Source organism: Oryzias latipes, chromosome 19 (genome assembly GCF_053564925.1).
Source record: "Oryzias latipes strain Hd-rR chromosome 19, Olatipes_Hd-rR_3.1".
Lineage (NCBI taxonomy): Eukaryota > Metazoa > Chordata > Actinopteri > Beloniformes > Adrianichthyidae > Oryzias > Oryzias latipes.
Window position 1 is genome coordinate 17787159 of NC_136255.1, and position 123738 is coordinate 17910896.

General features: G+C 39.1%; 10 protein-coding genes across 16 annotated transcripts in view; 7 read left to right on the forward strand and 3 right to left on the reverse strand.

Moving 5' to 3' along the window:
• The first annotated feature begins 25910 nt into the window (after positions 1 to 25910).
• On the forward strand, positions 25911 to 27353 carry crygmxl2 (crystallin, gamma MX, like 2). Its single transcript, XM_004080385.4, has 3 exons — positions 25911 to 26039; positions 26366 to 26608; positions 27033 to 27353. Exons 1-3 carry the CDS (start codon positions 26031 to 26033, stop codon positions 27306 to 27308), a joined length of 528 nt encoding a protein of 175 aa, XP_004080433.1. The 5' UTR covers positions 25911 to 26030; the 3' UTR covers positions 27309 to 27353.
• Positions 27354 to 27742: 389 nt separating this feature from the next.
• On the forward strand, positions 27743 to 29942 carry crygmx (crystallin, gamma MX). Its single transcript, XM_004080384.3, has 3 exons — positions 27743 to 27838; positions 29071 to 29313; positions 29397 to 29942. The coding sequence occupies exons 1-3, from the start codon at positions 27830 to 27832 to the stop codon at positions 29670 to 29672; spliced, it is 528 nt and encodes a 175-aa protein (XP_004080432.1). The 5' UTR covers positions 27743 to 27829; the 3' UTR covers positions 29673 to 29942.
• Positions 29943 to 32459: 2517 nt separating this feature from the next.
• On the reverse strand, positions 32460 to 40298 carry aldh18a1 (aldehyde dehydrogenase 18 family, member A1). The gene is made up of 16 exons (XM_023949809.2): positions 40179 to 40298; positions 39908 to 40057; positions 39460 to 39564; positions 39226 to 39378; positions 38834 to 38924; positions 38413 to 38537; positions 36975 to 37119; positions 36808 to 36881; positions 36526 to 36625; positions 36012 to 36232; positions 35567 to 35704; positions 35262 to 35457; positions 35074 to 35195; positions 34686 to 34872; positions 33507 to 33602; positions 32460 to 33412 (listed from the first exon to the last, which is right to left on the reverse strand). Exons 2-16 carry the CDS (start codon positions 40049 to 40051, stop codon positions 33216 to 33218), a joined length of 2094 nt encoding a protein of 697 aa, XP_023805577.1. The 5' UTR covers positions 40052 to 40057; positions 40179 to 40298; the 3' UTR covers positions 32460 to 33215.
• A 4636-nt stretch (positions 40299 to 44934) lies between these two features.
• pnmt (phenylethanolamine N-methyltransferase) lies at positions 44935 to 46716 on the forward strand. Its single transcript, XM_004080383.5, has 3 exons — positions 44935 to 45165; positions 45399 to 45609; positions 45837 to 46716. Exons 1-3 carry the CDS (start codon positions 44991 to 44993, stop codon positions 46273 to 46275), a joined length of 825 nt encoding a protein of 274 aa, XP_004080431.1. The 5' UTR covers positions 44935 to 44990; the 3' UTR covers positions 46276 to 46716.
• Positions 46393 to 52008, reverse strand: LOC101171783 (protein phosphatase 1 regulatory subunit 1B). Of its 2 annotated transcripts, XM_011488194.4 has the most exons (5): positions 51605 to 51937; positions 49158 to 49241; positions 48689 to 48764; positions 48057 to 48173; positions 46393 to 47968 (listed from the first exon to the last, which is right to left on the reverse strand). In XM_011488194.4, the coding sequence occupies exons 1-5, from the start codon at positions 51791 to 51793 to the stop codon at positions 47916 to 47918; spliced, it is 519 nt and encodes a 172-aa protein (XP_011486496.1). In that variant the 5' UTR covers positions 51794 to 51937; the 3' UTR covers positions 46393 to 47915. The 2 variants fall into 2 exon arrangements, with proteins under 2 accessions (XP_011486496.1, XP_004080430.1); XM_004080382.5 differs by lacking the exon at positions 49158 to 49241 and having other exon boundaries at positions 51605 to 52008.
• Positions 52009 to 55809: 3801 nt separating this feature from the next.
• Positions 55810 to 59274, forward strand: LOC101171533 (neurogenic differentiation factor 2). 4 transcript variants are annotated; one of them, XM_020712170.3, is made up of 3 exons: positions 55810 to 55964; positions 56083 to 56558; positions 57899 to 59274. In XM_020712170.3, the coding sequence occupies exon 3, from the start codon at positions 57912 to 57914 to the stop codon at positions 58980 to 58982; it is 1071 nt and encodes a 356-aa protein (XP_020567829.1). In that variant the 5' UTR covers positions 55810 to 55964; positions 56083 to 56558; positions 57899 to 57911; the 3' UTR covers positions 58983 to 59274. The 4 variants fall into 4 exon arrangements, with proteins under 4 accessions (XP_020567829.1, XP_004080429.1, XP_078793083.1 ...); XM_004080381.5 differs by having other exon boundaries at positions 55815 to 55964; positions 56083 to 56463; XM_078936957.1 differs by lacking the exons at positions 55810 to 55964; positions 56083 to 56558 and adding an exon at positions 56565 to 57057.
• Positions 59275 to 78803: 19529 nt separating this feature from the next.
• Positions 78804 to 102543, forward strand: med1 (mediator complex subunit 1). The gene is made up of 16 exons (XM_023949332.2): positions 78804 to 79018; positions 91703 to 91809; positions 92135 to 92213; positions 92501 to 92555; positions 92712 to 92844; positions 93041 to 93069; positions 93167 to 93238; positions 95085 to 95159; positions 95469 to 95632; positions 95992 to 96103; positions 96210 to 96334; positions 96440 to 96567; positions 96737 to 96938; positions 97022 to 97117; positions 98069 to 98174; positions 98252 to 102543. The coding sequence occupies exons 1-16, from the start codon at positions 78898 to 78900 to the stop codon at positions 101994 to 101996; spliced, it is 5349 nt and encodes a 1782-aa protein (XP_023805100.1). The 5' UTR covers positions 78804 to 78897; the 3' UTR covers positions 101997 to 102543.
• Positions 80358 to 85641, forward strand: LOC101162181 (G2/M phase-specific E3 ubiquitin-protein ligase). Of its 2 annotated transcripts, none has more exons than XR_013651637.1 (12): positions 80358 to 80534; positions 81835 to 81964; positions 82080 to 82195; positions 82290 to 82599; positions 82687 to 82781; positions 82888 to 82949; positions 83029 to 83118; positions 83468 to 83778; positions 83906 to 84084; positions 84324 to 84496; positions 84768 to 84944; positions 85028 to 85166. XR_013651637.1 is itself a non-coding variant. In XM_023949333.2 (12 exons), the coding sequence occupies exons 2-12, from the start codon at positions 81841 to 81843 to the stop codon at positions 85039 to 85041; spliced, it is 1689 nt and encodes a 562-aa protein (XP_023805101.1). In that variant the 5' UTR covers positions 80358 to 80534; positions 81835 to 81840; the 3' UTR covers positions 85042 to 85641. The 2 variants fall into 2 exon arrangements, 1 of the variants encoding a protein (XP_023805101.1); XM_023949333.2 differs by having other exon boundaries at positions 84730 to 84944; positions 85028 to 85641.
• LOC110014588 (uncharacterized) lies at positions 83853 to 90972 on the reverse strand. 2 transcript variants are annotated; one of them, XM_023949336.2, is made up of 6 exons: positions 90799 to 90972; positions 87358 to 87490; positions 86301 to 87036; positions 85678 to 85896; positions 85329 to 85554; positions 83853 to 84037 (listed from the first exon to the last, which is right to left on the reverse strand). In XM_023949336.2, the coding sequence occupies exons 2-5, from the start codon at positions 87482 to 87484 to the stop codon at positions 85344 to 85346; spliced, it is 1293 nt and encodes a 430-aa protein (XP_023805104.1). In that variant the 5' UTR covers positions 87485 to 87490; positions 90799 to 90972; the 3' UTR covers positions 83853 to 84037; positions 85329 to 85343. The 2 variants fall into 2 exon arrangements, with proteins under 2 accessions (XP_023805104.1, XP_023805105.1); XM_023949337.2 differs by lacking the exon at positions 90799 to 90972 and having other exon boundaries at positions 87358 to 87613.
• Positions 102544 to 113680: 11137 nt separating the features above from the next.
• Positions 113681 to 123738, forward strand: part of LOC101171286 (SH3 and cysteine-rich domain-containing protein 2) — a 19443-nt gene continuing 9385 nt past the window's right edge. The window contains exons 1-2 of the mRNA XM_004080380.4: positions 113681 to 114093; positions 123498 to 123738. The exon at positions 123498 to 123738 is cut by the window's right edge and continues 132 nt beyond it. Coding sequence (XP_004080428.1) covers positions 114007 to 114093; positions 123498 to 123738 — 328 coding nt within the window. The 5' untranslated portion in view covers positions 113681 to 114006. The remainder of the gene's footprint in view (positions 114094 to 123497) is intronic.

Sequence of the window (123738 nt, forward strand, 5' to 3'; positions counted from 1 at the left end):
ATAAAAAGAGAAGAGCTTGAAAAGATTCAATCTAATTTGCTTCCCTTAAAGCTGCTTCTGGGCCCCGTGACTGTCTTTGTGTGTGGCTTAAATAGAAGATAAACGGTTAACCGTCACACCCTGACAGCTCACCAGCTTCCTGACGCCTGGCGGCGCAACTCTGTGCCACTGTGAAAAACAAGAGGCCCTAAAATCAAAGCCCCCTTCAGCCCAATCACTCCGTCTGCCTCGTGCAAACGCTAATAATCACTTTCCTCCTTCCTTTTTTCTCCCTTGTGTGAAACATCGTATCGCCTTTGATTGGGCTGTTTAAATGATTAGCACGCCACCTCGGCAGAGACGGCTGGCAGTGGCACCGGGAAGGAGGCGAGCCGAGGCCTCCTGCTGAGTGTGGCGAGATGAACGCTGGAAGAGATGAGGCATGGACCCCCTTGTCACATCAATAGGAAGAAGCCGTCCAATAAACACCCAGAACGGTCCCAACTTCTCTGCACAGCAACTTACATGATTTCATTTAGTGTCTGTTCCCAGAGGGGCGTTTGTTGTGTGATACAGGTGGGGTGTCTTATTTAGGAGTACCATCGAACAGTGTTTTAGTGCATGTCCTGAGAAAAGATGGACACAAGTTTTCCTGGGCTACCCACAATCCCCTGCATCATCACAAGTAAATATTTCTTTAAGTTAATGACATTTTGGAATTCAGTTTGAAAGAAACAAAGAAAAATGTGAAGTTTCCTCAAACACCCTTCTTCCACTGTGATGACAAATGTTCGGTCTCTGCGGCCAAAGTCCTGGGTGAACAGCATGGGGGGAGCGCTTTGATGTGACAATCATTCAAAGTTAATTTGTCTTCAGTCGCGATGCTCAGGGGGACGAGTGTGCAATCAGCATAGAGACACAGAACGGCTGCAGTCCAGAACGTTTTCTGAACAAGGCTCTTACTTTGATTCCTGCTTGATCGGAACTTACCTTTAGGCTGAACTAGAAATGTTAAAAAAACATACGGACAATGAATCAGCTGTGCACTTATCTGTTGACACACATACTGCACAGATAAATTACTGTTTAAGTTTAATCTTCCATATTTAACAGAACAGATTTTTTTAAAAATCAAAGTGTCTCCACTCATTAAACTTTTCCATTTCTGACCTCAAGAGTTCATTTTGACATGTGTTTGTGCGATTAACATGTTAAAAAGATTTAATTTAGGTTCAACCTGGTAGACTTTGCTTTGAAAAAATGAAAATATGAGGAATAAATCAGCCAAGTAACTTTTTCGTTTGTATAAATACATATTTTCTAATGTGTATTTTACAATATAAATATGGTACATTTAAAAACCACAACACTTTGACTTAGAGAATTTTTGTCGATGCATTTTTTGTCATTAATGGTAAAGAAAAGCTTCGCTATCTACACTATCTTCCTCTGATTGAGTATTGTAAACTGTTTCTTTTAGATCCAATTTCAGTGCATTCCTCAAGCCACATTGTCAGGATTTTAGCTCATTATTGCAATTTTTCCAACTATGGTTGTTTCCCACAAAAGACCATTTCCAAAATGAACAAAGGGCTTGTTTAATAACATCCTTGAATATGCACAGTTGGAACCACGAGTGTGAACCGCTCCTCCACTCACAATAATTTCCAGTTATGTTGGTGTCGTTTTTGTTGTTGGTGTCGTTGTTTTGCAAGTTGGTTTGCACACATGAAAAATAAATAGATAAGAAAAAGCCCGTCTTGGCCCTCTCTGGTGACTAAGCTGCTTCAAAGCACCTCTGCGTTCCTTGTGCTCTTCTGCCACCTGGTGGCCACTGGGGAGAACGTAAAGAAATCTCCAAAGAGCCAGCCTGAAGAGGTTGATCAGCCCTCATCCTGCATCAAAACATCATGATTGCATCTTAGAAAAATTGTTAGCCATCAGCCTGGAAGGCAAAAATAAACCTCCTTCAACTCTCTTTCCGTCACATCTCTCTGTCTTTTCTCCTCTCTTTTGTCGGCGGCGTGACAGCTGATACGTCTTTAATGGCAAAGACAATTAACTTTCTTGCAGGTGCAAAAGAAGTGTGCAGCGGGGGTGGGGTGGAGGGACTCAAAAAGAAAAGAAAAGAAAAGAAAAGCTGTGTCTGTTTACCAACGTCATCATTAAAGTGACGACCAACACCAGCCCGCTGGGCTCATCTGCATAATTGAGCAGAGTAAAGAAATGCAGCAAAGCCCATAATTTCAGTCTGGGTGTGGACTCTGGAGACTCAGCTTCTTCCTCTGGACACAAAACGTCATCATTAGACCTCCTTAGCCCAGCACATAACAAAGACTAGGCTCATTACTGACAAAAGCATTGCTGCTAATGTCTTCCCCGCTTTGCCCCGTTCTCCTCTAATCTGTCCTGGCATGGATGACTTCTATTTCACAATGTTAACATAGGAAGAAAAGGAATGAGCACAGAGGAAAGAAAGAAACCATTTGGGTGACATGGCCACACTGTGTACAGAGATAGGCATGCCAAAATACTGAGAGAAGGAAAAAAAAAAGGAATGAAAGAGCTATCTTCCTGGCAACATTCTTGCCAACATCTGTCACAGGCAGGCTTGCTGTGTGAAGGTGTGTCTATACAGTATGTGCCACTGGTGTGCATTCGCCTCCTAATGTGAAAGAATACATATTCATGTTGTGCGAGGCCGTGTTTCTGCAGCAAATATGTGTTCCAGTTTGAATTTCTGGGTGAGTGTGCATTCACACACACGAGTGCTTGTGCTTTTATGTGTACATCCAAAGCTTCCTCTTCTCATTTCCTGCAGATTTTGTGTGTCTGTGCAATGAATGTGAGCGTGCGCCGGGGCCAACCCATACATCCAAAGCTTCCTCATTTACCCTGCATTTTGTAGGTGCGCGTACATGCTGTGCATGCGTGCGTCTGCATTCCAGCGCCCCGTCACAAGGAGCGGTGACAGCTGTAGCCTCTTCACCCCGCAGCCCTCCTCTCGCCTTCCAGAAATGTGCCTCCTTCTTGTCGTGGAGGATCGTGGCCACTTGCTGCTACCAAACACCAAGCTGCAGGATGGCAAGTGCTCAGCAGCATTTTACACAAGCAGCTTCAATTTTCAAAGTTGATTTGAGTGAAAACTAAATGGAAATTAAGGTGACGTTTTGGATAAAACATAAAATTACAAGTTAGTTTGTTCTACTGGTTTTGATAGTTTTAAAGAACTAGAGTTTTTGCATCGGAAGATTTCACTTTTTTCACCAAGACAGAAATGAACATTTTGAAAAGGGATCTGCTAAATTTACCTTGCAGAGTGATGAGTTTGTTTTATTTTTTTCCCCCAGAAGTGGGTAATTAATTGCACATCCAGGTGAACTGAAACTCAGAGGATCAATATTATCTGCTCCTGATCTGGAATTATTATTGACTGTGAAATCAATGTCCATTAATCATCAATTTACACAAGAAAAGTCATGAAAATATGTTTTGGTCCTGATCAGTGCTGATCAGAAAGCATGTTAGAAACCAAACTGAACTTTGTTTTTACTGTAAGTTGAGGCTCTGGTGACCTGACCCACATCAGCATCACCAACCCAGAACTCTTTAGCTCCAACTGGGGTCTCTCTCCTCCGAGCCATCTTTAGTAGGCGGATAAGATCCAGCTCCTCCTCTACAAGTCCATGTGAAAAAGAGGAGCAGGCAAGGCAGTGGTCGGGTCTCCTCTCTCCACACATCTTTCCCTGTGTGAGAAAACCTCTGTGCTTCTGCTGGGCTGATTGGCCGACTCAGAGCAGGGAGCAGATAGGATCACTCTATTTGCCCTGCAGCAGGGCTGCCTCTCAATCAGCACTACCTCTGGAGGGGGTTTATCTGGCCTACTGATAACAATGTTTTCCCCCCCGTACATCCCCTCCCTGACGAGTTGTTACACTAGTAAATGGGAGTCGAGGCTGAAGCTGAGCTGCTGGAACAGCAGCAGTCTGCAGTTCTCCGCTACGCCTTGTAAACAAGACTGGCTCAGTTTCCTTTTCCAGCTGACTGGTGTGCATGCGAGAGTAGAAAAGAGAGAAAAATAGATAATACACAATCAACACTTCTTCTCCAGTAACTCAGATGAATAGAGATTTTATGAATATTCCTGGAAAGTATTAGACAATGTTTGTGCTCTCTTGATCAGTATAGCATGAGCTCCTTCTTTCTGTGCCAGTACATCTGTCGCTGGAGAGAAGCCAAAGAACTTAGCCCACAACTATGGAAGCAGGACCATCTGTGTCAGATGAAGTCCAGGTGGAGCTGCGGTTTGATCTGCTTTAAGTTACAGATCACTGTGAAAGCTCGGTGTGGTTAAACCTTCAACACCTTTTCAGTGGAGAAAGGAAAACCCTTGCTTTCCCCGTTTAAACATCTGTAACAGAGGCTGCAAAAACAACCTGAGGAGTAAAACACTCTCAGAGGGAAGACTCTGTGAATAAACTTGCAATTTTTTTTTTTTTTTGTAATGCTCTTATCCTGGTGTGGATCTGTAGCGGATGTCATCTGCTTCTCCTGACCACAACATTTGATTTGGATCCGGTTGTTTTGCTTCAAATTGTCTTGTTTTCGTCCACTTTTCATGAGAACAAACCTTGCAAATGAAAAAATTAGTGGAATAAGTGACACATATATAAAAACAAAAATAACATTTTGGAAAGATACATTAATAAAAAAATCAAACTTAAAAAAATTAAACCCTAATCCCTTGACGCCTATTGATACAAATATGCATCAAACCACTCTGGCTCCAAAATGATCTAAATTTAACATCTAAATGAAAGTATAGCTGGTGATAAATTTAGAGGTTCAAATTCATGTGATTTAAATTTTCTAACGTTTGGGTTTTTGTTAAAATCTGTTGTAAACACGATTCCTCCTTTTTTACAGTCTTTCTTTTAAAATCAAAGCTGAATTTTCAAACTCTTTGTATTTTCAGTTTTTTATTAAGCTAAATAAAAATGTTGTTTTATTTTTTCTTAATATGATTGGCCAAACTAAATATTGCTGTTTAATTTTCTCCCTTTTTCATTTCATTATAAAACCAGCAAGTAAATGATGATTTCACCTTCATACATAAATGCATTTTTCTTTTTTTGTCTTTTCTTGTCTGCAGACAGGCCTTTCTGAAAACATGTATTTGTGAACTTAGACGTCTGGATATTTTGAAAAAAGAAAAACACAAAGCACAAAAACTACTGTAGCCCATTTCAAATATGTGGCCCACTGAACACCAAATCTTCACACACAGTGAGAATGAAATCCAGCTAATGGCCTGAGATCTCCATCTCCCTCACAGCACAGCTAAATCTCTGCTTTTATGTGCCTGCACTGAGTGCGTGCATTCCTCTTTGGGATGACTGTCCTAGATTTAAAAGGCGTGTCAGAAACCACCAGGCCTTCATTTCTCCCTGAACTTATTTTTTTCTTTTTCATTTAATCTTTTGCATTGTTCACTGGGGAATTCTTGCAGCAGGGATGGTGTTGCAATGAATTAGACAAAAAAAAAAGTCCACTACTGGGAGCTGAAAGATAAGATTCCTTCATCCCTCTTTGTCAGAGTCTTTTGTTTGCAGCTGTGACATGCAAAGTATTGAAATGCATGTAGAGCTGCAGGTTTATTTTTAATAAAATGATGAAATTGAAGTCAAAACCACTGCAGCAAACGGAAGGCGTTATCTAGCAGAGAGGTCACAGTTTGAAAATGCAAACAGAGATGCTCAGTGTTGACAAGTGTTCTGCGATTGTCGGCTGCTGAGATACATAATTCAGGGCTTTTAAGATGGACTGAAGTGAGATGTTCCTTCAGAACATCTGTCTCGTCACTCCTAGAGTCTGACATCTCTCTCAGCGTAGTGCCACGGTGGAGGAAAGAGCACTTCCATGGCGCAGGTAGAGCCGCCAGGAGATGGAAGGGCCCCTCATGAATAAATGATGGTGACACGCAGCAGTAATTTGCATTCGTGTAAAAGTGACGCATCAGCGCTTTTGTCTGCCAAGAAGTCTAGAGGTGCGTTTTTATTTTATTATTTAATAGCAAATGGCTTTCATTAACGGTGGCAAACCTAAAGGTGTTGACAGCCGTGCACTGTCTTGTCAAGCCGATCACAGCCTGTTTTCCAAGCTGATCACAGCCTCTGCCTCTTTTTCTCTAATTAGGCATATGCTGGAGGCAACATAGCAAACGCTGAAGCAGGTTTGTCCTTCCCTAATCCAGGGAACTAATTTTTAAGGTTATTATGCAAATCAATACTGTTTACAAACATGAAAGCCAGACTCCTATTTTGATGTGCCACATCGGTTTTCAATAGCTTGAAGCCAGCCTCGGCAGGTGTCATGTCAATAACAACCAGCAATCGATCAGTGCCAGTCTGAAGGGAATTGGGACAGCAGGGCCTTGAGGTGCATTGTGGGTGGGGGGTGGGGGGGGGGTTCATCAGTAGAGCACTCAGACAGACACGACAGACCCTTAAATCCTCTCCGCATGGACACACAGATCATAATCTGCTTATTGTAGTGCTGGAACACAGCAGCATGACTGCACTTTTTTAATTTGATTGAGAGCTGACCATTGAGGTCAAATTTTTCTAAAAGATCACCCACAGCTTCACCCACAGCTTGACCATAAAAAAGATTGAGTTCAGGATCTAAAGAGAAGCCTTTTTTTTGTTACAATGTTACAATAGAGAACTTTATTGTTCTAGCAAGGACAACAAATAGGAACACACCATTGTTTCTTCCAAAGACTATGTGTCTGAATTCCCACCCTGATCCCTAACTACTAAAAAACTATAAAGTGCGGCACTATGTGGTGCCCTGGATCATAAAAGCAATTTGGATTCTCACTACTTTTTTCCTTTTTTAAACAGCGTATATGACGTCATCAATTTCACGAAGTATAAATCTAATTGATAAAAGGGTTTTGCAACGATCATTTATAAATCCACTGTGTTCTGTTGATAAAAACGTTGATATTTGATTGAAAAAATACATTTTCTTTGCTAAACTTTTTCAGACTCAATGCATTGTGGTCTATATTCACCAATCCAGTGAGCATCTATCCATTTTTTGCAGAGAATTCAGGGAAATTTCTAGGGCACTAGACTTTGGATTGTAGATTTGTAGAGCACTACAAAATACAGTGCACTATGTAGTGAGTAGTGAAGGAATTCGGATACAACCCATAACATTTTTAAGTCAGAGTGGCTACACTCGATAGTCAGAAAGCCCCTTTCTTTTGTATAAATGATGAATTAATTGATAAAAAATAGGCGACAGTAGGAAAGGTGCTTTCTTACTGTCGCCTATTTTTTATTAATTAATTCATTATTTAACATTTTTTTACCTATTGATTTTGCAAACTGTGCTTGTTGTTACTGTCATGTTTTCTTTTATTCTTAATTTTGGTTTATGCTTCTTTAACTGAATTGCCCGTAACCCTTGTGCTATCTTAGATGACCCCACCCTTACATTGACGTGTTCTCCCTACCATGACAAAGGTGGATAAAGGTGGAAAGATTTCATGTAATCCATGGACACCAGTGAAGATCACAAATCATTGAAGAAAAAAGGTTCAGAGCACTGTCTAGTGGGTCTAGATGACCCCACTCCCAATGTTAAAGTGCCTAGGATAGCACAAGGGTTAAGGGATTAGCAAAGTTATTCTATCTTAACAAAAACAGCTCAAACTTTTTGTTTTTTTAAATTTTATCAAAAGAATGTATGAAATATACAAGTTTATTTGGGCTGATTTTGAGTCCAAATCAAGAGAATCTGTCAATTTGCATAAAATGCTTTTGTAAAGTTCCAGTCTTAGTCTTGACTCATAATTAACCTGACTCTAATTTCATCCAAATAGGGGTCTTTACCCTGTGTTTACCCCTAAACACAGGAACAAAATGGGTTTCAAACTTTGCTTTTATGAAATTCTTGGACTTGATGCCACGTCAACTGTTACTTCTTTCATGACTGTTCCAGCCCTTTGAGGAATTCCACAAGAGCAAACTTCTTTTGATGTTGTGCTTCTGCCCGCCCGTCACATGAATGGATCAACAACATACATCCATGATCAACACGAGCAGCAAGCTGTGACGGCCAAAGCTCAGCTCCCTTCTCTGTATCACATGCAGCAGCCTCTGTCCTGCAGAACTTCAAAGCTCGGGAAGCTAAGGAGAATTGTGTCTATTTCCTCTCCTCTGTATCTCTTTTTTTCTGTTGGCTCCTATCTGCAGAATACAACCTGTCAATACGGCTTGACATTATTGAGTTTTTGAAATCATCTCAATTGAGAGTAAATCTGCCGAAGCTGCCTTTACTTTGGGGCTCAGTATCAATGTTACGACTTAAGAAAAAACTAAAATAAAAAGTTTAGATTTTAGGTTTTAAAGCCCAGATTGTTTCACGTTCTTCCTTCTCGTTTCTCAACAACTTAGCTAAGTTCAAATCTGAGTTTCTCCTGCAATTTTACTCCAGCCAGTCATACAAGGAGTAATTTATTCATAAATTTGTTTCAAGCATCGCTCAATAATATCTGACCTGGGTGACCCACCATCCGACTTCCCCTTCTGAGACAGAGCACCACTTGTCCCCGGAGAGTGAAGGAATGCAGGTCGGAGGCAGAGTTTACTTGGGAAGGGGGTGGGCAATTTTCACAATGCAGTGGTGTTAAGCGGGTAATCATAATGTGATAGTGCTCCAGCTTCTGGGGTCATGTACGCTTATGAATGTTAAAGAGAATCGTTTTAGAGGCCTTCAAAATTACCCCCCGATATCAAACGCTGACCTTTCGGAGAGACTGCAACATGCTGTGATGATCAGAATTACAATGTGAGCTGCTCTCGCAACGTTTTCTGGCTTTAGGATGAAACAAAGGAGGTGAAAACTCTTGCTGGATTCATGGAAATATCTGCTTTAAAACATGTAAAATCAAAAACGGTGTTTTAAGTCATAATTGTCCTACAATATGATTCTGACTGAGTCAAGTCAGATTCCAAATTAGTCACATACTGTACATCATGATGGGGGTTAAGTAACAAATCAAATCAAGAAGAAATGTGAACAAAAATGCTGAAGAAATAGGAAAAACTAAAATAATTCATTTAAAAAAGGAAAATATTGTTAGAGAACAAAAAACACATTTAAAATATTACTTGATTAAGCCAGTATTTATAAAAGAAAGGACCAAACAGATATTTGGGATGAAAAGTGAAGAGAGAGTTTTGCTAAATCAACCTCCTGTCAGTCCTGTCAAATTAACAGTTAATATAAATATGATTGTTGATTAAGGTCAAAAATACCCACTTTAAATATGAATGCAACTTTAGGTTTCAAGAACCTGGTGACATAGTTGTTCAAACGCTCTTTAAATCACCACAGGTGGCCTAAAAACATTTAAAACTTTGTATATAATACAGGACCATTTATGAGACCAAAATTTAACTACAGTAGTTTTAGACAGCGGAGCTTACATGCATGAGCACTTTTCACAATTTCCCCCAGGAATTATATTGAACTTTGTACTCTGTAAACAAAAATATAAACAGTAAAAACAACTTCTTTGACATTGTCACTGAACAGTGGGAAGAGCTTGCAAAGCTTCCTGTAGGATCCTTTTAGAAGAGACAGGTAGATTACTCGTGGCTTTAAGGAATGATGGGTCATTGCTTAGTCTCAATCCTTTCATTTTTAAAAAGCTTTTTATAGATTTTAGAAGTTTTTTTACCCTTGTGCTATCCTGGGCACTTTCACATTGGGAGTTGGGTCATCTAGACCCACTAGACAGTGCACTGAACCTTTTTTCTTCAATGATTTGTGATCTTCACTGGTGTCCATGGATTACATGAAATCTTTCCTCCTTTATCCACCTTTGTCATGGTAGGAATAACATGTCAATGTAAGGGTGGGGTCATCTAAGATAGCACAAGGGCTAAATAGGTTGGTTATCTCTTGGAAGCTATATTAATATATTTTAATGGCTATTAGGGCTTTTTTAATCTTAGAACACTTTCACCATTAAAAGTTACACCATCACTTTTGCCGGGTAATTTTTACTCGATATAATGTACCCAACAAAAGATATTATATCGGGTAAAAATTGAAAAGGAAATGAAAAGGAAAACCATAGGAAGTTCCTAAAAAACAAATAAGGGAATATGAGAACAACAAAATCCTATAAAATTACAAACTGATGCTAGAAACTTGGTCTTTGGTCCACACATTCCAGTCCCCTTAACTTATTGAAATTCATGTAAAAAGTTATAGCAATAATGTTTTAGTGTTTAATTCGGAAACTACTTCTTGGTTTTTAGAAGTGCAGCTGGCCAGTGGGTGCCGTTTAGAAGAAACAGGCACTTGACTAGCGGTATTGAGGAATTATGGGTAATTAGGGTTGGTCTCATTTGTTTTGACGCTTTACAGTTGCCCAAATAAGACCTTGTAAGGCCCTGGTAACTGGCCCAAAAACTCTGACAGAATATAAAACAGGCCATGAACAGCTGAAAACATGAGAAAACGTTTTGAGAACAATTCCAAGGTCTAATATAAATTGAAATGATGATGCTCCTGCTTAATCTCAGCAGTTGTCCACAATCTTTAGCCACATAGGCGAAAAAAATCTGACTTTGGAAGCAGATGATACATTTGGATATTTCTGGTTTGCTATTATGCACTACTTGTACAACAAACCCTCTTGTGGATACTTCTTTTTTATTATTTTATAAAACCAGACATCATGGGGAGATGTGAAGAACGCATGGTGAGCTATAAGTCAGAAATTGTAACCCCAGAGATTGTGAGGGGATGTAATGGTGGAGCTGAACCAAAAGGAAAACGAATTAATGAGAACACAAGTTTTATTCAGATTTCTTAAATTATTGATGTGTTTTAAAGAAAACCTAAACCACTATTTCTAAGTTGGGGTTATTTAAGTTTCTGGATTTTCAACCATTTGCAGCTGTTATGCGGACACCTGGTTAACCATTTTTGCAGCATTAAGACAAAAAACAGGGCTTGATATCTTATCTTATAAAGCTAAAAATAACTGACCCCAGGCTGTACAGTAAATGGAAAATTGTACATTTTCCAGTAATTTAATGTTTAACCGGGAAATATTGTAGAAAACTCAGTGAAAAAGTGCAATACAAAGTTTTTCAAACAATAGGATTTAGTTAACTGGTTCAAGTGCAAATACTTTTAACGTGTCAACATGGGTGCTAATAAAAAGACACTTTATCATGTGACAGGGAGAGGATATGGGTTTCCAATTAAGAGCTGTGTTTCTTTCAACTCTGCTCCACAATTGGAAATCTTCTGTTCCCGTGCAGCACTTTAAATTAAAACTCAAAGATTTGTGGATCTATTTATATTGTTTAGCATCAGCTCAGTGTGTTTCTTTCCTACGCAGTAATCCATCCTTCAAATGCTGTGAAACTGGAGCTTGGAAGTTAGAATACACAAGACTTTGTCTCAATGAAAACTTTCAGTTCACTCAGCGGTGCACCTACCCAAGGAGTTCATCTCATATCAGAGAGCAGATAATTGTTGAAACAGGTGTAAGTGTCGACGCGCCTCTCTGGTCCCCCAACCAGCCTCCGCATGTGTGACTCCACCTCATAAGTCTTTCAGACAACCTTGGTGTGATTTCTTGACAAAAGCGCCGTCGCTCTCAAGGTGCACTCGAGAGCAAACTAGAAAGGGACAAAGACAGAGCCTGAGAGAAGACAGGGGAAGAAATGGATTTCTTCTCTAATTATGCAAGAAACAGAGACTTTGTGAAGATAAAGTTGGGTGACACAAGGGCACACTGAGGGACACGCTCACTTTAGGAAGATTTTTCAAAGTGGGAGGCACAAATGAATGTTTGTGCTATGAGCTATTGCTGCTAATTGGTACAAACTTAATGAATGCAGGGTGCTGCGCAGAGACAGATGCTTTGTGCAAAGTGGCAGATTTCAGTGGCTGCCTGTTTCTCTCCCTCGTTGGAACATCAAGAAGTGGAGAACATTTGGCAGGTCACAAAATGATGCGAGGAAAAAAGGGGGAAACCCAAGAAGCAGAGAAAAAAAAACAGTAAACAGTTGTTGATTTTATTTTCTGTTAATTTGTGTGTTTGTTATGGAGTGTGAGAGTTTGCATTTTTCAAGCAAGAGAGATTGTTTTGGCTTCTTTTTCCCCACCAGCTCTGTGGCTCTCAATTACCGTGCAAGCCTGAGGGACCTAATTAACCGCTTCAATTAAAAAAAAAAAAAAAAACTTTATTAAGAATCTCGTGCAAGTCATTCTGACATTTGTCAGCCATTCAGGAGCTATTTTGTGTTTCTAGGAGTGTGTGTGTGTAAAAATGTAAAGACTGATTAGCCTGTTTGCAAGCCCCACTTATTCCCTGGGTGGCCGGGACAGTGCTGTTTGTGTGTGTGTGTGTGTGTGTGTTTGCAAGTGTGTGCAGCTGGACGGGAAGCAGCTTCCTCACAGCGCTGGACCCCACACATGACCTTTTATCGAGTGTCCAATCAATACTGTGCAAGCGTCCTTCCCTTTGAGTTGCAGCCTGAGCTTGGGCTTCTGAAGGCCTGTGGCCAGCCGCAAAGCAGGAAGGAAAGGGGCTTCACAGTGGGGCGAAGGAGTCCTTGGGGGGGGGACAAGAATGGAACAAAACCAACTGGCTCTTGTCATCTCTTCGTAATGACGTCTTCCTCCCCCTCCACTTTGGAATCAGGCTTCTTTGTCGGGAAAAGCAGTAGACTCGACCGTTTATCCGCATTTAGCATTTCTCATCATTGCTACCTATACGTGATCACATGTTTATATGGAGTAATATCTCATCTTTTGGGAACTGTAACGTATATTCCCCGGTGGGTACATTGGAACAGATGTGCTTGTTTAATTTGTTGCAATATCTCCTAGCGTTGACTTTACAGGATGTGGTTGGCACCACCAAAGCAGCAGCTCTGAAGGATCTGACTGTGTGCTGGTGTTCATTAAACACACTCTAAACAGTCTTCAAAACGACTCCATTAGCAGCTGCCTCCAGAACAAGACACGTCTGAATGCAATTTTTGACCATGAAATGCTCTTTAGGCAGATGAATGAGACTTGAAAGATGAGCGGGGACTTGATGTTTCTTCCTTTTTTTTTATTTTATTTTATATTTTTTCTGAAGAATGCCAGTGAGGAGTCAATCACCGGATTTCAAAGCAGCAGGGACACATGGGAAAATCCAGAAATCATACATAGCTGCACAGCTGCAGAAGAATGGAAAGCTGGGTTGCAAGGAGCAAAAATCGACCCTAATAACAGCAGCTTGCTGTTTATCTGTCTGAAAGTGACAGTTCGCTGTGAACTGACAACTTGTTTACCATGAAACTGATCCGAATGGGAACTATTTCTAGATACTTGGTTGATCCCGCTGCAGGGGACAAGATGATTTGTCTGGCTTGCTGGAGCAGGAAATGGCCTACTCTGGTAAATGACAAAAAAAACTGAAAACAAATGTTAAATGTACCAGCAGATGAACACTCACTTGCCACTTTATTAGGTACACCTTGCTAGCACAGGGTTAGACCCTCTTTTGCTCTCAGAAGTGCCTTAATCCTGCGGCATAAATTCAATAAGGAACTGGAAAAATTCCTGAGAGTTTGGTCCATATATACATGACAGCATCGGTTGCTGCAGATTTGTCAGCTGCACATCCAAGGTTGCTAATCCCCCGTTCCACCACATACCAAAGGTGTTCTATTTGGTTGAAATCTGGTGACTGTGGAGCCGTTATGAGTCCAGTGAACACATCGTCAAGAAACTGGTCTGAGAAGATTCCAGCTTCATGACATGGTATGTTATCCTGCCAGAAGTAGCCATCAGAAGATGGTACACTGTGGTCATAAAGGAATGGACATGGTCAGCAACAATACTCAGGTAGGCTGGGGATTTGGAACCAGGCTCTATTCGTACTGAGTGTGCCAAGAAAATATCTTCCACACCATTAGATCACCACCACCACCAGCCTGAACCATAGATACAAGGCAGGAGGGATCCATGCTTTCATGTTTGCACAAAATTCTTACCCTACTATCTAAATGTTGCAGCAGAAATGGAGACTCATCAGACCAGGAAGGTTTTTCCAATCTTGTAGTGTCCAATTTTGGTAAGTCTGTGTGAACTGTAGCCTCAGTCTCATGCCCTCAGCTGACAGGAGTTGCACCCGGTGTGGTCTTCTGCTGCTGTGGACCATCTGCCTCAAGGTTGGACGTGTTGTGTATTCAGAGATGCTCTTCTGCAGACCTTAGTTGTAACCAGTGGTTCTTTGAGTTCATGCTGTCTTTCTATCAGCTGAAACCAGTCTGGCCATTCTACACTGACCTCTGACCTCTGGCATCAACAGGGCATTTCCACCCACAGAACTGCCACTGGATATTTTCTTTTTTTTCAACCATTCTCTGTAAATCCTAGAGATGGTTGTGAGTGAGAATCCCAGTGGATCAGCAGTTTCTGTAATACTCCGACTAGCCTGTCTGGTATCAACAACCAACAAAGTCACGTAACCCTTGTGCTATCCTGGGCACTTTAACATTGGGAGTTGGGTCATCTAGACCCACTAGACAGTGCTCCGAACCTTTTTTCTTTAATGATTTGTGATCTTCACTGGTGTCCATGGATTACATGAAATCTTTCCACCTTTATCCACCTTTGTCATGGTAGGGGGAACACGTCAATGTAAGGGCGGGGTCATCTAAGATAGCACAAGGGTTAAATCACCTTTCTTCCCCATTCTGATGCTCGGTTTGAACTGCAGCAGATTGTCTTGACCTGTCTACATGCCTTAATGCAGTTAGTAGCTGCCATGTGATTGGTTGATTAGAAATTTGTGTTAACGAGCAGTTGGACAGGTGTGCCTATTAAAGTGGCCAGTGAGAGTTTAACTTATAAAGACGTGTATTTATGAAGGCTTATAATAGACATCAGCTGTGGAACTCAGTCCTCATCACAGCTGAGCCTGAGAGATTTCAGCCCATCGATTGGTAAAACTAAAGTGAGTGAAAGTGAGTGCGAGTCAAAAGGGGATCTGAAGGTGGGCTTACAGATGCGAGACACAAGCAGGACCCAAAGATGGAAAGATCATTTTTGTTCTCTGTCTGGTTTGACCGAGGCCTTCTCCGCTCAGAGGTGACTGTTGCACTCTCCGGTGCTCTCTTACACGCCGCTGAGATCCCCTCCGCTCCACTCCACTGCCTCCACTTTGATGCAACAAGGGGGTTATTGTGTAAATATTTTGTTTGAGCATTTGAGCATCTTAATCTTCCACAAGGTGATCTTTGGAGTGGAGCAGCATGAGGTGCTGATGTTCAGAGGAGCTCCCAGTTGTAGAAAAGAAACAGGGAGCAACAGAGACAGAGAAGGGAGGGAGAGGAAAGAGAAGAAGGTCTGTGTACTTGCTAGAGTGCTGGGAGCTAGAGTTCACTACGGGGGCGTAAGTGTGTCAAGAAGAGCGCTTTTCCCCCATCCGCAAGCCTGGGGCCCTCTCCACAACATTAAAAAGCATAAACAGTCAATACTGAATGTAACTCACAGAAAGAGCAAGAGAGGGAGCGTGGAAAAAAAAAAGAAAAGAAACAAGTGCGAGAACGCAAGGGTGTTTCAAGCGTTACACAACATAGTGAGATCAGAGACGTAGAGGCTGGGCTATGGTGTAGAGTTGCAAAGCTTTCTGATGGAGGAAGGGAGCCTCTCCAAGTGAATCATTCATTGCAGGCGGCAGGGGTGTAAATATGGAGGGGAGGGTTGAAGGAGAGCGGGATCAAGGAAATGCACACCTGGTGCAAGACAGGGGTCAGATTGGCCCCACAAAAAAAGGAATGGAAGGAGAAAAAGGGAGCGGGTTGTTAGCATGCCTCCGTATAGACAGCAGCACTGCCTCTTTTGGTGCAAAGCAGGGCCTGATGCAGAACCAGGGTGCACATACAATGAGAGGGAGGTTGTCTTGTTTCAGTAATAACAAAAAAAAAGAAAGAAAAGACTTTCAAACATTTTAGACTTCTCCTTTTGAGATGTGAGGGCTTGTTTATCTGTGGCACATTGTTCCTGCTCGTAGTCGCTCAAGAGTCTCAATCAGTTACTCGCTCTCACCGTCTCTCTTAAGTTTCTTTCAAAAGACATCTCAGAAACACTCGACACCTGGCTGACTGACTTCAGAGCACCAAATCAGCGGAGAAGTCTGCGTGTCTCTGGCTTTTTTAATCATCCATTCAGTCACTCCTCAAACGTTCAAACCCAAGAATTCAGGGAGATCTTTCCTCTTCAGACGGATCATGAAATGACAGAGCTTACTGGAGAACAGGTGTTTGTAGGCTGCTGCGGCGAGGCATGCAGCACACGTGCATTGTTTACGTTGAGCAGATCACAGATGGGTTTGAACCTCGATGCGTTCAATTATAATTTTAGTAAACACGACACTTCCTTTTATTATTTTCACGGGTTTGTCGGAATGTTTGCAGGGAAACATCTGCAAACATATGGTGTTAATTTCAGAAGAACCCTCCCAGCTAATAAACATTCAATCCAAACCAAAGGAGTTTCTTGCAGTTCATACCCAAAAAGTTACTTCAGTGCTGTTTGAGCCACTTTCCTAGCAGAGCTCCACATTTTAAACATTTAGAGGAGGGAACAATATCTGTGAAAAGTGAAAAAATTGTGATTTCTACCCCACTGAATAGGCCGTTTCCTTGTGTTGTCAAACAGAATGACTAAACATGCTCATTCACATGCTCCCATGGTAGAGTGTTATTAATTTATCACCATGCTTTTACATGCACACACACACACAGCCGTTTGCTTCTCTGTGACTGACAATGTGATAAATTTTATTTGAATATGGCGTACATGAATTATGTAACCATAGAGACTGCAGGCTTTGTTGCCTCCCTCCAGCTCATCGCTTTTCCTCCAAGAGAACATATAGTTGATAATTTACAGTAGAACCCATTCGGAAAATATAAAGGAGGAAATAAAAACAATGCCCCACAAAGAAGAGCAAAGAAGAAAAAGCTGTAGTTTCTGTAGCTAAGGACTGCAGAGGAAAGGTCTGTGCTGAAACTGCACTAAGGTGAGACGGCTGACACTTCTGACACTGAAAAGTGGTTCTTCTCAAGTTCAGATCTGACGGTAGCCACAATGTCTCAGCGGACTGGCCAGGTAAAGTAAAAATAAATAAATCAACACAAATAAAAGGGGAAGAAAAATGAGCACTTCTCCCCCTGGCATCTGATGTTGATAACTGTGGCGAAAGACTGCCTTTGAAAGGCTTGAGAAAAGTGACAAAATCCAGTGTTTTTTCCGTTTTTCTTTTCTTTTTCTTTCATGCCTTGTTGTTACTTTTCCAGACGGCTAACATGAAAAATGAAAAAAACACATCTGATTGGTCTGAAAAGACTGTCAAATGTCAAGCAGGTATCAAACGGGAGACTTGTTTTCCTTTAAGAAGAGACGGGCAGATGGAAAAAGCCTAACCTTTCAGCGAGCGCGTGGAAGTCAGTCATCCCATCATGTGAGGTACTCCACATAAGCACATCCTCTGCTCTTTACACAGCTTGCACTTTCCCCTCTGATTCCCATCTTGTTGACACAATATGTTGACAGCTGAAATAAATAGAACTTCATATATATAAAAGAAAATCTAAGGGATTATTTCCTTGGTAGATAGAAAATGTGACTTTTTCCTTGCAGAAACTTCAAAATAAAGCGTTCCAGTCATTCTTCACGGTTAAAACTAACCCTGATCACCTTTAGATCTAAAATGTTTCCTCTGAATGCCCTAAACGCAGAGATGTATCTTTCTTCTTTCCTTTCCTGACTGGCTGATGTTCAGATCGCGCCACTCTTGGATTTTCAAAATAATGCCTTGTACCCTGAAATCATCAATTATTGTTCACTGTGAAGACAAACGTCTGCACGACCTTCTGTCTCCCTGACTTTTTATTTTATTCAGGGAGCCTGACTGCTCTGCACGGGAAGGTCAAAGATCAGGATGGAGCTGGCAGAAATTCACTGTCTTGCTCAAAGGCACTTTTGCAGACCTGACGGATGCTTCATCCAGTAAGTTGCATATATTTTGCCCTAAAAACCCAAACAATTGATGTGATTCTGAAACACTGATTTTTTTTTTTAATAAAATGAACAATCCTTCTTAAATTGATGTATTTGAAGAGGAGTTTTAATTTTTTTTTCAAATCAAACACAGAAAACCTAAATTTGTGAAGTACCTAATAAAAGTTTCTTATCTGGAATTGTGCTTTTTCCACAGAAAAACTTGGGATGGAAGTCAAAGAGGAGAAGGGCGGAGGCCTGAGCTGTCATTTTCTCCTTTGCTTATCTCACTCTGGTGCTGAGGGATTTGAACTCACCTCTGCCCGTCACATAAAGCTGCCATAAGATTGCGCTAGGGCATTTGTAGAACTAATTTCAAAGCCGAACTTTTAGATGTTTTGAGTAGATTTCTGCAATCCTTTTTTCTGATCCGAGTCGAGCAGCTGCTGCTGAAAACGTTCAATCTCTTCTGTCAAACAAAGGTGAGTAGAGGAGGAACTCTGCCATTTGGAGTTCCTCTACACTGAAGGGAGGTTAGAATGAACATTAATAGGTACAGCTGGCTCTTTATATAACTCTTGCTGCACTGCCTTTTTTTGCTGTCCTGTTGAGAGGGTGTCTGAGCAGCGCACTATCAATAACAAGGAACAAAGCCTGAGAAAATATCAAGTCTTTTTCCTTAACTGCCTGCCTGCCTTTCACTGCCTTAAGATTAATCTAATTTAGTCTTTATTGAGAAATGGGTAAGAGCAGTTTTGTTTTATTTATGTATGTTTTTCTTTTTCTTTTTTTTTTTTCTCCTTTTCTGCTCTTTCCCTTTGTTGCTTCTCCACGGCTGCTTCTGACAAAAGACAGCCAGCCTGCCAAGCCTGGTGTTGCTCTGGGACGGACCTGTCAATCACTCCTGACGGCACCCTGACAACATGTACGTTAAAATTTCAAACAGGATTCAAAGCCGGCGCATGACAGCCGAGCCTTTGAAAGTGGCTGTAGCGCTCGGCGACAGCCAGAGGAGTAAGGATGGAAAACAAACTAGAAAACAACAGTGCAGAGGGAGAGGGAAAAAGGGAAAAAAACAGCAAAGTTAAAAGCAAAACAGTGAAGAATGTGGGTCTTGATGATAGAAACTGGCATTAGTTTCTCCCTTAGTGTATCACTGTTCTTTTTTAATTTGGTTGAAACTCCCCCGAATGGAGATTTGGGCCTTTAAGGGGCCGTGTTTTCTACAGTCCAGGGACAGCTGAGCCTCTCTGCTGCTCCTCTTGGGCTTCACTTAGATCTAGTAAGCATCTCCACTTCTTCAAAACTACAGCGCACAAATCTTATTAACACACTTGATATCATCTAACATATTTCTTAATGGTTGTTCAATTAACTCCCAGCAGAAATGGGATGCAGCAATAAAGTCTGTAGTTCCACACATCTTGATGAGGAACGGACACCTCATTTTAGCATCTAACTGTGCTTCTCTGAAAGGACAAAATCCTACAAGCAGCCATATGGAGCCCAATGTGTGAACATAAGCTTCAGGATGAATTTTGAAACAAACTCCAGTCGTAACAAGCCGGCACAGAACACCAGCACCTCTTCAGCGAGGCTAAATGAACCGCAGAATACAAAGACCCGGCTGTGCCAGACCCTATGGGAGAACTGCCATCTCTGCAGCCCTGCAGTTTGTGCACTGATCCTTCAGTCAGCATCCACATCTGCAGTTCAAAAACACACACTGGCTTGAAACTGCTACAAAGCTAACTGTTCATTGTCTGTCTGAGACTTTGTTTTGACCATGCTGTGTGCGTTGGTGTGTGTTTGGTTAAAGTTTGTTTGAAACTAGCGTTGAAAAAGCGGATCCGGGTGGGAAAAATGTGTGTCAGTTCTACAAAGAAGTGGACAAGCAGCATGTGCACTGGGACACGGGTCATGTCATCCTGTCGGAGGTGTATTTTTAGATGCTTCTATGCTTTGTTGCAACGTTGATAGGCATCGGTACAGACAAGAGACGTGGCACTGACATACTAAAAGCTGTGCCACATGAATGCATGCCATCATCTAACTCATGCCCACATATGTGAGTGTCCAGACTTCCTTTCAAAGGTATACCAACAAAAAAGCTGCTCAAAGACATGGCTGTCAGTAAAGAAGTGAAAAAATCCTGCAGATCTACAATGCTTTGGTTTCTAGTGCCCTCTAGCGGCTGGAAAAGGCCACCAAACCAACAAGCCATGAGCTGTCATGAATAAATGCAGCGGATAAATTTTTTTTTGAAATTTTATGATAATTACTTCAATAAATGTCTTTCAGTTTATAGATTTTCTCTGATGAATTACGTATTTTTCAAAGAACTAAAAAAACATCTAATAAATTAGGATTACAATGACTATGTGCTTTTACGAGAACTCAGTAAATCTGTGGAAGAAATAATTCTGAAAAACATTACAAAACATTAATGTCCAATCAACACAGCCATATTAATGCGTCATTAATATTATTAAATATTTTTGTTTTGATAAATAGATTCATAAAAGACATTTTAACAAAATCTTGATCTTCAGTATTTGTTTAAAAGAATGATTTTGTCTTTAGTCAAGAAGAATATAATTTACTGAAACCGATAAATACATTTTTATGTATGATTTTTCATATGATAACATTAACAGGAAAACATTTCAATTGCTGCAACATTTCTTCACTTTCAATCGAATTAAATAATTTTGTAAGCAAAAAAAATGTCTCTGGTTTTGGCATCCTTTGGAGCTTATAAATAATTTTCAAAAAATTGAATTTCTAATTTTTTAATCCTGTATGTTAGGCATTTAAATCTATATTTTAAATGTTATTTTGAGAAAAAAATGAATGAAACGTATACATTTCTGTGCTTTGAGTTCCTTTTTAACAACAAATCCCCAAAGTATAGTTGTGAAAGAGGGAGTTCAGACAACAAAACAGCTTTGATTTAAAAAAAAGCTTTTGTTTTGGAATTAGTTTTTCTTTTCTTTTGCCATTTTAAAAACAGAAATTTTTGTGAGTTGTTTCTTTATTTTCAGACAGCAACAATTTCAACTGGCAGTTGATAAAAGCATGAATTGAAATGTTTTGATGTTATTAAAAAGAAGTCAGAGGAATGTATGACTATTAAGACAAACTGTCCAAAAAATATAGTCGGGTAAAATTGACACATCAACCCAAAGCTAAAAAATACATCAGAATCATCCATGTGTAGATTTTTGACAGTTTAAATTTACAATAATTAAACAAGGGAGTCATATTTTTATCAATAATATGCATGCACTTTTTGTGCATTCATGATGGAGCCAGCAGAGGTGGGATTTGAGAGGCACCTCAAAGTACTGATTATCCTGAGTGTCTCTGCCCAATAACGTTACCTGCTGGGACAGCAGCACTGCTCCTCTAAATAAATTGCAAGTGGCCTTGGGCAATAAGAGGAACCTTGCTTTGATCTGTCTGACTGCCAACCAGGAAAATGTGCAGGCAGTCAATCAAACTCTTAAGGCTTTGCAACAATGGAGTCGACCCCAGTTTATTATTTATTTTTTAAACTGATGTGTTTCATTATCACAAGGTGTCTACTTGGTGGGGTGCAGTAGGGGGGCATGGGGAGGCGGACGGGGAGCTACATGATCAATAATTGATATGCGACGTGAAAAAGCTGATCTGCCGCCTCTCCGCTGGTGCACTTGTCACTAGCTGTTGTCAGAACACATTTGCTTTGATGACAAATTTGAAGAAGTGAACAACAGCATCACATCTTATTAGGAATTTTGTGAGCGGTGAAAGGCAGGGGCCCCTTCTCACCGGGGCTCTGTTTGTTCAGGGCGCTCTGGAGGAACGAGTACCAGGCGCTGGGGTGAGTTACAGCCTTGTAAGCAGAGAGATGAGAGGGGGGTTGAACTTTTTTGTCATGTGTCAGTAAACAGTGTGACTTGTTTGAAAGGTACCTGGATTACAGGGTGAAGAGTTGCTCTCTAAACCTTTAAAGCTTTGGGGTATGGGAGGCACGCCACGTCAAAACAGAATGTGGAGATGAGGAGTGAGAGCAGCTAAAAGCCTTCGCTCCCCCAGGTGTGCGTCTGCTGAGAGACGGAAGAGCTGTCCTGCTTTTTACAGAGTTTGGGTCATGTAGCATGGTGCAGCATCTGAAATAGATCCAGCTAAATAAAGACTTTATGGTGCTCAAATGTGAAGAAAATCCATGCTAATAACTTCAACCACAGTGAAAAAAACAACAACTTTCATTTAGATGTTTGGTATTTGGAAAAATGTATTCTGTAGAGGGCACCGTGAGTACAAAACAGGATAAAAACTGATGCAAACAAGTCTGCCGTTTTCTTGGTGCAAATAAAAAATAAAAAAGATTAGATGTACTTTAGTTAGAAATTTGATTCAAAGCACATTTTATTTAATTTCTACAAATTATACAATACAAGCGCAAATACTTTGACACCTATAAGTAAATAAATTCTCCTTTTACCGTAATTTTGTCAATTTTAACCTCTGACTTCTAATTTTTACATTTCAAAATTGTATTTTCATATTTGTATTCAGTATGTGCTACATAGAAAGATAATGTCATTAGCTATTTTCCCTAAAGTTTGGAAGTTTGCTTGCTTATTTATTTTAAATGTGGTGATTTAATTGGAAAAGTCTGGCTCCTGGTCAACTCTTCACAAAAAAAAAAGTATAGCACGCAGATTTAGCCAAAACTTTAAAACTTAAGATGGGAAAGGAAGAGTACAAGACAGAATCTTGGAGAAATAAAGAACAATTTAACATAATTGACAGCTGCATCCATATTCTCACCCCCACCCCTCATTTCCCTCTTTTCCATTTTTCTTCCAATACCATTTCCTCTTTAATTATCCCTAAAAAAAAAAAAAAGATGGAGCACATCAGACGCGTTGCGGTAAATCCTGGCCCTGGCACAGGCTCACAGTGGCTCCTGCATCTGGCGGTCCCGATAGAGCCGGGCGCGCTGGCATTGACAAGAGAGGAAGGATGCCTCGAGTTTTTCTGACAGAAAGAATGGAGAGGGTGATCTCTCAGCAAAGGAGAGGTCCCCATTCTACTCGTGGGAGTCGTTTTGGCAAGCACGTTCCCATCATGCCACATTTTTAGCACCAGATTAGCTGATTCTCAAGAGCAGAACTCACACAGACCCCTTGTTTACACCTCACCATAGCACAATGTCTTTGTCATGTCTGTTCAGTGAACATTGGAGGCGCCACAAGCTCAGTTCCTATCACTCCATAAAACATTTTAGGGGTGAGACAACAGCAGAATCAGAGCAAGCGTGGTCTGGATTTTTGAAAATGTGATTAATTCAGTTTTGAAAGAAGCATCTGTTGGACAGAAATGGGTTTTCTGAGAAAACTGCACATTTATTTTGCCATCAGGACTTTTCTTTTGTTTGCAGGATAGATGAGAAAGGTCGGGAGTTCACAGATGCCTGGCAAAGCTTCTCCTCTGTCTCTGGGGTGTGCATCAATCACTCAGTTCCCCCGAATGACAGTCATTCTGAGTGCTGAGTGTCGTCATCTCCCACGTGGTTACACACTTGGCACAATGAGATCCTCGGACACACAGGAGCAGAAAAGTCTCGCTCCTTTCCTTCTCTTCCGTCATTCTGAGATGAAGAGTGGAATGCTGTGTCGGGTCGCTTTCTTTCTTCTTGTCTGGGGGGAACTGAGGAAGCAGGCGAGGACCTCTGTGATGTCAGATTCTCTTCAGGGTGGGAAGGAGACTTTTGCAAAGCTAAACTGAGACACACAGAACCAGGACCTCGACTGCCAAAAGATTACAGTGATGGTGAATCATAACACCCAATCTGGATTAGAGATTAAAGTTCCACTCCAATCAACTTTTGATTGATTGTAAAAGTGTTCCTGGTGGTCTTTTAATTATGATTATGCCGTTTTAGCCAAAATCCAAAAAATCTGTGTCATTTTCTTTGGACGTAGTTTTTTCAGAGCAACAGGCGTTCATTAGAAATTCACCTCTGGGTGGCACTGTTGGCACAGAGCAAGCCTGCCCTTATTTCCCATCATCCCTTTGTTTACAGTCTCTCCCACTAGTTTACAGCCCATCACAACCCCAACCTAGCATCAGTGAAGCAACAAAAATGGTGAGCCATTTTGGAGCTATCCAGCCATACAGTTATGAGACAGATGATGGCTCAAACGTGGAAAATGAAGACGTACGTGGATCTATTTGTCTGCAAGTGGATGCATCAGAATGGAGCGGAGCACTGACTATATAGCACCTAGGTCACTGCTACAGGCTTTTTCTAAAGGCATTTTTTTTTTCACAGTAATTAGTATAAAGAAATACTTACTAGTGCAGTTTTAATCTTTTTTTTTTCTTTTTGCTAAAATGTCCTTAAGATATGAGGAAATGCTACAAAAACATGTTTAAAACACCAAAAACACAATTTTTATACAAGTGGGTCTTTAAACAGCAGTAGCATTCAAGCTGAAAAGCGGAGCTTAACGACAAAAAAGCCGCCTTGCCGTTGTACCCAAGTCTCCTTCCTGAAACAAGTGTTTGACAGAGTAGAAATCCCTGTCATTCTGCTGCCTCTTTTCCACTTTCAAAGACTTCGCATTCAATAAAAATGATGAAAGAATCGTTTATCTCTGGGCGTGAGGGAGATGTAAACAGTTGTTTCTTATATATTCTGATTAAACCTTTCCTCCAAAAAGTAAATATTTGCTCCAGAAACTCACAAAACAAAACAACATCCCATCTGATGGTCGACTGCAATTAGGCTGCATGGTGTGATGAAAGGATATCAATGGTCTATTTATGTCATAGAAAAAGAGCAGAGCTTCAAACATGAAACCTACTGGAGCCTGTGAGAGTTTCAAGTCGATCGATGATCAAAGCAGCCAAAAGCCTATCAACACAGTTTCTTAACACCCAATGTGACGTATAGACTTGGATATCCACCATTGGAGCTGTGTTTTTACTCAGGAACACAATGGCTATTGTGTTTTTTTGAAAACCGTTCTTTTACATAGATGAAGCTGCAAAAAGCAGACAAAGTGGAGAGAGGGCAAAGGCTCTTTATCCTGATGAAAGGCTAAAGGATAGGACTGACCTTTCTGGCATCAGCTGGGCTTTGGGAGCACAATACGTGGCTACAACTCATTCTGGCCTTTTTCTTTTCTGCTCTGGGCTACGCTCACAAGCCAAAGACTCAATTTCAAACATCTCTTCCTTTTATACAATGATGATGCCCCAAACCTCTGCTTTTATGTCATTCAGGCCTGAGCGCACACACCTCACAGTTCTGTCTGTACATCTGCAAACAGACCAGTCCCGTCTGGCAGCGCAGTACAACTGCGGGCGATGGAAGCAGAAACAGACACAAATCAGGGCAGATCACATCAACACAAAAACCCCGCTCGGTCCACAGTTCAAGCTCCTCAGACAGGAAATGAACAGCAGTTCAGCTGCGGTCTGTTCCACATCAATACCCTGCCACTCAAAACCCATTCAAACAGCTCGACAACTGTGTTACTTTTTGCTTTTTCAATGGTGACCTGGTTAAGTACTAGTTCAGAACAAGGCCTCCCAAAACTGACACACTTCATATGCATTGTTGCTGGGGGGGCCACATACCTAAAAGGGCCTTTTGTTTAACATTTCAAAAGCTGCATCACAAGGTCAAAGCACAACAAGGGTCAGAATGGCACTTTGGTGCTGTAATTTTTAGGGGGGGGTTGCTGATTCTATAGGTAAACTCTAGCAGAAAGGAGATAAGTTGCCCCTGAGCTGGCAGACAAAGAGAACAGTAGTAGGCTTCTGAAAAGGTAAAGAGTAGTAGTTCCTGACGTGTCAGAGGCCTCACCGGCAGCAGATGAGTATAAAAGGACGTGTAGGTGTATGTGGGGCTATGATGCGGGAAAGTTCACAGGCCTGCAGCCATGGGAAAGGTACGAGCTCACACGCACTGAGGATTTAGCTTTAGCCAGGGGGGTAGAATAGGAAAAGGCTGTAGTTTGAGAGATGCATCATGTATCAGAGCAAAGGGGGAAACACAGGGGGCCAGAGGGGGGAAAAAAAACGTTATTTTAAAAGAATTTAGAGACCAACTTTTAGCTTTTACCAGTATCTCAATAACCCAAAGAGGGTTTTTTTAAACTCAAGGATGACTGAGTTTGTTCAAGGGGGAGCAGTGTCCCCTACAGTCTGTTTATAAATATGACAATCTGTTCAAATTGATCCTCATTTCTCTGCTTTTCTTTTTGTCACTTTGAAGATTGTCTTCTACGAGGGCCGCAACTTCCAGGGCCGCCACTGGGAGTGCAGCAGTGACTGCATGGACACTTTCAGGCACTTCAACTACTGCAACTCCATCCGGGTCAGTGGCGGTCACTGGGTGGCCTACCAGAGGCCCAACTACATGGGGTATCAGTACATTCTGGGGCCCGGCGAGTACCCCGACTACCACAGCTGGATGGGTTTCAACAACTGCATCCGCTCCTGCCAGATGTTCCCTCCTGTAAGTCAATCAAACGGAGATGGGATGGGCCGTGGCGTCTCACACCTCCAATCACCTTGAACATCAAAAGCCCCTTTAAAAATGGGTGTCAATCACAAGGTTTTTGATGTCCTTTACAGATCTCATACAGGTCAGAACATAAAAGTCTCTGCTGCTAAGTCCACAAGGAAACCCAGTCAAAATTTTTAAAAGCATGTAATGCCTCCCAGAAGACCTGCTGCCCACTCTAATTCTGTTGAGCGCTCTGAGTGTTTCTGGCAGCATAGAAGGGGGAAAAAAATCCACCATTCTCCTTAGACTTCCTACGTATTCACACTTACAGCCACCAGGCTCTGTGCTTGCATGAATTAAAACCCGTTATAGAAAAATGATCTGTTACCTCCTGCAGAAGAGTAATTATAAGGATTTTATTTTCCTTTTCCAGTATAGAGGATCCTACAAGATGAGGATTTTCAACAGGCCCGACATGATGGGGCAAATGATGGAGTTCTCAGACGACTGCCCCAACGTGTACGAGCGCTTCCGCTACCGTGACATCTACTCCTGCAACGTCATGGAGGGCTTCTGGATCTTCTACGAGCACCCCAACTACAGGGGCCGCCAGTACTTCATGAGGCCCGGAGAGTACAGGAGCTGTGGTGACTGGGGCTGCCACAACCCCATGGTGGGCTCCTTCAGAAGGATGAGGACTCACATGTAAAATCATCTGAACTTAACTGTGCATTAAACATGTTTTGAAAAAATATTTATTGCCTCGGTGAGCTTTTTTCGAGTAAATTTGCGGTGGTAGAATTCTGAGGTGCAGGATCTTTCTCAGCAGAGAAAACTTTAGTTCAAACCATGATGCCCTGCTGCTACCTAATAACCTATGTCACCATTAAACCACTACTGAAAAAGTCTCTTTCTTTACTGTTTTTCTTCACACAGCTTGTCTGTGTTGCTGGCATTCGGGCCAATAAAGGCAGATGTTGCAACTCTTGTTGGAGGCCTCAGAAAAAAATGCAGTTGTACAGTATTTTCTATAGATAGACAGAGCTTTGACAAAGACAAAGCGACTGCTGGAGATCACCAGTCCAGCAGCGTGCTGCAGTTTACAATGTCCACTGTGCTGACATGACAAAGCTTTGTTCCTGGCTCACAAAAGCCTGATCCTAGCAAGGTCTATAAAGAGGTCCAGCACAAACCCAGCCCCTGGTCCGCTCTGAACTTAACACAATCACAATGGGCAAGGTAAGAACTGGATTTAAAAAGCATTTCAGATTTTGTGTGTAAAATTAAAGTGGCAGATTTTATTGGCAGAAATGGACAAACTTTTCCACATGACATGCAAAAAGATTAAGTGGGAGAGTTTGCTAAAGATTAACAAAGTTAAAAGGCATAAATCAAGTTATTGATAGGTTTAACATTTCAGTTGGTGAAATCTATTAAATTTTTACTCAAAAAAATACAAGACCAATTAAACCAGTTGAATTGCTTTTCTGTTTGGTTTTAATTAAAGAATTCCCAATTATGCAAATTAAAGCTCCTTTATTGGATTATTTCATGTGTTTCAATAACACACAAAACTAGATTTAAGAATTGAAATTTATAAACAAAATAACATATCACTCAATAATATCTAAGTGTAAATACATGAAATTGCATCACGAACTTGTGAATGAAATTTGAACCAATTTCGATAAGGGTGTAATGATTAATCAAGTTAATTGATTTATATTCCTACTGTCCAACCAAATTGATCTTTCTGAGCCTAGTGGTTAATCAAATTAACCTTTACCAAATCGTTTCAAAATAGAATAAATTGATTATGTTGAGACTGGAATATACCATTTTCATTAAGGTATGGCAGGTTTATTTTACCATAACATAAAAACAACCAAGTGTCAGCACAGCAGACAACATACATGGGATGCAACAAAAAATGATCAAGCCATCATGACAGTCCAATATGTGGACACACTTTGAATTTAGCAAAGACATGTGACCATACAGTGTGGGAGAATGTACTAATGATTGTATTACTTTGGTTTGAAAAACAACAGTTGGCTTTAAGAAACCAAAGTGTGAATGCATTTGCCATAATTTCTTGCTCACTTGTTTGTTTGTACGCATTTAACTTGATTATCTTGCAAGATAATCTTGTTCAGTACCCAGATATTTATCTCTGAGTCACACTGGTTGAAGTTTTGACCAAAGATGTCCAGGATCCATTTTAGGTCAGTAAATAAGATTGTTCGAGATGAATCAATATGAATTGGTTCGTCAACCACAAGTTATGATATGAATCAAATTGTTGTTTAAATGAATCGTTACACTCCTAAATTCTGATCTAATGCTTAATTTTGTTGTGTTCGGGTTAATACATACTGCAATGGCGTGACTAATCTTTTTTACACTTTTTTCTTTGTGTAAAGTTTAGTTTTGTGGTAAGGCAATAATATTTAACTGTCTGTTATGTGCAGATTGTCTTTTATGAAGACAGGAACTTCCAGGGTCGCCACTATGAGTGCAGCAGCGACTCCCCTGAGATGCAGAATTTCTTTGGCCGCTGTAACTCCATAAGAGTTGAGAGTGGTTGCTGGGTGGCCTACGAGAAGCCGAACTATTCTGGATATCAGTACATGCTGCACAAGGGGGATTATCCAGGCTTCCAGCACTGGGCAGGCTTTAATGACTGCATCCGCTCCTGCCGTATGATCCCACCTGTGAGCTGCAAATCCCACTTTCTCCATAATTGTTTGACATGTTCAAGGGTACTTTTCTGTTAATCCAAATGTTTCTCCCTCAGTACACTGGGAACTACAGGATGAAGATTTTTGAGCGGTCCGACTTTGGAGGCCAAAACCTGGAGCTGGTGGAGGACTGCCCAAATCTGCACGAGCGTTTCCACACCCGTGACATCTCCTCTGCCAATGTCATGGAGGGCTACTGGATGCTGCACGAACACCCCAACTACAGGGGGCGGCAGTACTTCTTGCGCCCAGGAGAGTATAGGAGGCACAGCGAGTGGGGGAGCACCAGCCCCACCTTCGGCTCCCTGAGACGTGTCACTGAGAGCAAGTGATCAACAGCTGCTTTCTAGCCTTTCTGAGCACCTCTGTTTGGATCTCCACCCTTCTGTTTCTTTTAGAGCTCCAGTGTGGTCTCAGAAGTTTTGTTTGTGATGATTGTTCCACATTCAGGGCTTGCTGCTTTGCATTGATGGTTCCACTTCGGTGCTCAGGCAATGCTCCGAATGAATAGTGATGGTCTTTTTGCTTTGCCTTCTCCAAAGCAGGTCCCCAACCTTCTGTGCCACTTGAATCACAATAAAGGAAAAGTGGATAAAAGTCAACGATGGTGAGGCTTTGTTAATTTCCTCCTGACTACTACAGCTGTCACTATCAAAAGATCAGGGCTTGTCATGAAGCTCTTCTCTCTTTTATGATTAATGAACTTTAGTTTCATTGTAGTTATATTGTAATCACTGAGGTCCTAGGAAGACAAAAAATAAGCACTTTGCTGCTTTTTCCCCTCCATATAGTCATACACAAAGAAAATTATCAAGGCTACAGAAGCTTTTTCTTTGAAGCTCACTATTAAAGACAGAAAAAAAGAATTTGTGAGGATGGGCATGTTGGAGTCTTTATGAGATCACATGGTAGAGAGTGAGCGCTTTGGGTCCATGAAAGATGCCCATATTAGATCCACATCATAAGGCCAGTGCCAGCTCAAAGAGCTGGAGTCAAAGTGGCCTGGTATTAGCCCCGAGCATCAAGCTCTCTCAGAACAAAAAAACAAAACCCAGTCCACGTCCCTGCTCATGCATTTTTCATCGGCCCAAGATACTCAGCTCTTTCAGAAATAAATATCAATTATTGAAATTGTTAATTAGACACGGAGTAATTGGTGAAGATACATATGAATAAATAACATGGACAATAAATTATTGATTTAAAAAAATTTGAAGCCCAGCGGGGATCTTATTTGAGCGTCTTAAGATCAAGCAAAACAAGAAATATGAGTTTTGGCCTTGAGTAATGTCCAATTAGAGGATTGTCGGCTTTGCTGTAAGAGTCCAGTGATTTGCCCTCATCATCTTTTTATTATATCTGTAGACAACAATGCCCAGTGGACAGTACAACATGAACAGTGTGCCGCATGGGACTGGAAGAGCTAGAATCTGGAGGCACTGAAAGAGAAAGGATGAAAGAGTGGTTTGAGAAATAACTGAAAGTTACTTTAAAGTTACTTTAGCAGATGCAGTACTGAACTCAGGAAGGAAGAACTACTGACACTAGCAGGACAAAAAGCAAAACCTAGGTTCACAAGCTACATGTGAGTAGAATTACTCCACTAACTGCCTTGTTTTGTTGTTTAAACCACAATTTCTCGACAAGTTTACTACCTGAAATATTGCTAAAATACACCCATAGAGGGCCCATCCAGCAGGGATGATGCAATATTAAGAAATATTGTATATAGTGCAACATTTGCCTTAACCTAACTTAGTGATATTAGTTTCTGTTTGTGAGATCAATTTTGATGCAAAATTTACATTTATAAGGATGGATTTCATTCAGTAGATGTTTCCCCTCACAACAAAAGCTCTACTCAGAGTCCTGTGAAGCTAAAAACTTCTATCAGTGTACACACACACACACACACACATCAAATGCAGCTGTAATCACAGTGATGCTCAAGATTAGTGGAAAATATATCTCTATAAAGCGCTAGAGGAAGCACTCAGTGTCCCCGGATTTGTGTTTCTCTACCTCGTGTCATTCTATTTTCAATCATTTCGTACATTCAAAGCACAAAAGAGTGGGATCCCGGCTTTTTTCTCTCCCTCCTTCTTCATCTCTGAACCCTTTGGACTTATGATGGGAGGCTGATTGAAGGGTAAGTAGTGCATTTTGGAGAATGAATTCTTCAGATGATCGAAAAGAAAGAAAAAAGGGGGTAAAAAAAAAACAGAAACGCAGAACAGAAGTCTGTGATTTCATTACCAGTCTCAGTCTTTCCCTTCGCTCTTTTTATTTCTGATGGCTGGATAATTAAACCTCTATAGTATTGTCTTCCATCTTCCTCGCCCCACTTCCAGCAATGCAAATGTCCCTGTGGGCAAATTTTAAGAAGCCTGCTTTTAGACATCTGTTTTTCAAATCAGTAAGGCTTCTTTTCTCCCCTCCCTCACTTTAATTTGTGTTCTTTGTGGAAGTAGAAAGACTCGTGCGAGGACAAGAACGAAAAAAGAAAAGCCTCAAATATTTCAGCAGCTGGAAGTAAAATAAATCAAAGACAGAAGGAGGATATCCAAGTATTCTTTTTAAACTTGGTTTAATTTCAAACCAATACACCTTTTAATGAACCTAAACCAGCGCTAAGGTGCACACTGGGAGTCTTCACAAAGCAGCTCAGAGGCTGGAATGTTGCAGAGCTTCATTTAAAAGAAGTCTCATTCCCTCCTCAAGCTTAAAGGAGGAAACTTGTCAATTACTATTCCTGTTCTGACAGAGGCTTTGTGCGCCACAAGGAACAAGCAGAAAAGTAACAAAGCACTGTCAAATGAGCGCAACGCGCAACGCGCAACAATAATCAACCGAATTACGGTTTCAGCACAAAAAACAGTAGGTGTGTGGGAGTGGTACTAACTCAGATTTCTTTATCCTAATTCAACTCTTTAAGTAGGAAATATGTGCACAGGAGTTAAAATTTGCTTCTAAAATTAAATGAAAACGTAAAAACATTTTGATTTTGCACTCTTTTCTGCATAATGAACGATAAATAAATAAAAAAACAAAGAACAACGCGATGTACCACGTCAATAAGTCAGTTTTTAAAATATGTTGCACATTTCTAGTACTTCACATTTGCTTTTTCAGCAATTTATTTTATTCACTTTAAATGCATTTAACTTCTGCATCTTTTAAACTCCTCCCACACGAGATAAATACTCATTTACAATACAAATGGGATCAAGTACAATTCAAACCATCTGTAAACCTTTAATCCTTGACTAACGGATAAAAAAAAGAAGTGCTAAAACTCTAGGAACTCTTCCACGAGAAAACATTTGCTCTGAAATGTTTTCTACAAACAGTAACGGAAAGTTGATATCCCCTTTATGCCGAATGTCACTAAAAAACAATTTAACCCATTGATGCCCACAGTTGCAAATATTCATCAACCCTGTCAGCTCCAGAATTGCCTTAATTTAACATCTACTTGAAAGATAAAGTCAAAGTCCCTTTAGTTGTCATCCACTTGGATGTGTGAAATTTGACCCATCACCTGGGGGAGCATTGAATTGCAATCTGACCTCTTAATGCTGAGTCTCAAGCACGGAGGCATTGGGTTCCATTCTTAAAGTCTTTTGGTATGACTCGACAGTAGGTATTAACTAATAACCTTCCGGTCTCAGGGTGGACACTGTACACAAGGCCACTAAGCAAAAACACAAGGGATTTTTTTTCATGGCTGTAAATAAATACAGGTGTCAAGTGGTTTATCCAGGACTGCAGCAGAAAAATAGCATCACCTTGAAGGGAAAAAAAAGAAAAATATTCTTTTTTAGTTAATTGGAAATGCATTCAGGCATGAAGGGGATGTCATCAAAGCATCTTGTTTAGCTGCTGTCCCTCTGCAAGATCTCTTTCTGTTCCAAAGGTAGGTTTTCATGGAGGTATGTTTGGGTGCCTTGTTCAGAGAAGTCAGCGACCGTGTGGCCATCCCCTCTAAGAACCCACTTTGTTGTGAGGAGCCCCTCAATGCCCACAGGACCCCTGGCGTGGATGCGAGCTGTGCTAATGCCCACCTCTGCCCCTGAAGTGACAAAGACAGATGGCCGGTAAATACACTACAATGCAATGGATAGACCGTACACTTTCAAAGGGAAAAATGAATGGAGAACACCAACCAAGACCAAACCGGTAGCCATCGGCAAAACGTGAACTGGCATTCCAGAAAACGCAGGCACTGTCCAGCTGCTGCAAGAACTGCTCAGCCGTCTTTGCTGCAAGACCAGAACTATTGTCAACCGGGACAGCATAACATCAACCAAATAATTATAAAAGGCACAGCTCAAGTTTACAAGAATTCACATCAGCTGTGACACACAAACGCCTGTGCTGTTGTGTGTTTTTGTACATATTTTGAGCTCTTAAATAAAAAAAAATTGCATAATAAAAGTGACATAACAGGTATTATCGAAAGAAAATAACAAATTTTAATTTAAAAAACAAATAAATACACATCTCTTGCTGGCCATCAGTCTATATGCCAGTACATATCCTAGTTTTACAGCACAATTTTACAGAATTTCTCATTAAATCACAAACATTTAGCATATTTTATCTGTGCATCCTTGTCCTTTATTTACCAGCAGTGAGGTGCTTTAACTAACTGAGATAAAGCTTCTTCCCACTAGATGGCAGTAACTCAGCCCCATTAATGGAAAGGTGATTTATTGATGCAACTTTAACTTCTGTTAGAAAACTGACTTGTTATATATGCATAGCAAAAATCAAAGTACACAAATTTTAAAATATTTATGCCTTGTCTCCTCATAGTGTTTTTGCGTCCATATAATGTTTTTTAAAACAAAATTATTCATCAAGACAGACAACTAATTTAATTTTTCTTAAATATTTGATCCATTTTATGCCCAAACTGACCAATTCAGTCTTTAAATGACATTTTTCACTTGCACAAGCACATTTTTGTAAGCCCAGGTGCACTTCAGGGACGCACAGATCCGTTTTCTAACTCACAATGAGTTGCCAAGATGCAGAGTGATGGCTCACTTCAAACACAGAAGTATGTTTGAGCAGGAGTCAAAGTTTTGACAGGCACAAGTCTCTTGAACTGATAATCTTCTGCTTTGCATTTTAAATGGCCTTTTTCCACTACAGTGGATAAGCATGCAGGACTTCTGACAACAAAGTGTTGCAGCTTGTAACTCGCTGCTGCAGAAGGTGAGGCGGGGAGGGGCACACCGTTTTATCAGAGTTTGATGGACAACCTAATCGACGATGACTGAGGAAATGCAGCTTTACTGAAACTAAGTTAAAAATGGGCAGAGGTGTAAGCTACCTACCGTTTTCTGTGATGATAACGTCTGTGTGGGAGCTGCCATATTTGTGAATATGTTCTACAGCCTCCTGCATGCTGTCAACCACCTCCACGCAGCACTCCAGGTCGTTGTATTCGGTCCGCAGAGATTTGGCCTCTGATGGACTGAACGTCAGGTATGAAGCGAATCGTGGGCCTGCATGAATCCTCACCTTGGAGCCCCACAGAAAAAGATAATCCATTTACTTTCCAAGAAAAACCATAAAAATAAAGTACAACTACAATCCATTAGCTGGACTTGAAAAAAAAGCTTTGGGTGCATTTACATCTGCAGCTTATGAAAAGCTGCTGCACAAATCATAACCCCTCTTTAAAGCGATAATGACACCATTTTGAAATGTTTTAAGCTTTACCCGTTCAGTACGAAGCATATCGATGATCTGGTCAAACAGTGGGGTCCTGAGGATGTCTCTGTGGATCAGCAGAGTTTCCATTGCGTTGCACGCAGCTGGATATTCACACTTCGAGTCTCTCACTGAAAAAGTCACATGCAGATCACATGCAGGTACATTCACAGATACCCCAGTAAACTGTTACTGACCGATTCCTATAACTTTATCGGCACTGGCATCAGCATCAACGTAGACGTGGCAGACACCCTCGCTGTGACCGAGCACCGGGATGCCCTTGGCCGCCTTCTTGATGTCCTGCACCAGCTGGAACGACCCTCTGGGGATAATCAGGTCAATCATTTTGTCCAGCCGGCACAGCCCCTCCACCTCCTCACGAGTGCTCACCTTGAAGGGAAACATCAAAGTAACAGTTCAGTTTTTTCAACACCAAAAAAAATGTAGAACAGATTGAATGAAAGGGGCATTTTTTTCCTGTGAGACCTCCTGCTTTTACCATCTGCACAGCCTCTCTTAGTCCATGCATAGAGAGAGCTTCCTGAGTGAGCTGGAGCAACACATGGTTGGTGTTAGCTGCCTCTTTGCCACCTTTCAGTAGTAGAGCATTGCCACTGGCTATTGCCAGGGCTGACACCTAGATAAAGATAAAAACAAGGAGGTTAAGTAAGTTAAGAACTGGCAGGATGTACAGAGATAAGAAAATCTGAGAAATCTGCTTTTTCTATATAATTAACATGTTATGTTTTCCAAGCATAATAAATGTGATTGCTGCAGAAACAAGTGCATGGGATTTTTACATTTATTGTTTTGAGTTCTGTCGACTAGATTCCATGTCTTCTTCTAAAATATATGGTAAATATCCCATTATTTTACATTTAATTACAACGTATCTTTTGTGTTTTTTTAATTAATGAGAGTTTGCCTTTTTGTAAACTTCGTACCTGTGGTAAGCAGTCAGGCCGGGCTTCAAAAATGACCAGAACAACTCCGATAGGTACAGTGATCTGCTCCAGCTCCAGGTTATGAGCCACCCTTGTCCGGCGCAGCACACGACCCGCACTGTTCTGGGCTGACGTGGCTATTTGGCGAAGGCCTATGGATAAACTGTTGATTTTGGCCACTGACAGACTCAGTCGCTTTAGCATGGCAGAAGGCAAACGACCTAAAAAGCAAACAAACAATGGGTAATGTAAAAACTGAACTTTGATGAAAGCATTTACTTTTTTAAGAAAGTGAAGGTCGCCATCTGTCGGTGAGATTTAGAATACACTCAAAAGGTGAGATTTTGACATGAGCTAATAAGCACGACAAAACATTTATTTAAAAAAAGTTTAATAAATAAAACAATAAATTAACATATTATTTTTTAATTATATAAATACATTCACACAACAAGTGACTATATGTATATTTATATAATATCTATACATAATCATAAAATGTGCACCATTTCACCTGAACTGCTTGCAACCTCCAAATCCAGTTTGTTAGCTGCCAGTATTTCCTCTGTCTTTTCAGTCAACAGGTCTGCTAGACGACAGATGATCTCACTTCTCTGGGAACACAGAGCCAACACCAGACAAGCTCAGCACACATTTGTCAACAGAAGATTACTGTTTCTGCATAACAGTCAAAGAAAACTTCACAGAAAATATTTCAAATCCTGAATGCTTTCATTTTAAATGCTTAAACTACACCCATAAAAAAACAATAAGAAAAATACTTGAATCTACTGACCTTCTCTGCCTGCAGAGATGCCAGTATTCTCCCAGAGCTTCGCGCCATTTCTGTCTGCTCCTCTACTGAAGGCCCTGTGCTTAAAAAAAAAAGTTTACATTTCTCAAAAGACATAACAGCTTCAACATCTTTTCAGCTCAATGTATGAAGAAAAGAGCAAAACTTGCCAGCAGGTTTAGTTTCAGAGAAGAAGGTTCCCACTTTCTTGCCCTCCACGATGTCGGTGATGACGTGACCTGTTACTTTTGGGTTAGTACCGTTGGCTATGACCACTGAGGTGCCACCCTGTAAGGCCCAGAGAGCAGCCTTGACCTGCAGACAAGAAGGTTTGAAACTCACACCAGTCAGATTTGAACACTTAGCGGTTATCTTTGCAACATAAAGACTGAAATCCAAAAGTCAAATCAATGCAAACACATAAAAAAACATTAAAGTTTGCACATCTTTATTAACATTCAGCTCATTTCCTGTCTCACCTCTTTATTATCATTAATGCAATTTATTCTGAACTGAAGTTATTTATAACTTTAAATTTTATCAACAAATCTCCACATCAGAACTTTGGAATGTGAAAATTACAGATTTTGGTTGCTCAAGATTGGTCTTTAAAGGCCCGTACACACCGGGACGAATATTCGCCAGGCGTTATTCGCCAGCGTTTTTCGTCACGTTTTTTGTGTTCACACCCAGGCGATTTTCGCTGACGATGAGTGGAGTGAACATGCAATTTCATTCCCTGACATTAGATGGCGCTTAATGTAAAACAGAAATACTCCTGTACACAAGGTGGCGCTGCGCAACTTTACGCTTCTTAAAGTCGCTTTTCACTCAGAAGAAGAGAGCAAGTATTTACGCGCTTGTCAGAATCAAACAAAGAAAACATGAATATTTCAAGCACCAGTTGCTCCAACTGGTGCTTGATTCGGGGATATTTTAGAATGTCCGTCATTATTGCTTCGCGGCAGTGTAGACGCTACTTGGCGTATATCTTCTTCGCTGGTATGTGTGCTCAGCAAGGCAGTTTTGTGTTTGAGCGCCCCCAAGTTGTGTTTTACTGTAACTTCAGAAGCTCCAGACACGTGAGCAAAAGCGCCGTTCTCATTGGTCGAGTAGATTTCGACGCGACGCGTCGAAAAAAAAAAACGAACCCGAGGCGTTTTTTTTTTTCGACGCTTTAACGCCTGGCGTTTTTTCGCGTCGGTGTGCACACTCTCGTTGGTGCCCTTTGTTTAGTCACGAGGCGTTAAACGTCGGCGAAAATCGCCGGCGAAATTCGTCCCGGTGTGAACAGGCCTTAAGTATTTAAAATGAAGAAAAAAACATAATTCAATGTTTTCTTAAAAATCCACTCTGATGAAAATTGTGTTTTTGGTGTTTTTAACATGTTCTTGTGCCATTCTCTGATAATGGTGGACTAGAAAAATTAATCTTAAAATTGCCTTTTCTAAGTATTTCTATATTTCTGTCTTGCTCTTTGAAAACTGCATAATCAGAAATAAATAAAAAACACTGGGGGTGCTTTTACTATAGATCAAAAGATGATCTTCTGCACCAAATCCATAGTAAGTATTTGTATTTATGGATGGCAGACAGTTTAAAGCAAACCTTGGCCTCCATGCCTCCAAGCCCAACTCTGGACTTTGTGCCAAAAGTGATGGAGTGCTGGTCTCCAGGGTAGAAGATGTCTATGAGTTTGGCATCATCAGTTCCAGGTGGGCTGTTGTACAAGCCTAAAACAGGGTTAGGGTTAGGGTTAAACTCATTCTTTAAATAATCTTTGGTTGAAAAATGCACAGAGCAAGAAAAAAAAGGGATTTTCTGGTTTTCTGGTTAAAAAACAATTAATTATTTAACAGTGCTTCCATCAGCATGAATTAAAAAGAAGAAATGAGGTTCTGTGTTTTTCTTTGCTGCACAAATATCAGATGAACTTTTGAGTGTGATGATTTTACCCAGAGAGAGGCACAGACAGATGGTGTTGTTAGCTAATGGCTAGCCCAGGCTGTCACTGTGTTCACACTTTTACCTTCCACATCAGAGAGCGCGATGAGCAGGTCAGCCTTCATCTCCACAGCCAGACGTGCAGCCAGGCTATCGTTGTCCTTAATGCTTATCACCTGCAGAACCAGGAAATTGTTGATGTTGTGAAATAAAAGAAATGAACATCTGCCATCTATTTTTCTAAACTCCTGGAATCAAGGTCAGGAAGACAAATACATTTTTTATTTGTACCTGCTACTAAACTACACAAAATGTAAAAAATCAGTTGAGTAATTCCATGTTTTTATGCACATACCACTGATGGGAGGACTAAAAGGGTGCAGCAGAATGGCAGACGTGATTCAGAATATATGTGAGTAAAACAAACACATGACATTTACGCTGTGTTGCCCCGATTCTGTCTGTTCCCACATTTACCCCGTGCAGGTCGCTATTGGGTTCTGGCGGGGGCACCACAGCATCATTGGTATTGATGATGGGCACTATGTTCATGCGCAGTAGCTCCTGGAGCGTGCTGTGGAGGTTCTGCCGCTTTTCGTCATCGTGGAAATCCAGATTTGTCACCAGAACCTGGCAGCAAAGAGGAAAGCGAAGAACGCCACGAGAGCTGTGAGAGGAAAAAGCAGACGTACGTGATCTTGTGAAGCATACCTGTGCTGTGCATGTGCTGTACTGAGAGAACATGGCCTCGTAGAGGGCCATTAGACCGCTCTGTCCGGCTGCGGCACAGGCTCGGGCCTCCAGCGCCGGCAGAGACTGCAACATTCAGATTGATCAGATCCCACCAGTCACTATTTGATCAAACTATTCTACCAGCAACAGTGTACACAAACAGAAAACAAAATAATATGGAAACCATGTTTGTTAAACTGCAATACATCCCTAAAAAAACTGGTTATTTTGCTTGACATACAGCTGTTATTACTGAATGTATCTTAAAAGCCATATTGAAAATACGATAGTCTTTTTAGGAAATGAACAGAAATAATACATGCAAATAATATTTATCTAAAAAAAAGGGCATTTTTTTTAATAAAGTATTTTCTGCTTTGATTAATATTATGTGTAGTTTTTAATGGATTTATTTTATTTCTCAGACCATATCTTTGGGCTGATTGTGTCCAGATTGCAGCGCCTGTCGAACACTTTGGGACAGCAGGATCTCATGTCTCAATCGTTGCTTTCCAAAGGCCACGGCTCCACTGGTGACAATCATCATCTCCCTGCCATGATTCTGCAGCATAGCCACCTAGACAAGAACACGGGAACATTGAATTGGTGCAAACGTCGGGTTCACATGTCAGTACTGATCTTGCTGAACTGTATTAGTTTTTTCATTTCGGATTTAGGACATATTCCTAAAATCTCACCTGCTCCACGATAGAAGCTAGCCTTCCCAGAGCCAAACCACACTCATCTCCGCGGGTCACCACTGCACTGCCGAGCTTAACTACAATCCTTTTGGCTTGGCGAAGTGCACAGCGATGTCCAAAGGAGCTGGCATGAACCCTGCTCTGAGGAGCTGTATGGACAAGGAGAAATCTACATTTAATTTTTAAGATAGAATGATAAAGTTTGAGACTAATACTTTAAAACAGTAGTATTCTTCAGCATTTAACCCAATGAACTAGGCTTTACTTATTAAAACTCTATAGTTTGGTTTTGGGTGAAAATAATTAAACATCAGCTCGTGATCTTTCTTTTTTCATTCTAAAAAACACAAAACAAGTTTTAAGTTCTTCTATGTTTCAAGTCCCCAATTTTTTTAACAAAAAAGTTATTTAAAGCAGTTTTGAATAAAAGATTTTGCTCATTTGGAGTCTGTTTTTATTCAATTTTTCTTTCTGTTTTATTGACTTGACCTATAAAAAAAAACTTATTCTGACAACGGTCACAGTCAATATGATTTTTATGTGGACTAAAAAACAGAAGTAATTGATGATTTAATAAATGATTTAATAAAACATTTTAGATTTAAACCATCATTTAAGAAAATACTTTAGATTTAATAAATGATTTAAGAAAATATTTTAGAGACCAGAGACACAGAAAAATGAAGGTTTTATAAGGTCTTCAGACTTAAAAAAACAAAACAAAAACAGGAGAATTGTAGCAGCACAAAATTAGCCACAAAGAAACTGTTGTGCTTTTGTACAACAAAGTATATGCAGTTTAACTAGTTAACTGCCCCAATATAATGAGGAAAGTAATGGCTTTATCCATCTGTAACCGGGGAAACGGATAACATAGCCTTCAGACTGCCACATCAGCAAGCTAGCTGAAAAGCCTTTGCTGACACTACACATCTCTTTGAGGCAATGAGGCACAAGAGGGACAAACACAGAAGGAAAATACATTTCTTTGATCATCCGTGGTTTAGTTTACCATGTGTATAAGGGATTGTAACAGAAATTCATCTGTTTGTTTTTTAAACTCTCACACAAGAATAAAGCAGTCCTTCCTCACTTGTAGGCTACAGTCGGCACATGTAATTGTACAATTTTACAGATTTCACATTCTACTTTAAAGTGAAAAAACAGAGGTTGGAACTTAATTAACTAGCTCAATTATAACTTTTTAAATTCACCTTTGTGGAACAAGCAGACAAACCTTTTCTCTTAAAACAAAACTCACAACTTTCTGGAGCCTGCAGTGATGTGAAGTCACTTAAACCAAGACTAAGATGGTGCAGATAATCTTCAATTATCCAAATGACAAAAACACTAACGGACCCCTTTCCCCCTTACGATAATGTTTATAGAATGTTCTTGTAGTTACTTACAGTTTAAATGTAGAGATAATATTGTAACTAAAGATGTGCTGATGATTTGTTTTATAATTCTGCAATCCAGACTGTTATTTGACTGCATAATGGACACAAAATTAAGGACAATGTTGCTTGCCTTCTGTTAAGACTCTGTTCAGGAACTGGAACATGCATCTCTGTGAAACCAGTGGCAATTTTGAGCGCAGCATGGTCACTTCTGAGCCTTTATTGCACAGGGAAAAATACATTTAGGGAAAATGAAAAAGATGTAAAAAACAAGTTTATAAAAGCAAAGCCAGCTATTAATACAAACAATAGAAATAAACAATAAACAATAATAATACATTTTATTTAAACCAAGAAGGAACATGCAAAACAATTATCTTAAAGGAATCCACATGGATGGACAAAACTACAAAGATCCAAAGCTCCAAAAAAACAATAAGAGGGTCATTCTTACTGAATTTGTCGGGCTTCCTCTATGAAAACCAGTTCTTATAAATATCTTCTTTAGCCTTTAACATGTATGAGCATTCACTCCACTTTTTTTGATCACACATGCTGTGTGAGGAGGGGCGGGTCCAGCGCGGGAGCGACTCCTCCCACAACCGCGTGCAAGCTGCTGATCAGAGACTTTTTTCTCAAAAGTTCTAAATGAGACCTCCAGCGGCCACGAAGTCCATCTACAAAAGATGAAAATAGATGAACGTTGGTTAAGAGCCAAAAATCGCTGAAATACGTATGGGGCGTAGATCCCCCCTCCCCCCAGCTTTATTGAACATAACATTAAAGTACAAAACACAACATCAAGGAATCAAATAGATCATCAGCCGCAACAATCAATGCCATCATTCCAAACTTATTCAACCACATCAAATAATAAACGTAGCAGAAAATAGAACTTGCTGATAAGAAAATAAAGTATCTTAAAAAATATAGATGAGAATAGAAAAAATGTTTACAATACAAAGTTTTCTTAGAGGAGGGGGTTACATATCAGACAAAAAAAGCACAAATTGTTCCAGTGTTACTTGCTTTGGGTGTGTTCATTTTTTAATGTATTCATAAAACTGAAGCATCTACATCTTAAATACAGTAAAATTAGTGTTGTTGTTTTTCTTAATATCCTGCACTTATGTATGTAAAATTTAGATTGGGGTATGGGGCTTAGAAGTCAGTGAATAAAGTTGCAGGATTTGACTTTACGCCGGCCAAAAAAAAGCAGCAAAGGTTTCATACAGAGGAATGTATTTCAAAATAAAGGGACATTCAAAGATGACAAAGAAAAGTAAGAACTGCTTTGTGTTTCCTCATTTACAATTATTTTCCACTTTTCTGGTCTCAGAACAGACCTACAAAGAACATCGATAACAATAATGATCACAAATACAATGACAATTGTAAGTTTCCTTTTGATGGTAGTTAATATTATTGTTGGTAATACTGTATTATGGAAAATCCTTTAGCAACAGCAGTCTTTTTAAGTGTAACACAATTATACTTATTCTATATTGAAAGTGAGGGAGTATACTTGTAGTATACTTTTTATATAGCTACTATCTAAGTAGTGTAAACTATTTAAAATGTCCCAACTTAGTCTGAAGAAGTATTCGGTTAGTAAACTTCCAAACTTTACAAATACTTTCTTTTTTAACAGAAGTTAAAAGCTGATCATTTTTCTGTCAGGTGAAAATTGATTCGTTTTTGAGTCACTAGGTTTTTTTTCCACATGAAAAGGACATGAGCCAACTTAAGTCAAGTAATGTACCATAACATAAATTTAGCTAAAGCAGTTAATTTAATTTTAAATGAGAACTGTAAAAATAGCCATGTTTATTTTGGTATATTATTTTTTTTTAAACAAATTTCTTTCTCTCCGTTGCCTTTATTTTAGTTTTGATATTTTTATCAACTAATTTTGTCAAATTTAAAAAAAATATAAAAATGTATGAAAGGGTACTTATTTGTCACATTTTTAGTTGACAATCAGCTCATCTTTCAGTTTTCTGTGTGAAAAAAGTGACACAAGTTTTCGTATACCTACATCATCCAGCTGTGACTACATGAAAAGTACCCGAAAGCCCTGCTGATTGACATGTGCTCAACCCCCACTGCCCCAGGACCAAAGATAATTACATTGGCCCCTGTTGCTCTGGTTAAATGTGTGTTATCCCATTATATCAGTTATGTGTTCTTCTCTGCTGCCTGCTTTTGCCCTTTATCTGTTCTTCTGTGTGCCTTCTCCTCCTCCTCTTTGTTCTTTTATCTGTTCATCTGTCTCAGGGGAGGAAGCTGACCCTTACCTCGTCCAGGCTTTACAGATCGACTCTGTTCACTTTGTGTTACCATGTTTACATGCTCGAATATACAGTATGTATTTCTGTTTTGTTTATCTTCTCATTTTTGGTTTGATTTCTTAAAATAAACCAATTTTTTTTCATTTCCCTCCATTCTTTGGTCTTCAAATGCTGCCCTTTTTTAGTTACTTAAAAACTCTTAGTTCTTATTGATGATCTTTGCCAGAGTGTAGTATTAAATGATAAAACGACTATGAAAATGCAATTAATTGGTCTGTTGGGTGTCACCACATATAACTTTTTCTAATTTTAAAATGAATTTTAGTTTATTAAAAAAAGCCTAAAAGATCATTTCAAGATGTTTTCAGACATTGGAGCTTGGATTTTTTTTTAGATAAAATTGACAATCACACTTATTTGTAACCTGTGTAATTTTAAGCAAAATAGCTTGTCCTGTGGATTTTATTTTGAAAATCCTACTTTTGAAAGTGTATCTAAAAGAAAATAAAAGTCTGAATTGTTGCCTTTCTTTTTTAAGTCATCTTTTTTAAAAAACAATCTGAAGATTTTTTGTAAATTTTTTAAAGCAGACATTGACAAAAAATAGCAAAGTTATTCTGTAATGAAAACACGTCAAACTTTTATTTTCATACCTGAGAACAGCTCTCCATCGCCAATGACCACATCTACATAAAGATTCACCATGAAGAGAGTTCATCAAGAAAGATAAATTTGTCTACATAAAATATAGACTTATTTGTGCTTTTCAAAGCCTTTGGGATTGCAAAAGGCCCTGTGTGTAATGATAGTGCAGATATGGGCGACTTTTAAAAGGTGCGTGAAAGACCTGAAAGCTATAAGACAAGTCCATTAGTGGGTCCAGTGTTGAAGGAAGACCTCTGATCTGATGGTATCAGTGCTGCAGGGCAGAGAAAGTGAACACAACAAATCCTATCAGGCAGCACGGACAGAAAAACAGGATGACTATCTGCACAAAGTGCTCCAAAGCACGTCCTCTTGTGTAATGGCACACCGACACATCCAGGTATAAAAAGGGAAGAGTACCTTTGGATTTATCACTGACAAACGTGGAGACCTGGACCTTCAACACACAGGGGATGATGGAACAGAAGAGGAAAGACAATGGAGTGGCTGCTATGGCAGTCTGTTATGAGAAATTTGATCCTGCAGCATATCTGCAGTACAACTACACTCCACCGCGAGCTGATTTTGAGAGAAAAGACAGCATTGTACCATGGAAGCTGGCATGTCTGCACAGAGCTTTCACTGAAGGTGGGAAATAGTCAAGGCACTCCATTTTTGATTAAATTTACCAGTAGATGTTTCCACCAAAGAATAGCGGCGTGTCACAACTATTTTTTTCTTTCTTCTTTCATTTAGATCAGTCAACTTTGCAAGCCTTTTCAGTTTTGTTGTTTTCAGAAACAAGTTTATATTTACTGACAGATAGAGAAAACTGTGAATTTTGTTTTTTTTTCTTCCACCCTTTCTTCCACCTCATCTAGGTGATGTGAGTGGTGAGCTCCTGGTTGACATCGGTTCAGGTCCTACTTTGTACCAGGTGCTGAGTGGCTGCGAGGTTTTCAACAAGGTTCTGCTGACGGACTTCCTGGATGTGAACAGGCAGGAACTGAAGCGCTGGCTCAGGGACGAGGGAGGATGTAATCTGGACTGGACCCCGTACTTACAGCACGTCTGCAAACTGGAGGGACGGCAGTAAGTAACAGAGATCTACTGTTCAAACGATGTGTCATGTTTTTGTACACTTAGTTTTGGATTGCAATTGTGTTATCATGTGCATATTTGTAAAGTGAAAGACCTCAAGTTATCGAAGGAAACAACTATAACAAATAATACAAAGGCTTCTTTTCATTGTCAAACATCCACATGCTGTATTTCCAAATGCTTTTCTTTGTAACGTTTCATTTAATGCTGTTTGTTAGACCCTCAGAGTGGACAGAAAAAGCTGCCAAGCTGCGTCAAGTCATCACAGACGTCGTCCCCATCGATGTTCACTGCTCTCAGCCTCTGGCCCCTGATGTCCTTCCTCCATCAGGGGCCGACTGCCTGGTTTCCTGTTTCTGCCTGGAAAGCGTCAGCCCTGACTTACCTTCCTTCACCAGAGCCCTGGGACACACCCGGAAGCTCCTTCGGCCTGGTGGCCACCTCCTGCTCATCGGAGCCCTTGGAGAGAGTTATTATTTCGCAGGGCCTGGTGTGAGGATCCCTGTGGTCCCACTGGATGAAGCCCAGGTGTGTGCCAGTTTAAAGGAGAGCGGCTACACTCTGATTCGTCTGGAGGTGTACACGCTTCCTCCAGACATGAGGGTGGGGGTGGATGATGTAACAGGTGTCTTTTTTCTAAAGGCAGTCAATCAATGATCCACAAGTCGGTGAAATTGAAAAAGCTGCTTCTGTGTAAAAGGTCACATATATTTGTGGTTTGCACAATTGTCTGTGTTGCGATCATCCAAAAGTATTTTAAAGAAATCACACGAGTTGAATATTAATCTTTATTATTTTGTATTCTTCAGGGACAGTAAGCGTGTTTCTCTAAAACTGAGCAAACACATGAAACTCATTTGTATTGCCAAAGCACTTTAGCTGCGCTAGAAACGTTTCAAGGACTTTCTCCAGTAATCACAAAAACACCTAGTACAGCAACGAAGCTCTAAATATTGATAAAGGAGGATATCATGCAAACAATAACATTCTTAGCTCTGCTAAAGCCCTGCACTCGGATAAATGTGTTTTTCCCCTCAATAACCATTATGTGCCCTCTGACGCTGACTTTTCTTTAAATAAAACATTTATTGCACATGTTTCAAGTTTTTGTTTACTTTAACAACTAATGTAGAACGTTTTATTGTTGGTAAATGGGTCAACGCTTTTATTTAAATATTGTATGAACTAGAAGTATTATTTACTGGATGTCAACGGTGCGCAGAATAGAGGACATAAGTTACATGACAGTTTTAAAAATTTTAATTGTGGTAAATTAAACAAAAAGAAACAAAAAAAAATCCTAAGATTTTCTAATGCTTTTGATCATAAACCTCAAAATCAACCTCATAGCAAATTTGACACGAAATGGTCTGACAATATTTGAATTTTGGGTCTAAGCTTGGGAGCCTAAAGGATACACAACTCGCTTAAATTCAATTATCTGATTTGTTTGGGGTTTTTTTCACTAAAAGAAATATTTTTAGACATAACTCCACAAACTACAACACAACCTGCGATGTTGTAAAAGGAAAACCAGTTTTATGAGCAGATTTATGATTTTTATCATCACCTGGACCTAAAAACTTCTGATATCTCTCAGCCCCAACAGTTATGTGTCAACAAGCTTGTTTGACTTAAAAAAAAAAAAAGAAGGTATAAATTATGGCATTAAACTTGATCTATGATGACTACGACAGCACCATCTGTCATTTATCTTTTTTTTCCCATTGACCTTGCAAACGTGTACAGTTCCTGAGAGAACTCCCATGAGAATATCTATCAAAGGTCATTCATGCACCGCGTTCACTCCACAACCTCATTCCCACTTTCTGGCTGAGAACTGTACAAAAAATAAAAACTCCCTTTCTGTTAGACTAATTTCAGTAAAACATTGTTGCTCTAGTAACACAACTTAAATACTTCACACTTAAGTTACTATAACTACATCATTTTTTTTAATTATATTTAATTCCTTTAGGCAAATCAATGTGGTTCTTGGTCAGCATTTGAATATATAAACAAAAAACACGTTTGGAAATTAGTTATTCTATTGCAGTGTTTCTGAAATTTAAATAAAATATTAATTTACTTCTGATCTAATCTGTTCAAAGGAGTTCCAACTTTTAAATAACAGAAATGTTTGCCCGAATTAATCGTTTTTGTGGCATGCATACACAAAATCTTACAATTACAAACACTCTTCCCGACTTGATTTCTCTCAGACCTCTTTTCTTTTGTCATTAACTCTTTCCTCCCTCGTTCTGGGTGTTGTTTCTTTTCATTTGTCAAGGCTGAGCTCAGCCTTCGCTGTTGGATTTTCCTGCTTTGCTTTCTTCATACGGATCTGGCACTGAAGGAATTTAAAAAGTACAAGTGAGAATCCATTGTAAAGCAACGACTCCAACGTGAGTAAAAAAATCTGAATATTGCCCCCCCACCTGTGGCGGCGCCCATCTGCTGCCTCTTCACATCACGCTGCACCTCTTCATCCGCTGGAGAAGTCTCTTTGTCCATGTCTAAGGAGGAGAAGTGTGCCTGGGCCATCCTCTGGACAGCTGCAAATCAACATTATGAATTTATTCTTTTTTTTTTGTATCTGTTTGCATCCATAAACAATATTTTCACTATTTTCTTAAAAAAAGCAATTCTAAATTGGTAAATACGTGTTGCAAGATGAAGGAGTTATATGTCAGAGTAATAGTTCAAGAGAGTGAAACAAGCAATTCATTGAAAAAATTGGGGAAAGTCAACATTGAGGCAAGAGTGTGTGTGTGTTGTTGTGTGTGTGTTGTTGTTGTTGTTGTTTGTGTGTGTGAGAGAGAGAGATTCCAGCTGTATTTCACAATCCAGGATGATCTAGAACAGACCCACAGCTGTCTCTCCTCCTAATCTCACATAACACATGCATTCCTGCAGCGATACCCAAAGCAGACACACATTTCAGTGTTCTTTTTATAAATACACTCCTAATCCTGACAGATGACAAACCGCACGTTATTTGACCTTGATTCTACTGTTGTTATTTTGTAAAATTAATGACAAAGAGAGTTTCACAAAAAAATGAATTTACCTTTTAGAGAGGGTGGCTGGTAAGTTGACATATGAACAAGTTTAGGTTTTAAAACGCCTTTTTCACCCAGGGACCGCTGCAGAGAAAAGGAAAACACGTCATTAATGGAAAGCTCTTATAGGTTACTTTTTTTTCATATTTAGTATTCATTTTTTAAACCTTTTTATGCTTTTTTCATGTTTTTGCAGTTGTGGAAGAAGCACCTCTAAATTTGACCTTTGAAGAGGACAAGAGTTTTGCCTGACACACCTAAATAAATGTATTGATTGAATAAATCTCTTGCTATTTAGCTGTCTTCAATAAACAAATGTGACTCTTTTAATGTGTTTGGTAAAAATGCAAAACAAAATCCACCTATTTTGGACTTAGCATACGTTTTAATAAGTGTTATTGGGTCTCCTTTTAAATTTGCTAATGTTTATGTTAATTTTTAATTTAAACTACTGAATAACACAATCAACTGGGCAACCTGACGCTGGCCACTGTCTTCCTCAGGAGACGCTGCATCTGTCAGTCTGAAAAGCGTGGCAGGTGTCGGCCTCCGACGTCGAATCTTAGCAGAGACAAGAAGAGAAAAATGATTTCCTTCCTCTGATCAGAACGAAATCAAGGGTTCAAGCCGGGGATGATTTTTTTAAATTCTTTCTCCTCACCATCTGATAATTAATCATCATACCTTTTATTAATTTTTTTAACTCCCTTTACAACTTTCAACTCTTTATTTTCAGGAAGATATTAGCGTTAAACTAATGTACTGAGCATTGCTAAAATTATGAGCATTTAAATATTACACTTTAGTGAGTTTGTATTTAGTATCATTTTGAATCTTGAAGATTCATTGGTTCATTAAAAAAGCTAAAGTGACAATTTTATTTCATAATGTCCTAAAAGTGTGCCCATTTCTCAATTTTAAAGCCGTTTATAGCCGGAGAGCATTATTAGATAAGAGTGGCTGAGAAGCCAATCACAGCTCTGAGTGTGGGCATGAGATGTGTGGGCAGTTTTCACTCTGGAACAACCCTTACTGCCTTTTGTTTGTTGGATTCATCCATATTCATCATTTACTCTCTCCAACCAAACACAGTCGTCTGGTTTGGGGAACAAATGCAAATATGAGCGACAGTGGATAATTAGAGAGCAAATAGAAAATGTGTTAACACTTTTTTTTTAATGGGATAATGTCACAAATGGATGGTTTCACAGATTTGCTTGTAAAAAGTTCTTAGAACTGAAGGGCCACTCCACAATTAAGAACTCGTCCATTAACCTTCTATCATTATTGATGATTTGTAAAACAATGTGACAAGAAGGTCATGTACATTTAGAGAATGTGCTGCTTTCAACTGCTTTCCTCCCACACCAGGAAGTCACGATGGAAAGGACCAAATTAAAAATAACAAAATAACCAGAGGAATAAACATGTCATATTTAGACGATTTTGCTGCAGTTCATCTCTAAAAAAACAAACAAAAGAGACCCACACCGAGGCACAGCATTTATGCAAGTGTTGCTGTTTGTGAAGATGCAGCTAAAGCACAATTTTTTGCTCAGTCCCATTTCACAAACGCTTGGCAGCAAGTTAGCAGACTTAGCAATCTTAGCCATGACCTCCTCAGGACTTTCAACTGCATCTTTGAGGCTCCTTGAACAAAGAATCAGTGCGGAGTGAACAGAAATCCTCTTTTTCCTTTTGAACACATGTCAAAAAAAGGGATCTAACTAACATTTAGTTGCTTTTTGACCTTTTGCTGTGGCTGGATTAATTACGTCTCGTATGTGCGTCACATGTCTTTCACCTGACCCATTCGTCAGGAAAAAATTGCCAAAAAATTTTGATTGAAGTTCACCCGTGTTTTAAATCCTCCAATCAAATTAAATCTAATCACTGCCACCAAGCTCTATGTTGAAACACTGACGACCGGCAAACAATGGAGATTAAAAGTCTTTTTTTTTAAATCATTTTATGCCATCAAAGCAGCATGATTCACAGGATGTTAAACAGAGCAAACATTAGAGTCTGACTGGTTACTGTTTCTTTAAGCAACAGGTGGGACATAATTTAGGAATGCATTTACCGACTAACCCCAGAAGATTAGATTTGGACCAATCAGAAGAAGATAACAAATGAACTTTATAAGCAGCAGACTTGTGAAACATCTGGGCATCTAAAAGACAAATATTTTTTTCTAGCATAAAACTACAGTTCCAGATGCTTTGTTAACATTTTAACCCTTCAATTGGAGATGTCTGACATGCCACCGTTACACCAACACAGATTTTCCTCCTAAACCAGAATTAAAAGCACATTTACCTCCAAATGTGTCATTTTTGCCTCAGTGAGCTCAAATGCTCCACACTGCTGCACAAATGCAGCTTTTACCTGTCTGATATGGCTTTTGAATAAATCAGCCTTTTCATTTTACATAACATATTCTCCACCTCCTTCCATTACATGAGCAATTATGTGACCTTTTGTTTCATTTTTGTGTTGCTGAGCACCTCTCATTTTCACAATTACACATGCTGCTGCAACCCTCACTTTCCCCTCTGCTTCCATCTCTCTGAGGGGGAGGAAATGTTTCAAAAACCTCAGAAAAACCGGCTGCACCGTTTAGATTAATCCCTGCTGCTGCCCACCATGCATCAAAATACAGTGGCAGGAGTTATGTAACTGTCTTTTCACCTCAGTGAAAGACTGAACACACAAAAGGAGGAAGGAAAGCTTTACTTTAAGTCTTGAAAGTTTCTCATACTTGTCAATACCTCTGTCTGTGCACAAAATCAACCGATCAAACTGAAGATATTGATTAAAAACTAAAACAACAGAAAGAGTAATTATGTTTCCTAACAAAGACAGGTCTGACCTGCTTATTAAACACTATTATTATCTGTGTGGGCACGCTTCCTGGAGCTCACCATCTCCACCTGGCGCGGGTCCAGTTGGACTGGCACGGATGAAGGCACAGAAAACTGGATCTTCCTCTTTTCGTCCTTGTCTTCCTCCATCATCTTTGCGTCTGCGGGCAGCCTGGCCCCTCCACAGCCACGCGCACAAATGTCCAACTTAAAGTCCAACTCCGACTTATCCCCCTGTGCAGCCTGCATCCCTCCCTGATTTAAAATCTCACTTTTTTTTAAAAATTAGATGAGCGCTGATGAATAAGCAGCTCTGTCTCACAGCGGATTTTGGAGTTTGACAGCTTTGTCTGCTTCCTCCCCGGTCTGCCTGTTCTCCTCTTCCTCCCTCCCTCCCTTGCTGCTCGCATGCGTCTTTCACTGCGACATTGATTTATTCTACCCGTTGGGGAAAGGAGAGGTGTGAAGACGGCAAATGTGTGCTGAAGCTTTATTATAGTGCATGGTCCCTTCAGGTCCCGTGGGAAACTTCCCTTAAAAAGTGGCTCACAATGAAAGTGTGTGAAAAAAAGTTGACTCGTCTAAAGTGAGTGCAGTTCACAGACACACAGTTCTAGACCAGTCTCCACTTTTAATGTTGGATATGGGCATGAAAATTTACTTTTAAATGACATTTTGTCACCCTTTTATACTGGGGTGGGGCTGGGGGGGAGTCACTTATTCTACATTAGTAAAAGCCTTTTTTCAGCTGGAACTTTAAACTTTAATCCCCCTTTTTAAAACCATTTTTTAGAGAGATATCTTAGTCCCATAATAATCTGTCAAAAACCTGATGACATGGCACTTTTGAAAAACAAAAATAAACAGTTTCCTTTCAAATATGCTTCGGATTTCCAAAATGCAGGGTTTTTTTCATTATAAACATCCCTTATGGCACAATTTAAACAAAAGATATTGTCTTAAAATAAACAAATGAAGTGTTAAATCGTAACCCACCGCTGACATTTATTTTGTGTGTCTGTTTGCAGAGAGGTATTGTTATGAATGCATTGTATACCGGTTCACCATAAATTACACATAAAAGATCACTCTGAGAAAAAAACATGAATAATTCCTGGAAATCTTTATGACATAGAGAATGCAACAATATTTTAGCTTAAAATTGCGTGTAATATGTAGAGGGACTGATTCCAGTTGCGTAAAGATGCCAAAAGTCTAGATTAATGTAGATTTTAAGGTGAGATCCATTTTTATCTTAAAATTGTTTGTGATTTAAAAATTTCAACCATGTCTTCATATTCCTCATGGCAAAGGGAAAAGCTGAGCTCTTCCTTTCTGCTGTCCAGCAAACCAAATCAGTCTGATAAATACTCGAGAAGTCAGTGAAGAAATGTATTGCCTAGCAACCGCTTTTTTTTTTTCTTCTTCTTTTGCAGTGCAGTGTTAGCATGTGTGAGAGTCCTCCAGTATCAGTTACAAGATCTGGGGTCAGTGAGAGATGAATGCCTGTGCAGGTGCTGGATGAAAAGCTAGAAAAGAGACGGCTTATTCTGGTTTTGTGTAGGTGGATTTACTGCATGCACTATGGCAACAATGTGTTGGCTAGCAGTCAAACTCTAACTATTTTCTTAAGACTGTGCAATGGACAAGATGTTCCTGTTGATTCATATGTGGGGCTCCATATGCAATAACTGTTAATTAGAGATAGAGGCAGAGAATTCCCACATGATGGATTCATGCTGAACTGCAGCTATAACTTGAAAATGCTCAAAACAAGCAGAGATGACACATGACTGCAAACTTTGAGAGTAAGCCTTTCAGATAGAGACTTCAGGTCACATCCATGTAGATAAGATGTCATGAGCGTTCTGGTCTGATAGATCATATTGCCTTAAAAAGAGGGGAATTAAAGATCAAAATGACATAAATTACTGAAATTTTATATATGTTTGTAATAATTATAATTATAATTTTATGACAGAAACAGAAAAAAAAATGGAAAAACAGGACTGTTGCACTGCTAAAATGCTCATCCTTAAATGCATTATATAAATCTACCACAAGATGGCGCCAACACACTGGACTTTGCATCAGTGCCGTTTATGTCTGAATTTTACTCTTTAAATCAAATAAATATGTTAAAAACTTGAAATTTATGGGATATATTAAGATACAAATATTTTGCAATCAAAACTTTTGACTGGAAAACCAAAATTGTAATTTTTAGAACCCACATGAGATCCTATGTCTATATAGGCCAAGCTGGGGCAGACAGGTGCTGGACAAACTGTGGTGACAATACATACATGATCACACACAACCAGGTTACTGTCCACCTTGAGACTGGAAGGTTGTGAGTTCAAATCCCTGCCGTGTCCTACCAAAGACTCTAAAAATGGAACTTAGTGCCTTCTGCCTTTTACTCAGAGTTAAGGGGTTGGATTGGGGAGTTAGACCACCAAATGATTCCAGATTGCAGCTTTAATGCAACTCCCTGAGGGGATGGGTCCAATGGGACTTTACCTTTAGCATGATTTTTGGCATTGCCCAAAAATAAGATCTTCCATTTGCTGGACCCGTTTTATCCCTTATGGGGTCACGGGGCTGACGGAGCCTACCCGGCTACTGTAAGGCGAAGGCGGGGTACACCCCGGACAAGTCGCCGGGCTGTCACAGGGCCACAATCGCGCACTCACACATTTTACAACTGAATTTATGTTTTGGGCAATTACTGGTGTGAAGTCAGTTTAGACAACTGTGTTGTGATATTGGGCTATACAAATAAAATTGTTCTGAATTGAACTACAGCTGAAATTGGAACAAAACGGATTCTGACTCTGATCTCAAACTTCTGATTCTGGACAAGTTAGTAGAAAAAAAGAAAAAGAAAAAAAGAACTTCTGATTCTAATCACAGAATTGGGACTTTCCTTAGAATTATGAAGTTTTCCTCAAAATTCTGACTTTCATGTAAGGAATTCTGACTTTTTTTCATGACTTCTAGAAGTTCTAGCTGACATTTAAGTAAGAAGTCTGAGATTAAAGTAAAAATTCTGAGATAAAAATCAGAATTCTTTTTGGCCCTTTATTTTTTCTCCATGGCTCTAATCCTCTTCCGTATTATATAGCTCCTTTTTTCTTTTACTTTCTTTCTTTTGTTGTGATGTTGTTAGGATGAACTCCATCTTAGGACATGTTACTGTTTGTTATTGTTACGTTAATTCCCTAAAATATTGCATATTAAGGCAATAAAGTTCTAAAAAAATGTAAAAAATCCTAATGTGAGGAGTCTGAAATGATGAATTTTAAGGGGTATATTTCCACAAACAAAATACTTTTTAAGACAAATTAAAAATATGGAAAGAAAAGCAAAATATAATGGTATATAGGTGGTTAAAGTATAATTTTCAACGTATTTGACAAAGTCCACTGCACCAATTTTTTAAATCCAGCAGATGTCACTAGAATATAACTATAAATGGTAATTTTGCAGAAAATTGCGGGTCCTTTGGTAATTAAAACATACAGTCTGTGTAAGGTCTCTCATAAAATCCATGACCTAGCACTGAGGACATAATCCAAGCCAGACACATCAGCTACAAGAACAAGTGGAATAAATGTGTGTTATTAAGCCCCATTTGCATTTACTGACCCTGTCTTTTGTTGTTTGTTCTTGTTATTAATTTATAGATGATTTTTGCTCATAGTAATCTAATCTGGTCTGTTTGTTTTTAGAATAGCTCTATTTTAAAGCTCTTATCAAATCTTTTAGTTACCATGTATCATTTATGTCACTTTGGATCACAATACATGGACAAATAAAATTAAAGAAATTTAACTTCTTTATTTTATTCTAAAGATATATATATTTAAAACGTTCACTCTCCTTACATTTGGATTTCAACCATATTTTCTGGCCATGAACTATATATTCATCAATTATGAGGGTGGGAAAGGTCAGGTGCAGAAACATTTCAGATGTTTCAGCAAAGATGTGATCATCAGCAACACTCAGAAGATGATGCGCCTCTGGATTTCTTTATTATTCTCTCCCCCTCTTGTTCCTGATCTTGCCCCATCTCTTCGCCCCTCTTTCCAATCTGTACCTCTGCCACCTTTGGCACCGGTCCGCCCACCAGCACCTGTGCCAAGCCTGGCAGCACAAACCAAGATGCTCTGCTTAGCTGAGTTCAATTGAGTCATTTAGACAATTGCTCTCTCTGATCTTCATGGCCTGGGAATCATCCCAGGCCGCTGAAGGAATTAGGTTTCTGACATTTGATGATGGTGAAAATAATACTGTTTTAGTTATTTCACTGAAATTGTATTCCCACAGTTCTTATGGGGATTATTTATTGGCATCCGATTTTGTGAGCCGATCAGCTTATCATTATAGGGTTTCTATAACTACATCTTTTAAGGTGGTTGTTTCTCTAAATTCTCTATGTGAGATTAACCCTGTTTTTTTTCCTAACGATATAGAGGCTAACGGAGGATTTTTCCCCCACTACCATCCTCTCATTCCATTTTCTCTTTCAGCTCAGTGACAGATGGCGAGTCCTTCTCCCCGAGGGGAAGCCAGTCTCTCTGAATGCGGCCGCATGTCAATCACCCGCTCTCATGTGATGGCTCTTGCCAATGACGTGCCAGCCATATGGGCCTGGCATCAGAGCTCGTATGTAACCCACCCAGTCCTGCCTCTGAGGTACCACACGGCTCCCTCCGCGCGTCTGGGCAGAGGATAGACGCGGCTGCAGCAGACAGAGCAGGGAGGCAGGGCAAGAGAGAAGGTGTGAGGACAGACACGCAGCGTCTCGCCTGCAAGAGCAGCCGCGCAAAGGCGTGTGGATGCGGTGCCCACCTGGAGAGACATGGTATAAACAAACCGGCTCTGTCCTGTCTCTGAGCTCCACTACGGAGGTACGTTTACGCATCCGCAGGTTCACATGAAGCTCCACGTTTGTTTTAGTCTTTGTGTTGCAGCTGAGGGGGCAGGAGGGATGCTGCTACTGCTGGTGAGGAGAAGATTAGTAAATGTTCATGCATTGAGCGTCATCGATCATAAGGAACAACACGTTTTTTCCCTTTTCTTTTCTTTTTTTGTGTGATTTGATCTTTTTGATTCCAACCTGTCCTCCAAGGAGCTGATCACAAGAGATCGACTCTAATCTATTTAACTTAAATTCTATTTTATTAAACGGACACATTTCAATCGTGTGGCAAAAGTGGCATTTTTCCCTCAGAAATCGAGCAATAAAAGTCAAATTTGTGTGGTGCGTAAGCGAGTGTGCGCATGTAAGGGGGTGGGGGTGGGGGGTACATGTGTGTGTTCCTGCAGGATGAGCACCGTGGGGGTAGAAATCTCCACAGAGAGACACAGGCTAATTGACAAGGTATTGGTTGGCATTAATTACATTGTGCTTACAAGATTAAAAAAAAAAGGAAAGAAAAAACTTCACATCTGAGCTCCTGGATGCTAATGCGCCACAATAGGACTCAGCAAGCAAATACAAGGTACATTTTCTTTAAATCATGAGTCAAAACAGAATGTATTGATGTGAGAAAATCCTAAGGAGGAAAAATCTTGGTTAGAATGAAATAAAGAAATGTTCCTAATTAAACCGGTTTGAAATTATTTTCCTGACTTATTCTCAGAAGACTAAAATTGTACTTTTTATATCTGATTTGTCTTTTCAGGTTTTAAAAGGAATAGAGAATGTTTATAAATTTCAAAATGTTTCCCTCTTAGATACTGACTCCCAATACGGATAAAATATTCTTTTTCGATCCCGTGCGTTCATCAGTGTTTTGGAATGCCTTTGGGATGGTGTTTTTCGTGCGTGGACGCAGGAGGGACGCGCATTCACGGTGCGTCCCGTGGGAAATCAGAGGAAGCTTGTTGACGTGGCTCCCTGAGCCGCACAGAAGAGAAAGAGGCCGAAGAATGCCCCGCGCTGCTGATTTGCGCATGATGAACACATTTTTGTCTTATTGGAGAGATACATTGAAAAAAAAAAACGAAAATTAACAAGGAGAGGTGGAAAACTTTGAACATCAATCTGGTTTAGAACCTGCAAGGACGTGTAGTTTTAAAATTTGCTTTCATATTTTTATTTTTGACTTATATTTAAGACAAGTATAAAAATAAAGCTGTAAAAGAAGTAATACGTGCTGCACAAATGAGCCACCAAACAAGGGAAATGTTTCAAATTTTATTTTTAAAAATATAACTTTGTCCTCAAAAAGGGGAATTTCTTTAGTAACTTTTCTTGTTTTGTTTGTGTGCGTAAAACGAATCCATGAGAAATCAGTCACATAAACAGTCAAACTGCAGTGGTGATGTGCTCCTCCACAGGTTGCCCGCCACAATGTTGAGCCGTCTGTTCAGTGAGGTGCTGCCTGACGTCCAGAGGCTCGCAGCGGACTGGGTGGGGGACAATGAGATCGAGGACTGCAAGACCAAGGACGGCCACGACCGATGCGCCCTCGATGAGGACGAACTGGACGAGCCGCAGGAGGGCAGCAGCCGAGCAGAGTCTGAGATGGCCGGCGATGACGATGAGGATGATGAAGCTGAGGAGGAGGAGTGCGGGGATGAGAACAGCGGGGACAAACCCAAGAAGCGCGGGCCAAAGAAACGAAAGATGACACCCGCACGCGTTGAGCGCTCCAAGGTGCGTCGACTTAAGGCCAACGCACGGGAGCGCACGCGCATGCACGATCTGAACTCTGCGTTGGACAACTTGCGCAAAGTTGTGCCATGCTACTCCAAAACCCAAAAACTCTCAAAGATTGAAACTTTGCGGCTGGCCAAGAATTACATTTTGGCGCTTGGGGAGATTTTACGCAACGGAAAGCGTCCAGATGTTGTGAGCTACGTGCAGATGTTGTGCAAAGGCCTGTCTCAGCCCACCACCAACCTGGTGGCGGGTTGTCTGCAGCTCAACACCAGAAACTTTCTGACCGAACAGTGCACGGATGGGGCCCGCTTCCACATGCCCAGTTCTCCTTTCTCCGTCCATCCTTACTCCTACCGGTGCTCTCGACTCTCTAGTCCTCACTACCAGCCCGGCACGGGTGCGCTCAACATCAGAGGCCATTCCTACGGCTCTGGATATGAGGGTGTGTTCCCGACGGGCGGGACTTCTCCAGACTACAGCAGCCCAGACTACGAAGGCCAGCACAGCCCGCCCGTGTGCCTGAACGGCGGGCTTTCCGGGAGGCAGCAGGAGCCCCCTGAGACAGACAGGAACTATCATTACTCTATGCATTACTCCGGACTGAGCACATCCAGGCCCAGCCACAGCTTACCGTTTGGGCCCTCGGGAGCGCGCAGTGGCGTTGCGCACTCAGAAAACATTCCACCTTTCCATGACGGGCACCTGCACCATGACAGGGCGCCACCATATGAGGACCTCAATGCATTTTTCCACAACTGACAAGATTAATGATCCAAGCAGGCTTATGAACTTTACAATGACAATCTTATATTGTTCTGGAAATACAGGAGATCCCTAAAATATTTGAGACATGGAAGTGACAGAAAGCATCCTCTGATAATCTTCTGTATTCTGATGTCATCCCTGTACTGTTGTACACCCTTTCAAAGTGTGTCCACTATAATCCTGTATGCAGAATCAGTGCAATTGACATTATCAATGTACTATAAGCCAACAAGAGACGTGTTATGAAAAAAGAAAGGAAATAAAGTGTTTTATAATTGTCTGAAAATGTGAGTTATAAAAATAACCAAAAATGACTGACAAATTGTGAACTTTAATTCAAAAGACGTAATCAGGGGAAAAAAACTTCTTTTTTGTGACTACTTCTCTCCACTTTTTTCTTAAAGTATTTTCATAATCAGATTATTGTTTAATAGATACAGAGCCTTTGATTTAAAACGACCCAGTAGATTTTGGGATACTACCATAAAGCATGTAAATTATTTGAAGAACTGCTTGTTATAATGACTCTACTTGACGCAGAATAAAATAAAATAGAAATCATTAAATAATTACCTGAAATCAAAATTTGTATTTAAAAAAATATTACTTTTAAAAACAATATGGCCATGTAAAGTAAAACATTAGTGGTCAGGTCGGGATGCAAAAAAAGACCAAACAATGCATGGGGAATTGTTTATTTCATTCTGTGTTGGAAACTGATGCATTTATGAGCAACAGCTTTCCCCTTCAAAATATGTACATTTTTTCTAAGAAAACGTTAAATATTTCTATGCAAAGATACAAGGAGGTCGATTTACGAGTCCCATTAAATGGCATCACTTGCGCAACACTTTTGAAAAATTTAGATTAAGGGGAAATAAGACGCAACAAACCGCCAGGTTTTCTCATTTAGTTCTGAGCAGAGTGTTTGCCTTCAGTCAGTGGAGCCACACGCAGCTCTGTCGAGCGTGGATCAGGCCTCACACCTGAAATAATACTACGGTTTGACGCACCGGCCTGCGCTTAGTGCACGTCAACACGGGTCCCAACTAAATTTGGGTCACGCCGTTGCAGAAACATTGAAAAGAAAATGTTTTAATTTAAATTATTATTATTTTTTAAAATAATAATAAAACATTGGGAAGTTTGTACAAAAAAGAGCCTTAACAGTCAAAATAATTGAAAAGCCTGCTTGTCCATTCACAGTGAAGTAAAAGTTATTAATAAAAGTTTTGTATTTCAACAAAAAATATATCTTTTTTGTCAGACTCCTATAGCACCTTGTATATGCTAGTATTTTCTGGGCCAGTTCACATTATTGGTGATTTCTCAAGTCAATAGCGGGAGCAAGCCCATCTTTTGGAAAAGTGCCCTGGGTCCCATATGGTGGTGCCGACATCCAGGGGAAATCAGTACCGGGCACTGAAGTGTGGAAATTGTCCTGTTCGACTCTGAGAGGATAAAGGTATGGTAAATGGAAATTTGGGGTAATAAATTAAAATTAAAAAAGAATAAAGTCGTCAGATCATATGAAGGCCTTTAAGCGTATTTTTTCTCCAAATATTGATGAGTTTGTTGTGTGGTCAAAAATAACCGCCTGACTCAACAATTGGCTTGAAACATTAAGCGGGTGAAAAATATCTTGTGGCCTGTGGTTTGCTGGCACGCGCGTGCATCCACGTGAGAGCGCAAACTTACACAACTCACAGCAGGGGAAAAAAATCCAGATTATCATCAAAATGTAAATATAGATTATTGTAACATTTGTATTAATCTCAAAAGAGCAGAATTTAATAATAAAAATGTGAAACCTCGTGATATTTAAACAGCTACGGGGCAAATACAACATTAAACTTTTCATTACACGCATTTTAAAAGAAACAAAATAAGAACACAAAAAAGTATTCTGGATAAAAGCTATTTTAATTTTAGGGAAACATGTTTTAAGTTCAATCAGACAATTCGTTTTGCTCTTTCCGAATTCAATAATATATGACAATAAAGTTGTTTAAAAAAAGATTGGATGACTTGTTTGAAAGTTATAAAGTAATGTCATAATTGAAACTGAAACTGGACTTAAACTTTTTAAAATTTATTTAGTTATTTATAGATAAGCTGTGCGTCAAACTGCGCAAACGTTGATCAATTATAACTTTTCAAGTGTCCATTTCTTGCGCGCGCGGGTGCACGTGGAGGTCTGGCTAACTTCTAACCTCTCACTTAGCCTTTGTTTTTTCTTTGTTTTTTTTCTTTTCGTGAAGACAGCTCGTGGTTGGCAGAAGACCTAATAGAAGAGCCGGTGCCAAGTCGCTAAATGTCTGAGTACCAGTAAAGCCGGGGACCAGTGAAGCCCACCGCCACCGACCCGGTGCCAGCTGCGCCACGCGGCAGCCAGGCGGTCCCTGCCAAAGTGGCCCTTGTGGGAGGGACCCTGTATTTCTTTCCTAATTCACTCAGCATCTGTTCGTTATTCTCCAAAGTTAAAGCAAGCTTAGTTTCCATGCGTGGCGGAAAAGGGGGTATTCCGGTCAGGCAGGGAGGTGTTAGTTATACAACCAAACAGAATTATTAATACAGAAATATTCAATTAATCTTAATAAAAACGTTTAAAAAATGAATGTGACCTTTTGTATCTCATCAGTCCACATAATTCATTTAAATAAATAAATCAAAATATTAAATTGTAATTATTATCATTATTATCATTGATGTTGTTAATATTAAGACCTATGGAAGCTTGGGATAAACGATTTAACCTTTAACATTTATTTCAATGATAGGCCTTTTTCATTGACCTCATAAAAGCAGATGGCTTTTGAATTCTGATTAGTTTTTGATCAACAAACAGGCCAAAGTAATGCATTAAAAACCAGTTTATGTGACAAATAATGCCACGCAATTATCACAATTGAATAATCTGTCTCATGGTTCAATTTGAACACTCTGAATAGGATCAACTGGTATAAGATACCCGGACAACTCTGCAAACACAGCGCTACAGGGGCAGGCCTGTTCCACTTTAAATGCCCATCTGGACGGTTTAACTCCCATTTATTGAATTAGATAAACATTTATCGGATTATATTTAGGGATTTAACTGGAAAAAATATTTAATGGGAGTAATCAGTGTTACATGATAGGATATGGAAAGGCAGAAGTAAAGCAGTCCTCTTGATTATTCACTTCAATATGAAGGGAAAACAGGCAAATTGTGTAAAATAATATTATAAATCTCAGTGTTTGTGAGACTGGGGTGTGTAATTGTTTCCAGCTTTTCATTTTTAACTTTCGTTTTGTTTGGTGCACATAGGAATCACCTCCACTGCAGTGGGCATCAGGTACACCAGCCAGCGACCCCCCATCTATGCCACGCCCAGCTGTGTCAAACACTGAGGAAGCTGGCATGAAGCAGAATTCCACTACAACAAAGCAGCTTTTGCAATGCAAAGGCATTTTCTGAATGTGTGCGAGTCACGTCGGTCAGCATGACGAAATGTGAGCAGACATACGACACGCAATCCAATCAATAACATCGTCAAAATAAAAAGATGGGGCCTCTCCATGATGCTTTAAAAGGCTACAAAAGTATAATGTTTGATGGTGTGTTTGCCTAAGAGCAGTGCTTGAAGTGGAGCCTTTGTTGTGCATGGTAGGGTATAGAGGTTGTTGTCACTGCACAGATGGTGGAGTACATATTTTTTATTTATTTATTTTTAGGGGGGAGTGTGAAGAAATGAAGAGGGGGCGCAGAGGAAAAAAAAAAGGGAAAGGAAAGGCAAGGAGGAGGCTTGCATCTCTGATGCTGCCACGCCACGGTCACACGGGCAGCATTAATTGGCCTCCATATTGAGGGGTTTTGCGGTGCTGTGGGGTGGGCAAACTCCCAGCTGGACCTGTCAGATGCTATTCAGTCCAGCTCATTGCTCTCGCTCCTTTCTCCCCTCTGTCTCTCCTTCACCGGTTTGTTCATTTCTTCTCCTTTTTTGCTGGCCTTTTGCCAATGTCTTCCATCTCTTGTTCATCCCACACAAAAACTTACACTCACAGTTCCTCTTTTTTCATCATCACTTACTTCTTTCACAACACTTTCCCCTCCCGGCCTATCACTGCTGTCCTCACTTTTGCTTTTCTTTTTCTTCCTTGAAATTTTTTAGCATTTATGGCACATGCTCACTTCTATCTAACACGTTCAGTATCTTTAAGTACATCACACCTTTGTCGAGCTCCTATCACTGGTCACCCACGTGTAAAATCACACACAATCCCGCAGAGTTTTTCATCACCTCAGAAGACGTCATAGCAGGTGTAACTTCGGAAACACTCCAACCCGGACCATACTTTCCAAATAGCACAAAGGATGGGAAGAAATATGGAACAGCAAAACTCTCAAATGGTGTGTTTTTATGTTAAATATCACTGTATTTTTTTTCTTTTTCCATCTGTTTCTTCTAAGAAACAGAGAAAGAGAGAAGTTGTGAGGAGGAAAAAAAGGACTTTGTTACTCCACAAACAAAAAATCCTGCACGTTTCAGAGCACTTCATCAATTTTTTTGCTCAAACAGGATTTTGGAAGCTTCAGTGTTTCATCCCTTGAGGGAATATGGAGTACAAATCTGGAAAAAAGCATGATGTTCCATGACAGAAGGAAGCTTATAAAAGCAACAAGTCACCTGTGAGCTATCAGTCATCCAATCAAGCTTTGTAGCCACCCCCAACTGTATTCTTTTTTCATTGAGCTACAACTTGTAAAAATATTTTGAACTAAAGGAAAAATCAAATGTATGTTAAATAAAATCAAAATTAAGATACCTCTGTCCTCTAACATTTATCCATTCCCTTGATTTATTTCTTTTTTCCTCTTAACCAATTCTTGCTGTATCTTCCATTTTTGCAACTTTAGCTTGAATGGAAAACTCACTAACACAAATATTTTTTAATATAATGGGAAATTAATTCGGGGTTGAAGGGGGTAATATGATCTAAATCCCCAGTTGGATATATTAAACAATTTGTAACAACATGTACTGATGTACAGTGCCTTCACCCAACAGTAGCTGGGATAGGCTCCAGCAACCCAAGGACTAAGCAGATTTAAAAGATGGATGGATTAAGCAGTATATCATGATGATTTTGAATTGTGTTTTCGTTTACAAGAGACGTATAGCAAATCTGACAATAAAACTATTAAAATAAATACAACATGATTTATAAACCCAAAACAGACTTGCATTGCCCATCTGATTTCACGTTGTTTTTTTTCACACATATAAAAACCCTTCAAGGGTGAAAGTCAAAGCTGAATGTTTGCCTTCATTGACTTTGATTTTCTTTTTAACAACACATGTTTACTTATTCTCTACAAGCTTAATATTATATCCATTATTTTATGTTTTAACTGTTTAGTGAAGTGATACCTTTAGTTGCTTTGTGTGACTTTGTGATGGGCATAAAAAGATGTTGACTTTTATCTGAAAAAGAACATTTTATATTTAAAAAACGTAAAAATATTCACATTTATGAAAAAAGTTAATGTCACATGACACTGTATCTTGAACAATCTTCTTTTTTTTTGGGTGAGATGGACTTTGAAAATGTCTTGTCAAAGCCAACACTCTCAACAATGTTTTATTTTGTTTGCTTTTCAAAGCAGTAAAATGAATGACAAAGATTTTCCTCACTTTAAAATGATCTCCTCTGTTGTGGTATAAGAACTCTTGAATGATAACTATTATGAAATATTACATTTATATGAGTAAAAAAGTTGTATTATGTTGGAATCAACAGAGCTATTAATATCTTTGTTGACTAGTTTTTGTCGTTAGTCTGGAGAAAAAAATGTTTACTGATTAAAAAATACACCAGTCTTGGATTTATTAGAGCAATTGGTGACATTTCTGAATTTGGATGCAATTACACTGAGTCTTACATGCCAGTATATTAACAACATAACGTAAAATAATAATAGTATAATATTTTCAAGTTTGACTTTTCTAAATTGCAATAGCCAATTAAAAAAATGGACGTTTTAATTTTTAACCCAAAACTCTGCAATCTTTAGTGTAAAATCTAAACTGCAATGAAATGAACGAGAAGACTTGAATGAAATGTGTTTGTCCTGTGGAGTGTCTTTGTGCTGCTGCGTGCTGCTTTGAGGAATCAGCAAGGTGGGGCTGTAATGGACTAATGAACAGCTGTCGCTGGATTTAAATGCTCTTTCACACATACATAGACTGCCACAGCATCCCACATACGCATGGTTACACCATGTGCAAAGCTGCACACACACGAGCGCTTACAAATCTTCCACCTCTTTAGCTTGTCTTTACTTCCACAGGTTTTTAACTTTGTGTGGGTCTAAACATTTAAGTTATTGTTTGCCCTTTTCATGCAATATTTGATTTTAACAGAAAGCAAAACTTTTTTTGGAACATTTTCAGATACAGTGTAATCCAACCAGATATTTTTACTGGGACTGGGTGTCACCGGCAAACTAAATCAATATGGTTTTGGTTCACAAAGTAACATTGCAGTTAGATTTACATTACAATATGATTGAATTAAATATCTGTTTGTTTGATGAATTTTTCATTCTTAAATAAACTATGTCTGATAATACATTCTGTCATTAAAAGAAAAACAAGTGATTTAAACTTAAAGTGGGAATTTCTGTAAACATACATTCCTATATTAAAAACTTACAGAAAAGTATTTTTTTGCTTAAATAATACAAGATATTTCTGTGTACAAAAGGGATGAACAGAGTTGATGAATGAAAATAGCTTTTTCTAAGTGAAGACCAATTAGATTTAGTAAATCAAACTTTCCAGTCAGCCATACTTTAACTGTCCAACTCTTAGCAGTTTTCGTAGCTTTTGTTTTTATCAAACTGTGAGAAACAGAATTAAACAACAATGAATAGAAGTGGTTAAAGCAGGTTACCAAAATTGCTTTGTGTATCAATCATCTTTTTTTCCATAAATTTAAATCCCCTGATGAAATTCAATAACCGCCACTAACTTTGAGTCTTTTTTAGCTGCTGAATTTGTCAGATACCAGGAAAAGGATCTCTACAAATAATTTTATCTGAGAAATTTTCTGGTAAGTTGTCTTTGTTTTGTGTTTCTATTTTAGTTGCAATGTTGGACGGAACTATGTGTGATATCAAAAAGTGGGTGTAATGGAGAAAATAGCTCTCATAACATCCACAACTTGCTGCAAACGTGTGGAAAAAAGCTGTTATACAGTATGTCTGTTTAATATTGTTAGTCTTATATAACACGGTATCAGCTTTTACAAGATGTTGATCAGTGGTATAAATCCTACAATAATAGCCTTTTTTGTATTGAGTGTAATAAACAAAGAAAATATGTAGGGAGGCTTCTAACTAAAGTGCAGCTTTTATTGTTTTTTTAAGAATAATCCTTTTTGTACGAACAAAAATATAGAGGTATTTATCTTTTAAACTCTGAAAAGTAGAAGAACATTAACAAAACACAGATGTGGCTCAGATCTAAAACTTGTAAGATGTCCCAATATTAAGAATGCTGTACACATTACTTTAAAGTGTACCCTGTTTGTCCCCTTTGATCCAAAAAAGGAAGTAAAGTTTGTCCCAAAAGACAAAAATGATGAAGAGCCCTTTCTAAAAAATGCAACAAATGGATATTATGGCTAAAAGATGAATAGAATGAGAAACAGGGCATATTAGCAGCTAGCCTGGTTTTAAGCAAACTTTTGCACACATGGATGGAGAAAACCAACTCCAGCAAAGGCTTTGGGGCTTTCATTGTTAAACTTCTGTGTAAGACTCATTCTCAGCGCATAAAAAAATAAAATAAAATAACAGCAAAAAAAAAAATCCCCTTTTTGTAAGCAATTAAACAGACCATGCCATGCCACAGCATTTGAGAAATATACTGTCAGAGTTTGACAAAAAATGACTTTTACAAAAGCATTTTAAATTAATTATGTTTTTCTTATAGTGACATTTAAAATATACCTCATTTGTTTTATTTGGAGAATCTGATAAATGTATTAGTACTACAAAAGAACCCCAATGATGAGGCTTTTATGCTGTTCATTTTCAAACATCTAATGTTTTTTGGGGGGCAGAATAATAGTGCAGCATAGCCTCTGATCCAAGACATATGGTCTGCGTTTTAAGAAGCAAAAGCTTTTGCAGCACCTGAAGCATGTAAGCGGTCATGTGAATTGATGGAAAATTACTAATAAAGCAGGATTGGAACTCTGGAATATTGTTTGTGTCCAAGGAACCCCAAATTCTTGTTCTTTTCTAGATTTTTTTGGATCTATTTTCCTTCAGACTATGTTTATTATGCTATAGTGTCTGTTTTTTATAATCTGTGCAATGTGTACAACTATGTATTATAACCTCTATGCCTTTCACTCCTGCTTTTATTTTTACATTGTGAGCCAAATTCGACAAATTTGAAAAATTAAAACCAGTCACAAAATTGCCAGCCATCAAAACTACACATCAGAGCTAACGTGCACGAGTGCGAGTATCCACCAGGATGAATAAATCAACACCATCCCCTAAATTAATCTCTCTCAAGTCAAAATTTTATTACAGATGAGTTTGGACATCTCCATGGCAACAGAAATTCCACCGCCATTCCCAAGTGAATTCGCAACCAGCATGCGCGTACTGACAGCGTTGCGTGCCATGTACACTGTGTTCACTGTACACCTGAGCACAGAAACATTCACACGGCACACATGGACATGCATGCAAACAATCCCATCCCACACCAAAACAAACGGGACATTTGAGTCATCGCTCATGCCGAATATTTAAATGTCACATTCTTCACTCCACTAACTGACAGCTCAAGTTTGTCCATCTGCAAGCAAGCAAACACACACTCTAACCCACATACACACAGAGAATCAGCACACTTTGAGTCTGCTGTATTCTTGGTCTTTCCAGTTGGCGGCGGCCAGACGCGGCGGGGCTGGCACAGCCAGAGTCAGAGTGCCAAGGGGAATGGAGCGCCACATGGCACGTTCATGGCGGGGCCAGCTGGGGGGGGGGGAGGGGGGGGGGTGAGGGTGGGTGTGTGTGTACACATTTCTGTGTGTCAGACAGGGGGTTGGTGGAGGGGTGGTTTTGCATCCTAAATTCCACAACATCTGTTCAATAGGCAGCACCATATATACCACTAAAGCTGGTGTGTTTACAGGCAGCCATCTCAACAGCGGGACAGTGTTTAATGGGCATGTGCGGGAGCATGTGGATGCAAAGGTGTTATGGAAGTGGGGGAACAGGATAATGACGCTGGATGTTGAGGGCAAATTTCAGTTTTTCTGTTGTTGGCTGTCGCTTTGGAACTCCACGATTGGTTCAAAAAGCTCAAAAATTAAACAAGAGCGATTCAATTTGCCTCCCATATGGCAGTTTTGCTCGAGGCTGATTTATGGTGTCTGACTGAAGATCATAATTTGTAGTTGATCACAACAACTGGGCTACGAGTAATTGCAACATCATCTTCCTGCAGTTCCTAAGCCAGTGAACTTGCTGTGTACTGGTGCAAGGGGAGTTGTCTCCCTCCTGAGCTGAGAGTTCACAGAGAAACTGTGCGTGAAAGCTTCAGGACTTTTCAGCTGCTTGCCCCAAAAGAGAAACCTTAGTCAAAATAGAGCCATTCCAACAGAACATGCATGCAAATGCTTACAGCAAAACATACTGTATGCATGCATATTCGCTGACTCTCTCCCCACCCATCCCCTCGTCATCCCTGCTGGCACTTTGGGGAAAAGCGCCTCCTCCCACTCCCGTTTATCCCTCCCCCCGTCCCCCACCCATGGCAGCCAACGTCCCTTGCAGCGTGGCGTACCATCTGTTGCCCCCCCATCCTTGCCACCCCCCCACCACCGAACACCATGCCACCCTTTACCCCATCTACCATTCCACCCATACAGCAGCTCTGCAACCCGTCTTTGGAATCACCAAACAGGAAGATTTAAAGAAATCCATCAGAGCTTCAACTAAATTCCCCTCAGTTAAAAAAAAAAAAATTCTACTTGCAGGAATCTGACATTATAAACTGATGGTCTGGCAACACGTATACATCATTTAGCATGAAGCTGTAGAAAGATGATGCACAAACTGCACGTGAAGTTGTACAGCAGGAGAGAACACATAGGGTTTGCTGATTACTCCCATGAATGTTTAATCTGAGAGACTTTAATAGGGATGAGGTCTGTAAAACCTCCTCCAACACCTCAGGCTAAAAGTGAAATCATGCCAAAAGCCTAATTAAATGTTTTTAAACCTTTCCCCTTGGAGAGGGCAGAGAGTTGTTTCACCCCAGAGAGTGTTTGTGTGTTTCTCTACAAAGAAGTTGCTTAGTATGGACTCTATGTGCCTCGGAGAGCATCACAAGGGTAGGTTGTGGTGTTATCTTGCACCTTGGCGTATAAACTAAATGCTATCTGATAGCTTTGGCATCATGAAGAAACACGTTTCCTATTATCATTTTTTTACTTAGAATTACCATCCCTGTTGTGATCATACACTACACGATTAGCATGATCCTTCTTTCTGTCAGTCTTTGAATTTTTTTTTATCTTAAATTGTTTTAAACATATGACTTCACATTGAAGAGTGTCATTAAAAGTGAAGTATCTTTACTTTTACTTTACATAACAGACAAGAGAAACTTTATTATGATTCATCAGAGGTTACATACCTTAACCTTTACCTCCCAAACAAGCAGGTTCTCTGTTGACACTGCAGCAGCCTGACATTTGACAGTGTGGTCACCTCTGAAAAGGAGGCAGGGAGTCAGGATGCTTACTCATATGTTTAATGAGCAACTGCAATGCCGGCTTCAAGAAAGCAAGAAAATTAGGGATGAAAAGCTCAACTAGTTAGACCAGAGGTGTGCAAACTACGGCCCCGAGGTCATATGCGCCCAATTAAACTATTTAATTTACTGTAACTATTTATTTCTGATCTGCCAAACTGGAATAAATTCTATAGATAATCCTAAATAATGTCTTATTTTCCCAGTAATTTTGTTGTCTCCCCATAGATTGTGCACTACAAATAAATTGACCTTTGCCAAGATGCAGAAAGTTATTCTACATTCATGAGGATGAAAGATTTGTTGTTTTTCTGATGTTCATGTGTGTTTTCTGAGTCGGACAGTCATTTTTCCGATCATTTATACTCCACATGAACGCACCATTTTTCTAATTTTGTGTTTTTTTCTGAGGGACATCAACCCATTGATGCAATTGGCGCAAAAATGAGAACAATATCCACAGTTTTGAAATAAAAGATCTGTTATAAAATATATTTTAAACAAAAATAAAGTAGATTTTGTCCAGATTTCATCTAATTTCTTACTCTAATGAGGTAGTTTACCAAAACACTCCTTGCATCTGGTTCTGGTCTGTTCCTTCTGTAAAATTTTAGAACCCGTTTTGGCCCATGAGTCAAAAACTTTGCCCACCCCTGAGTTGGACAATCCCTGCTACTTGGTGACAACATTATCTATGGGCTTGTCAATCTATTACTGACTCAAAAGGCTTTTGGGCAAAACACAAGATTGGAGGAAAGTAAAAAACTGGGAAACTGGAAATATTAGAGATTAACTTCATAGCAGAAAATTATTATTGACTTTAGACAGAGGACTGTAGTTTCTTTCAACTAAATCTGATTAAACAAATGTTTCATTTTAAATTTACTTTGTACATTTAAACAATTAAAGATTTTCCTGCCTCCTTTTCCAAAGCGATACATTCTTTTCAATTTCCAACCATCTTCTCTGAAATTAATATGAATTCAAATCACATCATTCTGATTATACGCAGTTCTTTTAACCCTTGTGCTATCCTAGGCACTTTAACATTGGGAGTTGGGTCATCTAGACCCACTAGACAGTGCGCTGAACCTTTTTTCTTCAATGATTTGTGATCTTCACAGGTGTCCATGGATTACATGAAATCTTTCCACCTTTATCCAACTTTGTCGTGGTAGGGAAAACAGGTTAATGCAAGGGTGGGGTCATCTAAGATACCAAAAAGGTTAAACCTGGAATTGTTCTGCCTATAAATTCAAGTCAGACTGAAGCCAATGTTAGGAACAAACCTGCATCTTCAATGTTTCAATTTGATGCAATCCTAAAAGTCTAAATTGCTGCAATTCCTCATAAGACATTTGGAGGCATGTTTCAGAGAGGGGCATTGACTCCCTTGCCAAAAAAAATAAAAAAAAATATCAGTTTTTAAACTGAAAAAAAACACCCTGGTTTTTGGGATCTTCTTGATGAACATAATTTTTTTCTTCTAATTTATTAACACAATGATAACTTAATTAATAACATAAATAAATGACATTTTGATTTTATTATTATTTGTTAATATTAGTGTATTCTTCTTATTACAAATGTTAATATTTTTAGTTTGGCAGGTTGGTTGACCAAAGAATGCTTTCTCTTTATTTGGTTTCATCCAATCTGTCATTTACAGCATTATGTTGAGGTGTTATTTCCCAGTTTTGAGTCCTTTCACAGACCATGTCCAGTGAATAAGTTTGGAACGGAAGGGTTCAGTGAGAAATAATTTATGTCTGGATATATTTATCTCCCTATACAAATGCAAGACACCAACTTGCATTTACAATTAGATTTTTTGGGATGTATAATATTAAATTCTTGGACAAGTTTCTAAAATTGTAGTTAAATATTTGTTCTCTTTTTCAATTTCCCTTTTGTTTTGATATTTTTCATTTCATTAAACTTGTTGCACCTTTTCAAAAGATGCCAAAACTTCTTCCTCTGCAAGGTGATATTTTTGTTTATTTCATTTCCAGAGTTGGACTGCTAAAATGTACTATATTTGCTAACCCATATGGTGCAAAATGTATTTAATTTAATAAAAAATATTCTGAGCAGAGGAAATTGTATATTTGCAATTAGTTGTGGCTTTTCTCTATATACCAATTTGTAAAATCCACCATTTGACTTTAACAAATGTGAACTGAATGACATCTAATCACTTTGACATGAAAATGACAAGAAACACACATAAACTGTATTGAACCAGTATTAAATAAGTTAGATATAAAATACATGAATGAGTTGGATTTTAAAAATCCTGTAGTTGGACAAAATTTAATTTTGACTGCACTTCTCTGCTTCCTTCATTTGCATTATTACTGTATTACTTACAATGACCCCCCTTACAGTGAAATGATGCAGTGGACATCATTTGAATAATATATGTGCATGATAACCATGAAGTTAATCTGAAATATTTCTGATGTATGCCAAAAACAAACTATTGAATAATTTTTCCACAATGCTTAGGTTGAATTATTTTACATCCCATTTCATTCCATGGAGTGAAGCATTTTGTATCAACACATGTGTTGTGATGATGCACTGACATTTGCCATTGTTTTGCTTGCATAAAGGCACAACCCCATGAGTCTCCCTGGAATGACTCTGGCAGTAAGGTTCAGGGTCATTCCAGCTGATTCCCCTGATTAAAGCAACAAATTAAAATTTATATGCTGCATTTGCCAAATTAAAACAATAATAACAAAGGATGAATGCTTGACCTCAGTAGACAACCTTTGTCACATGAGCAAGAGTTTGTCTGGAAGACAGTCACATGCTTTGGGCATGAAATTTAATTTGGCATTCTTGCCTGGCATGGAGCCGATAGTGGCTTTTTTGGTGGTTCACAGCTTCATCAATAAACATTGGAAGGAAAATTGTTTTCATAGGCATTATTTATTATTTTTTATGGTATATTTTATGTATGCACTATCCAATTTCAGAAAATTATGTCCACAAAGTTCACCTGCAAAAGTGAAGCCAAGGCTTGCCACTGTGGTCATAAAAAGTAATCCCCCTTGCCTGGGTGACAACAGAGTCCACGTACACAAGAAAAGACGGATAGATGAAGAAGGAGCCACTGCTGTTGGACCATTCATCTCAGGTGAATGAGAAAGGGCTCAACAATAACAGCTCATCTATCAACCAGGGACACTCCTAAGCCTCCTGGAAAAGAACCAAAGTCCATCTCTAGCCATTTTCTCCTCTCATTTGTCACACAATTCTGTCCAAAAGTTTGATTTAGACTGGTTATGCCTATTTTTGTGCTTCAAAGTGTCACATCCCTCTGTGCAGATGTGTTCAAAGCTGAAGGAATTAAACAAAAAGAAGAAGAACATGTGTTCACGTATATGAGGAAGAGAGAGTGGGGGTAAGGTAAGCAGCTAAACAGCAGCTGTCGACCTAATTCCTTCTTAACGCAGTGCTTGTGCTCTGATTAAGAAAACGATCTGGCCTTTAATTTTCTCCTGACACGGGCTAATGCTCTGTGTCTCAATCGCCTATTCCAGTTCTGTAATACAACAACCTGGAAAGCTAATCCAGGAAATCTTTGAACGTGAAGGAGTGAACAACTCATGAAAGAAGAGGAAGGAATAACGATTTTTTTAAACAGAACTTATATTATGAAACAAAAAGCAATAACATAATGTTGATTTTGCTGTAATACTCCCTTCCTTACGTTTGCAAAGAAAAAAGGAAAACATAATAATTTCTTTAAATTACATTGTGCTGTCTGTTCTTTTTTAAGTAGGTTGCAACTTCAGAGTGAAAATGTCTATTTTCTCATTTAAAAATAATTAAAAGGATACATAAATAATATACTTTAATTTACTTCACATATGTAGAACCAGCAGTTGTAGTAAGAGTTTAATAGTTTTATTGACAAACCAATATCTATACCCTACAAGTCACTTTCTCATCTCCAAGCACACTTGATTTAAAAAAAAAGTTAATGAAAACAAATAAAATCATATAGAAAAATATTTTTTCTTTTGCCAATTCTTTACATTTTAAGGATTTTATTTAAGTAACAGTGCTTTTCTTCAATATGGTTCACAGAGTTGCATCTGTTGTGCTGATTAGAAGAACAGGAAGTGCTGCCATTAAACCTTTTGGTAAACACAAAAAACAAGTTCTTGTCTTTATTGGGTAGACATGAATTGATTGTTATCCCTGCAGTAAAAAGAAATTATGCAAATATGGTATGAATCTAGGAATGTTTAAAAAAACGCCTTCTACAGTATGTTTCTTCAACATTTTGCGTTGAATTTAAAGATAATATCAGATTATGACTTCATCAGTTTGATGAGAAATGTCCTGACGAACACTGATTTCCCTTTTTAAAGCAAATTCCCATCCTTTTGCTCAATTTATTATAACAATAGGAATAACTCTTAGATGAACAAGTATGGGGTTGTTAGGTCCCTGCCATGGAGATTTGATGTTACGGCACTGGTGTAAGAACCTGTTTTCCTGCGACCAAAAAAGGTAACCTACATCTATGAGCAACCCCATAGTCAATGTAATGAGTTTTACAGAAAATAAAAGACTAATCATTTACACAAACGATTTAGGATCATATTATGAGAAAACGTTATTTATGATTTATGGTAATGTTCAACCCAAACTGATATTGCTGTGAATCCACTCCAGTACTTTACAGTTATACATCTGTAACACTGCAGGATGTAAAACTGATTTTATTGGGATTTAATTATGAGAATGAAAATGGGAAACTACAGAATTGTTCTGAGTCTCTCAGCTAGACCAGACAGTCAATCAGTAGTGGTGGCAGAACACAGGTTTGTTGAATTTGGCATTTTCGTGTGCCTTTCTTCTGAAGTGGTAAACTCAAGATCCAGCTCTTGTTTTGTAGACTGAGGATTTGTGAGAGGACTCAAACAAATACAAGAATGGCGCTAAACCTTGGGCAAATTACGAGGTGCGCCAGTGTTTTTGCAGCAAACACACTCCATTCCAATGGCCATGTGGAGTGTGTGCAAGGGAGGTGGCGTTGCTAGGAGCACCAGGTTGTGTGCAGACAGCGGTAACAGAGTAGAGACGGCAGTGGCAGCCTGGCAGTGGAGAAGAAAGGAGTGGAGCAATGCCAAGAAGATTCCCCCTGAGAGATTGTAGAAAGAGACTGACAGAGAGGGAAAGAAACAGGAAGAGAGCACACTGATAGGATCACTGAAAGGATACAAAAACAAATACCACGACAAACAAAGAATCCTAATATCACCACATCTAAATGTGATATAAGGCTAAGAGGGTAGTTAAGAATTAGAAGGACAGCTTTGAGGTCTATAAGCTATAATAGCACGGATGTAAAGAAATAATGGAACAGCGGGAGGGAGAGGATGGTTTACAAGGTTGACTGGAGGGATGAGCAAAAGAAAGAAGTAGAGTGAGACGATCTGCTGGGGCTCAAATTTGCCATCAGCTCCTCATGTCACCCATCCGTCAGATAAACTCTTTCCCAACCAAATCACATCACATCTTCGCCCCACACTTACCCTGCTGAGCCTCTCCCTTGTTTTCTATTTGTTGTCTCCTTTTCCAATTTCCCTCTTCCTTCTTCCTTCCCCCTTTTTTTTGGTCTTTACATAGAGCCGTGTGAACAGGCTATGCAAATGAGATGGTTATTACCCCACTGCTCATCAAGGCGCGCAGAGGAGACATTAATAGGCTGATGAATATGCATGTGAATTTGTTAATTAAGTTAATTATTCTGCTGAAAATGCATTCGTCTTCCAAGGACATCTTCCCCAGGATTTCAACCTGCTCCACTCATTAGTCATGCGATATTTCATACATAGAGCGAGGAGGAGGGAGGCAGACAGTGGGAGGGAGAATGATGGGAAGAGGTGTTGGGTGAAAATAATGCATTTTAGACTGATCAGAGCTCACAATGGGATGTGTACTAACTACTCATAATAGGGAACCAAAACAAAGTTTCCATTATTTAAAAAAAAGAAACAGAAAAGAAATGTTAACTGGAGTAAATGATCTCCATTTTCAGCCTTTTTTGTGTGGTGCCTTCTATCTCACTAGTTACTTTTCCCTAATTGCTTATTAAAACCCTCTTAAATGAACTTTTTGTGCCAACTTTCCAACACATTAATTAATTGTTGTAGCCAATTAAGTGCGGTTGTGCAAATGAGCCTCATCACAAATGGTCCTATAGGGCCTAACCCCTCCTTTCTCTATCCCTCTTCCTCATCTCTTGCTGTTCCCTCACTTCACCACCCTCCCCCTAGTCCTCCCAGCTGCCCATGCACTTCAAGGCACTCAGTGCCAGGGAAGCAGAAACTGTCCTGATAATGCTTCACAGTTTTCTGGACTATTTCCAGACTTCAGGCTCACTGATCTCAAACTTGTATAAAGCAAAAGACACGGATGATTCTTTTTTTTTTCTGCATCTATCTGTTAAAGATTGTCCTTGTCAATTTACCACAGTAGACAAACAGAATATATGCAAATGTCATTGAGCTTAATGTGTGGCAATAGAATCAAAAACGTATCTGAGGTAAACAGAAAACATAAGAAAAAAAGGAAAGTTAGCTGTTTTCACATCTTCATCTCCTGTCAACATGAAAAGATGTTTACCGTATTTATATATCTCTATGTTTTGGTTTTAATCGACTTTTATGTCTCAAAACCAGTTTTTATTAACAATATCACATATTGTTTTATTAATGAGAAATGTACAATCTCTTACTATTGTTTGTATTTCATGCAGAAATGCATCTAAATGCTTCATTCTCATGTATCTCCTGGGAAATCTTTGGCAAATTTGTTTGCTTTTCATATGATGCTTCATAGATGGAGCGAAAGTAAGTTAGAGCTTCACAAGGGTCAGACCATCTGTTGTAAGACCCCCCGCTGCTTCTTGTCAATAACATTTTCTTGTAACTGCTTCCACGGCCGGGTGGCAGTCACGCCGCCAAAGCATTTTAGAGTGATCAAAAAAGGTTTGGAAATGAGAAATCCATGTTTTTTGAGGAACAACTCAGACACGTTTGTACAAAATTTTTTTGCCCTTTGAAAATAAATTTGAATGTTAGCCTTTTGTATTCCAAAACCTTTTTAATATATGTTCAGGTTCCTTACAAATGGGAAAAATGTGGAATGGAACTATTTAAATTTTAAAAGACTTACATAAAAATTACATTTCCATAAATATGCTGGTGAAATATAGGATTTATTCTTGCCACTTACACTTTGGTGAACTGCAGCCATGTTGAAAATCATATTCTTTAAAGTTTTAACTTTTGTTTTTGGATGCAGCCATACCTGCACAAACATCATCATCTGATTGTACCATTGATTCTCTTATTCCTACAATGTCATGTTCTTTATGATAAAATGTGTACAGTAGTGTTAATATTCATGGATTCATTGTGTAGTTTTTCAAAGACTGGTCAAATCCTACACGTTTCTTTCTAAAATGCTCAAGTTTTTGGTAGTTTTACATCCAATAATGCGAGTGATCTGCTGCCAATATACAAGTGATTAACCCACTTAGCTGTGAAATTTATCCGGTATTTTAGTGCCAAACTTTTCCTGCCTTGCTTTGCTTTGTCTTTTTTTAGATCAATACTTAGCATTCTTACTTTCTTTTTTTTTTACATTTAGAACCGCAACACAAGTAGAGCAGGAATTTGTACATTGTGTTTCATGTGTGCTGTTCTCTAAGAAAAAATTACCATTAAAAACATGTGTTTTACAACAAATGGTAATTTTTGAAAAGTAAATCATTTAAAAAAATTGAAATTCTTCATTTATTCCCAATTGTTATGCATGTTACCATAAATATCTGATTGTTCTACGAAATGCACCCAAACAATTTCTGGTCACTCTAAAAATTGAAGTCAGTGTGTCATTTGTTGAGTAGGGGGAAATAAAACGCTTTTGGGCTGGGCTGACCATCTTATCTGAAACAGTTCAGAATTGTTCTTTGGTGTCTTCGGCCTGCCTTTGCTGACTCTGCTGCTATCCGGACGTGGCACTGACACAAGCACTACCAGATTAGAGAAGGTTTAGCTACTGTTCCAGCCTCACTCCCTAAGCTATGCCCACCCTCAGCACAGAGGGGGTCCCACTTGGCATGGCAAGGTGAACTAGCCCCTGATTGATGGGCATGGTTTCAGCTTGCTACCGTGCTCCCTAGGCTCGTGCCTCCTTTTCCTTTCCCCCACCGCCGTCTTGGCAGCAGTATCTAAATCCTCATCCATGCCAGGCAGCCAGCTAAAGCTCCTGGTGGGCACATCAATTACATAGCAGCACCTCCCCTCTTTTTCTCCTGTCTGTCTGCGGTTCTGTCTTCTGTCTCAGGCGATGCCAATCTGGTCTCTCTCCATCTCAAATGCTGTCTAAAGCTGTCTGTTGTGTGTGTGTTGTGTTGTACACATGTTCCTAAATACATTTTTGTGTATGCACAAATATATTCATGAACACACTCCTTGCTCTCTCTAATGGGCAAGTCCTAATGGTTGGTGGGAAATCCTCCCTTGAGAGCACTCATTGCCACAGGCTCAGTTATACAATAGACTCAGGTGTATGTATGCTGTGTTTGTGTGTGCAGGGCATGACTGCCTCTGCTCTTCATGTATTTATATTTTACTCCACTGCTTAATTCCACAACCTGTTAGTTGTTTTACTATGTTGTAAACATGGATATTTATATATATGGAAAAAAGGAATACAAATATGACAAAAAAGAAGGGACTATTCACTGATTGACGTTGGGACGTTTATTAAGAGATTTCTGCTTAGTTGCTTCGCTTTCATAGACAGAAATCATATTCTTGTGGTAGTGCGCCACCTGGCGTTTGTACCAATGCACTATTTGACAGCCAGAACCTTCAAGCTTTACCTTTATTTTCAAATGAATCAGCGCTGCTACACTGGATGAATGTGAATAAAATAAAATAAAATAAAATAAAATAAAATAAAATAAAATAAAATAAAATAAAATAAAATAAAATAAAAAGGTGTTCCGGAAATTTGCGCGAAGGAGGAGCGGACAGGGGACAATGGCGACCGGGCCTGTTGTGTCTGTGCAGAGCGGTAGCCCCGCTGGAGAACTCCCTATATCGGTACAGCAGGGAGGAAATCCAACTATTATAGATCGGGTAAAAGCGGACGATGTAACAGGTGCGATTTATTCATTTATTTTTATTCTTTTGCCTCATTTTGTTTCTTGTTGTGTCATTCATAGAGACAGGAAGCTGCTGCATTATGCTACAGGCTAAGCTAAACTAGCTGAACATAAACCAAGCGAGCACTTTCTTATCAACAAATTGGATAATTTTCTGATTTCTAAGTCACATAAAACAATCTTTTATGAACGAAATTTCTTGTGGCGCTTGACGTTTTTTTTTTGGTACGGTTGAATCAGCGAAAGCTAAAAGCTAAAGTAAACAAATACGTGCTAATATAACTTTATTCGAATTAGCAAAAACGGAATTGTGATCTTTAATAAATATTAGCATCTTGCTTTATTCACATTGATTTTAATGTGAAGGAAATTTCACCAACTGGTTATAAGTAACAAGTTATTACGTTTTACCAACTCATAATAACACATTGATTGTTTTGGTGTTAGCTTCATTTGACAGCAGAGTTTTGCGATTGTTTTGTTGTTTGTAGGTTTACATTTTTTATCATATCCGTTAAATTAAGCACACAAAATAGTTTTGCTGTTAGAAACCACTGCAAAGTTCATAGAATTATTCTTTAGTTTAATATTGTTTCAAACCTAGAATGATTTCAACCTTCACACCCTGAGGGCTTTTATTTATCTACGGTTATAATAAAGTGCTTATTTTGATCAACTAGATTTGTGCATTTCACATTTATGACGTTGCTATTATCAGGTATAAAGGCATTTATTAGAATGTGGAGATTGTAAAATTATACAAAAATACTACAAGCTATTACAAAAAGTGGTTTATACGGTGGCCGACAGAGCTCACACTACATACAAAAAAGACAACGCAACGACATTACCCGAAGCACAACGGCGTTCCCCGAAGCATAACGTACGGTGGCCGACAGAGCTCACACTACATACAAAAAAGACAACGCAACGACATTACCCGAAGCACAACGGCGTTCCCCGAAGCACAACGGCATTACCCGAAGCACAACGGCATTCCCCGAAGCACAACGGCATTACCCGAAGCACAACGGCATTCCCCGAAGCACAACGGCATTACCCGAAGCACAACGGCATTACCCGAAGCACAACGGCATTAACCACAGCGCGACGGCATTAGCCGCAGCATATCAATATTAACCTCCTCAGCACAACGGAAATGACGACTAGGCCGACAGAGCTCACACTACATACAAAAAAGACAACGCAACGACATTACCCGAAGCACAACGGCGTTCCCCGAAGCATAACGGCATTACCCGAAGCACAACGGCATTCCCCGAAGCACAACGGCATTACCCGAAGCACAACGGCATTCCCCGAAGCACAACGGCATTACCCGAAGCACAACGGCATTACCCGAAGCACAACGGCATTAACCACAGCGCGACGGCATTAGCCGCAGCATATCAATATTAACCTCCTCAGCACAACGGAAATGACGACTATTTTTCTTCCTACTGGCGGGAAAACATAAAGTCAGTTTCAACCTATTCGGGGCTCCTGAGAGAGGTACGTGATTTTTTCTACTACTATGAGGATCATAATGGTATTTTCGTTTTCTTACTAGATAACCTAATTTCTTACAAATATACGTTTGTTTGAAATATAAATTTACCCAGCTCTCCACATAGTGACCTCTGCATCTAACTTTTTGTCTAACACCGGGTTAGGTAAAGTTACGTTTGGTAGGTTAGATAGCTAGCTCATTAGCCGATTAGCTCGCCCCGCTCAGTCAGCTTGGTGAGGACACTTTAGCCTCTTCTAATCAAGAGTTGCAGTTGACAAGTGGTATGTCTTGCTTATCTTTTAAGTAAGCAAAGAGAGGCGCTGTAGCTGTGTTATTCAGACTTTTTTTTATTTAACAGTCTTCCAAGTATTACACCCTGACCGTGGCCGTGAATTGCAATCTCTTTTTTTTTATAACTTTATTGAGCAAATGCAAGTATACAACATGAAGAACAATCAATGCAGTATACAACATACAATCAATATACAACACAAACGATGTTAAACAGCCAGGGGAGTCGATTCATTAAATATTTGCAGAGAGTTACAAATTTCAATAGTTCTGAGAGCCTTTTTGTTGGAGGAAAAGGATATTGATTTTATGTAAAAAGTTACATCTTTAATGAATTGTGGGAAGTATGGTGTTTTATTAGTAAATTTACACTTATGTATGTAGAATTTTGCCAGAAGAATTAATAAATTAATTATAAAAAATACCTTTTGTTTTTTGGGGGTCCTGAAAAAACAAAGTAATACATTTTCCCATTTCAAGGAGAAATCTTTGAAGACATGAATAATGATGAATCTACTGAACTCCTTCCAAAATCTCTGTGTGGACAAACAGTGCCAGAAAAGATGAGTTACTGTTTCTGGGTGATCTCCACAGAAACTACAATCAGTATTAATATCTTTTTTAAATTTTATCATATAATGTTTGGCAGGGTAAATTTTATGGAGAATTTTAAAGGATACTTCTTTTACCTTATTTATTATTAAAAACTTATGAGGGATCGTCCAGACTGCTTTCCAGTTGATATCTGGAACAAATTGATTCCAATAATTTAAAATATACGGGGGAGAGGTATAAATCTTGATGAATTGCAATCTCTCATCAGCTTCCTAGCTCTGCGCAGTGCACCAACACGTGACTACTCGCCTAGCATGCTGGGTACTCATGCATGCTGGGTAATGCAGTTCTATATAACTAACATCGATACGCTACAAGTGATATTCATGTACTGTGCCAGTCGTGTTCAGTGATTTTGTGTGTTTGCCAGTCTGATAATTTATTGTCTTATTATAGGTGACAATGTACTGCCCATTTTGCGCATCTGCAGTGGTGTCCCAAGGAAGGACATTCTGTAGTTCATGTGGGAAAAATATCAGCTTCCTATACAGTGTTGATACAACTCAACAAGCCACAACAAGTGAAGGTAATGCTCTAAACTTTGGTCCTCTTTTTTTTAGCCTTAGGCTTTCCTTTCAAAGTTTTTTTAAATATTTATTTTTAGATGTGTGAGCATGTATTTATCTGAACTCTCCTTATAGCCGAAAGCAGTGGGACAGATGCTCTAGCAACGTTCCAGAATTTCCGATCCATCAAGGACATGGAAAGGCGATCTTGTTTCAAAAAGAAAAAAAACTTAAAAGAAAAATATGTTAAGGTAATTTCTCTGTTCCAATGTAGGCTAGTTATTAATTATACATGTATTTGTGTCAATTTTAATTTTTATATACCTACTTTATGTTTTCCTGTAGATGTTAATTGGATTAATGACAAGGAAGGACAGCATTCTGAAACCAGTCCGAGGATCATGTCTACCCCTGGTAGTAGAGCCAGAATCCAATGCTACACAACTCCAGAAAGCGGCAGAACAAAAAATGAGAAACTTTAACCAAAATTTAAATTGTGGTCCTTACACTCTGCTGTACCCCGATGGTACAGAGGTAAAAAATATACCTGGGACCCAAACATCCTTCTCGCTACAACTGTATAAGGAGGCAATAGGGAAGGCTTATCAAAGGATTACACTTTATCTTTGTACAGTTGAAGACTTTGTCGCTCAAAGTAAGTAATTTTGATATTATTCAAAAGCAAGTAGAGCTATCTTAAAGTAATGTGAATTTCCTGACATGAGCATGCATGTTTTTACAGTAGAGGAACATGTCACTTCTGACTCGAGTGACTCAGAGGTGATCGCTATCAGTGGAGTTACAGCACAGTCAAATGCAACGTACATATTACCAAGTGTAATGGATACCATTTCCTTCTTTCCTTTTTGTCTGTCTGTTTTATCATGTGCATATGAATGTATATGCATACAAGCTTCCACTCACAGTCCAGTTTTTTATATAGGTGGCTTTTGACACAGAAGTTCCAGGAACATCGAGAGATGCAATGACAGCCACATGCTACAGGTGCTTTGTTCATACAATTTCAGATTATTTCATTTTAATACTTCATTGTAAAGATATGGTAATTTATGTTCATTTTCAGCACATACACAGAACTCTATGCACCAGTTGTAATAGAGGATGAGGAGTCAGGCAGTGATGCAGAAAGCCTTAGCATTTCAAAAGATACAGAGTAAGAAAGCTATTCTGTTTTCTTTTCTTTTTTTATAATTGGTTGAATGCTTGAACTTTTCATATTCCAGGATTTTTTCCTCCATTGAAAAACATGGGGAATCTTTGGTGCAGAAACTTGTTGGTTTGATACCCTGCGCTCGCATTCTTTAAAAAAATCTTTTTATTGTGCTGTTTTCACTTCAATTATGGTCAACTTTCATATTTTCTTCATTTTATTATTTTTGGCTAATTATACTCTTTAAGTTTCTTTTTAATTCAGTAATGTGGCATTCAAACCTTAAGCTTCTTTTTATTTATTAATGTGTCTTGTTGCTTGCCGCATTGCATAAATTGTCTGTGTCTTGTAGAATGGAACAACCATCAGCAGCCAACATAATTGCAAATCTGGCATCCCAGATTGATCACTGTGCCATCAGCAGATTCAACATCTGTCGTTCGGACATTTGGGATGGAGCTGTCAGAGGGTTTAAGCGTGGAACCTTTTCTGAAAAGAAGGATCTTTATGTAAAGTTCTCTGATGATGAAGGGAGGTTGGAAGAAGGTATCGATATGGGTGGCCCAAAAAGAGAATTTCTCTCCCTACTCATGAGAAGGCTAAACCAGAGACCCATTTTTGATGGACCTCCAGAAAGCAGATATCTTGTCTACAATTCAACAGGTACTGTTAAGATAATCCATATTTTAAAAAAAAATTAAAGATTTTTTTTAAGAACTTTGCCAAACAACACTGCAATGTGTATGTATTTATTGAAGATTAATGAACAATTCTGAATTTCTATGAGCAGCTTCAAGAGACAATGAGTACAGGTTGGCAGGGCAGATGATTGCTGTGTCTATCGTGCATGGTGGACCTGGACCAAATTTCCTCTCAAAGGATCTGGTCAGCTACATGTCAGGGCAGTCCAGCTTCAACTCATCTGTAGAAGACATCAAAGATGAAGTTATAGGGACAGTGCTGCAAGAGGTACAAGGGTCACTGATGTTGGTAAAGGCAGATCTGAGGAAGCCCTTAAAGGTCGATATGTAAGGGTTAATGGCAGACGAAGTGCGCATGATCAGAAATTAACGCACGACGAGGAAGCCTGACGTTCGTGTCAGATGGTTGCTTCCGCGAAGTGTGTTAATTTCTGATCATGCACACTTCGTCTGAAATTAACTTGCATAACATTTTAAACAGTTGAAATGAGAGTTGTCATTTTTCAGATACTGAATGCATCCTCGCTGGAAAGCCTGCAAGACCTAATGCTTAGGCACAGCACAATGCTGCAGACGGCAGGGTGCTTTAAAAGCGTAGCATCACTACAGGAAAAGCACTCAGTTGTGAGGGAGTACCTCAGGTGGTACATAATTGAACGGAACCACAGTGCAATTGAAAGGTAGCTTGGTTTTTTACTTTCCTATTTGTAAGGGCACATCTATCAAAAAGTGTTAGTTTCTATCCATATGTGAAGTCATTCTATTCAGTTTTATGTGTGTTTATAACTGGGAAAGGCAAATGACAATTATTATTTGTTACACATTAGACAGAAAAAATTTGAATGCTCACTCATTACCTTATCAGATAATCCTACATTTAACCTTTTCATGTGACCTGTTTTTTGTATTCCAGATTCAAAGATGGTCTTAATTGCTTGGACTTTTTAACAGCACTGCAGCAGTACCCTGCGGTTATGGCCCCTCTTCTCTGCCATGTGGATAAACGGCTATCTGCTTTGGATATTGAAAACCTGTTCAAACCAGACCTCAGTGAAGCTGGAAGCAACAAGAGGAACCAGGAGGAAAGAACAATCAGCTTCTGGGCAGACTACCTTCTGGATTGTGAAGGTTAGTTTTCTCTCGAAATGTAAAAATCTTATTTGTACAAATTTGGAAGCAAAATTTATGTCATGAATTCTTTTTACTTTTAGAAACAGTGTTATAACGCTGGAAGACATCTTCATGTTTGCTACAGGAGTGTCTGGCATCCCTCCTGCTGGCCTGGAACCTCTGCCAAAACTTCAATTCCTTGAAAGCTCAAAGTTTCCCATGGCAAACACATGTGCCAACATTTTAAAGCTCCCTCTCCTGGAAAACTACAACACGTTTAAAGAAAATATGACATTTGGCATCAGGAACTCTCCCGGATTTGGATGTATTTAATCATAAACCATCAACCATTTCAAAAGATTTAAAAATTCAAAATATTGTTTTATATATTGTTATACGTACCTTAGTTAGGCAATGTTACAAATTAGCCATGTTCTTAAGTCTTAAGTAGTTCTCAATGGCAGCTTCCCAGTTGAGAGGAGTTGGCAATCCACTTTGTCTCTGCAGCTGACATAGGCGAGCTTCCAGATCCTCATCAGCATCCAGACTAGTTGCAGGTGGCATCTGGCTGCTGAACCGTCTCACAGCCTCTGCGGATGTTGGAAAGCCACAGTTCCTTCCGTTGAACCTTAGAGGAAAATTTCAAGTACAGACAACCTTTTGCTGTAATCACACCATATATTTTTTGTTCAAATAAATAATTACTTCAAATAAATCAGTTGACTTTGTCATAGTGATATTCAACACTTACCTGTGAGGCACATGGTACATTGCCTCTGGTTTGCCAGATGGGCACTGGGACTGACGAACAGGGCGAATGGTATGGGTGTTCCAGAACTGCTTATATTCGTCCAGTTCTTTCTGCAGGACATCCAGGAAGCAGAATCTGACTAAACAGGTGTGCAGATTGCTGCCATTGAAGAGATGTCGCTCCCTCAAGTCACCAAAGAGATCCATCCAGAACTGACTCCTAGTTAAGAGTACACATCTTTTTAACATCACAATAGCCTTTTAAAACGGTGTCCCATTTAAAGAGGTGCTGCAGAAAGTGTTTAAATCTTGTGCCCTACTTAAAAAAAATCTAATGGTTGTGTAATGGGACAATTGTGTTTACATCCAGTCTTCCACAGAGGCACAGTGTATTTAATTTAACATATCATTAAGCAAAAATGCATCATATTCAAAAAAGAATTTTTAAGAATCCTAAATTTCCTTGATTCAGGTCCAACTGTCTATAAAATTATGTTCCAACAATGAAGGAGAAGTGGCATTAAGAGAAAAAGATGGTCAATATGTTTTTAAACCTCAAAAAAGTTAAAAAAGAAAATAGTAAAGTAAAGACAACATAAGTAATTGAGGATAGGGAAGTAGAACCTTTGCTTTCGGAAATAGGACCACCAGCTTTCAATGCGTTGGTTGGATGTAGACGTTCCATACATGTGGCTTTTGGCTCCTGCAAATTCATCTCCATGCTCAGATCTCAGGCAACAGTGAAGGGCAGCCATCAGACCATTTTCCGTGCCACAGTCAGTGCGGAGGCGCTTAGGAATAACACCAAACTCAGCTGCACACTGTATGTACATTTGAACAATGACTGTGGGATCATTGTTGGACTTTCCACATTTGAGCCACATAATTTTTCTGGAGTAGCCATCAATACACCCAGTTATTGCTATTCCAAAAGGTTTAAGTTTATCGTAGCCATCAACGTGCCAGACTTCATTAGGTCCCATTGATCGATAAACTCTTCGAACAAATCTGCGCTTAGATCGGTTTTCCACTCTGATCGGATCAATTTCTGCCATTAGGCGCATGACATCATCTCTTCTGACTACAAAACCGTATTTCTGCTTAAGAGTCTGCCACATTGCTCTGTAGCCAAAAAGCTGGCCTGATCCCTTCAGTTCATCTGTAATTGCTGCCTGTACAATTGAAAGTGGAGTGTAGTTAATCTTCCTGGTCAGGCCAGCATCTTGTAATCTTCTCTTTAGGCTGCTAAGACTCAATGAAATGCTGTGCTTGGTGGCTAGAAAGTCCACTATTACTTCATAACTGTGGCCCTCAGTGAAATACTTGGCAATAAGTTCTTCCACCATTGTAGTGTCAGGGCCTGAGGAGAAGAATTGAGAACACTGAGAGAACAACATCTACTGGATTTATGTTAGTGTTTTTAAATTACCACCTAAGGTGAATAAAAAGTGTACAAAATAGTTTATAATCTATGTGGAAGTTCTTACTTGACCGTGTTATTAGACATAAACAAATAAAGTTAATAAGTTAACTCTAGCACCATGCAAGAACTATTGACTCTGTCATTTGGTGATATAATAACTCAATTAAATTTCCATTCTACCTATGTAGTGAATACATATATGGTAAGCTTAGTAAGTAAATCTTTTTTTAAAAAAAGGACCAAAGTTTAGAGCATTACCTTCACTTGTTGTTGTGGCTTGTTGAGTTGTATCAACACTGTATAGGAAGCTGATATTTTTCCCACATGAACTACAGAATGTCCTTCCTTGGGACACCACTGCAGATGCGCAAAATGGGCAGTACATTGTCACCTATAATAAGACAATAAATTATCAGACTGGCAAACACACAAAATCACTGAACACGACTGGCACAGTACATGAATATCACTTGTAGCGTATCGATGTTAGTTATATAGAACTGCATTACCCAGCATGCATGAGTACCCAGCATGCTAGGCGAGTAGTCACGGGTAAATTTATATTTTAAACAAACGTATATTTGTAAGAATATTCATCCACAACACTTTAGACATACCGGATCGGTCGAGGCCCGGGTTAACAACGACCGCCACCGATGCTGTTAACCTACAGGGTGTCGGTGGAAATTTGACTACTGTTGGTGGAAGAAAGAGGGGAGGCAGAAGGGTCCGTGGCCAGAGAGAGAAGGGAAAAGGCAGGAACATAGGTTTGAGAATAGGGACTCTTAACGTTGGCACAATGACAGGGAAAGGCAGAGAGCTGGCAGACATGATGGAGAGAAGGAAGGTAGATGTACTGTGTGTGCAGGAGACAAGGTGGAAGGGCAGCAAGGCACGTAGTATTGGAGGAGGATACAAACTGTTCTATCATGGTGTTGATAGGAAGAGAAACGGGGTAGGAGTGATTCTGAAGGGGGAGCTTGTAAACAGTGTTCTAGAGGTGAAAAGAGTCTCAGACAGGATGATGAGCCTAAAGTTAGAAATTGAAGGGGTGATGGTGAATGTAGTCAGTGGGTATGCGCCACAGGTTGGCTGTGAGTTAGAAGTGAAGGAGAGATTCTGGAGTGAGTTGGATGAGGTCATAGAGAGTTTTCCCAGAGGAGAGAGAGTTGTTATTGGAGCAGACTTTAATGGGCATGTTGGTGAGGGCAACAGAGGTGATGAGGAGGTGATGGGCAGGTTTGGTGTGAAGGAAAGGAATCTGGAGGGACAGATGGTGGTGGACTTTGCGAAGAGGATGGAAATGGCTGTAGTCAACACTTACTTCCAGAAGAGAGAGGAACATAGAGTGACATACAGAAGTGGAGGTAGGAGTACTCAGGTGGACTACATCCTATGTAGACGAGGTCATTTGAGAGAGGTTAATGACTGCAAAGTGGTGGTAGGAGAGAGTGTAGCCAAACAGCACCGCATGGTGGTGTGTAAGATGACTCTGGAGGTCAGGAAGAAGAAGAGAGGGAAAACAGAAAAGAAGACCAAGTGGTGGAAGCTACAGAATGAAGAAACTTGTGAGGAATTTAGGCAGAAGTTGAGGCAGGTCCTGGGTGGTCAGGATGAGCTTCCAGAGGACTGGGAAACTACAGCAGAGATTATCAGGGAAACAGGTAGGAAGGTGCTAGGTGTGTCATCTGGAAAGAGGAAAGACGGTAAAGAGACTTGGTGGTGGAATGAGGAAGTACAGGAATGCGTCCAGAGGAAGAGGTTGGCTAAAAGGAAGTGGGATGTAGAAAGGACTGAGGAAGGTAGACAGGAGTACAAGGAAGCGCAGCGTAAAGTGAAGAGAGAGGTGGCAAAGGCCAAACAGAAAGCTTACGATGAGCTATATGACAGGTTAGACACAAAGGAAGGAGAGAAGGACTTGTACAGGCTGGCCAGACAGAGAGACAGAGATGGGAAGGACGTGCAACAGATAAGGGTGATTAAGGACAGAGATGGAAAGGTGCTAACAACCCAAGAGAGTGTACAGAAAAGATGGAAGGAGTATTTTGAGGAGCTGATGAACGAGGAAAATGACAGGGAAAGAAGGGAGGAAGATGTGGTTGTTGTGGAGCAGGAAGTAGCAGAGATTGGAAAGGATGAGGTTAGGAAGGCTCTGAAAAGGATGAAGAGCGGAAAGGCCGTTGGTCCTGATGACGTACCTGTGGAGGTATGGAAGTGCCTAGGAGAGACAGCAGTGGAATTTCTAACAAGGTTGTTCAATAGGATTTTAGAGAGTGAGAAGATGCCTGAGGAATGGAGGAGAAGCGTTCTGGTCCCAATCTTTAAGAACAAGGGTGACACGCAGAACTGCAGCAACTATAGAGGAATAAAGTTGATGAGCCACACAATGAAGCTGTGGGAAAGAGTAGTGGAAGCCAGGCTTAGGAAGAAGGTGGAGATTTGTGAGCAGCAGTATGGTTTCATGCCCCGTAAGAGCACCACTGATGCCATTTTTGCTTTGAGAATGTTGATGGAAAAGTACAGAGAAGGTCAGAAGGAGCTGCATTGTGTGTTCGTAGATTTAGAGAAGGCGTATGACAGGGTGCCGAGGGAGGAGCTGTGGTACTGTATGAGGTCGTCTGGAGTGGCAGAGAAATATGTTAGAGTAGTTCAGGACATGTATGAGAGAAGTATGACGGTGGTGAGATGTGCTGTAGGTCAGACAGAGGAGTTCAAGGTGGAGGTGGGACTACACCAAGGATCAGCTTTGAGTCCTTTTTTGTTTGCTATGCTGATGGACAGGCTGACAGACGAGGTAAGACAGGAATCTCCCTGGACAATGATGTTTGCGGATGACATTGTAATTTGCAGTGAGAGTAGAGAGCAGGTGGAGGAACAGCTAGAGAGGTGGAGGTTTGCTCTGGAAAGAAGAGGTATGAAGGTCAGTCGTAGTAAGACAGAATACATGTGTCTGAACGAGAGGGATCAAGGTAGAAGTGTTAGGTTACAGGGGGCTGAGGTGAAGAAGGTGCAGGAGTTTAAGTACTTGGGGTCAACAGTTCAGTGTGATGGGGATTGTGGAAAAGAGGTGAAGAGGCGAGTGCAGGCAGGTTGGAGCGGTTGGAGGAAAGTGTCAGGAGTGTTGTGTGACAGAAGAGTGCCAGCAAGACTCAAAGGAAAGGTGTACAAGACAGTGGTGAGACCAGCTCTGCTCTATGGGTTAGAGACGGTAGCAGTGAGACAGAGACAAGAGGCTGAGATGGAGGTAGCGGAGATGAAGATGTTGAGGTTCTCCTTAGGAGTGACCAGGTTAGACAGGATAAGGAACGAGTACATCAGAGGGACGGCTCATGTTGCCTGTGTTAGCGACAAAGTCAGAGAAGCCAGACTGAGATGGTTTGGACATGTTCAGAGGAGGGATAGTGGATATATTGGTAGAAGGATGTTGGAGATGGAGCTGCCTGGCAGGAGGGCAAGAGGACGGCCAAAGAGGAGATACATGGATGTCTTAACAGAGGACATGAAGTTGGCTAATGTTAGGGTAGAAGATGTCCATGATAGAGTGAGGTGGAAAAGGATGATTCGCTGTGGCGACCCCTGATGGGAAAAGCCGAAAGAGAAAGAAGAAGAAGAGTATATTTGTAAGAAATTAGGTTATCTAGTAAGAAAACGAAAACACCATTATGATCCTCATAGTTAGTAGTAGAAAAAATCACGTACCTCTCTCAGGAGCGCCGAATATGTTGAAACTGACTTTATGTCCAGTAGGAAGAAAAATAGTCGTCATTTCCGTTGTGCTGAGGAGGTTAATATTGATATGCTGCGGCTAATGCCGTCGCGCTGTGGTTAATGCCGTTGTGCTTCGGGTAATGCCGTTGTGCTTCGGGGAATGCCGTTGTGCTTCGGGTAATGCCGTTGTGCTTCGGGTAATGCCGTTGTGCTTCGGGGAATGCCGTTGTGCTTCGGGTAATGCCGTTGTGCTTCGGGTAATGCCGTTGTGCTTCGGGTAATGCCGTTGTGCTTCGGGGAACGCCGTTGTGCTTCGGGTAATGTCGTTGCGTTGTCTTTTTTGTATGTAGTGTGAGCTCTGTCGGCCACCGTAGGTTTATATTATTAAAGCTTTTCACAAATGCTCATAGTTTCTTTGGTTACATAAAGAACAGACGCTTTAAATATTTCTCCCTTAGAAAGCAACGTGTCATTTTAAAATGTCATTACTTTTAGCTGAGCCTAAACAAAACAAACTGCTGACCTAAGATTTCAGTAGATGCTCTTCTTTGTATGTAAATATACTGACATTTTTTAGAGGTGATAAATTGGGAAATTACTTTTGACTATTTTTTAGTTGCATTCTACAGCAATAAAATATTTGTTATAACTAAGGGTTTAAGCCTTTGTTTAAAGAAGGTATATAGTGATACTACCTGACTATTAACTGCCTAAAAAAATACAACTCAACCTTTTTATGAAAGTAATCAGGTTATGTTGTCCTTTATAAGATATATAATCAAAGTTTTGTATTTTTTAATCTGTTTTTTTTTTTAGGAAAAAAATAAATCCAATGTGTAAAGGAAAAACAGGTCAGTCATTATAGGCTTAACTGTATTCTGTTTCTGTCTTTTAGAGGCAGAAAAGCAGAGTCGAACGGTTGCTCTGTTAGAGAGACTTCATGCTAAACACAATGCTTCCCGACCATGGCAGGAAACATGCAAAGTTGTGCGTCAGGCTATGGTAAGACAGATATTCTATTATTTTCCAATTTTCCCACAATATTATACATACTATAAAAATATTTCTAGATTACTGCACATGCTCAGAGTGCAGTAAAAGTTCATTTACAGCCTGTTAGTGTTCTTAGTTAAGTATGTAATAACAAGCACAAAACAGCTTAAAGAAGTTATTTCTTTACTGACCTCCCTTGGTGACATTTAAATGTCAGACCAAGAGTGCTGGCTACGCAAATTAAAAGCAAGCCCGATTTGGTTGTATAAAGCATAATCATTAATTTCAACATTTTATTCTTTTTTTTCCTCTCCTTACTCGTGTTGTGCCTCAGGAGAAACGCGGTGTGATGAATGCGGCAGGTCACCAGCTCCTGCTTAACTGTTTGGAGACCCTGCAGAGAGCACTAAAAGGTGAGGGTCCCGTCCCACAGTGCAAAAAGAAAAAGAATGAATAGCTAACGTCGCAATTCTTTCATAATGATTGTTTTGTCTCTTAATCGGTAAAGCCGTGAAGGCTTCAGACAATTACTTTTTCACTTCAGCTTTATATTTTCCTCCAATTATTTAACTTACGGGTGAAAGTAAATACAAAACATACGCAAACTGTTGTGTGTGCAAAACATGTCAATATTGTAAAAATTACTTGTTATTAGATTACGTAGAAGAAACACATGATATATATATATTTTTTTTTTCAGTGTCATCTCTGTCTTCAATGACGGATCGCCTGGAATCTATTGCACGACAAAACATGTAACTTCATAAATTTCTTTTGGCCACTTAATATATTATTGTGTATATATATACAGTATATCAGATGACTTATACATTCATAAGGCACTTTTAGAAACCTGACACAATCTATACATAAAACTTCTTTCTTTTCCCCCTGTTTTCCTCTTTGCACAGGTTGGGCTCTCATCTGAGTCCTACAGGGACAGAGTGCTACATCACTTCTGATATGTTTTATGTGGAGGTGCAGCTGGACTCAAACGGTCAGTTGGTGGACGTCAAGGTGGCTCATCAAGGAGAGAACCCTACAGTCAGTGTTTGTTTTATTATTCAAACTCCCAACTAGCACTTTTTAATTGGAAACTACAATACGATATATACAAATAACTAAAAAAGTTCTTCTTAAAAGTAGCTTTTTGGTCTCTTTTTACCATTCTTTTACTTGTGTAATTCAATCGGACACATGAAAAGGGTTTACTAGACCTGTCTTATCTTGTTCATTACAGAGTTGTCCAGAGTTAATTCAGCATTTAAGGTCAGTGAAAAACTCAGAAATAAAGCTGCCAAACATCAAGATTCAAAAACTTCAATGTAAGATGTGTCAGATTCTAATTTCTCTGTTTTTCCAACAGGGAAAAAAAGTTTGAAGAGTTTTCAAAACATCTCAAAGGACTTGTTGATTTGTACAAACTTCCAGGAGATAAGTAAGCAAATTTACGTGCAAAGACATGTAATAAAAAACTGGCGGTCATAAGATGATGTAAAGTGTTGTTTGACAGAAATTTAACTTATTGATAGAAAAATATAAATTCACACATTTGTTTTGTGTTTGAAAAAAATCGGACTAATTGCACTTCAAAAAATGTTTATACAGTCAGGACCATACATATTTGGACAGAGACACATTCTTTCTAATTTAGTTTCTGTACATTAACACAGTGAATTTTTAAATAAAACAACTCAGATGCCACTGAAGTGCAGACTTTCAGCTTTTGTTCCATGGGTTGAACAAAAACATTGCATAAAAATGTGAAAAACTAAAGCTTTTTTTAAACACAATCCCTCCCTTTTATGGGCTCGTAAATAATTGGACAAATGAAAGAACTGAAAACAAAATGGTCATTACTAAAATTTGGTTGAAAACTCTTTGTTTTACAATGACAGCCTGAAGTCTTGAACTCATAGACATCACCAGATGCTGGGTTTTCTCCTTCTGAATTCTCTGCCAGGCAGCGGCTTTCAGTTGCTGTTTGTTTGTGGGCCTTTCTGTCTGAAGTTTAGTCTTCAACAAGTGAAATGCATGCAACTCAATTGGGTTAAGATCAGGTGACTGACTTGGCCATTAAAGAATATTCCACTTCTTTGCTGTAATAAACTCCTGAGTTGCTTTGGCTGTATGTTTTGGGTCCTTGTCCATCTGTATTATGAAACGCCGTCCAATCAGATTGGCTGCATTCACCTGGATCTGCGCAGACAGTATGTCTCTGAAAACCTCAGAATTCATTGGGCTGCTTCTGTCCTGTGTCACGTCATCAATAAACACTAGTGTTTATTACGGTTTTTCCCGATGATGTAGTGTGCTTTGGATCATGAGCTTGTCCACGCCTTCTCCATACTTTTCTCTTGCCATCATTCTGGTAGAGGTTGATTTTGGTTTCATCTGTCCAAAGAATGTTTTTCCAGAACTGTGCTGGCTTTTTTAGATGCTTTCAGCAAAGTCCAATCTAGCCTTCCTATTCTTGAGGCTTATGAGTGGCTCGCATCTTACAGTGTACCCTCTGTATCTACTTTCATGCAGTCTTCTTTTTATGCCAGACTTGGATTTTGATACGCCTACCTCCTGGAGAGTGTTGTTCACTTGGTTGACTGTTCTGAACGGGTTCCTCTTCACCATGGAAATGATTCTGCGATCATCCACCATTGTTGTCTTCCGTGGACGTCCAGGTCTTTTTACGTTGCTGAGTTCACCAGTGCTTTCTTTCTTTCTCAGGATGTACCACAGTGTTGATTTTGCCACTCCTAACACTGTAGCAATTTCTTGCATGTTTTTTCTGTTTTCTCAGCTTAATTATGGCTCCTTTCACCTGCATGGAGAGCTCCTCAGACCGCACGTTGTCTGTTCACAGCAAAATCTTCAAAATGCAAGCACGAGTCCTCTAATCAACTCCAGGCCTTTTATCTGCTTCACTCATAATGACATAACAAGGGAATTTCCCACACCTGCCCATGCAATAGCATGGAAGTCAATTGTCAAATTACTTACGAGCTCATGAAATGAAGGGATTGTGTTTAAAAAATGCTTTAGTTTTTCACATTTTTATGCAATCTTTTTGTTCAACCCATGGAATAAAAGCTGAAAGTTTGCACTTCAATGCCATTTGAGTTGTTTTATTTAAAAATTCACTGAGGTAATGGCCAGAAACTAAATCAGAAAGAATGTGTCTCTGTCCAAATATTTATGGTCCTGTAAATGCACTCCGAGTAAATTACAAGATATTTTTTTGATAAGGCAAACTGTATTCCATCATATACTTTTTTTTTGCATTTCAGTAAACTGAAGACAAAGATGTATATAGCCCTGCAATCGTTGGAGCTTGATCTGGCCAAGATGATGCACATGTTTAGGTAAATTAAAAAACTGTTTCTGTTAAGATAGAATAATTTCATGCTTTGCTTCCATCAAATCTTGCTTTAATCTTGTTTTGTGTAAAATGGGAACAAGTTTGCAGGGTGTCAAACTGGAGAAACTGCATAAAACTTTCAGTACCGGTACCTGGTAACCATAAGCATAAAAGGGCTTTGTGTTCAATTGTATTGATTTAGGAGATAGAAAGATTTTATGTTTTGGAATTTCTCTTGGGATTGAAAAATATTTAGGTTGTCTTTGTTCAGCTGTTTTTATAAATTCTGCAAAATCTTTATTTTATCTTAAAGGTTAGCAACCAACGCTAATACAGTCGAGACCATTCTTCACGGGAGTGTGGGTTTATTGACGCCCAGGAGCGGCGGCAATCTGGTTACACTTCAGTGCTACGTTTCGCCTTACGACATCTTCCAGGAGGGAAGTGGCACACAGCTCAATCTAACCGACAGCAATGGCAAGTAACCCATTCAATTTAGATTCACAACTTCACGACTCCATTTAAGTAAATCTCAATTCAATTTTTCTCATTTACTCAAACTTTGCTTATGAAAGAGGTGTTTTATATAAGTGAACAAATCTTTGATTAAAAAAATCTCTGATAAAAACACAAGTTATTTCTACACTAAAAATGAACAAAAAGGTTTTTTCTTTAACAAAAAACCAAAAAACATATTCTTGAATATTTTTCATTTTTTAACCCAGCCCTCAAATGCATATAGTGGAAAACAACATTTCTTTGCTGAAGATGTTGTGTTTTCTATGGAAGTTTGTCATTTTCTGTGACTTGTTGCTCTATATTCCCACCTGTTGCAGTGCCACGCTCCCTGGGAGTCAGTGTATCTGTTACAATCGAGGGAACCTCTGCTGTGTATAAGCTTCCAATCGCACCTCTCATCACCGGTTCACACCCAGTTGACAACAAGGGGTATGAGAACATGTTAATGTTTTTTAACTTGCCTGAAAGAATAAAAAAGATTATCTGTCAAGAGAACATATAAACGTTCCTAATGTGATGTTTTGTGGTCTTTTAGCACTCCTGCCTTTTCCACTGTGACCAACTCCAACTGTGTGGACCTACCAGCCTGTTTCTTTCTGAAGATGAACCGCCCAATGCCTTTCTCCACTGCCTTCATTAAGAGGATGAGCAATGCTACTTGTAAGTTTACCAAGATATTCTTTTGCTCAGAGGTCATAACTAAATAATCAGCGGATATTTTTTTTAAATCCATCTGTTCAAATGTTTACCTCTCTTTGTTCACAGTGATTCCTGTGTTTGAGACTGCCCCCAGCCTGTCACCTCTTTACCAGTTAATTGTCCAGAGCCAGTTGCAGCTCCTGGAGGAGGGCAGCTCTTTGCCAGCACCCTCACACAACATGCATTTTTATTCTGTAAACAAATTCTTTCATGCAAATCAATTATTTGATTTTTAATCACAAAAACTCACAAATAAATGTTGTTGTGTTGTACAGCAATTCAAGGTTTCATTGTATAAAAACAAAAGTTTTAGACCATGTATCCATTTAAAGCAATTGAAAACCTTTTCTTTTTTTTTTACAGATTTTGCCAGATCAGCAGCACTGTTACTTTCTCAACGGTAATGCTCCAATTCAAGACAGCCATTCACTCCAAGGAGCAATGGTGTCCAAAATTCCCTTTCGCCACCCAGCCCACGTGCCACTTCTGCTGGATATCATTCGGCACCAGGCAGCTTACAACACCCTGATCGGCAGCTGTGTCCGACAAAAATCCATCAAAGAAGGTGAGTGTGTCTGATCTGGTTATGTGCGAATTCATTTCAAGAACATTTTTTTAAGCATAGTACGCCTGTTTTTGTTCTGTCAGACAGCGCAGCTCTTCTGCAGTTTGAAGTTTGCCCTCTCACTGACTCCAGTTTTGGCGTCTCCTTTCAGCATCCGGTCAATGAATCATTAGTTTGTGGTGAGCATTTACTTTAATGCCCTTTTATTTATTATCTGTATTTTTAAAGACAGTCATTTAAAAAAGACTGCTTTTAAATTGCTGGGTGACAACAGACATGGGACAACATTAGGATTAGCAGAGAACTGCATTCAAACATTTTTGTAATCTTTGTTTATTTTTATATATATATATATATATATTTGCACAACAGTCATGCATCAGTCAGATGAACCAGACATAGACCTAATTTTAACATGAAAAAATACTGTCATTTTCTGTATGTACTACCTTTGCTGAATTAATAAAAAACATTTTTTTTAAATAAAAGAAACTGTACTTTTGCTTAGGGTTTACAGAATTATATTATTATATTTTTTGGACTATAAGTTGCTCCAGACTACACGTTGAAGCAGGGGAAAAATGCACAATAAAGAAGAAAAGATCTTTTATAAGTCGCACTTTTGGGAGAAATGTATTTATAAGTATAATATAGTTATAATTTTTTTAACAAAATACGGGAGTTTCATCTTGAAAGGCAAATCATAATAATGGAATAAATAACAACAATAGACTGAATATGTGCATGAGTCACTACCGTAGCACATTGATGTTTATTTACCATGAAACAGGAAGAATCTAGTATGTTAGCGCAACATATGACCAATTTTTCAAATAACAACAGCATCAAGAACATGGTAACTAGTCAACTAAACTCTTTATTTGAAGAAACAATTAAAAGCTTCACCTTAAGAATCAAAGCAAAACCTGCTACTGTGACAATTTACAAAAACAAGGGTTGCCCTCACTGGTAAGTTTGATACAAAGAAATGCGACTTATACTCCGAAAAATTCAGCATTCTGAGTTTCTTTGACAAAATTCCTTGTCGTTTTTTAGTTTACAAAATAGAAACTTTAAAAAATCTGTTCTTAGTTAAAACCTCATTTTGTTTCTCCTTTGTCCCCCTTTAGTGGTAATGGAGGTGATTGACTCCAGACAAGTGTCCTGCAAGCTGTATAAAGGGCAATCAGATGCTTTGATCTGCACTGATGACTTCATTACCAAAGTGGTCCAGAGGTGAGAAAAGTTTGGTCTCAAACTTATTTGATTTAAACAGTGTAACTTTGAAGGTAATTACGTATTATTTGTTGTAGATGCATGTCTATCCCTGTTACCATGCGGGCCATTCGGAGGAAAGCTGAGACCATCCAAGCAGACACTCCAGCTCTTATGCTAATTGCACAGACAGTGGAGACTATGGTGAAGAATAACCTTCAATCCTCTGGCAGTCCCACCTACAATATGGCAGCTGGAGATGGATCAAATCCTGGGTTACATGGACTCACGGGAAGCAACACGCCAACTGGTGGTGGATTGCCTGGGGACCCAAATTTTCCCTTGTTTGGTATTTCTCGTCCAGACAGGCAAACCCAAGGAGGAGAGTGTCCAACCTCAGGAGCTGCGTCCCAGCAGCAGTTACTGCAGCAGCAAGGTCAAGGTCACACAGATAACTACAACAAAGTTACCCAAAATCCCATACTGACCGGTTTATTGCAGATAACTGGCAATGTTGGTTCCAGTCCCAGCTCCCAAAATGCACCACCACCTCACCAAACTCCACCCCCAACATCCTCCCCTGCCAGCAACACAAAAAACCATCCCATGTTGATGAACTTGTTGAAAGACAATCCCACGCAGGATTTTGCTGCGTTGTACGGATCAGGTACAATAGAGAGACAGAACTCTTCCTCTTGTTCTCCTAGAACGGATAGCATGGCTGGAGCCTGCCCTGGGGGCAACCCAAAGGGAAAAAAGAAAAGACCCAGAGGGACAGAAAAAGGTGGAGGGATACCTGGAGCAGGGAGTTGTGGTGGAAGTGGTGGTTTGAGCATGAAATCGCAACAATCATCCATGCCACAACAGCAGCAGCACCATCCAGTGTCACATGAAGATGATTTTCATCGGGAGCTCTTCTCTATGGATGTGGATGCTTCTCAGAATTCTATTTTTGATGTCAACCTGGCAGGTGATGGTCTCGACACACCTCATAGCATCACTCCAGCACCAAGCCAGTGTGGGACACCACCTCCTGGCTCTAATATGCCTTATTCACAGTCTCACATCCAGCCTCAGCAACCACCAGGAACTGTTCCACCCCGCATGGTTCGACTCTCCAGCTCTGATAGCATTGGACCTGATATCACTGAAATCCTGCAGGATTTACCAGAGCAACCAGGCAAAGGCAGCAGTGAGAGCCATGGGCAGCACCCCATGGGTAGTGGTGGCGATGATGTAGGACCCTTAGGTACTCCCATCCGGGACTCGTCCAGCTCCGGTCAAGGTAGCGCAGTGTTTGATTCGGGAGATATTTTTAATACCAATAGCAATGAAAACCCCTTTACGGACACTGATCTGATTCCAACTCCACCTGATCCCATTCAGGATAGCGATTGTTCGTCCTCTTCCTTCTTTCATGACCCACCCGACTTTTCCCCAGAGCATAGTTTCACTCAGAACTTCTTTGAAAACTGCTCCGAAAGTCCTGATGGAGTCATGGACATGGTCAAGGGGTTCGGAAGTCAACAAAATACTCCATCTGGAACTCCTCAGAATCCTACTCCACATGGACAGAACACACCAGAACCCTCGTTAAAGGATCCTTTTGATATGGGGATAGTGTTTGGAGGCAACAGTGGTAGTGGAAAACCACTTCTGGGGCATGCTCCTGATCTTGGAGACACTCACGGAGGAGGATCCCAGAGTCCCCTTATGATGGGGCTTGGAGCTGCCTGTTCTGATTTTAAAAGTGCTGAACCCAAAGTTAAACAACAACAGGGCCTTGTTCGGGCAAAGGAGGATAATGGGGCCAGTGGAGGGAGCAATTCTGGAATGGGAATGGGGACCAGCTCAACTGAAGGGAAACAGGTCAAACGAAGCAGAACCCCATCCAGTGAAGGAAAGTCAAAAGAAAAGCCTCCCAAACGCAAAAAGGTGGATCCAGATGGAAAATCCCCCTCTCACAGTTCTGGTGGGCGACCGTATACGCCCCCTAGTGGTGGTTTGAGTTCAGGAGTTAGCTTAAGTGCTGGAGGCTCCAAGTCTCCTGGTAGTTCAGGACGCTCCCAGACTCCTCCTGGAGTGGCCACACCCCCAATTCCCAAAATCACCATTCAGATCCCAAAGGGGACTATAACCGGAGGTAAAACCTCTTCCCATAGCGGATACACCTCCAGCAGCTCAGCCACCAGCAGCTCAGGAGGTACAGGAAGTACGAGCAGCAAAAGCCACCACTCTCACTCATCTTCCTCTGGAAAGATCAAGTCCAAAGAAAGCTCCTTATCACAGGGAAACAACTCCAAACCCGGGGGGGCAGTAGGTGGAAGTGGACAGTCCCAGTCAAAAGGCTCCTCTCAAGGTGTTGGCAAACCGGGATCATCACCAATAACAAAACATGGATTTTCAGGGCCTGGTGGTGCTGGAAGTGGAAATAAAATTAAACCACAAGGGGGAAAACCTCCTGGGTCTCTTATTAACCCCAACGTAAAGCCAAATATTTCCCCTTCCCATTCCCGCTCCAGTGGCTCTGGGGACAAACTGTCCTCTCCGATGAAGATGCAGCAATCACAGGTTCCAGGAACTCCTCCATCCTCAAAGGCTAAATCTCCTATGGGGTCCGGAGGAAGCAGCTCGGGAGGGTCCAAGTCTTCCTCTGGTGGAGGCCAAAGCTCACAGAAACCAATTGGTGGCAGCTCCTCTTCTACCGCATCTTCATCATCATCCAGTTCCTCCTCATCCTCTGGTTCCATGAGTTTCTCAGGAGGTTCCCAATCTCAATATGTTGGTGGAGGAGGTGGAAGCGGAGGTGCAGGAGGGAGTGGTGGAGGGACTGGTCAGAACAACTCAAACAACCCCAATGCAAAAGGAAAATCTCCCAGCCGAAACAAAAAGCCCTCCCTAACAGCAGTCATTGATAAGCTGAAGAGTGTTGGTGGAGGAGGAGTTGGAGAAGATGGCTGCGATGTAGGGCCACCAGTTGGAGGAGCTGGTTCAGGAGCTCCTCCTGGTGGTTCTGGAAATGTTTCTAGTGGACCTTCTAATGTGGGCTCCACCAAGCACACCTCCTCATCCCAGAATGTGGAGTACAAACGGGAAAAATCGGATAAGGAGGCAAAGGCTAAAGTCTCCGTATCTGGGGGGAACAGTGGGGAGAAGAAGACAATGGACTCGAAAGCAGGTGGTGTGGGCGGAACTACCCTTGCCAAAATTATCATTAGCAAACCAGATGGTGGCTCACCAAGCATTAAGGCTAAAGTGACCCTCCAGAAGGCGGGGGAAGGGTCTAGTGACTCTATACGTCCACAAATTTCTAGTCTTAAAGCTTCGCCTCTTTTCAGTGGATCTACGCCCAAACATGACCGCTCGTCGCCCAGCCATAGCCGGTCCCCTGCATATACCCCACTCAACCCCGACAGCGAAAGTGAATCGGGCAGCAGTTCAGTCGCTGAGAAGTCGCATCAGAACAGCCCCAGCTCTGACGATGACCAGACGATGCGTCCTCTTCCTCCACAAGATTACATGAGCTCCATCCCACTGGGTTCAGGGGAGAAGCACAAGAAGCACAAGAAGGAAAAGAAGAAGCAGAAAGAGAAGGAACGGGAGAGGGACAGAGACAGAGAACGGGACAGGGAGAAGGAGAAGAAGAAGTCTTCCCTGTCCATGGGCTTGTCCTCCCACCCAATGAAAGCAGACAGTTGGTCTCGGTCTCCCATCTCTGCCTCAGATTCCTCTCTGTCCATGCTCAGTTCAGATCGGCCATCAAGGTCCAGCCCGATGTACATGAGAAACGAAGAAGATGAACTCATGGACTCAGCCCTCACTGGCAAGTTTGATCCAAACTAGACATTTTATATATTATTGGGGGCTTTTAGTGAATACAATTAGACATGTAAATTAATTTACTCAAGTCTAAAATTGAAATCTGAGGATAACAATGCTTCTAAGCGGTTTTTGACATGTTTAAACTATATTTTGGAGTTATTTTACTGTATATTGCTGTTAAATTGAGATCTTAGATTTGTCAGAATTAACATTTCACAACCAAAGCCACTTCAGAGTGTTGCTCTTTAATGGCTTGTGGCTATTATTACTTGCTTGTTTCATTACAGCTTAAAATGTGTCTTAATTTGATACAATATGTCCAAAATGTGTCAAAAAAGTCAAAATTATTACTGTTAATTTTTTTAGCATTTCGAGTGAACAGAGCTGCGTGAGAGAATATTCATTAGCTTTTTTCATGTAAAGGGAGTTAGAGTGTTTATACATTTGAACTATTATTGTGTATTATTGTGTAGTCAACAATATATGGGTATTGCCGAAAACTATGTAGCTGTTTTCCTCTTTTTTACCTGAATATCTAGAGGATTGTAATAAATATAACGCATCTGGAGAGGTCTTTATTTAACTCACTAAATCACATTTACATTTATACTCATTACGGTTTAGTCTCTGCTTTTATGGGGTATTGCTGTAGCTCCACTAGATGGCAGCAAAGAGTCACAGAATAAACTTCCTGAATTATACCTTTACTTTTTTATTTTTTTTACTAAAACTTGAGTTGAGTGGATTTTCTCAGTTTGATCACTAATGAAGATATTTGGATTCAATTCTAGGAAAATGGCTGAAAATGCACAAAAGCCAAACAAAATATGCTTTGTCCTAGGCATTTATTTTAGCATCGAAAAGATACGCCACTGACTTTAAATTCTGCAAAAGGGATTTAAAAAATGCAAATTACCTAAAACACAAAAACACTGATTTATATTAAGTTTTTTTAAATTATTTTTCTTGGGATAAGTAGTGGAGTGTTAAAGCCAAATGTTTAGTGTACAGTACTACAAATTATAATAATTCTTTAGTTTAGTGCGAAAAAAAAGTACCTCTGGACCTATTGTCTGTTACTGGTATGACTTTATAAGTTATTTTATTTTATAAGTTATTTTATGAATAATATTTAAAAGAGTATATTTTTTAAATAAATGAATGTGAAAAATTGTACATGTATTGGATGTACTTGTTGCTTCCTTCAAATACACAAACTCTGAAAAGAGCAGAAAAGAGGTTTATGGTGGTCAGTGTACGCATGCAGAGGGTTTCCGGTCAGACTATCATCTGATCTGTTGCTTTCTCCATCCAAAGTTGAGTTCTTCATTAAATTAAATAGCACTATCTGACACACACTTAGGTTTGTTTGTTCTCTGTATTTGACCCATCCCCTGAGGGAGCGGTGAGCTGCAGACACAGCTGCGCTCAGGAACCATTTGGTGGATTTAACCCCCCAATCCAACCCCTTAATGCTAAGTGTTTAGGAGGGAGGCATTGGGTGCCATTTTTAAATCCAAGCGTTTTTAAAGTCTTTGGTATGACCTTCCGGTCTCAGGACGGACACTCTTCCACAAGGCCACTGAGCTGGCAAATTGTGTGTCACAAACATGGGTTTTCAGGTGTCTTCTTGTGGGGTCATTGTTAGAAGACCCAGTTCATGCAGTAATGAAGCTGTTGGACAAAATACTCACATGCATTAATGCATAATTTTACACATTCTAAGATCAAACACGATGTTTTTTGTCAAGTGTTTCTAAATACATAAGGTTTTTCAGATGCAAAATTTAAATTAAGACATGAAAATCTCTAGGAAAATCTTGTTTCTCAACACTGCAGTTGATGCTTGAAGCAGTCAATAATCCAGTGAGATTTAAGTGATTCCAGCAAACACTTAACAGCATCCAAACAGGCACTTTCTTAGTCACAGTTCCTTTGTGTTTGACACTTAAAAGGCCATCAGATAAAAGTTGTATTAATAATTGTATTCTTTGTGTCCAGCTGGATTTTTGCGTAATGTCAATGCAATATTTGAACAAAAAACAGAAATGATTTAGCACATATATATTTGATTTATTTGTTTATTTCAAGCATTAATTTTAGTCAATACAATAAAAAATTCACACAGAATATCAAACTCATTACAGAAATGATGAGATTACAAAGGCAGACAGACAAAAGCAAGACACACTGAAAATATAGTGATCATTAACTGAAGTCAAGTAGAGCTTGATCTATTGCTTAAAAAGGAGCAGGAAGAAGTGTCCTTATATAATCCCACCCCTACTGAGTTAATTCATTTTATTATAGTTTTAAATAGTTTTGGTAATCCGGTTCTGATCAGATATTCTTTTCAAGTAACAAAATCAAGTGCTTGTTGATGATTGATCATCTTCAGAAAGCATTCATTCAGTAACGGAATATGTGATAATCATTGATTATCATTGGAACACATTACCCCACAAAACCAGTAATTATTGCTACCCCATCAGATCAAGTTATCAAGTAACAAAATCATGTGCTTATATATATATTATATATTATATTATATATTTTTTTATTTTTATATAATGCACACCTCACTGACATTATCTCTTATGTAAGAACTGTAAGTGCTCAAAAAAATAATATAATTATATAATAGCCCTTTAAAATACATCAAGACATTTATATACACTCTGCTAATTTCTTTAGTGCAATCAACTTTAAGACTAATAAAAGAATTTTTACACTGAAGGGTTAATATTATGTCACTGCAGTCTCTGTTCCCATCAACCTCTGATTTTCTGTTGACCCTGGCTCTGAACTGTTCAAATAAAGTCTCACTGTCTTGCTTATTTTTCACACATTAGTGCTTTCATACATATTTCTTTTAGCACAAGCCTGCTGACAACTGTACATCTGTGATGTTTCTGTGTAGAGTTGACTGCTGAGCAGAAATGTTTCTTGGCAAAAAGAGAGAGCAGGATATTTAAAAAAAAAAGACGATCTCTATAAAACTTGAATTATTCTATTGTGCTTGAGGCAAAGTATATTCAAAACAGTCTGTATGCTCTGTTTTATTATAAGAACTGTCAATGAAAAAAAAGCTCTTAAGGATTTTAACACCTAAAATTTACTCCACCTTTTGAAAAAATATTTTTTTATCAGTAATCCCACCCTAGTTATGGATGAAGGAGAAATAAGAAAATAAAGTAGTAAGGGATGCACATCAAAGCCCTCCATTCAAGCTCCAATGTGTGTTTCCAGCAACCTAGTAAGGTCAAATATTACTCACCTTCTAAATTTAAACATTTTAAATGTGTATATAATTAAAAACTAAACTAATTAACAAAGTCTACTTAAAGCCAATAATAATTTAATAAGAATTGCTGCAAACTGCTTTGTATAGATGTGCATGTTTAAAGGCTCCCAGAGCCAACAATGCTACACAAAACAGGAAACCATAATATTTTGGATTTTTCCATCAATTTTCTTAACCCCTTTCATCCCTTTCGAGGTCACAGGACTGCCAGAGCTCAACCTGGCTACTGTTGGGTGGAGGCGGCGCACACCCTGGACAGGTCGCCAGCCTGTCGCAGGGCACTTTTGCATTCAATTTATTTAACCCTTGTGCTATCTTAGATGACCCCACCCTTACATTGACGTGTTCTCCCTACCATGACAAAGGTAGATAAAGGTGGAAAGATTTCATGTAATCCATGGACACCAGTTGTTGTTTCTCTTTCGGCTTTTCCCATCAGGGGTCGCCACAGCGAACTAGTCGCATGGGAAACTTGGCAATGTTTTACGCCGGATGCCCTTCCTGACGCAACCCTCTCAAAGCAACCGGGCTTGGGACTGGCATAGAAGTAGAGAAGGGAACAGGGAGCAGCCCGGAGTTGAACCTGGGTTTCACGGATGGAAGGCACCGCAAACCAGCACGAGCTAAACCGGCTCCACCATCCATGGACACCAGTGAAGATCACAAATCATGAAGAAAAAAGGTTCGGAGCACTGTCTAGTGGGTCTAGATGACCCAACTCCCAACGTTAAAGTGCCTAGGATAGCACAAGGGTTACATGAAAAAAACATCTGAGAAGGCCAAAGTAAATTGAGTGGTGATTTGGAGGATTTTTTTATTTTACAGTGAAAGAAAGTAAAAGAATAAGGATGCTAATGTCAAAAACTGAAAATATTACTTACAGAAACTAGTAAATCAGTTTAAAGGCTAGGGCCTTCTCCGCAGAAACACCCTGCAGTTTGACTGCATTGGAACATTTTCTGAAGGGTCTGAGGAAAAACAAAGTTTCAAATATAAATCCTTGGAACATTTTAATTTTTCATACTGATCCCTCAATGAGACCTTTTGTTTGAAACTCTGAGTATTGTATTTCACTTTTTAAGTTTTTATAAATGTATCTGACTTTTAAAATTCAATCACAATGATACAGAAAACAATAACCTCGCTCAAAAAGGCAAAAAGTCCCATGCTAACCTCCTATTCTTCGGCTTTGTGTTCGTGCAGAGCTTTGAAAAATGTTGTGTAACAAGAAAAGTTTCCCTTTCCTGTATGAAGTCTTAAAGTTATTCTGAGGCAGACTAAAAAAAGGAGGCAGTAAAAATTGTGATGCTTGTAAAACCTCAGCAAAACTGAGGGAGAGAAAGGTACACCTTAGTTCACAGACACGTTCTGGTAGCAACATAAATCTGAGGGGCTTACCAGGAAAAACAGCTCTTTAAATGCAAAAAATGCATTTGGAATGAATGAAAGCCCAGACCTCTTAACAATGTGACAACATTTTATAAAATGTTACATAATATTAAAAACTTTTGTTGTTTTCAGAACCTCGGAGAGTTCCACATCACAAATCACGTTTCTGTAATATTCCAAAAAGCGTATTTCAAATAAATGTTACCAACCTGTAAAAAACAATTTCAGTACATTCCTGTGAAATTAATTTCTATCAGAATTATTGTTATTTACTTGCTCAATCCATCGAGTTATTTATTTCCCTATTTTCAATAGTTTTTTTATTCTGTGTCGTGCCAGTGTTCTCCATCTATCCTCAGGACTCAAATAGGAGTAGACTGGAGCTCATTGTAAAATCAGGCAGTTACTTAAGGTCAACCTGAAAATCTTCAGAATCAGGGCTCTTGGGGGAGCAAAACCAATCCTTCTGAACCTACTCTTTCATGCACAATACAACAAACCTCAGACGGAGCATCTCAAGCAGATGCACAGCTTCATTAGTTCCTGCAGAGTCCTTGTCCTTGACAACACTTTGTGTCTTTATAATTGTTAATGCAGATCTGGTATTGTTGTTAACACTTCCATAAAAACATGCTACTTTCAATGTTTTTATGGAGGCAACTGAAATACAAATTACTCATGTGGAACTTTAGATTAAATCAACCTTCACCATGATGTGCTTTATTTATTCAACAAGAGCTGAAGGTAAAAAGAGACGGGTGTGTTTTCTACCAAATTATCTTGCAATGCCAGATCTTTAGCACATTACTCAGGACGTTTTCTTCATGTGCACAACCAACAGCTGCAAACGTTTTTTTTCAGATGCCTCATCAAAGTCACTTTCAAGTGCAAAATTAGAATTATTTTGAGGTCAGTCCTCAAGGATTTGTAGTTTAGTGGTAATAATATCAGGACACGGAACTAAGGAACTACTCAAATCTACTTGTTGTTTCACGCAGTAATGTTAAACACACCAACCATTTACAAAGGTAGATAAAAATGTTTACTTCATCTGATCTTAAGATAAAACATTTGAACATTTTTAAAAGTGAATTGTGTTTAAATTTTGTTTTTTTAAGTCTGCTTTTTCATCCAAAGATATTTAAAAACAATAGGCATAAAGGGTTGAAGAAAGAAACAGTGTAAAGAATTCCAGTTTTGTAACAAAATTTTGAATATATTTATCCCTTTTCAGAGTCAAACCTTTATTCATGAGCCTCTCACTATTAAATCCTGTGCTGTGAAAAGGTTCTTGGAAACAACTGTAACATAGTTTTTACAATTAATTTGTAGTTAATTATTTTTGGCAAACTTTGACATTTGAATACAAATATTAAAATAAAATATAAAGGAATATTAAGCAAAGAAAAATAAACATAATATGGGAAGCTTTTTGGCAAGATGTTTGAAGGGATTCAGTATTCTTTACTGTCAATTCACTATAGGGATAAAACAAAATTCATGTCTCTGGTCCTGGGCCAGCCGTTTAGCATAATTAATTTGGGAAAAACATTTGAAAGTGCTTCATATTTTATATAAACATACTGCAGATGCACATTTCACATACGCTGACAAATATTCAGAATTTGTTCGAGATTCATAGAGCATCAACATTTGCATAACTTAGATAGATTTTCAAACAAAATTAATCATTCATTCATTCACCCAGGACAGGTCGCCAGTCTGCATCAGAACCAGAATCTCACACACTCACACTCAAACCTAGGGACAATTTAGAGTAACCAATTAATCTAGGAAACATGTTTTTAGACGGTGGGAGGAAGTTGGAGTCCCCAGAGAAAACCCACACATGCCCAGGGATAACATGCAAACGCCACACAGAAAGGTCCCCCATTGATGATTTGTTTCAGGTCCCCCAGCCAGGACTTGAACCAGGGGCCTTTTTGCTGTCAGGCAAGAATGCTAACCAGTGCTCCACCATGCAGCCCATCCCCCAAATTCCAAATTAATCATTTTTTAATTAGATTGATTAACTTATTTTTTGTTTAATTAATCAACTAATTAATTTATTAACTTTTGTTTTTAGATAATTTTCATATTGTAACTGCCGTTGCAATTACATTTGGATATCTTGGGGAGCAGGAACCGTCTTTACGCGTGCTTCATAAAAAAAGGGTTGTTCTTCTTCCTTTTATGTAATTGATTTTCTTGCACCTTCTTGAACAGTAAAAATATAAAGTGCAAACCATAAAAATACTCTTCAAGGGCATGAATACGTCCTAACTATAACAATAACATGTTCTAAACACAGTCTAAGCACAGCCTAAGATTAATGTGCTGCCGTGCTTCCAAGTTCAAAATCCAAAAAGCAAATGCCAAAAAAAGACACAGCAGCTCCCAAAATGCACCTAACCAATCCAATAGGAAGTCAGAACAGCTGCATGGCCAAAGAATGACATGCGTATACTTGCATAAAATCTAATAAATAACCTAGGTTCAGCCAAATGGCTCCAACACATAAGATGCCCCTGTACATGCAAAGATATTATTTTTTCTTCACCTAAAACAGCCTAAAGTCGAGGGTTAATTCTAACATATTCTGTCTTCATCTTTGTAATTTTTCTGTTAGATAATCACTTTTCTGCCAACAGTTCATGTCACAGTGAGAGGCTGCCCAGAATATGCATTTATTTCTTCTAGTTATATGATAACCATTTTCTCAAAACCAGACTCAGGACAGGCAATTTAATTTACTGCTATTTGTGAGCTCTAATAATCAAATTTTCTCATAATTTGTTTAAAATCTTTTCCAGTTTCGCTTCACTTGTCACTTGTTCTATTTGCTGTGACATTAAAACACAGACACAAAGCAAACTCTTTAATTTGTGTCACTGTCTAATAGTGAATTGCATTGTTGTAAAAATTATGCTGGTCTATAATTATTGTATGACTATCTGAGTCTAATAAAATATAAATGTCATGTTCTCGCTTCAGAAACAACACTTTAGAGACAAAAAACAACTAAAGTATCAAATCTAATAATTGTTTTGCTTAATTAATTGAGCAGACTATTTCCAGCGATTGTCTTTTTAATTTTTCAAATGTTTTTATTGACTTTTCTTTGTTTTTCTTCTCACATTTTACGGCAAACTTTTGGAACTGGCTAAAAATAAACACTTTTACATTGTCATTTTACACTGAGACTGCTGGTTACATAATGAGCGAAAGTTGGTCCCAATCAGGACTAGCTGTGTTAGTGTTTGACCCAGATTCAGTCAGTGAAGATTCATCACATCAAAGTCTTTAAATTTAGCCTTCTCATTTAAATAGAAGAGAGTCTCTAAAATAACACTCCTCTTCACATGGTGGGTTTGTAAATTAACTTCAAGGAAAGATGAAGGTTTTTCTTTTGTCCATCCTCATGAGACAGCAGAAGCAAACAGATTGTTTTCTCTTTTGTCAGCCAGGAGCTACTCAGATTCTTTCATACCTTTACAAGCGTGATGACAGCTTGTAGAGCAGCACTGACCAATGTGTTTTTTCGATGAAAAAATCTATTTTCTTCCCCGAAATTGCCCTGTGTTTTTTAAACCGCTCCTTTGGCAGGTGAGAAAATTTACTGTCTGTGCTTTATGTCACAGGAGAACATGTGATAACCCGCCTGTACTCCATGACCTGGCCCATTGCATAAAGAGAAGTTTCTCTCTTAAATCTGTCCACCAAACAAACTGATTTTTGTCCATAATATATCACAAATCGTGTTTGCAGATCTTCAAAAAAGAAAAACAAAGAATCGGAAACTTTAGTTAGTGTGATGTAAATACATTCACCGACTTTTTAACAAAAATATTTTTTTTCTTTGTTGCTCCACTTAGGAATAAAAAAAGAAATTTTGTCTAAAGCCACCCCTACAGATTCCCAAAGAAACAAAAAGGCACTGTAACTGCCAGTTCTCAACTGCCTTCACTGGGACATATGTTTGAACAGGAGGGAGTCAGATGCCCTTTGCCAGAACAAATGAAACATGAACTTTTATATTCGCTTGGTTTACTCATCCACCCTCACTCCCGTTGGCTGACCCGACTCCATTTGAGGTAGTTAATTTGTGCTGCATACCTGCTGTCTCAAAAGGTTTTGTGTTTTGAGGTTGCTTTCCTAATATTTGCTCAGAAGTTGCACTCTGACGCTGGCAATCATCCTTCCAAAGGGTCAGCTTGATTATTATTTCTGGTACCATATTTTCTTTGGGACAATACTGACCCTTATGTCCCCCTTTGGTGTTAAAATAAAGGAAATCCAATTGATTCATGCGATTGCCCTATATGGAATATAGGATACCTGTTCAGTTTTGGTTCTGAGACACAGAAATTAAAAAACACTCTTAATCTTATGTCCAGTTTATTTGATTTTTTTTATTTAAGTTATTCATTAAGTGTTAAAGATCATTCTTCTTAACAAGGTCAGCCCATGAATTAATGGATTTATAACAACCTTTCCAAATGGATTCGGTTGTCTTTTGCTCAATGAAATTCTGTGGATGCCAGGCAAATAAAAATAATTTGCCTCAGTCTAATATGCAGATAATGCACATTCCATCACGTACTTTTGAAGTTTGGTTTAGATGAACGTTTATGTCAGCAAGGCCATTTTGCTGCACGGAGTTTGAAAATGTCATGTGATGAATATGAAATCAGATTTTTCGTTTGGGATGCTATTAATGGAAAATCTCCTTTTCTAACATCTTTTGGGAGAGTCTGGGTATTTGAGAAAACAAGAAGTTTGATAGAAGAATATTTTACCTCTGCTTTTAGAATAAATTATTTTTTTAAAACAATATAGAACAATGGGTGATAAAATCTGATGAAGGAATTAATTTTTTTACTGAATTGTGTCCAAGTAGCCACATGAGGTACACTTTAGCTTAAAAACAAAACTCTTGGGCTAACCTTCAAGGGAGATTGTATGAGTCCCAATAGAAGTAGTTACTAAAGTTATCTAATATTAGGAAAGCTAAACTAAAACTGAAGACATATAAAAATCAAGGAAAGTTAAAACTAAGGTAGATAAAAACACATCACTAAGAGTGTGGATCCTAATTTCCCTTTGTTCCTCATTGCAGTTCTACTTTAAAGTATGGTTGAAGTCTTAAAAGTACAAATTCATATTTTAAAGTCCTACTCCACTCATCTTCTGAACTATTTTTAAATAGTTCCCAGTGGTTTTTCCTTGTCATTTTCTAGGACATAGTTTCTGCAGAGCAGCAGATGTTCATTAAACATTTGCCTCTGAAATGCAGCCCCTCACAACCCCATAATAACTTGCAGATTGTTGCACTTACATCCCTGTTACTTTTTTCAACTGCATTTTGTCATCTGTTCCTGATTCACCACAATTTAAATGAAGAAATATAAAAAAAATGCAATCAAAGCTTACTTTTCTTAATATATACCCTACATCGTGTGAAAAATACTACAAGAACATGTTTAAAAACACCAAAAAAACACAATCTTCATTGAAATGGGTCATTAAAGTGATAATACAATGTTATGTGTTTCCAGTTGCAAGATTGCTGTTGTAAAATAATGTATAAAAAGAAATCCACACATGCAAAAAAACATGACTCTATTCTTAAAGGGAACTGAATCAGATGTTGTGTGTGTTATTTAGTGATTGAAGAGGAGCCAGTTGATGGAGGCCAGTAAGTAGAGCAAAAAAGTCTCCTTCCTGAGCACTTAATAAAAGATGATGCTGCAAAATGGATACTGGGAAGAGCTCTGCCATTTAGTGAGAGTGTCTGTATTTCGTGACTCAACATTGAGCATAATTATAAGTGTATCTCACAGTACTGCTCGATCCACAGATGTGGATACATAATGCGACTTACAAAAAAAAAATGTGATTTTTTACAGCCTTCAAAGTGTCTTTTTGTTCTAGTTTTTCCTTGTCATTTTTCTGAGAGGCAGGGCTGTGAAGTTTGCATGCATTATACATAATCATGTGGGCATCCAGCTGCCATAGAAACCCAGCTAAACATTAAAAAATTGTGAGATTTGTGGCTCACTGATGACATTTGCAACCAGTGGGAAATTCATAATTTGATTAGAGTTATGTAACAAAAGACTTTGATCATTTTGGAGCCCTGGAAAGACTGATGTTTAACTGTCTGCAGGATTACATGTACTCTGTAGAGCAAACAATCTAACCAAGAGAAGACTAAGGTAGAATTTGTTTATAGCAGATGAATTTGCACATCATCCCTTTTTTCCGTATGTACAAGAGGCAGACATCATTCCTGTCACACTGGTACCTCTGCTTTGTTCTGAACTGTTTCTATATTTAACTCAGTATCATGGAGTACATAACACGATGACTGCAAGCCCTTATTTCAGAAAACTCAACCAAGTTTGCTTGATAATGGGTATTTAGTTCTAAAAAGAAGTACATCCCAGCTAGTGTGAAACCAGGCAGTTTTACATTTAAGCTTGATAATTAGTGAGACTCAGAGGCAGGCAGGCGGGAGGAGCTGTCCTTGGTGCTGAATCAGCCACCCATCCTTGGCTGCTGGGCTCTCTGTGGGTAGTCAGTTCACCAGAGGATCCTTGTAGTGTTTGAACCATACATTATTTTCTCCCACATTAATTTCAACACAAACACAAAGGGGAAGAGAATGAGTGTGATCTAATTATACATTGTTGCATTTTTAATGCACACATATAATCTTTTTAATCAAAATTCACAGAATCATGATTTTTAACTGAAACAAATTACAGTTATGATACAAAATTACAAAGTAATTCCATTCAAAATATAAATACTGCATTTTTTGTTAAAATATACATAAAAAGATGGATTACACTTTATACTTTCATCATCTCCAAACGTCAAAGAGCGTACGTCTATCTATGTAGGTAAAGCCCACTGCTCGTTTGGGTGTCTTTGGCTGGAGATTGACCAATCAGAGCGCTCCTTAGTGTTCGTCACGGGGAAATAAAAGTTGTAAAAGCGCGTGTGTGCGCGCGAGGGCAGAAGCGCGAGACGGTGCAGGGAAAACGTCAGGACTCTACCGGATATTTCATTCAGACAAAAAAAAACCTCTTTGCTTTTATTCCCATGCGGTTAAACCTTGAAAGAAATTAGCTTTTATTTTGGTTTGTTATGGAATTTCTGAAAACGCAAATTATCAAATGAACGCTGCTCATAAGAGAATGAGTTTACAGTCATTTTTCTTTGAACGCCACATCGCAGCTGCGTTTACATTCCTTTACTGTAATTTTTTCAACCTTTTTGGACTGAAGTGTTGTTATTGAGGGATTGTTATTATTATTTTTTTAGTTCGGCATGACGGAAATCAGCGAAAAAGAGAATGAGCCTCAGCACCGCGACTTTAACCAAAACCAGCAGACCACCAGCCAACAAGAATCAAAGGTATTGAATTTTTTACACAAATAACCGAGGTCGTCTGAAAACGTATGTTGTTATGGTATGTATATGGTCACTCGTAGTTATTGTTTAAAATAGAATGTCTGAGCATGCACGTTGACAGTCTTAGGAAGCTAATTCTGTAGCTGCAGGTCTTGCATAACAAGTCTAAGCCGATTGGATTTTGGTACCTGAGTTGACCTCAGAGTTAAAGAGCATATTTTCCTTCATATGTGGCGAGAGATTAGAATAATATGGAAAGATTTGAATTGATCAGATTATCAGTGAGGAAGAGCAGATGTTTATCTATGTTAAAGAAGGGGGAAACTTGCAGAAGAGTAGTTCTCTGACCTGCAGCCTCACTGGGACAATCTTGAAGTGTACTAGAGAGGTCAGAAGTTTATCCCTAATTTATTTAATTCCTTTATAAACACGTTAAAAAAGTTGCAGAATAAATGTATTCTCCGGTTAATGTTTGAATCTCTCATTTTTCCCAGTAATATTTGCAGGTAAATCAACATTTTTGAATGGATACACTAATTTTTGTTTTACAAGTCATTCTAATTAACCAAAGTTTTCCTAAAAAAACATGATTAATAGTCATCCTTTATTCATTTTTAGCCTAGTTTTTATAATAATGGCTTTACTTGAACTTTTTTGCTCTAACAGGTCTGTTCTTGTTGTTCATTCACTGAGGAAACGACTTGGCTGCAGTTTAGCTTTTACAGAGGCATAGTTAGCCCAAAGCTATACATCTTTTTTCTTCAAATGGTAGAAAAAGAAAGAACATATTCTTTTTTGGTTCAGATTCATATTCTTAACTCATTTAGACCAAAGTTTTCTGTGAAACGGATATTTCAATTAACCCTTGTTTCTCTGAAGCAGAGTGGTTTAAACTAAAACCGAAAGATGACATTAGTTCAGCCAACCAATTTGTATTTCTTCAAGACAGAATTTTTGGAGAAAGGTATAAAAAATCATGGGGGATTTCTAAACACAAGCTGTTATTTAACATTTACTTTCAAGCAAATAGAAACAGTATTCCTAAAGTTTGTGAGGACCTTTCCTTTGACCTTTTTTCCACTCTGAGGAAAATGGTGTTTAAAAGATGTTCTTGTGGCATTTTTACCATTATGTAGGACATATAAAAAGAAAATAAAGCTCAAAATTGTATTTTTAGTATTTTTTTAATCTAAAATGTAGTGAATTAGGAGCAGACGGAAAAGGCTGTTGAAAAAGAGTATATTTGCTACGTAGAAAATGCACAGGGAGGGCCACCAGCTCCCTGCTCTGCTCCATTCCGATCCACTCGCAGACAAATAGATTCATTTACATCTTAATTTTCCTCATCCGAGCTGGCATCCGGGTCAAAATGAATCTAAACATACATTTTTGTTGTGCAGTTGTGTTAGGTTGTGGGAGACCACATTAACAAAAGGATGTCAGGAAGCAGGGGCAGGCTCACTAAGCGGCAACAGTCCTCAGAAGTGACGATAAGGATTTTTGGCTAAAAAACGGCATAATTATAGTTAGAAAAAAAATACACCAGGAACTTTTTTAAAATAGATAAAAAAATGATTTGAGTGGGACAATGAGTTTCTATCCAGTGAACTCATCCATTTCTCTGGAACTAAAAGCTTCATCGCCTCCAGTATTTATGTTTCTAGGCCAGCTATTTTGGCCTTAACAGCAACTTTAACCACAGCCAAAGCATCTGCAACAAATTCAATTATGGCTGCCTTTAGTAAATAAACAGAAGTCAGGAGAAGCCTGACAAACAGTCCTGATATTTCTATTTGTCAACAGATAGCACAATAGATTGCAGGCAGTGAGTTGCTTTGGGAATTTATGAGCCAATCAGCTAGCAGATGTTAGCTATGTCTTGCTCGGGGCTCTGCCATAATTCACATAAGTGATGGTCCGCACAAAATAGAGCCGGGTGGAGGCGATCTTCAGAGCTGCCATGTAAGCAGTAGTTTGCCAGGCTTCTGCTGACAACATTGGCTTACTGACAAATAAATAAAAAAAAAGTGTGATTTTTTTTTTTTTTTTTAAACGCATTTGAGCTTGGTTTGATTTTTCTTCTTCTTCACTTTCAATCCTTCCTTTAATGAATTCAAAGCCATCCTCCCCAGTCCTCTGTATCTGCCTTTATGGCTGCCTCTCCATGCATCTCTTCACGGTTTTCATAATCTCTTCTGCAGCCCTTACTAACGTCTCAAACCCTCCCGCTCTCTGCTGTCCCTCATCTCTCAGAGTATGATGCTAAGTGGGCCCACCGGCTTTCTAGAGTGCTTCAAATAGACACTGTGACAGAGAATGAATAGTTATTCCACCTCCACCACCTACAGTCAAGGTGATAGCTCCAAAACTATTATTATTCCTCTATAATCACACGGAGCAAATGCCAATCAAGTATTGTTCATTCACAAGTGGGTTGCTGATTTGTTTAGATTTGAAAAGAAATGTATTTATTTTGTACTTTACCGGCCAGCTTGTGTTTTGTTTAGCAGAAAAGTATTTTCTAAAATGTCAAACTGAATTTGTTCAGTGCTGGATTAAATAGGAGAGTATGCTACATTAAATTTAATAAAAGTCAGTGAAGTGGGTGTAAATGGTGATAATGCCAGGTGGCTGCGTGCCCTCAGACGGGCCACTCAATATTCAGCTGACATTTTTTATAGGAGTGAATTTGCGGCAGTGTTTTTTTAGTCGGATTTAGTTCCCATCCATCATTTTCAGACTCTTACTCATCAGATTTTCTCTTTTTGAACGCTCTCTTCCAACTTCATTTTCTGTTCCTCCATTCCTTGGCTATGTCTGATGACCTTTCCTTCATCCCTCCCTCTGCCAGCTCTTTACATTTGCGTTTCTCTCTTCCTGAATGGTCTCCTCCTTCCATATCTGTGAGACACAGTTTGAAAAATGAAGGGTTGGAGGATCAAAATGAAAGCAAACAAAAGAGAGAGAAAAAAAACAGGAATCAGTGGTTTCTTAATGAAGTAGCATTTTATCTGCAGCTTATTAAAACTGGGATTTGTACACTATTGTGCATAATGGCTTTTGCCAAAGAATGCAGTTTGTGTTCATTTGCATTTTAAAGATTGTTGATAATTGCAAAATTTAACATTTCTTTTATTAATGAGCAGATTCAGCCACAAGTTTAGGTCTGGATGTAATAAATCAGAGTAGGTGACATTCTTTAAGAAAGCATATTCAGCCTCGTGTTTGTTTTATCTGTCTCGTTGTTTGAAGGAGGATATATGAGTCTCTCAGTCTCTTTGCACCCACACGTTTGTTTGTTGTTTTTTTTATCCCTGCCAAAGACATTGAATTATCTTGCGGATCTTTGAAAAAGCTTGGAAAAAATGCACACATCCGTTTGGCTCATCAAAAATGGCGAGGGTCCAGTTTCTTTCATATCTTCACAGTGTCATTGCTGTTGAGCAGCAGCTCTGATGAGATACTGAGCTTCAAATATGTGGCTGATCCAGCAGAGTTCAAGCTCTGTGTCAGGGTTAGAAATGAGTCAGTGGGGAATAAGGATAGATTTTTCTCTCTGACATTGTCAGTGGCTTACTCCCCCGAAGATTGACTCGAATATAAGTGCAAGATCCGCTTATCACTGTAAGGTTTAAATGGGAGTATTTATTTAACTCTCTACCCAAAAGTGACTCATTTAAGATAGTAATTGCATGTCTCAGTTATCTTTTTAAGGTGTAGAGAGTCAAGAAGTAGTAAATTACAATAAATGAGGAGACAACTTAGAAGAACACTTAGAAGAACTTGAAGATGAAACAAACTAGAAGGCAAATAATTTATTTTAGGCTTTCATTGGCCAAATTTAGATCACATTTGTTTAAGTTTCACGTTAAGTCTGACATTAGAAATAAACATAAAAAGTTGTATATTTCATAACTTTACTACATAATTCAGCAACAACTCTTTTTTTGTTGTTGCAAAAAACAAGATGTGTAAAAAACTAAAAATAAAAGCCTCCTTCCCCCAAGCAAGCATCCACAATATACATTTTAATGCTTCCCCACATGGTCTCTCTTTTTATTGAGACCCCAAAGCCCCCAAGCACTGGCAGCATTGATGCTCATTGAGCCAGAACAGCTTTCTGTTTGTACAAAAGGTCATTTTAGTTCACTTTTCTGTAAAAACATCCAAATGGAGCTGTGCCTAACAGGGTCACCTTTAATTCCGGGCTTAGGTCAACGTGAGAAGAATGATGCATAGACTGAGCTGTGCTTAACAAGGTCTGATAAAATGTTTCAAGTGAAACCACTAGACACATTAAGTTGAGAAATCTTAAAATTAGTAGGTGTTGAAGAGGTTTAGAGCTTTTGTTTTTTTCGTCAGAAACATGGCGAATACATGAATGCTGTGGTAGAACTGTAAATAAAATGTTCCTATTCAAAATCAAATGATTTTACATTGCCAGTCTAAAGATAACTTAAGCCATCTATTTCCAAATGAAGAAGAAAAACTCAAACAAGCGACTCACCTTGAGCGGATTTGACAACATTAAATTCTCAGAAAAACATTTTTACAGAAGTTGATGACTTGATAGAGATTTTCAGTCAATAGCGTTTGGTTTCATTTGAGCTCTTCAATTTTCCTATTAATTAAAGTTTAAATTGTACACTTCTAGTTTTCAAATCTTTCACAATTTTCCTCACAAGACTTTGGCAAAAAGTCTCTGTAGAAAAAAGCAAACACAGTTTTTTCTGCATAAACCTCTGACAAATAACTGCACAGGGACTTAGTTTCCATGGTGCCTTCCAGCTCAGGGAATGGGAACATTTCAGATGTAAGCTAGAATTTAGGAAAGCGTAACAACACCAGAATGAGTTTAAAAGATTGGTTTTTTTTTTAACCGAAATTGGAAGAAGATAAAGAAAGACATCCAGCAAAGAGAGTTGAGCCAAACATTGCCCATCTGTACCCTCATGAACCGCCTGCTCCACCTTTTAAGCTTTGATGCCCATATTAATGCTCATAGTAGAGCATCCAAAACACAGACATCCTGTGGTAGTTGGATCCGATCTTCACTTATCTTTTGCTGCAACGGAAAACTGATATAAAACTTTGTGGATTTGATTCTGTAAATCAAAGTTCTGTTTAACACAGAGATAAAAAATAACTCCAGTAATTTTGTTTAGCATGACAAACCCAATGGAACAGCTTTAATTTTATTGCCTCTCCTCTTTAAGAAATTTATTGCATTAAAATGACTTTGAGAATAAGAATATTTATAATATACATGTATAATCATATCGTATATTATTATAATATGATCATAATTATGTAGCTATAAAGGCTCAATTTAATATTTATCCTAGTATGTTTTTCTTTTCTTTTAATCTTGCTGATTGTCTTCAAAATGTTAAAATTGCTTAATTGCTTCATAATATTTGGCTTTATTGTATTTCTTTATTTTCTAATTCTAGTTATAATTCAGATCTCAGCCACTTTTTTTTCTCATGTTAACATTTTTTTTAGCTTCCTGCAGAACTGCACCCCTTCATGCATGCAGAAGTCCATGTTTACAAATGTAACGGCACAAAACCTTTATTTCCAGCCGTCTTGGAAAAGTTTCATATTAATAATGCATAAAATGACTGCTATACCTTTTCTTTAAAGAGCTGTTTCCAGAGTTTCCTTACAATGTTGCTTTTTAAGTTGGGAAAAAAATGAAGAAAACATGAGCCTTGGAGCATCATTTAAGGAACAGCCAGAAAACTTTTTTGTCTGAACACCCACAGAACTCCTCTGAATTATTAATACACCCAAGCATTTCACCCAGCAGCCTATTTTTAGAAGCCTTTGCCAAACAAATCCCAACAAGACTGAGATGGTTGGATGTTTGTGTTATAGTATTGAACCCTTCAAATTTGTAATACTTTAGGTAGACCTCCCACTTAAATTTCTTTATTTTATTGTATTTAAATACCATAGAAAACATCGCGCTTTAAAAACAAAAGATGTTGATTCCCGCCGGTGGCTGACAGTCTGAGGGTTTCCAGTTCCACGATCCATGAAACGACCTTTTTAAGACCAAGACTTGAGCGACATGAAGAAACGTGGAGATTTGCATTCATTAGACATTCGCATTCCTGCTCTTTTAACATGAGAGGTCATCACAAGAAAAAAAACAAGAGACTCCTAATCAATAACCCCATAGCTGCTCTGACGGTGTCTTCTACAATATTGCGCATGTCTAGCAAGCGCAGCCATGAAGCCTTGGAGATAATGAAGATGGCGGTGCATTTGCAGTGTGATCCACGCACACAATGATGATTATTTTTGGACTCATTAGTGCCTGAACTGTAAACTGGCGATAAGACCTTCAACAAAGTGTTTCCTCTCAAATTCAGTCAAAGTGAATCCCTGGAACGCCTGTTTGCTTGCTGTGTGGACCGCTTTAGGGACAAAAACTACCCTGTAGTCACTATCATTAGGGTACAATTACTGTTATACTGCTCAAAGCTAATGTACAAAGCTGTGGAAATGACCTGAAGCTATTCAAGTGCTGTGGATTTTTTTACTTAATATAGAATTATTTAGTGTTTTTTGTTTTCAAAATGTTTTTTTTCCCATGCATTTGTGTGCATCAGTTTATGTGTAATCAGCTGCAAGTCTTCCGTTGTCATTTTGATTTCAACTACCACTATAATTATAACTGTGCTGTTTGGTATCAGGGTGTATGCCACACTCAGCATGGAGCACATGGAGCTTTCTCAGGACAATAGGAAAAAAATAATCAACAAGCACGGTAAATGTTCCTCTAACCACAGCTGCATCCATTTCTGAGAAGAGACAACCTCTCTGGATGTGGATGCAGAGAGGAAAACTGACAACAAATGAAAAAGACGAGTGGTGAAGGGCCAGAACGACTTCCTTAGACATAAATTTAAACTTCCGTGTCAAATTTATCCATTTGCTGCTGCTGACTTCATGGGAGATTCTGACCTAGGAGGAGAAAAGTAAAAATTAACAATATTAGTGAGACTGCATTGCACAAATCGTCTGGGAGAATGTCCTTTGGACAGGTGAGGTTTCTGATGTAAAATAACGCATAGCAAGAATAGAAGACTGTCCACTGTGGAACATGGAGGAACAATGGTTATGTGCCAGGGCTATCAAGGCGTTCTGGAGCTAAATATGGTGACTAATGTCAGAAAACTGAGTCAAGGGTCTTAGAATATGACAAAAAACACAAACAGACAAAAAAAACCACCCTCATTTAGCTATGGACAAAACATTGGACTATTCTGAAGTTACCTTATAAGAGCATCCAATAGAAAATCAAGGAGGAGCTGAAACGTGGCGTTCTGCAAAACTCAAAAGTTGAGACAATTGGAGGAGTTTGCTGAGGAGCAGTGGGACAGGATACCTGTGACAGGTGCAGAAACCCCATAGTTGGTAACAGAAGTCCTTTTGTTGCAATGTTTGCCTCAAAGGTGCAACAAAATATTTAATTAGAGGTACGGCAATTCTTGTGCAAGTTGGTTCATTAAAGTGTCAAAATCCAGATCTATAAAGCATTCTTTTTATTATTACTGTTGTCAGTTTCAGTGGGTTGTCTTCCATTGGCAGAGATGTTCTGACAGCGTTGTCTGTATCTGTGTAAATGATTTATAAATAAACCTCAACATGATGCAGAAACAGAAATAAGAGTTTTGCTTTTATAATTAAGAAGTACAATTACTGTTGAATATTTTAAGCAGTCTATTGATTATCTCTTAAACTGGGCCACTGGTTACAAAAGACTATAATGTTGTTGCTTTAGTTGCATATATGGTAATTATGTTTGCAACTTACTGGGGACTAATTCTTATCACTATTCAACCGTGTAATGCCACTTATAAAATTTCTGGCATTAGCATTTTTGCATTTCTCTTTTTTAAATATATTTAATCATTTTAAAAGTGTATTAATACTTTAATGAGTGAATTTGTTTTCTAGTTTTGATTGAAAAACTTCCTTTTTTTTCTGGAGTTAAAGCAGTCCTTCACTACAGAGACGATTAACACAGTCAGACAAGATAAAGCTTCAACAGAGAGAGACATTCATTACTGAACAGGCTAGCAGTCAGCCAAGGAAAGCCTATTAAAAAAAAAAGCGTGAAGTCAGCTACCCAGAGAAGACATTTACGACAGGAACCCATTATTGAGTGAACGGAGACTTCTTTTTTCATCACTCAACCTAATTGGCATCTGCAAATTTGGAGCTTAAAGAAGAAGAGCATGCTCAATGTTATTGATTATTCTCCGTTGGGCAAACAAAACTTTTTAATGCGGATCAAAAATGCAAAAATACAGGAAGATGGATCTTTTATTTTTTTTTACATCACTGTTTTAAGATTTTTTTAGTTTTTTTTGCCAAAACAAGATCACTGAGTAATCTTCTCCAGAACATCCCATAGATCTTCAATTACTTTCTGAAGTTAAGTAATGGTTAAAACAAGTCTGAAAACTGTATTTTGAGATCTTTGAAACAAAATTCAGATTTATCACATTTGAAAAAAGGTATTCAGATATCATAATCTCATCTAGCATTTCTTAGTTGTAAAGAAAGGAAAAACTAGATATGAAACTGAATGCGCGCATGTCTAGTAAAAAAATTAAAGCTCCAGAAATTTGAGGTTCAAAATGCTGGCCTCATTCAGGTCACAAACACATGCAGCTAATGAGCCGCTCCTCACCATCAGTGATCTGTGACTTTATTGCCTCATTTATAAAAGCACTTTTCTTGTTGTTGTACAAGTGCGCTGGAATTAATGTAGCTATTTTGGTTGTCATTACTCCTTTCCTAGAAAACTATCTTTATTAAGCTGCTCTTTGTTATATTTTTGTGGCATACATTTTTTAAATGGGGGGAAAGTACAAATAAGATTTATAATGTAAACTTCTGACAATTTACAAGAACCTGAGAAAGGTTTAATTCAAGAAAAATATACAAACTCAGAGTTTGAGATCAGAGTATTTTCTTTTTTAACTACTTAAAAGAAGAATAGAAAGATGTATTTCAAGTGTGTATTATAAAAAAAGGAAAAAAATACATTTTTGTGAATATAAGGTAAATCATCCTGACAATTGTTAAGAAAGTAATGGTCTCTATTTGTGCTGTGCTCTCATGTCTTTCAGGGCATTCTGAAAGAAAATGTCAGGTTCTGGGAGCATTTAGGAACATTTTGAAGCACACACTAACTCTTTTCTTTAGTTTACAGCAAATAGTAGCAAGACAATTGATTACCAGTTTACACTAATTTCAGAATTGGGAAATTTTTTATACTTTATCTGTTAAATCGTCTAATTATAAAATAAAAAGTACATACTTTGGCAAAAAAGTAGTGCAATTGTTATCATTTTCATCATAAACCTTTTCATTTCCTTTTCCAGCTGCAGCGCCTGAAGCGCTCTCTGTCCCTCAAATCTGTCATGCGCAGCAAGAGTGTGGACAACTTTTTCCAGCGTAGCAATGGCGAGTCAAGGCCATCCTCAGCCTTCATCACTGCACCCCCACCGCCGTCTCCTCCTCCCCTATCGGAGTCACCTTTAGGCTACGAGCGCTCGCCTTCCTTATCTCCCAATGTCAGTCCGAACCCTTCATTGTCATCACACTCCCCTTCCATCAGTCCTT

What these genes read in the sequence shown, in the direction of transcription:
- med1 (XM_023949332.2), top strand. Translation starts at nt 78,898, where the DNA reads ATGGCGACCGGGCCTGTTGTGTCTGTGCAGAGCGGTAGCCCCGCTGGA. An exon ending in AAAAGCGGACGATGTAACAG is followed by an intron (nt 79,019 to 91,702) that starts GTGCGATTTATT and finishes TCTGTCTTTTAG; the next exon opens with AGGCAGAAAAGCAGAGTCGA. An exon ending in ATTACCAAAGTGGTCCAGAG is followed by an intron (nt 98,175 to 98,251) that starts GTGAGAAAAGTT and finishes TATTTGTTGTAG; the next exon opens with ATGCATGTCTATCCCTGTTA.
- LOC101171533 (XM_078936956.1), top strand. Translation starts at nt 57,368, where the DNA reads ATGGTGTTTTTCGTGCGTGGACGCAGGAGGGACGCGCATTCACG. An exon ending in AGGAGGGACGCGCATTCACG is followed by an intron (nt 57,412 to 57,898) that starts GTGCGTCCCGTG and finishes GCTCCTCCACAG; the next exon opens with GTTGCCCGCCACAATGTTGA.
- LOC110014588 (XM_023949336.2), bottom strand. Translation starts at nt 87,484, where the DNA reads ATGTACTGCCCATTTTGCGCATCTGCAGTGGTGTCCCAAGGAAGGACA. An exon ending in AGCCACAACAACAAGTGAAG is followed by an intron (nt 87,037 to 87,357) that starts GTAATGCTCTAA and finishes TCTTCTCCTCAG; the next exon opens with GCCCTGACACTACAATGGTG. An exon ending in ATGTACCATGTGCCTCACAG is followed by an intron (nt 85,555 to 85,677) that starts GTAAGTGTTGAA and finishes TTTTCCTCTAAG; the next exon opens with GTTCAACGGAAGGAACTGTG.
- aldh18a1 (XM_023949809.2), bottom strand. Translation starts at nt 40,051, where the DNA reads ATGCTGCAGAATCATGGCAGGGAGATGATGATTGTCACCAGTGGAGCC. An exon ending in CTCTGAAACTAAACCTGCTG is followed by an intron (nt 36,882 to 36,974) that starts GCAAGTTTTGCT and finishes TTTTAAGCACAG; the next exon opens with GGCCTTCAGTAGAGGAGCAG. An exon ending in GGCCTGACTGCTTACCACAG is followed by an intron (nt 35,705 to 36,011) that starts GTACGAAGTTTA and finishes ATCTTTATCTAG; the next exon opens with GTGTCAGCCCTGGCAATAGC.
- pnmt (XM_004080383.5), top strand. Translation starts at nt 44,991, where the DNA reads ATGATGGAACAGAAGAGGAAAGACAATGGAGTGGCTGCTATGGCAGTC. An exon ending in GCACAGAGCTTTCACTGAAG is followed by an intron (nt 45,166 to 45,398) that starts GTGGGAAATAGT and finishes CACCTCATCTAG; the next exon opens with GTGATGTGAGTGGTGAGCTC. An exon ending in TGCAAACTGGAGGGACGGCA is followed by an intron (nt 45,610 to 45,836) that starts GTAAGTAACAGA and finishes GCTGTTTGTTAG; the next exon opens with ACCCTCAGAGTGGACAGAAA.
- LOC101162181 (XM_023949333.2), top strand. Translation starts at nt 81,841, where the DNA reads ATGTACTGCCCATTTTGCGCATCTGCAGTGGTGTCCCAAGGAAGGACA. An exon ending in CAACGTACATATTACCAAGT is followed by an intron (nt 82,782 to 82,887) that starts GTAATGGATACC and finishes TTTTTTATATAG; the next exon opens with GTGGCTTTTGACACAGAAGT. An exon ending in ATGACAGCCACATGCTACAG is followed by an intron (nt 82,950 to 83,028) that starts GTGCTTTGTTCA and finishes GTTCATTTTCAG; the next exon opens with CACATACACAGAACTCTATG.
- crygmxl2 (XM_004080385.4), top strand. An exon ending in CCTGCCAGATGTTCCCTCCT is followed by an intron (nt 26,609 to 27,032) that starts GTAAGTCAATCA and finishes TTCCTTTTCCAG; the next exon opens with TATAGAGGATCCTACAAGAT.
- crygmx (XM_004080384.3), top strand. An exon ending in CCTGCCGTATGATCCCACCT is followed by an intron (nt 29,314 to 29,396) that starts GTGAGCTGCAAA and finishes TTTCTCCCTCAG; the next exon opens with TACACTGGGAACTACAGGAT.
- LOC101171783 (XM_011488194.4), bottom strand. Translation starts at nt 51,793, where the DNA reads ATGCAGGCTGCACAGGGGGATAAGTCGGAGTTGGACTTTAAGTTGGAC. An exon ending in ACCCGCGCCAGGTGGAGATG is followed by an intron (nt 49,242 to 51,604) that starts GTGAGCTCCAGG and finishes GTCTCTGCTAAG; the next exon opens with ATTCGACGTCGGAGGCCGAC. An exon ending in GCAGATGGGCGCCGCCACAG is followed by an intron (nt 47,969 to 48,056) that starts GTGGGGGGGCAA and finishes AAATTCCTTCAG; the next exon opens with TGCCAGATCCGTATGAAGAA.